General features: G+C 49.8%; 2 protein-coding genes across 2 annotated transcripts; one reads left to right on the top strand and one right to left on the bottom strand.

Annotated features, from left to right (window-relative positions):
- Positions 1-54715: 54715 nt before the first annotated feature.
- SPRING1 (SREBF pathway regulator in golgi 1) lies at positions 54716-72750 on the bottom strand. The gene is made up of 5 exons (XM_080941458.1): positions 72582-72750; positions 61623-61779; positions 58130-58281; positions 57762-57875; positions 54716-56487 (listed from the first exon to the last, which is right to left on the bottom strand). The coding sequence occupies exons 1-5, from the start codon at positions 72711-72713 to the stop codon at positions 56404-56406; spliced, it is 639 nt and encodes a 212-aa protein (XP_080797584.1). The 5' UTR covers positions 72714-72750; the 3' UTR covers positions 54716-56403.
- Positions 72751-74938: 2188 nt separating this feature from the next.
- RNFT2 (ring finger protein, transmembrane 2) lies at positions 74939-120117 on the top strand. The gene is made up of 10 exons (XM_080940418.1): positions 74939-75052; positions 75518-75576; positions 79118-79587; positions 81789-81865; positions 83397-83497; positions 86973-87126; positions 111459-111608; positions 112748-112813; positions 112942-113043; positions 119795-120117. The coding sequence occupies exons 1-10, from the start codon at positions 75029-75031 to the stop codon at positions 119927-119929; spliced, it is 1338 nt and encodes a 445-aa protein (XP_080796544.1). The 5' UTR covers positions 74939-75028; the 3' UTR covers positions 119930-120117.
- The last annotated feature ends 24062 nt before the right edge of the window (positions 120118-144179 follow it).

Raw genomic sequence — 144179 nt, forward strand, 5'->3', positions numbered from 1 at the left:
AATCTGTCTCACAGGCGACAAGTTCCAGGGAATTTCCCGGTACAAGTTTTAAGAACAAGGGGTACAAGCCATGCCCCCTTCCCAGCTTAGGGAAGGGTCAGGCACAACCTCCGCTGTCCCTGCCTGCAGCCTGTAAACAAGCCCGGGCGGCTGCTGCGTCCTGGGGTTGTTCAGCTTCTGCCTGCTGCGGCATCAGATGGCACCGGCAGACGAGCTCTCCACGCCGCTGGAGCGGGGTCGCTTCCATCAATTATTTTGGAGACGATACAAGATTGGCCATGAGAGGATCAGCTGTGGTCAGGGGAGGTGGGGGGGGGGGAGCCAAGCAAGCCCAGAGTAGCTCCGCCCCCACCACCATTTCCCTGGACGCAAACCAGAAGTCACCTCTCTGAAAGTAACCATTCCATTACTTTCTTAGTATAAAGCCTTCTTTTCTTTTTCTTTCTTTTTTAAAAAACACGGCCGTTTAAGGACACTTGCAGGTGTCGGTAGAAATGGCCGAGAAGGGAAGGCTCCAGCCAAGAGAAACAAATCAAAGTCACAGCCTTGACTCAGGGGCTCCGCACGTTCAAACGAGCCAAGATGTGCGGAAGTATCTAGATGGGGTTTTATGAATGAAAAAACGGGGCGTTTTAGACCCATCTGAGTAGTACAGATATTGAAGAAGCTCCCTGTGCCGGACAGACATCCCAACCGGCCCAGTAGCAACCAGATGACCCACAAGATGCAACGTGGGTCAGCAAGATGGCTCAGCGGGTAAAGGCGCTTGCTGCCAAGCCTGAGGATCTGAGTTCAGTCTCAAACATTGGAAGGTGAGAAGTGACTCTTACAAGCTGTCCTTTGATCTCCACACATGCACATGTACACACACACACACACACTTAAAATGTAACGAAAAGAAGACCCTCCCCCAACTCTTATTTAAGCCAACAGGGGACGCTATAATTAAAAACCTATCATCAACAATTAGAAACCCTTTTCCACAGAAACACTGAGGAGTCCTGGAGGGACCTGGCCTTGCAGGCAGCTTTCCTCCTGGGACAACACACAGACATTTTCTTTGGCATGTGGGACACATAAAACCCAAGTCAGACCTCAGTTGCTCTCTGGAAAATGAGTGTTTCTTAGACCTCATCATCTTAGTTCTAGATCACTGAAGAGGCTCGAATAGAAAACCTCAACAGGAGCCAGGCCCAGAGGAGCCCGGATGCCTTCCACCCCTGCACTCCAGAGACTGAGGCAGGAGGACTGAAAGTTTGAGGCTGACCTGGGTTGCACAGTGAGATCCTGCCTCCCCTCTTCCACCCCTTCCTAAAAAGGACAGAAAGAAAGAAAGAGAGGGAGGAAGGGAGGGAGGAAGGAAAGGAGATAGGATAGAGGGAGAGCGGGAGGGAGGAGGGAGATCATACCAGGTGCATCTCTGACCTTTGAGCTTTGCACATGTATGGAAGCCTGGAGGTGTCAGCTTTATTTCTGGATGTCACATTGGTCACTGAGAAGTAGCCAAGGACACCAGGGAAGGAGCCAGGTGGAGCCCAGAGGGAGGGAATCAAATCCATACCCCACTCTCAGCAGCTGCAGCTCTTCCTCTGTCTGCATAGGGTTCAGCACACATGGTCAAGACTAATCCACCTCCAAGGACATCCTGCAGGGGCTAAGCAATACCTGAGCTATTTTTACAGACACACACATGAACACACACACAGGGGCAGACAGAGACAGGCAGGCAGACAGACAGACATACACACACAAAGAGAGAGAGAGAGACAGACAGACAGACACACACACAGTGGCAGACAGACAGAAACAGGCAGACAGACACATGCTCAGAGGCAGACAGACAGAAACAGGCAGGCAGACAGACACAGACAGAGGCAGACAGACACACACAGAGGCAGACAGGTAGACAGACACACAGAGGCAGACAGACAGACAGACAAACACACAGAGGTAGACAGAAACAGACAGGCAGGCAGGCAGACAGACAGAAAAAAAAGCTGGGGAAGCTTGGACCTCCACAGTGCTCTGGCCTCTGTTGCAGTGGGGAGTGTTCATGGTGAAGGGGCCTGGACCAGGAAGTGCCTCCTGACGCTGGAGATCCAGGGTCTCCAGGAAGCTCTGAGATCCGCCATGTTGAGTCTCCTGAACTAATATTACTTATTATTCTTGGCTGAGCCACCTTCTTACTGGGTGGCCCCGGAGAGTCACGTAACCTCTCCGCCTTACGCGTTTGTAAATGAGTCGATTGTATCTGCCTGCCCTGTGGAGGTGTCAGGCAGCTAAAACAGCTAATGGCGAAGCTGAAATCCTCACCGCTGCCCCAGTGAAAGAGCTAAAGGCTGTATGTGGTTGACTGGTGTCCCAGGTAGTAATCACCAAGCAATGGTCAGTAGCAAACATGGAGCTAGGCTTGCGAGCACCCTGGGGTAGAGCAGGGCATCAGAAAATGTGAGTTCGAACCCCAGCTCTGCTACTTCCCAGCTGTGTGACCCTGGGGAATCTGCTTGACCTCTCTGGAGCTCTAAGGACTGTGGGAAGCTGTGGCTGGAACTTAGAGCTGCTGGAGGCAAGTTCTGACCTAAGGTTGCCATGCAGTGGTCACATGACTTCAGCTAGGCTCTCTGGGCCTCGGTTTCCTTCTGTGTGAGCTAACCCCATGTGTGTGTGTGTGTGTGTGTGTGTGTGTGTGTGTGTGCTTATTTTGAAGCAGGGTCTCACCATATACCCCAGACTGGCTTTGAACTCATGATCTTTCTGCCTCAGCCTCCTGAGTGCTAGGATTAGAGGAGTGTACTGCTATACCTGGCTTTATTTCCTTCTTTCTAGCATGTGGTCTGACACAGTGTACACCAGGTTGCCAGCTGATAGGACCAGAGCATGGTGAAATCCAAGGCCAGGTATGATTTCACCTCCCTTTGTAATCTCATCTGAGTTATGTAAGGCCTTCAAGCCTCAGTTTCTTCATCTATACAATGGGTTAATAATAACAGCTCATAGGCTGATTTTGCTCTGAGGACTGACAAGTCCATGGGAAAGCTGGATACTCAAAGGAAACAGTCTAGCGAGCTCAAGTACTCAGCGTGTCAATGACAGATAAAACACAGAGGGCTCTCTAGTGTGCAAACTCTCAGCCTCTCTCATAACACACTGGGCACGGTGGTGAACTTGCAAGGCAGAGGCAGGAGGAACTCTGTGAGCTTTAAGTCAGCTTGGTCTGCATAGTGAGTTCTAGGCCAGCCCAGAGCTGCACAGCGAGATTCTGTCACAGAACAAAAACATCAGCAAATGAACGAACACAAACAAAAAAATAAGCAGTATAAATTATTATTGTTGTTGTTATTAATTACTATCAGCAAATTGGCAAAGATCAGTTGAGCGAGGTTGTATTAGTAAGGGGAGAGGGGATGTAAGTTCAGATGAACTATTACAAACTCTTTGGCACAAAATTCACCCCTGATCAAGAGTATAGGCTAAGGAGCTAAGTACAGGCTAAGGGCGTGGCTCAGTGGGAAGAGCGTTTTCCTAGCAAGCATGAAACCTTGGGCTCGATCCCAGCACCTCATCAACCAGGTGTGCTTCAGGATACCTCTAATCCCAGTACTGCAGAGGTGGGGTCAGGAGGACCAGAACACAAGGTTATCCTCAGCTACATAGCACCTTTACAACCAACCTGGGCCAATGGGAAACCCTGCCTACCTGCCTGCCTATCTATCTACCTACCTATGTAGCACATATGCAGTGGTGGTTTAAATATGATTGGCCCAGGAAGTGACACTATTAGGAGGTATGGCATTATTGGAATAGGTGTGACCTTCTTGGAGGAGGTGTGGCCTTGTTTGAGTAGGTGTGGCCTTGTTGGAGTAGATGTGGCCTTGTTGGAGGAGGTGTGGCCTTGTTTGAGTAGGTGTGGCCTTGTTGGAGTGGGTGTGGCCTTGTTTGAGTAGGTGTGGCCTTGTTGGAGTAGATGTGGCCTTGTTGGTGTGGGTGTGGCCTTGTTGGAGGAGGTGTGTGTCACCGTGGGAGTGGGCTTTAAGACCCTCAAACTAACTCCTGGAAGCCAGTCTTCTCCTGTCTGCCTTTGGATCAAGATGTACAGCTCTCAGCTCCTCCAGCCCCATGTCTGCCTGGATGCTGCATTGATGATATTGGAATAAACTTCCTGCACTGATGATAATGGAATAAACTTCTGAACCTGTAAACCAGCCCCAATTAAATGCTGTTCTTATAAGACTTGCCTTGGTCATAGTGTCTGTTCACAGCCATGGAAACTCTAAGACATATATGTACATACATATAGATACATATACATATGTTTGTACTATGCATGAGTTAGTTGCTCCAACACTCCCAAGCAGTAGAAGCATCCCCCTACTCTTTCTCTCTTTATTACTAACCCAAGGAACATGATGCTCATCTATTCCTTGTGCCATCCCAGAGGAAGCCATCACAAAGCAAAAGATGCCCCCAAGACTGGCCCTGGATCTGCATCTTGCTGGGGAGGGCAGGAGACCCTTAAACCTTGAGGAAGAGAGTTCTGAGAAAAAGAAAACAGTCAGCTTTATGGTTAACACCCAGATCCCTCCAAGAACCACATCAGATGCCAATTCTCTTGCTACTTCGCAGGTAACTGCTCCAAACTACCGTGACTTATTTTCCCCACCTCCCCCCTTTTTTTTTCAATTAAAAACTTTGCCTTAGGGAGGTAAAACCAAATTTCCCCATGGTCTGGGATAATCACAGGTCCTCAGAAGAGAGAAGAGTGTTCCAGAGGGAGGGGAAAACATCAAGGGGTACTGGCGAGGTACTGGGCGAGGTGATGTTTGGGGGTGGAGAAAGGACAGGGTCAGGGAGTAGAAGTGACCCTCGAAGTACCCTTGTCTTAGTGACTCGAAATTGCATTCAGACTCTGAACTGTGGGAGAGCAGCTCTGTGCTGTCTGGTCACCAGCTCAGGAATTGATGTGTGTGCCTGTCCCACCAGCAGGTCTACTCAGAGGGCATCAGTAGATAGGCGCTCCTGGGCAGGGACCAGATGGAGGAGCCTCTGCTTCTCCACTGAAGCCTGTCTTGGCAAACAAGCGCGTATCCATCAACTGGGGATGGGAATTAATCTGTGTGTATCTACGGATGATGAGAGTAAGGCGAGAAGAAAGGAAATAGAAAGTAGAATAAAACCCGAGTCAGCAGCAGCCATACATCTCTAATTCTAGCAACTCAAGTGGCCGAGGCAGGAGAATTACCATGAGTTCAAGCTGGGCTGTATAGCCCTGTATTAAGAAAGAAAAAGCAAAGTGCTTGGTGGATTTTTTAGGCCAGTTTTTCTCAGGCCTTGGACCCCTAACTGCAGGCTACCAAAGGACAGGAACACAGAATCTGGCCCAGACTAGAGGTGGCAATTTCTCCAGGGAGAAAGGGAACATCCCTGGCTCAGGTGACTTTAGCCCTGTCCTGTTGAACACATTCACATCCACCACACTTCCCCCAGCTTTTCCCAGTGGCCTTCTGCAGGTTAGCTGTCTTGTGACTAACCAGGTAGGTATGATCCCGTGACCTCATGACAGCCATCCAGCTCAAGTCTAACCTACACAGGGGGTCGTCCTTCCCAACCGCACCCAGACCAGCGAGGTGATACACCGTTCATGGACCCTCCCAAGGCCATCTCCACATCCGGCATTTAAATCAGAGGACTCTAGTGACCCCAGTTTCAGCAACACCCCCAGGTAAACAGGAAGACACGATCCCAGTCCTGACACCGGAGCTGCCCCTGGTCAGCCCCACCAGAGTTCTCGGCCCAGGGAGGAATCCCTGCCCACGAAGTATTAAATCCCACAAAGTAAGAAAACAAAGGCAGAAAAACGAATTTCCACCACACCTATGCCGGCGACCAGCCGCAGAGCCAGGCCCAAGCTATTTTAAAATGAATGTCATGCAAGAGGGAAGGCCGGCTTTCTTCGTTCAAAAAAAAAAAAATCTCGTCACAGGACAGAACTCGGTGAGACAACCGTGATAGTTAAGATGCCGGTCGCTGTGTCAGGAAGGCTGCTGAGAACTACCGTTGGTGCAGGGGGGTTCTGGAGGCAGGCTGACCAGACAGGTTCAACACCGGACTTCGCTTTTGTTTCTAGACAATATTGGTTTTATCTTTTGTTTTATTATTACTTCTCTTATTTATATACATTTCAAATGTCCCCCTTCCCAGTCCCCTCTCCACAAGCCTCCAGAGACTAAGCCACCAACCAAAGAGTATACACAGGCTGGTCCATGAAACCCAACTTCGGTTTACTGGAACTTTCCAAAGCTTCTGGGTATTTGTAACCAGAGCTCCACCCAAAGACACCATCCTTTCCCCCTGCTTTCTTGTCACTGGGAAGGAGCCAGTTAAGGAGGTGTGGACCATGGGGGAAGAGAACTCAGTAGATTCGAGAAACAATGGGGGCACCTCTCCTAGTCTCAAGGATACAAAGGGTCAAGGTCAGAACACAATCTGGATTTGAAATTGAGGGACCAGGGACAGAATCCAAGCTCAGCCATGTGGCTGCTGTTGGGGCAGCGGGAAAGTTCAGGCATAAAGCAACCAGGAGCTCAACATGGATACACATGCCCTGTAATCCCAACACCGGGGTCTAAGGCAGGAGGATTGCACTGGGGTACGTCGTGAGATTTCATCGATAAGGGAACCCACGGAGGTTGTGATTGCCCACAGGTGATCTTCACAAGATTGAGCGCAAGCGCCATCCATCACCTCTGGGGGAGGGGCTCACGAGGCCCCGCCCTCCTGAATGGATGCTGGGGAGGAGAAGGTAGGAGGCATTTCCTTCGGTGGGAAGTAGCCAGGATCACACAAGTAGCCCTAAACTCAACTGTGCCCGTCACACACAGGCACACATAAAAATAAGGTAGTAAATAGGAGGGGGTCTAGTGCGAAGAAGGGGTTCTGAGGAGGCGACAGGACAATGAAAGAGGGTAATGGGGCGAAATTATCAAAATACACCTTATACATGTATGAAATTGTCAGATAATATAAATTATAAATTACACACACACATACACACACACACATACACACACACACATACACTAAGGAATTACATGCAGTACTGGGGGTGTCTGATTTAGACATGGGTCTGTGAAATGTTCAGCAAAGAAAGGTTCCTGGTAGATCATCCGTCACTCAGCCAGCCACATGATGTGGGCTTCCTCGAGGTACACCGTGCTCCCTGTGGCGTCCACACCTCCTGTGTTTGCAGAACTGCATGTCTCCTCTCCCCAGCACGCAGGTCTCCAGTGGCTGGTGTGTGGTAGGAAGGAGGTAAGAGGACGCAGAGGGCACTGGGTGAAGCAGGTAGTGCCTTATGAATAGGGCAGATGGATCAGTCTGTCAGAGGTAGGGCCACAGTGCATGGGTCAGTGCGTGTGTGCATTTGTGTATGTGCACATGTGTACATTTGTGTGCATGTGCACAAGACATATGTGTACATGTATGTGTGTGCACATTTGTGTATATGCATGTGTGTCCAAATCTGCAGGTGCATGTATATGTGTGTATGATACCTTGTGTTTATGCGTGTGTGCATGTATGTGTTGTATGCATATGCATGTGTGTACATGTTTACATGTGAATGTGTATATGAGTGCACACGTGTGCTTGTGTATGTGTGTATGTGTGTGCATGCATGTGACTGTAAATGTATTATATGCATATGTGTGTACATATCTGCATGTGTGTGCATGAGTACTATGTATGTGTGTGTGTGTGTGTGTGTGTGTGTGTGTGCATGTGTGAGAGACAGACAGACAGACAGAGAATGTCCACCTTACAGGGACCGAGAATGATGCAGCTGTGTAAGCTATTAGTGGTTTCTGTAAGGCCATTGTTTAGCTTCTCATCTTGACCTTGGAGTCTGAAGGGCAGCGCTCGGAAACAGCACAGGGCTGTTACTCTGACAACTGGCACACTTCAATTCATCTCTAACATCCACCAACCACCTGAGGTGGTTTTGAGGGCACAGTTCCTAGTGCGACTGCCCCACATCAGACACCAGCTACAACTACGGTCTCCCGGCCACGTGTATGCTGACCAGCAGGATACAAACCCAGAGAGCAGCAGGTCCAGTGACCTTCCTGCTTCACTTACTGTCCCCAGGACAGCTGGCAGCTCTATACTTACGGACCACTGCAACTTATCACAGGAGACACCAGAACCACCGAGGGAGAGATGGTCAAGGTGAGGTTTGAGAGGGTCCTGAACCCAGGCTATTGTTCCTCTTCCTGTGAAATCAAGGCAGCCCACCACTGTGTTAACCCCACCAGGAAGCCCGGGAACTCACATATAGAGTTTGGATCTGGTTTCCTTTCACAGATGAAGCCGACTGCCAAGGACTGGTCTTGAGTGTCTAGCCTTGTGTTCTTCCTGGAGACCAGGTTAGCCCAGAGTGCCATGCTTCTCAGATGGGCACAGACCTTCTGGTGAATGGCTCTGTCCCCAAACATCTATATTGTAGCATATGCTTAGATGCATCCAGGGTGTTTGTGGGTAACAAAGATGCTCCTGTGACATGAGACATTACAGGAGAGTCTCGTGAGAAGTGAGGATGAACTTTCTAGAACGTTCAAGAATGTTCTAGAACATGAGGAGGCTAGTTTGAAATCTGTGAATGTGAGCAGCCAAGTGTTTGTGCCCACCCCAATTTCATACAGGATGAGCAGTCTTGACCCCAGAATCCAAAATCAGAAGCGCCTTAAATCAGGAACGCTAAGAGCTGACAAGATGCCGAATGGAAAGTCCCAGGCCGTGAAACCTTTCTCCTGCACACTGCTGAACAGGGCCTATGCAGTTACGTCAAGCACCCGGATAAGGTGAATGTGGGGATAAAATACACGGATGCTACGATTAGATGTGGGTCTGTCCCCTAAGCCTTTGACATGTGTACAAATGTAGAAGAAATTTAGAACTGAAAACGCTTTGGGTCTTGTGGTAAATACTAAAAAAGCGGCGTGACATGGTAGTTGCAGCACCGTTGGGCCATATGGAACTACCAATAATTTATCTCAGCGGCTCCAAGCCGCCCCAGAGTACTCTCTGACCTGGGTGGTCCGTGAGCTGTTCCAACGTGGCACCTCACCACGATGTTCCCACTCACAATTCCCTTGGCGGGTTGTTACCACACCAGGCCCACGCATCCCAATTCTGTGGCGGGCTTGGTGCATCCCGCCCCTGCACCTTCTCTTGAAGTCAATTAAGTCACCACATGAAGGAAAACATACACAGTAGACTCTGATCCAATTGATATGGTATAATTTTCCCATCTAGACAACACAAAATCCTGTACCCGCCCACCCCTTATAAGATATTCGTAACAACTATATCCACATCTGCCTCCATGTTCTTCCAGCTCCTCCCTCTCTCCTCTCTGGCTCCTCCCTCTCCTTCTAAAACTTTGTTTCTACCCTTCTTCCCTTCTCTTCCAATGACAGGCCTCATTTCATCTTGTACCTGCCTTCCTGCAAAAAGACACCATCTTACAGGTCTCAAGCCCTTTGGATAATAAGTGTTCTATAATGAAAACTCTAAACCACCGGGGTCAGTAAAATGGCTCACCAGGGAAGGGAGCTTGCTGCCAAGCCTGACAACCTGAGTTTGATCTCCCGGACACACATGGTAGGAGAGAACTGACTTCAGAAAGTTGTTCTTCACATTCGTACTGTGGCACGTGTTGCCTGGGCCACGTGGCCCGAGTGTGATAGTCAGAGGACAATTTACCAGTTCTCTCACCTTCTACCACATCAGTTCCCAGGGACCAAATTCAGCTCACTAGGCTTAGCGGCAAGCTCCTCTACCCTCTGAGCCATCTTGTTAGCCCCGGCCAATACTATTTGTAGCATCCAGAACATGGGAGCAGCCTGTCCAAGAGACCTCATCCTTCCGTTGTTCCCCGAGAGGAGTCTTTATTCTTCATTTACTGGCATGGGGGTTCTCTTTAAGACCCCAGCTGCTCTAGGGAGAAAGCAAATAGGTTTTAAAATTAACTATCAATTAAAGAGGTTAATTGGCACCAAGCTAGCCATCCATTTTGTGTGTAACGAATGCTAGCTCCTTCCTCCAGGGGAGTTGAGAGGCCCCAGTGACCCTGCTGCTCATGGGTGACCATGGACCAGGGCAAATAGCTCCCAGCTTCAGGACTTATCCCTGTGGAAGGCGAGTGGCCATTGGATTTCCCAGTGCATCTGTGTGGAAGTCAGCCCTGCAGATCCATCCGCATATATTTTTATTGGCATAAAGATTTCCCAACGGCTTTCACAGCAGGGCGACAATCATGGCTGAGAGAAAGTCTTGAGTCGTGAAGCACAGAAGACAGGATACTGATTACCGTGGACATTTGCAGGGCCCCATTGTTACTATCTTAAGCATCCCCTGGCCTAGTTTGACTTCAGCTGTGTGTGTGCATGCTCTTGTGTACATGGGTGTGCACATGCATGTGTACATATGCATGTGTGTGCATGTGTGTGTGCATGCATATATGTGCTTGTGTGTGTGTGCACCTGTGTGTGTGTGTGTGCACATGTGCAGATCAGGCTGGCTTTAGATGGTTTCTGTGGGATTTGAATTCAGGTCCTTATGGTTGCATGCCAACTACGTTAGCCAGTGAGCCATCTCTCCCCAGCCCCTGTTGAGCTCTCAGGAGCCCCTGCTTTGTAAGTCCCTGCTTGCCCTTGGCTTGTCTTCCCCACAGGCCAGGGGAGGGGGAAGCCGCAGTAGAGTTCATAATGATTTTTCTCCAGATTCCACCGCTCTGGCTGACTTCATCACGAATGAATATTTATAGAGAGGGAAGATTTGCTAATTGAATTCAGACTAGACAGGTAAGGGCTTGCAACCAAGACCATTACGTAATGGGGTATAGGGATGTGTCCGCATATTAAAATTTGCCACTGAAAGGGACAGAGCTGGAGGTCTTGCCTGCATCCTGCCCCGGGCTGGCCCAAAGAACAAGCTAGGATGTATAGGACTTGAAAAGGCCACACATCATTGTGGATAGCAAACAACTGGGAGCAATGACCACCAGGAGCAAGCAGAGGATGGTTACTGTCCCTGGTGGGTGACTAGGCACTCGGGAACCAACCTGGGCGTACAGCCTGGCTCTCCCCACCCTCTCTACCTTCCATGGATCAGGATGAGTACAGGAGGCCCCCACTTCTTCGAGACACAGAGATGACACCCTATGCATCAGGGATGGTGGTCCCAGTGTCTGTAGATCGTTTCCCAGGCCCTTTAAATATTTCGTTATACCTATAAATTTGTTCCCAGCCACTGAGTCAGACAGACATAGCCTGAGTTACCGCCAGCACGGGGGTGGGTGTGTGTGTGAGGAAATAAGACACAAAAAATTTGAAGTTGTTCAATATCACCCAGGAGGCAGGAGAAAGCCAAGTTCATTTTCTGGCAGGAGCTGCCATTCAGCTATGGCTGTTGCTACAGTAGGCACATAGGCACTGTGTATATTTATCTGTTAGAAACAGTGTCTCACTTAGTAGCCTAGGCTATCCTGGAATTTACTATGTAGCCCAGGCTAGCCACGCCAAGCCTCCTGTCTCAGCTTCCTGAGTGCTGGGGTTACAGGCATGAGCCACTACAACCAGCATATGCTTACTGTTTCCCTCTGCCCTCCTTCCATCTCACTGAAGACCGTTCCTTCCTCCTGCCTCTGTTCTCCCTGCATCCCTCAAGGCAGGAATTGTTTTAATATGTATACACTTTCTGTGCCCTACTGTCTCCTGAGTCAGTCACTTCTTTAGGACAGGAGCTGTGCTGTGTATCGTAGGTTGTGTAGAAGCCCCCGTTTCTATCTACTAGATATTTATAGCGCCCCCTACTCATGATGTGGCAAAGAAAAATGCCTCCTGCCACCACCCAAATCCTCTGGCTGGGAGGCAAAATCCTTCATAAAAACCACTGTCCTGGACTGGCCAGTCACACTGAAAGCCCATTTTTAACATTCTTTCTAGAGTGACGATTCACTTGTCTGTCCACCTGAGGTCCTTCTGAGTGAGAGTGGGACACTATTAATTATACAGAGATGGCCTCTGTGGCCTGAGGCTGTCCTAAGTAAGCAGGGACATTTAGTCAGCCCACTAAAAGCCTCTTCTAGATGGCTTCTGGATGTGATCTCCATGCCCCAAGTTCATGTGCAACTTCCATGGCTGACCTTACCTGAACTGTCTTCAGCAATTTATTCCTCTGAAAAAAATAACCCCCAGGCTAGAGGGATGGCTCAGTGGTTAAGAGCACTGACTGCTCTTCCAGAGGTCCTGAGTTCAGATCCCAGCAACCACATGGTGGCTCACAACCATCTGTAATGAGATCTGATGCCCTCTTCTGGTGTGTCTGAAGACAGTTACAGTGTACTCACATATATTAAATAAGTAAATCTTAAAATGAAAAGGAAAATAGCCCATGAGGGCACAGAAAGGAAAGAGATAAACATTAGAAAAAAATTTTAATGTATATGGGCATTTTGACTGCATATATGCCTGTACATTGTATGTGCATGTGCGTGTGCACATGTGTACTTTCATACATGTGTGTAGTGCTTGTGGAGGCCAGAAGAGGCATTGGATCTCCTAGAATTAGAGTTGCTGGTGGGTTCTTAACTACTGAGCTGTCTCTCCAGTTCCAACATTAAAAGCTTTTTTGTTATTTTTTTTTCACACACTATATTCTGATGATGTTTTTCCCCACCTTCCTACCCATTCAACTTCAAGTTTCATTTTGTGTTGCTTTGGAATTTTGTATTGTTTTGGAATTTCTTGTATTGGCTTTTTATTTGTTTGTTGGTTTTTATTTCGTTTTTGTTTTTTTTTTTAAGAGAGGGAGACACACACACACACACACAGAGAGAGAGACAGAGACAGAGACAGAGGCAGAGAGACAGAGAGAGAAAAAAACCAGGCAGCCCATTGGTGAATAAACAGATAATTAAAGCAAGAGTCCATACAAAGGAATATCATTCCTCCTAGAGAGACAAGGTTATTCTGACACACGGTAGGACACGGAAGAACCACGCAATATTTCTTGTGAAATGAGCCAGTTATAAGAGGACAAACGGTGGATGCCCCTGCTCACAGGAAACACCTGAGAAACCTCTGTGGCTTTGGCTAAACTGGAGTGGGGGTTTTGGCTCTAGAAGAGCGCTCTCTGTGCTGACAGTGGGGATGCTCAGGCAAGTGCAGTGTGCTCCGTGCCGCTGTTCACGACAGCCGGCATGGAAGATGACATGTGCCGATTCTTCACCACAACGAAAATGATACCTTATTTTTGGAAATGAGGATCTAGAGCTTCCTGGAATGGGGAAGTGCCAGCCACACGCTTGATGGATTCACGTCGTTGGTTTCCGCCCTGCACAGGACGGGTTGTGGGTCTGTTGCATGTGTTCCCAAGAGAGGAGGAGTTTTATGAATGTCTGGCTTCAGACACACAGGATTATCAGACTGTACCTTAAAAATAGCAAGATGGGACAGCAGGAAAAGCTACATACCATCAAGCCTTAGGACCTGAGTTCAAGTCTTAGGACCCACAGGATGGAAGGAAAGGACCGAGGTATGGAAGTTGTTCTGACTGCCATATGTGAGCTGTGGCTCACACGCATGCACACATGAGCGCACGTATGCACAGGCATGCACTTAGACATGTATCCACACATCCACATAAAGAATAATAGCAGCCTTCGAAGACCTGTGGATGACCCCTCTTTGTCCCCCTACACCCATTTTGGAGATTTCTCCTGCTCCAACACAAGCAGGTAGCAGGAGCCATGGCGTTCTTGGCATTCCTCTGAGTGGCATCCCTGTGGTCTGTTTGGGATGACTTCCTTGGGACAGTGGTTTTTAATCCCTTAGTGGTGAAGGAGAGAATGTCCCAGCTCTGTTCGGCGCTGTGTCCGTGGAGGGATTTCCAGTTCCTGACCAGCCGCACCTGAGGTGGCTGCACCTTTCCAGCCTGGCCTCACCAGCACTTTCTCGGGAAAGTCCTGAATATCCTGTGTGGATTTAGACGGCTCAGGCCAATGGAATCATGAAGAAGACAGAAGAGTGAAGATCAACAAAACCTTTGCTTTGGTGACGGAAGCAAGGTGGCCAGGAGACATGTGGATGCAACTGAGCATTCTGGGACATCACAGGTGACAAAGAGCCCGGGGACGAATGCGCTGGGGAGGGCCCAGGGCATACTCCCTTGCTCTGGCTCCCTTCAGAGAAGAAAGGGTGGGTGATCAAAGAGACGGCCCGTGATACACAGTGAGCAAACCAGACCTGCAAACGTGTGTGTGCACGCACACAGGTGCATACAAACATATATGTTCCTGCGTGTGTGTCCATTCACATGTGTGCATCCAAGTGTTTGTGTGCCTAACTGGAGGTGTGTGCATGCACATGTCTGTATACAGGTGTAAATGTGCTTGCTTTTATGTGTGTGCCTGCTTGAGTGTGTGCATACACATGGATGTCGACCTGTTTGCATATGCGTGACTGCTTGCATGTGTGTGCATGTATATCAGTGTATTTGAATGTATGTGTGCCTGTATATGTGTGCACCTGTGCATACTAGTGTATGTGTGCCTCCATGGATATGTGTATGTATGAGCATGTGTGCACACAAATGTACATGTGCCTGCTTGCATGCAGGTACATATATGTATGTCAGCAAAGCTAACCAACTCTGTCTCCAACAGCCGGAGGTCAGAGCTGATGAGCCCAGCATCAAATGCTGGTGTAGCTTTAGACAAAACACTCCAGAGACTTCGGCTTGCATGGTGGCCTCCAGGAGTGGGACTGTTCCCAGATCCAAAAGGAAAAAAAAAATCTGCTCATCTCACGTGGCATTAGCAATGGAAGAAACCCATGTCTGCAAATAGCAGCAATTCAACCTGTGACGGGCAAGTCCCCGCGTCCATCAACCCTGTAGACACAGTGACAAAGGCTCTACAAAGAGATGAATGTTGCAGGCTGTTGTGGCCACACCTTTCATTCCCAGTACTTGGGATGCTGAGGCAGGAGAATCACGAGTTTGAAGCCAGCCTGAGCTATATAGTGGGACCCGAGCTCCAATAAAATAAGGAAAGGAAACCAAATGTTGAGGTTAAAAAAAAAATACTGTGTTTAAATGCCAGCACACGTTGTTTGTAGGGACATCAAATTACTAGCGTCCTGTCCGTGCACGTCGAGAGGGTGACTTTCCCTGCGTAATGGCAACGTCTCTGTTTGATGTTACTTCCGATAACGACGGCTCTCAGAGCAAAGGCAAACATGTAGGGCCACAGGAGTCGAGCAAATGTTTGCCCTGTGGTTAATATTAATGTGTATGTGCTTCCTTGGACCCCGCAGCCCGCTTTGAATCTGCGCCAGCTGGTCAACAATCCGCAGTGGCACATCGGGCAAAGAGGAGTGACCTGTGCTTTGCAGACAGTCCAGAGCCCCTCGTTAGGGCCTCTGGTGATAATTCTTTTTCTTTCCGGCTTCTGCCTTAATGGTCAACATGGACTAAGTCCCGAATACCGGGACTGCTTCAAATGTACTGTTGCAGCCCCTGATGTCACGTAAGCTGTGCCCCACCTTCAGTATTGTCCCAAGTGTTTAAAGACTGAGAAGGTGGGCAGAGACACAGGAATGAAGCTGCCTGGTGTGGGAGTGACACTCAGTGACATAGGACTTGCCTAGACCCGTGGGACACTGAATGCCACACCCTGTAAAAAGAGAGAAGTTTTTTAATAGGGTCTTTTGCCAAAAGACTTGAGCCTACATACTGATGCAGACAGAAATAAAACCCTGGGGCTGGAGAGATGGCTCAGCGGTTAAGAGCACCGACTGCTCTTCCAGAGGTCCTGAGTTCAAATCCCAGCGACCACATGGTGGCTCACAACCATCTGTAATGGGATTTAATGCCCTCTTCTGGTGTGTCTGAAGACAGCTACAGTGCACTCACTCATAACAAGTAATAAATAAATCTTTAAAAAAAAAAAAAAGAAGAAGAAGAAGAAGAAAGAAATAAAACCCTGGTCCAGTCCCCAGCACCACACACTTTGTGGAGTAGAGCACAGTGGAACACACTTGGAAGCCTAGGTGTGTCAGAAACAGAAGAGTCAGAAGTTCAAGGCTCTGCTACAAAGTAAGTTGTAGGTGAGCCTAGGCTGCCTGGGACCCTGTCTTAAATAACAACAGCATTAAATTGGAAAAGAAGTGAGAGTCGGTATAATTTTTGGGTTTGTGTCATTATTTAAATAGACTACAGGAAGGATGGAGAAGATGAGGCCACAGTCAGCTGAAGTACTAATGCCGGCTGGTGGGAGACACACTCATTAAATTAGATGAAAACGTGCCTAAATTAAAAGTTACTGACCTGCACCCAACTTTGAGTTTGTTCATCCACAGTAGAAATTAATAATATATCAAGGCAGGCAAAGGCAGGGGATATGCTGGGGCTAGGAAGCAAGGCCTTATGGGATTTTATGTCGGTGCGTGTTGCTGTGAACAAAACCAGGGTCTTATGTGCTTGGCAGACACCCTAGTGATAAGCTACATCCCCAGACTTGATGTTTCTGGCCCCTAACTCACAATCTGCCTGCTTAGCCTGCAAAGGATCACACACCCATCCATCACATCTGGCTGAATGATATTTCAACATTTAAAATGTGAACTCGGGGCTGAGGTGATGGTTCAGTGGTTAAAAAAGGGTGCTTGGTGTTTGGTGCACAAGTAAGTGGCCCAGAGTTCAGAGCCCACTCGCCTATGGTCCCAGCGTTGGGAGTCAGAGACAGGATTCTATGAGCAAGCCAGACTAGCTGCATCAGCAAGTTCTGGGTTTGATTGAGAGACCCTGCCTCATTGCATAAGATAGAAGCGTGACTGAAGGGAATTTCCTATAAGAACATCAGGCCTTCATAAGCACACACACACACACATACACACACACACACACACACACACACACACACACACGTCCCCAAGCCTTCCAACACTAAACATTGTAATGAACCCCCTGGAAGGAAATGCCTTGACTGGCTTCTTATTTGAAGAGCTTCAGGTACCTTGAAAATTAACTTTTGTGAGTACTTAGTGCAGAGAATTTGCTGCAGAGTGTGTGATTGGTAGCCAGTATTGCCATGTTACAAACATGCCAGACTCTGTTAAGACAATGAATTGAGCTGCTTCCACTCTAGTACAAGCAGAGGATGGGGGGGGGTCTTTTAAATTAAGTAAGTTAATTAATGCCATGAAATTTATGTTCTAGGCTTATCAACAAACACAGAGGCAATAGATAGAGTTCATTGACTATACTGGCTGTCTGGAGTGCCGGGTCACAGTGATTGATTAGTGATGTCTGCCATGGCACAGAGTGGGCTCCGCTCACAGTGAGCCTGTTCTATGCCTGATCTAGATTCATAAATACAGGGTGTATGCAGAGTAGAGGCTTGTCTGGTTAAAAATCAATTTTGATGAAGATGTCGATTTTCTTTTCTTGGAGTCAATGTACCGCTTATCTGTGCAGCCTCTTGCTTGCTATTCTCCCCACCACCCTTTGTCTGTTACAGAAGTGAGAGAAACTGCAGGGAGTTAGCAGATTAGCAGACAAACGCACTGAAGGGTGCAACTGTGAGCATATGTATACATGCGGGGGTGGGGGGGAGAAGGAGACAGACAGATAAAGAGACAGAGAGAGACAGACATAGACAGAGAGACAGAAACAGAGATAGAGACAAAGACAGAGAAACACAGACAGAGACAGAGAAACAGAGACAGAGACAGAGAAACAGAGACAGACAGAGACAGAGACAGAAATAAAACCAGAAAGATAGAGACAGACAGACACAGAGAATGCTTGGGAGAACGAGCTTGCAAAAAACCAAGCATCACAAGGAACAGACTGGTCCTCCTCACTCCCCCTCTGTCTGAAGTCACCCCGCACCTCCTGCCGTCTTCCTCTGGATGTGGTTCCAGGTATAACCCCTCAGACAGGGACTGTCTTAGAACACGCCCACATCAGACCTTCCTCGGTGTCTCTTGTAAACATTTGCTCTGAGCCCCTCAAGGATGTCTAGCAAAATTTGGCATCTCACTTGAGATGTTCAGCCAAGTTATGGCTTACATAAAGACTTCCAGTGAACCCACTTTCAGTGAAAAATAACCCCATTCGGCTGCAAAACACATAACACGCTTCAAGAATTTGTACGGAAATGATCTGATTTCAGCCTACCGTTTTTTGATTCTCCTTTTGCAGATTAAAAAGAGAAGAAGAAGAAGAAGAAAAACTCTGAAGTATCTGAGACGCAGGGTGGATGCCTCGGTGTTGCGTGACTGAGACAGCGTGCCCTGCTGTCTCCACTAAGGATATTCTTGGGTCGGGGAGGGGCACAGGAAAGCCCAGGTGTGGAACCAGCTGTATGAGGAATACCGGTAAGTTACTAAAATTGCATGAATCTCAGTCCATGCATCTACGAGACAGCAAAGGCATCGGCTACCCCGCCGGCTTGGCACAGAAGTGGAGATTGTAGGCTGCTCCTGCCCCCACATGCTAGGCTGAGAAGCTAAAGGTTCCTCCGAGCTGTGTGTGGTGGATGCTCCTGCACGGCCAGCACCTGCCAGGTGGAGAAGGGAGGAGGATCACATATCTGAGGACAGCCTGGGACGTTTCTCCATAGTCAAAAGACACAGCTCAGCGCGTAACATAGACCCCTTTCTGGGCGAGCCTGATGATCTGGTTCTATCCAGAGCCCATGTGAAGTCAAGAGAGAACCAGTTCCACAGTACTGTTCTCTGACCTTCACATGTGCATCACCATATACAGGAACCTGCACTCATACACACAGCCCGTGCGCACGCACACGAAATAATAAATACGTAATGCTTCAAAGGAGACATAAAAGCTCAAAGTAAATGTATCTTCCGTTTCTAGGAAGCTGTGAATATTACCCTAAACTTTGTCCCAAAAGTGTGAGCAAGTTAAAGCTCTCAGGATGGGAGGGTGAGAGTCAGCAGGAGCTCCAGGTTCAGTGAGAGGCTCGGTCCCAAAAAGTAAAGTGGAGAGTCATCAGTGAAAACACCAATGTTGACCTTGGGCCTTCCCGTGCACGTGAACAAACAGACAGACAGACAGACACACACACACACACACACACACAAACATTAATGGAAAAACAAAGTATGGACTACTACATGACAAGAAAAAGGAATAAAATATTGGTTTACTCAATGAGTAGATAAGTATTTTTTTTTAAAAAATGCCAAAACTGGGTCTGGAGAGATGGCTCAGTGGTTAAGAGCACTGACTGCTCTTCCAGAGGTCCTGAGTTCAGTTCTCAGCAACCACATGGTGATTCAGAGCCATCTGTAATGAGATCCTACGCCCTCTTCTGGTGTGTCTGAAGACAGCTACGATGTGCTCATATATGTAAAATAAATAAATCTTAAAAAAAATTAAAGCCAGCCACAAGAGCACACACAGTACAATTCCAGTATATTAAATTATTTTTAAAAATTCAAAACCAGATAATAGAAAGTACCTCCTGGCTTCAGAGGGGATGGTGGAAGTTTTAGAAGGCAATAGAATTACTCCCTGATTGATGGAGGAGGTGGCATTCACCTGGATGTGTACATTTTTTTCAAAACATCAAACCACATAGTTAAAACCTTGCAGCTCAGGCTGGAGAGATGGCTCAGTGGTTAGGAGCGCTGACCTTCCAGAGGTCCTGAGTTCAACTCCCAGCAACCACACGGTGGCTCACAACCATCTGTGATGGGTTCTAGCGCCCTCTTCTGGCATGTCTGAAGACAGCAACAGTGCACTCATACACATTAAATGAATAAAAAGAAAAGAAAAAAACTTTGCAGCTCACTGCACGTCTCCCCCAGCTCTCCACGAGGTGACAGTACAAATGTTGACAGCACAGACAGAGATTGTCACAGCCAGGAAGCTAGGCTGGCTGTGGCTTCTTTCTCTGGCCCATGAGCTCCATGGCTGGCTCAGTGCTCCTATTGACATGCAGCTGGTAACCTGGATTGCAAGTTTTCCTCCGCTGAGTTACACGCGTGCCTCATCAGCGCTCCATCAACAACAGTAAAAGATTCCGATCAATTCTCCTCCCTCGGGCTCTCTCTGCCGGTCTCTCGCAAAATGGAGAGAGATCGAAGACAGGCTCTCCCTGAAGGAGCGAGGCCAGTCTATGGGTGTACAGACCTGGGCCTGTGGCTCCTCTTTCTCACATCAGCCCAGGAACCCTGAAGGGTCCAGACGCTTAGGGAATCAGATAGGCTTGGTCAATATGACTCCTTGCTACACAAGGGGATCTCTAATCCCAAGCTCACAGGACAGGAGGGGCCTGGAAAACCACAGAAAGAGCTATCCCTGCTCTCCGGCCTGATTCTCTCTGTACAGTTCTTGAAAGATGGCAGCGTGGAAAAGGATGAGACATGGGCAGCCAACTGCCCTGCTTCCAGTGAGAGACTGTCTTCAAGATGATAAGAAACAGCGACCCATCCTCAGAGATCCTGACCACTGCATGGGGATCAGATGGCTGGGTCTTCTTGGATGGGGAATGGAGAATGTAGTGAGGAATTGTTCCCCAGGGGAGCAAAGGGTGACGGGAGACGCCTAGTTTCCTCTACCCATGCAATTTAGTTCCTATCCACAGAGTGTGGATCTAGGACATGGACTGTGGGCTCTAGGAGCCATAGGTGCCCTCTGCTGGTGTTTAAGACCTATTTCAGAAAAGCCTCCCTTGGTCTGAAATGGCCCTGCAGGCTCCTAAGCACGTGACAGATTCTGTGCCACTGCCCAAAGATGCTGGATTTGCTGGACGCAGACGGCCCTACGTGCTCGCACAATGCTCACAATGTCCCTCAATAAACCTCAGACCATAACCCATAAATCCTGCTTTGGAAATGCGATCCACTGCGTTTGCCTCCTCTCCTCCTCCAGGGCCTCTCCTCCTGCTGGGTGGGACTTCCTCACCAGGACCTAGGGTTGGGATTGCCTTTCTTTTAGACAAACCTGGTGCTTGCCAGGAACGGGGACGGGAGCCGGCCAGGCACAGACGGCAGCCAGGGGCTCTGCTCTACATCAGTCGCTTTGGTCTCCTCTCTCTCACTCACGCCATCCCTGTCTCCTCAGCTATTTTAAGCTGAGCTACGACACATCAATGGGTTTATTTTATTTGACATAGAAAAATCCCAGAACCGCCAGGACTCTTTCCGGTTTCCAAGATGCTCACGTGGCCTGGATTCTCCTATCTAGAATATTCTAAATCTACCTCAGGCTTGTCTTTGAGTGATTATGTGTGTGTGTGTCTGTCTGTGTGTGTGTGTGTGTGTGTGTGTGTGTTTTAAAGGTCTAGATCCCTTGTTGTACACAAAATATATGAAGGGCCAGAATCTCCACCCCCCCACTCCCCCACCCCACCTGCACTCCTACAACCTCTCTCTCATACTGGAGATCAAACTCAGGGTGTAACCCATGCTAGGCAATCTCCCTAATCCTGAACCACCACACACCCAGCCCTTGACGTTCTTTTTTTGTTGTTGTTTGCCTTCTGAGCCAAACAGACTGCCTGGACAGAGAATTCGGAGCAGCGGCTCTCAACCTTCCTAATGCTACCACTCATGTCGTGGTGACCCCCAACCATAAGATTATTTTTGCTGCGACTTCGTAACTGTTATTTTGCTACTGTTATGAATTGCAATGTAAATATTTGTGTCTTCCTGATGGTCTTAAGCGACCCCCATGGAAGAACTCACCCGGGGGTCGCGACCCACAGGTTGAGAACCAATGGCTGTACCTGTTTGCTTCTTCTCTACCAAGTGATCACCGAGGACCCCTGTCTTAGAGTTACATCTTGCTGAGCCAGAACACCACAGGGTGCGTAAGTTATACAAACAAGAAATCTGCCTTTACTTGAAGACGGTGAGGTCCAAGGCCCCGCATCTTGGGAGACTCAGCCCATTGGGGCAGTCAGATGGGCCCGGAGAAAGTAAAATGAGAAGAAACAAGAGAGAGCGTGCAACGGCAATAACCCAGTCATGGAGGAGAGCCCCCAAAGCTGAACACCTCTCACTAGAGGCCAACACCTCACCTTCCTGGGCCCTCCCTGCTCACCTTCCAGCAGGAGATGGAAAATGATACAGGAAGACATGTCAGACTCTGTCCTCCACATGTGCACACCCATGCACATGCATGCAAACATATATGTGTATGTATCATATAAAAGCATACATATATAATTATATATTATATATAAGCATACATTATATAATATATTATAACATGCATATATGTATATATTATATAGGAATACATATGTGTGTATACATATATATGTATATATAAGTATATATGTATACACATGCATACACACACACACACACACACACATATATATATATATATATATATATATATATATATATATACTCGTATATGCATATATACACAGAGTGGAGGGTGGGATAAAGTCCTAAAGATATATATGTATATACATATACACACACATATATATTCATTTTTTAAGGTAAGAACTATAAATTGCTGAATGTGCCATGGGACAGTGGCTTGCTCAGATGTATCCTGCCAATGACCAATCCCAAGTGTCCCCCAACCAACAAACATCTTGATGTAGGAGGGAGGGTTCTGCTCCCACCAGCAGTGAACACTTGACCTCAGGGCTGTTCAGGCCCACCCTGTCCTGTGCCTGAAGCCGAACACTGATGCAGGGATGATGGGTAAGTGTCAGCCCAAAGACTGTCCAGTTCTCACATCTGTAGACCCTCAGGGTGCATCAACAACCCACTGCAAACCTCAGACACCAGACTCAACTCGACCTGAAGTCCATGTATAATGGGACTGTCTCTGAGATCCCACTACCCAAATAATGACAGGGAGACTTTTTAATGATCATGAAAACTTCGCCTTAGCTTAGGTTTGCTCCCAACTTGCTCTTATACTTAAATTTCCCATTTCTACAAAACGACGTTCTCCGCACTGGTTCCTTCCGAGTCTGGCTGGGGAATGGTGTCTGATGGCTCTCCTGCTCAGACTTTCCCAGAGTTCCTAGCTCTCCCCAGAAGCCCCGCCTATCCTTTCCTGCTCTGCTATAGGCCGTTCATCTCATTATTAATCCGATCGGAAGGGGATGGATAAGGTGCTTACAAAACACTGAGACATGGGATCCTTCATACAAGACAAACAGTGCACAAGAGATTCGCCCAACACCCAAGCCTCTTCTGTGCTTGGTGGCGGTGTGGAGTTGGGGTGGGATAAAATCCTAAAGATATCCTCGGGAACTTGTTCCCTTCCACGGCAGAATGGACCAGTGCTTCCAGGCCTGTGGGTCGCGACCCCTTTGGCAAACCTCCATCTTCAAAAATATTTACACTATGATTCATAAAAAAGTAGCAAAATTATCTAGTAGCTAATAGTTTTATCTAATAATATGATGGTTTGGGGGTCACCCCAACATGAGGAACTGTAGTAAAGGGTCGCAGCATTGGGGAGGTAGAGAACTGCTGGGCTAGAGCCATCTGCAGACTCGGGATAGCTATCCACCTGCTGGAGCAACACTTCTTGGGAGCTGGTCACAGAAACAGAGTCAGGATGGGTGACCTTTCCATCTGGCCTGGAGATGGAGATGCATGGCCCCGTCTGCCAGGAGGCTGAGAAGCTGTCCCCAGCGCCACCCAGCTCCAGTCCCCTCTCTGCCAAAGGAGTCAGGAGCAGAGCCAGCCCCTGGCATCCCCAGCCAGATGGCAGGGGAGGTAAAACAAAAGTGGCCTTGTTAGCATCGGGCGCCTTCCTCAGGAGAAGCCATTTTTATTGTGGTTATGAAGTGAAGTCTCCGCTGCACCCACTTCCCGGCAAGGGCTGTGGGATGAAATTTGTTCCAAAGTTCAGGGTTTTAATTAGAACCAGAAGTGCCAGGTTTTTGTTAGAAATATTTTGGAATTGGGTACGCTCGCTCGAGAGGCCCCCCTCCCTCCCTCCCTCTCCCTCTCTCCTGGCTGTGGTACAAAGTAAATGTTGTCCCAGCAGGGACTCCCCTCCCATCACACTTCAGAGCGGAGGGGAGAATTGCTGCCTCCACCCCTGCTTGCAGCTGGGAGCTCTACCCACTTTATGGCCACTGTGGAACTGGGGGAGGGGCACCGGACAGAAGTGGAACGACAGCGTGGGGACACGCCCCAGGGTTCTTTTGGAAAAAAAGCAAAGGCGCCTGGCACAGAGCCCAGCACACAGGGGCCTCCAGGAAATCCATGTGCCTTGAGAAAAAAAAAAAAACAGGCTTCCCCAAGACTGAAGTCCCCAAGACTGAAGTCCCCAAGACTGCAACCAGGAGCCCAACTTCAGAGCTGGTATCGGCGTTCTGGATCCAGGCAGGCCTTCCTTCCTTCCTTCCTTCTTTCCTTCCTTCCTTCTTTCCTTCCTGTTATTTTGGATTCTTACCTTCCACTTTAAAAAGTGTCTGTGTGCACGTGTGTGTGTGTGTGTGTGTGTGTGTGTGTGTGTGTGTGTACACAGAAGCCACAGAACAGTTGCTATCAGCCTGGGATCCAGTGATCACGTGACATTCACCTTGATTTTTTTTTTTTTTTTTTTTTTTTTTTTTTTTTTGAGACAGGAGCTTGCCAAACAGGCTAATGTGCACTGCCAGTGAGAACAGCCATCTTTGTTCCACAGTGCCTGGGTTACAGGGATGGGCCCCCAGGTCTGGATTCCTTCACTCCGGTTCTAGCAAGTCAAACTGAAACCCTTGTGCATGCAAGATGACTCTCTACCAACCTGTCTTCTCTCCAGCTCCCCTTTCCTTCCCTCCCTCCCTCCTTCCCTTCCTCCCTTCCTTCTTTCCTTCTTTTCTTTCTTTCTTCCTGTCTGCCTGTGTCTTGTCTTTTCTTTTCTAATTGTTGTGGTTGTCTTGTTTCTCCAGTGCTGGCTGAATTCAGCACAAGTGGTCTCCCACGGAGGTATAACCCCAGCCCTTCTTTGCAATTTTCCTTGTGAAGCAGGATCACGCTCAGTAACCCAGGCTGACCTTGAACTTGCAATCCTCCTGCCTCAGCTTCTGGAATAGCTGGGATGAGCAGCCTTCGCTACTTTCTCTGTTTAAATGAGTGAGAAACGCAGACCACATGTGACTCCTCCCCCTTTGCAGAATGAACACAGGTAAAAGATGAAAGCACGCCCACACTGAAGTCTAACTCTGGCTGCAGGCTGTTGTGATAACATCAGAGTAGATGGGTGGGCCTGGCTGAACACAAGTCTCCGGTGTGCAACCACCAAGGACCACAACAGCCTGTTCAGGGCTGTGTGTGGCCAGGCGCGTTAGTAGACCTGGGCTTCCTGGTTACTGCTCTGGTCTCAGTTCTCTGAGGTCTGGGGTTACGGCCCTGTGCCATTTTATTTATTTATTTTGAGGCAGTCTTGCTTCCTAGCCTGGGACTTATAATCCTCCTGCCTCAAATTCCTAAGTAACTGGAATCATAGCTGGGCACCATCACTTTTGGCTCTGGGCCAGTTTCCCAACTAGAAGAAGAGCTATGTGCTAAATTTATGACTGTCCTTTCTTCCTTCCTTCTGCCCTTCCTTCCTTCTTGTGTGTGTATGTATGATATATATCCATGTGTGAGAATGTGAATGCTGTCCTATGTGTATGTGGAAGTCTACCATTCATTCAGGAACTGAATATAGGTCATGAGGGTTTTAGGTCATTAGGTCACCAGGCTTTTAGGTCATTAGGTCACCAGGCTTTTAGGTCATTAGGTCACCAGGCTTTTATCCATCAAATTATCTTGCCAGCCCTATCTGGGACTTTTAGCCATCATCCGGCTATCCTTCCATCTCTAATACTAGAACTTCAGACCTGGAGAAAAGACTCAGTTGAAAGAGATTGCTAAGGCCTGGTGTTAGGTGTGGTGTGTGTGTGTATGTGTGTGTGTGAGCATGCATGTGCTCCACCTGCATTCTACTTTGACTTAAGAATCAGTAAGCAGAGGCCAGTCATAGAGGCTCACACCTACCATCCCAATACTACAGAGTCAGAGGCAGGAGGACCAAGGGTCGGAGGCTAACCTTGGCTACAAAATGAGAGACCCTATCTTGAAACAAATACCAAATCAGTAGGCAGAGTTGAGAAGACACAAGAAGCACGTGGGTCATAACTTTTTAAATTCCAGCTCCAGGAAACCCAGTGCCCTCTTCTGGCCTCCACAGGTACTGCATATCTGTGTGCACAGACAGACAGACAAACAGAGATACACACACACACACACACACACACACACACACACACACACACACACAGAATTGAAAGCCAGCAGTGGTGCATGCCTGTGATACTAGTACTCTTATGGTGATATGGAAGGCCAAGACAGGAGAATCCCTGGGAAGCTCGAGGGCCAACCCTCTTAACCCATCAACTTGGTTGCCTTTTCTACACAATGCACCTTCCCAGAAGCTCAAGAACATCAGGCACAACACCAGGGACCAGTGAGTTCAGAAAGCTTAATTTCATTTAAAATTTTTAAAAAATTAAGAAGTGCTGGTTTAATGATGAATCTGGCCACCTGGATTTCTATTAATAAACTTGCAAAATATCTTTCTTCTGCCGAGGCAAAAAGTCCCATAAGGCCTTCTGAACATGGCCCAGCACCATACAGATTGGGTCTTCTTGTCAAATGTTTTCTTTGTGCACCTGAGCTCTGACCACACTCAGTCTTTCACATTTGTGCCTTGAGCTGTCAGTCATGTTATCACATCTTCCACAGAGCCTGACGCTAAGCACATGCTCAATAAACGCTGTTGCGGCCATCTCTGAACAGAGGCACACTATCCAACAAGAACCTTCCAGCTGTGGTTAGCTGTCTGCCTGACTTGCAGGCATCTAGAAGAGACAGGATGAAGACTCGGGGGAAATTTCACCATGTGCATGGAAGAATTTCTGGTTCCATGGTCTCCCTCAGAGAGCAGTGCTGATGGGCTGGGGGGCGGGTCACAGAAACAAGCATTTCCTTGTCCGGTAGATCATTTTGGAATGACATGCAGGTCAAGAGCTTCTAGCTAAGAAGCTGGATGGTGTTTACTTGTCGAGCAAAGGGGACTTCTGTCCAAGCCTGAGGCTGTGGAGTGTCACTGTGATGAGAAACAGGAAAGCCATTGAAAGGAAAGGGAAGGGGGCTGACCTAGGACACAGAGAAAAGGTGGGGACAGAAAAAGTCTAGGAACATGGGAGGTCCAGGCAGGAAGCCCTGTGCTGGCTGCCCTGGAGGAAAGGAGGCAAAGGGGGGCTTTGGCTCTTCTGAGAGGGAGGCTGGTGAATGTGGCAGATGTGTTAAGCCCCTGAGAGCTGTTACAGGGATCAGAGGAATGGAGAGGGGAAGCTGCCATCAGAGATGGGGGCCAGCCTCTGCTAGACAGTGATGATCTTCAATCTACCCCATCACTGGATTCCAGCACACACACACACACAAACACACAGAGACACAGACACACAGACACACACAGTCACACACACAAACAGACATATGCACAAAGACACAAATAGACACACACAGACATACACATACACTCACACACAGAGAAACACGCAGACAGACACACACAGAGACAGACATGCACAGAGACACACACAGAGACACAGACAGACAGGCACACACATACACAGACACACACAGACACACACACTCTGACACACAGAGAGACAGACAGATGAACAGACACACACATACACACAGAGAGAGAGAGAGCTGGTGGCAAACAAGATGAACCAGTGCCAACACCCCTCGGTTCACATTTGACTTGGAGAGGAGTATCTGGGACTCTGTCAATCACAAGCCCATGATGGCTCAGTGGGTTAAGGCATGTGCAGCCAGATTTGACCCAGTTCAATCTCCAGGGTCCCTCTGGTGGAAGGACTGACTCCCACAAGTTGTCCTCTGACCTCACGTGTATGCTGTTTCATGTGCACAGCCACACACACAATATATAAATATAATTTTTAAAAAATCCCCCTGCCTCCGCAGGCTAAAAAATCAATGTGCCTTTTCATGGCGCTGGCTGCCGGCGTGAAATGCCGCATTAGTTAATGATATAGGAGGGACACTCTGATCCGATACTGGGGGGAAAAACTTATTTTGTTTTTCGCTGATGGCTACCGATTGCTAATGCTCCAGAAGGCGTGTCAGCACTTACAGCCTTGTCCTCTGTGACAAAGGGTGACACTGTTATTGTCTACGCGGCAAAGTTTCGCAAAGCATGAAGCTCTGTTATCTTTCCTTTTAAAAAGCCTTTTTCACACTCCATCCACACCCCATGACAGTCGTGGTATTTGAAAGGGTTTTGGTGAACCCACAGAGTCTCAGGGCCATCTCCACAATCAAATTCTGGAAAGTCTGTGGCTCCCCTAAAGAAACCCCATCCCCATGGAGGTGAACCGAGGTTACCCTCCCTTCTGTGCATTTCCTGTAAATAGAGTCAGACAATGGTGGGACATGTCTGTGAGCTGAGGCAACAGACTCTTACAAATCCAAGGCCAGCCTGGTACGCTAGACAGAATTCCAGGCCAACACATGCAGTAAAGAAATAAATGTAATCATTTTTTTTAACAAAGTAAAAATAAATTGTAGACAAACCTGGGGCACAGGCAGACAGTGGAATAGTGTTTGGTTGTGGAGATAAAGAGGTTTGTGGTTCTCTGAGCAACTCTGCAGATATGATGGTGTGGAGGACACACAGTGCTAAGTGAGGAGAGTTTCTCCAGAGACCACATAATTTTGTTTAGCCAGACTCTTGATACGTCATCTGTCATCTTGGCTGGTCCCGCCCACAATGGGCTGGGCCATCCCACATCAATCACTAATTAAGAAAGTGCCCACAGGTTTGCTTATAGCCTGTACTTATGGGTATTTTCTCAATAGAGGCTCTATTCTCTCTCTCTCTCTCTCTCTCTCTCTCTCTCTCTCTCTCTCTCTCTCTCGTGTGTGTGTGTGTGTGTGTGTGTAGCCTGGCTGTTCTGTAATTTACTCAGTAAACCAGGCTGGCCTTGAACTCAGGAACCTGCCTCTGCCTCCCGAGTGCTGGGACTCTGATGCTCCTGCCACCACCCAGCAGATGGCTTTTTCTCAACTGACAGTCCTTCCTCTCAGCTTTTGTCAAGTTGACCTAACGCTAGCCAAGGAGGGCCACATCCAGCAGTATTCCTTTTACTGTTGATCGGTGCCTTCCTCGGCTTTCTTTTCTAGGCTGAATCTTGGTTTAGACTGACCTGGAACTCCCTGTATAGCCTAGACTGACCTCACACTCATGACCCTTCCTGCCTCAGCTTCCCAAGCGTCGAAGATCCAGGTGAGCACCACCTTGCTTCTTTGACTTTTAGTTTTATGAAGGCCCTCCATATTGTCTTCTTCAGTGACCGAGGAACCCACAATGATTTCCTTTTTTCTGCCTCCTCTCCAACTCTTGTTATCTTAGAAAAAAAATAACAATACTCTTCCTAAAACATGGACTGATAGTCCAGTTTCAGTTGTGTGTCCAGAGGTATTGAAGTGGAGGCCTTGAGGCTGTCACGGCACCCAGGACCACAGCTTGCATCCCAACAGCCCAGGACAGAAGCAACCTGTGTCCACCCAAGATGGATACATAAAGAAAATGTTCAAGCAGAAGCAAATCCTGCCATTTGCGAAAAGACAGACAGACAGCAGACCAGAGGATGTGATATTTGTCATAATGAACAACACAAAGTGACCAATGCCACAAGGTCCCTTGTGTGAGGAATCTTAGAAATGCCACACTTATGTATGCAGAGATTGTACAATGGAGGCTGGAGGCTGGGGTCACAGGCTGGGGTCAGGGAGGGGGTGATGCTGCCAAACTACAAAGCTACAACAGTGCAGGATGCTGAGTCCTAGAGATCTGTGGGTGGCAACACCCACAGTCAGCAATGCTGTAAATGCATCCTTAAAACATGACAGGGAGCTGGGCGTGTTGGCACATGTCTGTAATTCCAGAGATGATGCGTTTAAGACCAGCCTGGGCTACATAACAAGACCTTCTCTCAATTGGTTCCTTCCCCTGCTAAAACTAGGTGACCCTCCAATGGCACGTATGTTAGAGGTTTAGTCTCAAGCATAAGGCGGTTGGGACCTTTAAATGACAGAGCCAATCAGAAGCTTTCTGGTCCTTGAGAGCATGTCTTTGGAGGGTGTCTTCCAGATGCTGGGAAAACACCTGACAGAAATTACTTAGGGGAGAAAGGCTTAGTTTCGAAATTTCAAGTGAAAGCCCCTTGTTTTGGGGGTCAAAATAGCAAGAGCCTAAAGCAGACAGCCACATGACACTCACGGTCAAGGGCAATGAGTAATGAATTAATGCAAGAATGAATGAATGCAGCCATGCCAGTGCTCAGCTCATTTTCGCCCCCTGCCTAGGGAATGGTGCCACCCACAGTGGTCAGGACTTCCCACCACAGTTAAAACAACCAAGGTGATCACAGACAATTCTCACAGGCTGATTTTAATGTAAGAATATTTCATAGATGTATGCGCCTGGAGGCCTGCCTGTTAAATGTCAAGTTAACAGTGAATGTTAACCATAGAGAGATATACAAACCTTTCTTCTCCCCTTCAGCTCCCTACCATAGTGTGGGCAACTCTGCTCTGCCACATGCCTCCAGCAAGATGTGCCGCCCTATCCCCAAAGCAAAGGATGTCGTTCATGAACTTGGGCTTTGGGTGTGGCTCAGTGGCTGAGCACTTGCCAAGCATACACAAGGTCCTGGGTTCTATACTTGGCAACCCACACATGTGCGCACATGCACACATAACACAGACAGACAAACACAAACAGACACACACGGACAAACACACACAAACACACATAGACAAACACACACAAGCACACATAGACAAACACACACAGACAAACATACACAGAGACAGACACACGTGCATGAACACACACACACACACACACACACACACACACACACACACACACACATACACACACATGCACATATCCCCCATGGACAGAGATCTCCAAAACCATGAGCCAGAAATTCTTCTTCTTCTTCTTCTTTTTAATATATTGACTCACCTCGGGCATTTGTTTCAGTGACAGTCAACTGACATAGTAGATGCACATTAAGTAACGCAAGGTGACAGGAAGCTGGGGAGGAAGAGTATGGGGAGAGAGAGGCTGGAGGAGGCATCTGCAGCTACAGTTCCGTTTCTGAGACCGGCTGGAGTGAGAGCCGTCAGTCTGTGCGCAGCTGCCAACTTGCCCAGACGTAGACATTAAATACATACAGCTCCCCACCTGCCAATCATACGTCAATAAAGTGGCTGTTTAAAAATAAATCAATGGACGTGGGTTTAAGAGTCCAATCTCGAATGTCTACAGACCTTGAAGTGCTCTCTTTCAGCCTAACGGCATGAGAACAATGTTGTGGTCTTCACATTTTATTTTATCTTTTCTGTCGTTGGCTTCTGCTTCTGTGAGACAGGGTCTCTCGCTCTGTGTCAGAAGCTGGTTCACCTTGCTGGGAGCTGGATCCCAGGCATCGCCACCATGCCTGTTCCATAGCATCTTTCCTGTATAAATCTGTGCTACACTTATTTGCTGTTCGTTTGCTGTATGTATGCATGGCTGCTTGCTCCATACCCAGTTCTGTGCTGAGCACCTCAGACTTGCCAACCCACTAATTCCATAGCAGATGTAGAGTCATCCTTGTGGGGGCAGACAAAAGAAACAGGCTAGGTAAAGCACCCAGGAAGGGGTGTTACTGATCTCAGCTGAGAGGGTGAAAGCCAGGAGTCTGCTCTCCACTAGTCTCCATGGCTATTTCAGATTGCTGTTTCTTTGGTGTGAGGCCTATTTGCAGACGTAGGAGGAGAAACTGAATCATTGAAGAAAACTAGATCTCAGTAGGATCAACCAGCAAGATCAGCCCCAGTGCCCAGAACTTTCTTCTGAATAGACAATCTTGCTGTGTTCTTCAAGGATCTGTGCTCTTTAAGGATCCGATTCTGCACCCAGCCTCCTTGGTCTGTCTGAACATCCTCAGAGCCAAGGACTTGAGACCTTGCTGAGTAATAATCTGGGGGCCAACCGGAGTGAAACTGTTCAGGAGCTCTGTCCTGTCACCAAAATATGACAAAAAAATTCTAGCTTACAAGGAGATAAAGTGTAATTCTTCTACCTCCGATTAATTACTTCACTGAAAAGGAGATGTCCCCGAGAGGGGTGCCTACATTACAGCTGCTGAAATGTTGGAGGCTGGATGCAAGTGCATGATGCATGGGATGCAGTTGATAATGCAGTTGATGATCTACTGGATAGTGCAATGAACGATGCAATGGATAGTGCAGTGAATGATGCAGTGGATAATGCAGTGAATGATGCAGTGGATAGTGCAGTGGATGGTGCAGTGGATAGCGCAGTGGATGATGCAGTAGATAGTGCAGTGAATGATGCAGTGGATAGTGCAGTGAATGATGCAGTGGATAGTGCAGTGGATGATGCAGTGGATAGTGCAGTGAATGATGCAGTGGATAGTGCAGTGAATGATGCAGTGGATAGTGCAGTGAATGGTGCAGTGGATAATGCAGTGAATGGTGCAGTGGATAGTGCAGTGAATGGTGCAGTGGATAGTGCAGTGAATGATGCAGTGGATAGTGGAGTGAATGATGCAGTGGATAGTGCAGTGAATGGTGCAGTGGATAGTGCAGTGAATGATGCAGTGGATAGTGGAGTGAATGGTGCAGTGGATAGTGCAGTGGATGGTGCAGTGGATGATGCAGTGGATAGTGCAGTGGATGATGCAGTGGATAGTGCAGTGGATGATGCAGTGGATAGTGCAATGGATGGATAGTGCAGTGGATGATGCAGTGGATAGTGCAGTGGAGCTCAACTTCCCATCAGTGGCATTTACAGCACCCACCACATGCCACCACAACTGTCATGCCCTTTATTCCAGGAGCTTTGCAGAGGTAAATTTGGAGACTGTGGGCCTGAGAGAAATGGAAGTCTCAAAGTCACCTGGGTCAAGGGCCAGTAGAGCCAGGGCTAAAGTGACCTTGTTAAACACTGCGCACCCTCCAGGAGTCTATGCAAGCAAGAAGCACTGAGTCTGTGGAGGCAGACAAGATGAGGCTCTCAAAGTAGTGTATCTGAACTCAGGTGAGGAAAGATTAGCCCAGATGTGTAGTCCAGAAATAACCGTATTCCATAGACCCAGGAAGAAGGGCTGGCTGCTCTGGGTTGACAGCAGAAGCGTCCCTGCAGCAGCCTCAGCCTTCACAAGCCCCCCTCTTACCCCGGCCTTCTGTGATCCCAATGAGAGGCAACCTGGGTATGAGGAGGCCCACGATGCTTCCTTTAGGAGGTGAGATGGCTCAGCAGGCTACGCTGATTGTGGGCAAGCCTGGTGACTTCAGTTTAATCCCCAAAGTTCATGTGGTAGAATTAAAGAATCAACCCCATAAACTGTCCTCCTATGTCCACACATTCTCTGTGTCCCACATATGTACACACACACAAACACACACACATTTACAATACACACAAACACAAGTAAACCAACAAATAAAATTATTTTTAAAAAACTTTCCTCGAGCTCTCAAATATAAACTAGAACTCTATGTCACTCCCCACCAACCAAATAAATTCCAAGGGGATTAAATTCAAACATTAAAGTCACAAAAAGTCTGAGAAAGGGGTGGAATATTATTAAATATGTATAGAATCCTGGAGAAGAAAAGAAAAAATTAAAAAGCCACAACCACAAAGAAAAGATGGAGAGATCCAACTGTACAAAAATTAAAGTCTCTGTACAGTAAAAAATTACAAACATAAACTATAAACTGAAAAAATATCTGGAGCCAGTTTCCTAGATGTTCAGAAAGTTCATATGTATCTTCATGAAAAAGACAGAATTCAAACAAAAAACTGCATAAAAAACACAAACACACATACATACATACATAGACACATATACACACATAAACACATGTACACACACATACCTACACATATACATACTCATATATACATGCACACACATAGACACACCATTACACACACTGTGATGGTTTGCATATGCTTAGCCAAGAGAGTGGCACTATTAGAGGGTGTGACCTTGTTGGAGGAAGTGTGTCACTGGGGAGTGGGCTTGGAGACACGTCTTCTAAATGCCTGAGGATGTCCAGTCTGTTCCTGACTTCCTTTGGATAAAAATGTAGAACTCTCAGCTCCTGCCTGGATGCTGCCATGTTCCCACCTTGATGACAATGCACTGAACCTCTGACCCTGTAAGCCAGCCCCAATTAAATGTTGTCCTTATAAGAGTTGCCTTGGTCATGGTGTCTGTTCACACCAGTAAAACCCTATGACACACCACTCCAGACACATACACATGAATACACACACACACACACACACACACACACACACACACTCACACACACATAGTCCTAAAACAAACATTGTCTGGCCAGTAAGCAGGCAGAAAACATCCACTTGTGACTGATTTGAAGTGAGAGTCAAGTGGGCAAAGATGAATGGGGTTGGTGATGCCGGAAGACAGGAAGCATGGACTGCCGATGCTCATTCATGCTTAGGGAAGGCCAGACCTGCACAGCTGCTTGGAGTGAGACTGGGGGATACCTGTCAGACCTCAAAGCATGATACCCCTCATCCGGCAGGTTCAACTCACAGCATCTGCTCTGCGTACACATCTGCCACATGCTCTGAGTTGTGCACTCAAGGGCATGTCAACAGCATGCTCCGGTGTTTGTAGGAAGATGTTAGGTTGGGGGATGATGGAGGTGGGATTAAGTACCCAGCCTTGCAAAGGAATTGCAAAGTAGCTTGGAGAGACCTTCAAGATGTACAGATAGATCTGAACTGGAGAGATGATGGCTCAGTGGTTAAGAGCACTTAGTGTTCTTCCGGAGGTCCTGAGTTCAAATCCCAGCAACCACATGGTGGCTCACAACCATCTGTAATGGGATCTGATGCCCTCTTCTGGTGTGTCTGAAGACAGCTACAATATATACATATTATACATATATATATAATATATACATATATATAATGTATAAAATCTTTAAAATAAAATAAAATAAAAGTTACAGATTCACAGAAGCAGAAAATCTGAAGGTTTGGTATCATTCCACAGGCCTCTCATCTCATCTTGGGAGGCTGAGGCAGACTGAGAACTATTGGCCACTTTAGACTCTTGAATAAAAACCCAGTCTCAAAACATTAATCAGGCACAGTGATATATGTCTATAATTCTAGCATTTGAAAGGTAACAGCAGTCAGACCAGAAGTTCAAGATGTCATTGAGAACAAAAGGAATTCAAGGGCAGCCTAGGATGTAAGACCCCAACTCAAAAAGTGCAGAAGGAGGAGACTTAACAGCCTTCAGCTGCTCCACATATTTTAAAAACAAGCAAAACAGCTGGGCATGTGGTACACATATAATTCCAGCACTCTGGAGGCCAGGATGGAGGACTGAAATGAGTTTGGGGCTAGCCTGGAACACATAGAGTCTGAGGCTAGCCTGAACAGCATAGTGTGACCTGTCTCAGAAATCTAGGGTCTGGGGATGTGGCTTAGTGACAGATCATTTGCCTAGCATGCCGGGGGTCTGAGTTTCATTGCCAGCACTCAGAGGTCTGGGCGTCCTTCGGAGTTTCCGAGGGACACTGGCATTTCCGCTTCTGCCTTGCATCAGTACCAGTGCAAGGTCAGGGCTACCTGACTGGCTACCCTTGGGAAGCACACTCAACATCTCTGGGTCTCAGGAAACAAATATTGCCCAGAGCTCAATAGTAACTGTGTGGCAAACACTCAGAAGATGCCCAGATACAGCAGTGGCCATTGTGGATGTCTATCTGTAGATGTCTCAGTGGAACCTAGCAAAGGTCATCTAAATATGGGAAATCCTGTGGAAAGAAAAAGAGGGGGGATTAAAACCATGGAAAAGGCATGCTAATAGCTTCCATGTCAAAAATTTGCATCAGTACCAGAAAATGTGACACCAAAGAAGACTCTCGGGATAGCTGTGGGACCAGAGTTTTCACCTTAAGCCCTTTGGAATGATAAATCAAATATATTAGTTGCCATAAGGTCAGCATAATATAAGAGTTAAAAAGTTGCCAGAGCTATGGCTCAATAGTTAGAAGCACTGGCTGCTCTTCCAGAAGACCTGGGTTCAGTTCCCAGCACCCACATTCATGGTGGCTCTGTAAACCCTGGTTCCAGGGGATTCAATGCCCTCTTCTGACCTCCAAGAGCACATATCTGATGCCCAGACATACATGTGGGTATGTCTAGATGCTGGGAGGGAGATGCACTACGTCCATCTATGTGAAGAATCCACACACCGCACACATCCACAAATGATTAATGCTCACCTTTTACAGAGATCCACCTGGCCTCTGCCTTGCTGTGATTAAAGACATGCACCACCATGCTATCTTCTACCACCTCTACCGTGTGTGTGTGTGTGTGTGTGTGTGTGTGTGTGTGTGTGTGTGTTGTAGAAATTATTTAATCCCAATCCAGGTTTTCTAGCCTGCCTTTGACCATTTAGTTCCCAGATAAAAGACACACACAATCTTTATATTTACAATAAGCCTTAAACATACAATAGCTAGGCAGCTGCAGCTGCCTACCCTCCATGCTGTTAGAATCCACTTTCCTATCGATAACCCGAGTTATTACTTACTATGTTTCATCTGGACTGCTCTTAACTCCAACTGGCCAGCCCTCAGGGCCACATTTTTATGACATACCTAACCCATGGCGGCTTCTCTCTCCTCCTCCTCCATCTTCTTCCCCTCCAGCCCCAAGCCCAGAAAGCCTAAACGCTGCTGATGTTTTTTTCTGCCCAGCCATTGGCTGTCAGCATCTTCATTCACCAATCAGAAATAACTTAGGGGCAAGGCCACACAGTGTCACTTGGGTCTGCATGCGGACTCTCTCGTCTCTGGGATGACCAGGTCTTGGGGACCCAGTATTAGCTATTAGAATATAAATGGCATCAGACCAACCCACTACATATGTGTGTGTTAACTTGTGCATATGTGTTATGTGAGCTTTGTACCATAATAGAAAACTATACACCCTAGTCAAAACAACACAGAGAAGAGAAGGGTCTCCTGTCCATGAGATACACAAGGGTAGTTCTCTCCAGTCTGAAATTCTCTCCAGAGTCTGGAGTCCTCTTCGAAGTCTGAAGTCCTCCCCAGAGTCTGGGGCCCTCTTTGGAGTCTGGAGTCCTCCCCAGAGTCTGGAATCCTCCCAGGGGTTTGGAGTCCTCTTCAGAGTCTGGAGTCCTCCCCAGAGTCTGGAGTCCTCCCCGGAGTCTGGTCCTATCAGCTGGTGGCTGGCAGACAGCATGGGGAGCTGGTGGGTGGTCGTGGCTCCAGGCTTCAGCCCCACACAGGGTATTTCTCCCATCCATCTCCCATTGGTAACAGAATCAATATCCACTTAAAAACCTCTGCTGGCCTCCCACTGCCTACAGGAATCAGTCCCTTCTCTGTAACACAGCATTAAAAGTCCTTTGCAGCCTGCCTTCCCCCGACCCCCCAGCTTCATCTGTCTACATTCAAACCACGCCAAGCAGAGTGCTTGGGAGAGCTCAAACCAGCAGACCTGGGAGCGGCCATCCTCCTCTTGTTAGCCCGCGACCTTGGCTGATTCAGTCTCTCCTGGCTGCTTCTGAGATCTTCGTCTGTAAAAGCAGGATAACACTCCCTAGATGCTGGGGGAGGCAGTGCGATAATGTATGTGTAGAATCCAAAGACCACTCACACAGAATATGGAGCCCTTTGTCTTGGTCTTTACACCTCGTCTGGCCCTTGTGGAACCCCTTGTAAACCCCTCCCTGGTCATCCATCCCCTTTGTGGTCCCCATAGTGTAGATTCATTTGCTCACAGTGACAGCCAACAGTCACGATGACTATGTCCCAGGTTGATCGGCTTCTGATGGTGCCCAGTGAAGGAGTCATGGTCTCTACACCACTTGGTAGAATATAAATAAACTCCACAGCGTAGCCCTGAGCACCGCAGATGCTCAGCTAATGCTTGTTCTGTGTGTCTGTGGGTGTGCTTTCTGTTTTGTTTCGGGCGGTTTGGTTTACTGAGACAGGGTCTCACTAGGTAGCTCAGGATGGTCTCAAACCTGTGATCCCCCTGGGTCTGTGTCTCCGTGCTGGATTTATAGATATGGACCACCATGCCCAACCTTCAGTACCTTGGTTTTGTTGAGACGGGGTCTTAGGTTGCCAGGGTCAGCCTCAAACACTTTATGTGGCCACAAACTCTCTCTGCGGCTTTGAACTCTTGACCCCGCTGCCTTCAACTCTCATGGGTGTGTCCAAGTAGTGTACATCTTTGGAATAAATATATTTACCCACCTATTCTCAGTAAGCCTCTAACACCTACTCCATTATCTACATGGCGAGAAGAAGGCTGAATGGGAAAAATTAAACGCGATTGCAGAGCGTGAATGCAGACAGGGGCTGCCCCGCCCCCCTGATCACCCACTGAGTTTTAATCTAATTCACGCAGATCTTTGCTCACGGTTCTCCACAATGTTCTGCCATTTCTTACATCCAAGCTCAGTGCACACCTGATTCCATGCAGTGTAACCCTTGGGTGCAATAGCGGCACCTTCTCTTTCAAATGGAACAGAGAGAGGCAGGCGAAGCGCTCTCTGCCGCCAATCACAGATGCGCAGGCCTCCGAATGCAACCTCTTTGCGCTCTCCCGGTCCACAAACCAGAAAATGTCGGAACAGATGCTTCCAAATTGTAAGGAGAAATAAACAAACCCATGAATGGCTGCCTGGCTGGTCCCTGGAGACCAGAGTCAGCCTGGAGTACAAGTTATGGACGGTGGGAACCTGTCAATGGAAATCCTACGTGTAGACTCGAGGGATGAAAAAGAAACTGCATCAGTTTGGCTCCTTCGCACCTAGTGCTCCGCTGGGGTCTTCTCTATCTATTGTTTCGTATCACTTGATTTTTAATTATTTTAAATACATACTTATTTACGGGGTAGGGAATAGGCCCCGAGTCACATAGCTCACGTGGAGGTTGGGGGAACTTGCGGAAACCCCACATTCTCTCCTTCCACTATGAGGGCTCCGGGGACTGAAGTCAAGTCACCAGAATTGACAGCAAGCACCTTTACCTGCGGAGCCATCGAGCCGGCCGGGTTCACTTTAATACCCATTCTGTGGGATGGGCAGAGAAGGAAACTGAGGAGGGTGGGGTGCACAGTATGGCAGAATTCAATCCCCCTGCAGACTCCATATCCAGCTCTTTTATGCTATGCCGTGGTATGCAGGCAGACTGGTCGTGGCTTCTCCTCTACCAGAGAGAGCCATGCTCCCTTGGGTGCTCATGAGCTTGGGGACGGGTGAAAACAGCGCCCCCCTCTGCTCTTCCCAGGCAGGAAGATGCCTATTCCTAGAGAAGCCAGGAACTTACACCGGGGGTTGTACTGCCCCCTTGTGTTGGGAGGACCAGCACACCCCTGCAACTCTGCACCCCTTTTCCTGTCAAGGACTGGAACCAGGCTCTGATTCTTTACCAACAAAGACGCCTGCGTCACTGTCAGCTCTCTGCTCCCATCCCGAGTTCTAGAATGGTGCTGGCCCAGCGATCACAGTGCATAAGATGCCGCTGTATGTGGTAGACTCGCCTCCCAAGATGTTGGCCAAGCCACCTGCAGTCCACAGCCGCGCTTCCTTCTGAGTCTCTCTTTTAAAAGACATGTCTATGGATTGCAGTCCAGTGGCCCTCCGTGATCCCCAACACATCAGTACGGGGAGTGAACGCTGTCCTCACCCTGTTCTGATAGGCTTAAGGCCCTCCTACATCAGCAGGGAGGGCCGGAACTCCACCTCTGTGTGCAGGGGTACGAATGGAGCAGATGGTGATTGGGACAAACCCAAGTCTTGGTGGAACTGATAAAAGACCTCCCGTTGTCTGTATCAAATGGAGGTTCTATGAATTTCTTTTGAGAGGCTTCTGCCACAGGAGGAGTTAGTTATTTCTAAAGACTCTGCAGCCTAAAGTTTCTTGAGGATCCCCCTTCCCCGGGTCAGCCTCAGTTTCTTCTATCTGTAAAATGGAGCCATTCGTAAAGAGTCAAAGGCACTCTCTTCAGGCTTTCAGGACCTTGGATCTGGAGCATTCCTAGGAATAGCTCATGTCACCTTTTAAAGCGCAGCACCATTAACAAGTCCTGCCTCTTCATGTCACAGACTGTGGCTTGCATGTATGCGGCTTGTCTGTGACAGAAATTGGGGTGGTCATCTGCCAAAACCCTCTGCCTGAGTGGTGTCTATACCCTCGTTATCAATGAGGGGTGTGTGCACACAGGCACACACTTGATCCAAGCACAGGCCTCCCTCAGGTCTTTTGCAATATGCAAGCTGTCACAGATCTCAAGGCAAGATATTATTTCTGATAAATAGAGGTGGACAATAGATGATTTCTATATTAATATCACTAAAACGTGCCCCCTCTCCTGCAACTCAGCGGGGACAGGAAGGCCAGTGTATAAGAGGAGGCCACAGATACCGAACTGAGACTTAGGTCCTGTGACAGTTGGGGTAACCCCCCCCATCTTCTCACAATTCACTCCCTCCCTCCCCTGCCTTCTCCTCCTCATTTTATTCAGTTCAAAGAAAGGGGGGTCTACATTTTCCTCCTGCTGATGGGGGTTGATTAGCAGTCAGGTGAAGCGATACTCGGGGGACAGCACAACAGATTAATTAAATCACTCTGGCTGGCTAAGTGGTGACACTGTGATTTATAGCGGCGCTCACTCAACCAGACAGAGGGCTTTCCTTGCATGCCGAAGGGAGGAGGGCCAGGCCGGCCAGTGGTTACAGACCTTGGGCACTACAAACTTTCAGGGCAAGCATTTTTACCCTTGAGGCAGGCTGAGGGCCTCCATCTGGGCTCAGATCTCTGGCCTGGGAGATCCGGACGGGAGAGGAACTAGAGAGAAGTGTTAGACAGGTCACATGCATCAGTCAGATGTGTCTTTGCAGAAGAGGAGCCTCAAAGACATTCAGCTATGGCTCACCCCGAAGAAACAGCCCCCTGCCTGTCCCAGCCTGGTGACTCGGGGGGGGGGGGGGGGCTTTGTCCCTGTTTTCCAGGACAGCATTGTCTCCTCAGCGAGATGCCCCACTGTTTCTCTTAGATGTTTTGTGGGCGGCTGCCTCCACTTCCCTGAGGAACTAGGTCACACAAGGTAGTGTGACAACGGGAGATATTCTAATATATTTAGCAAGAACCGGTGCTGTGACACGCTGTGTGGGAGCAGGGAGCTAGCTCATTTCCACACCGTTCCAGAACTCGTGTGTGTGTGTGTGTGTTCGCATGTGTGTGTGTATTGCACACATAACTCCAAATCCTCCAGCACTGGAATTAACAATGCCATGCCCTGATTTTTATATGGGTGGACCAGACACTTTACCCACTGAACCATCTCCCCAGCTCTGGGCCCTAATTTCCCTCAGTCTTTCCTAAGGACTCAGAAACTGAGCCTCAGTTTCCCCAATTTATAGTGAGTCTTCCTGTCTCTGGCTTTCTTTTCCTAACCATCTGATGGCCCTGGTCGGAACTAAATTAGATATCTAGGCTTGAGTTCACAGCCAGCTGGTAGCTGGTCATAGTCAGGGAGACTAGACGCACACCCCAAATGTAAACATTTACACAGAACCCATGTAATGGGGTGTTATACATATGTATACAATGGGGTGTTATACAGATGCATGCGATGGATTCAGCCAATCACTGTTAAAAGTAATAAAATGGGGGTTCATTTGGCAGGGTGCTTCGTCTAATGTGTATGATCCCCAACAACGCAGAAGCCAGGACTAGTGACACAGGCGTGTGATCCCAGCACGTAGGGGCTGAAGATGGGGGATCAGAACCTTATGCTCATCTACATGGTGAGTTGGAGGCTGGCCCTGGACATATTACTCTGCCTCAAACATTAAAAAAAAAAAAAAAAAAGGAACAAAATGGTGCCCCTACTGCAAGGTGGGTGGACCCTGGGGATACTGTACTAACAGAGATTATACACAAACAACTGCGTGACTTTGGCCCCCGGGAACCTGCTACCTTCAAATCAAAGGGAAAGAGGAAGGTTGGTGGCCAGGCAGGAGAGAGGGGAGCAGAGTTAGTGTGTGGTAGGTGTCCTGTTCAGCGTGAGGTGTGAAGGTTTGCAGAGGTGGGCAGTGTTGGCTGTGCCACCACGGTGAGTCAACACGCCACACCTGAAAATGGTTGACTCGGCAAATGCCATGCGTGTGCTGCTGAGATTCTCAAAATGTGGGAAATTATGCCACGGTTGACAAGAGCAGACAGATTTCCTCTCTCTTCTGATTACGTTTCTAACTAGCATGTAAAGTAATAGGTCCCATTGTGACATCGTCAGAAACGCGTGTTACCTTGTTTTGCTCATGTCCAGCCCCTTGGGACCCTGCCTCGTCCGCTCTCTCCCCTCCCCGGTTTATTTTTCAATACCCATTGCCCACCTTCACCCCACCAACACTCCCCATTAGTTTAAACAAAGCATGTTTGCAGGGAGAATACAGAAGGAACGAGGAAGAAGCTGAGTCTGGGTCTCCAGTGGTTTCTCCCCCTAGCCGAGGAGTCTGGGAAATCCCTGAGAAGCCACTGGACCCTTATCTCGAGTATGAAGGGAGCCCGAGTGCCATCAAATATTAAAAGGGTAGAGCAACTGGCATAGTTTTCCATATAAATGGCACTACTTACATATATGAAGATTGCTTTTCAAATTCAAATATAATTATTTTTAAAAGACATTCAGCAAGCTCTGTGTCTCTCCCGACTCTGACACTTCTGGCTGTTGTCACGTTCCAGTGAGGTGCCTGCTGGCAGACAGCCCAAAGCACTTTGTAATATGCCCTACAGATCCTCGTTGAAAAGTGATCAAAGAGTTGGCAGCGGGTGAAGACGGGACTGAAACCAGCCCTTCGAGGGCTGGGGCCCGGCCATTGTCCCTCTTGGTGGGAACAGCTGCTTAGCGGACACTGGTCCAGCCTGATTATCTTGGGCGAGAGGGCGAAAGCCTGTGGATTCTCTGGGGGCCTGCACCTTGCATTTTATCAGACAGCTTGGTAAGGATTCGGTGTCAAAGCCTTTTGAAATGTCTCCTTGACATGAGGGTGGGGACGGTGCCTGGGAATCTCATTAGGGTCCCTGTCTCCCCTACCACATTCCCCTGCCTGCTGCTGGTAGAGCTCATGGGGCACAAGTGTTGCCCCCCCCCCATCAGCCTCCAGAAATTGCTCTGCAGACATGGCGCAGGTTACCTAGGCAGACCTGGGAAGCCAGCTCCCGGGTCTCCCTTGGAAGAATGATTTGTGGGTCTACAGATCTGAAGTGAACAGTATGGCAATGCCCAGGGGCCGGAGGTGGGGGAGACGATGCTGGGCCTCAACAGTTCTGGACTGGTTTTTATTGTTTTGAGACAGGGTCTCCTAAAGCTCTGGGCAGTCTTGAACTCACTGTGCAGCCAAAGATAGCCTTAAAAGTCTTAAGGCTCGGCGGTCATGAGACTGCTCTTCCAGAGGCCCTGAGTTCAGTTCCCAGCAAGCACGTGGTAGCTCAAAATCATAATGGGATCTGATGGCCTCTTCTGGTGTGTCTGAAGACAGCTGCAGTGTACTCAGTGTACTCATATACATAAAGTAAATAAATATTTAAAAAAAGAAAAAGAAAAGGAAAGTCTGATCCCTTTGCCTTCACCTCGAAGATGCTGGGATTACAGATGTGCACGTCTAGTTTAGGAGCTCCTAGCTGTGAAGAATAGTAGGAAACCGCCCCCAAGCAACTGGATTTCATATTCCCAGTAAAGGCTGGACTGGAAGAGGAGGCTGTGGGGGTGGAGGGGACAATAGGAATATTGTCCATCTGATACTTCCTTACCATCATCTGCCCTGCCCTCCCCACCCCCACCCTCACTCTTCCCCTCCCTGTGTTCCTTGTCTGGTCAAGAAAGTTTAGCCATGGTCAGCATGAAGTCCTAACAGCAGTCATGGTGGAAGCTGGAGGTTAAGAAAGGTATCTGCCCTCAGCTGACATGCCTTGGCTCCTATGTGGCAGGCTCAGGGACCTGCCTCGGGGCTTATGCACCTCAGAAGCCCATTTGTTTGGTTCTCTGGGTTGGCTTTCATCTACACCCCAAAAGGAAATGGGTTGGTTTCCTTTAACCGGAATGGGGAAGGGCAGGAATATTAACCCTAGCCTGCTGCCCGGTAGTGTGGGGGTTCAGAACAATTTTACCACCTTGGTCTCCACCTACAGGCAGCTGAAAAGCTCCTGGCCTTGGTATCCAGAGGCAAAGGCTGATGGGAGGTGGGCCAAGTTGCAAAATGAATATATGCATGTGTGTCTTCACGCTAATCACCGGAACATATTTTCGGAGAGGTGAGCGGAGCCGAGCTGCGGGACCCCCATTAACGTTAACTTTATTTCACTAATGAGATGCCAGGCCTGGAACAATCACTGTGGCTAATACGCTGTAATCACAGCGAGGAAGCTTGCATGCTGGGAGGGGCGGGCAAGGCGATGGGAAGGGGGGGGTCTCAGAGACCTGGGCCACCCGATGTGGAAGAGGAGACAGGAACAGGACAGAGAGGCTCTGGAGGACAGGCTTTGCTGAGGGTGCCCAGGTCAGGAGCCACCGTACGTACATCTTCATCTGAACCCAAGGGACACAGCAAACAGAAGCATGCTACTCAAGAGGTGCTGGCACCCAGGGGTGGCAGCACAGGGAGAGAGCTGTCACTGTCAAAGAGTCCACCCAGGCAGGGGTTAGGAGCACAGGTAACCCAAAGCAAAGCCATAACTCTGCATGAGGCTGACTTGGCCAGCCAGGGAGGGAGGTGGGAAGGAAAGGGAGGAAGTGACCCACACAGGTTCGGTTCTAGGGGCCACGTGCAGCTGCGAGGACATTAGCAATGAGCCCTGAAAGCTGTCTCACCAAACCCACTGTTCCAGGTGCTGACATGGGTCACTGCTGTGGTGACGTCTGTGATCCAGTGAAGACACCAGGCAGAGGGGAGGACACCTCTCACCTAGTGCTTGGGCGATCAAGGCCAGCAGACTGGGTGAGAAAGTCCCTATGTGGGAAGAAGGAAGGAAAGAAGGAGGGATGGAAGAAGGAAGGAAGGCATGGGGGGGGTAGACAGTACAGACTGGGAGTGCATTGGAGCAGCGAGTGACTCTCAGCAAACCTTTCAAGGGTCCCTCTCCCTGGTGAGAGGAACAGTCCCTGGGAAGCCCTTGGAGAGCCTGAATGGTTGCTGGTAAGATGTAAGCAAGGAGTGGGGGCTGGTGGGAGAACAGGAGCAGGGAGGGACGTATCTTGGTTCTGAAAGGTCCACCTGGGCTCCCACCTCTCCTCTGGGAGGTGCCGATGGCATCTAAGATTGGGTGGTAACTCATTATCCCAGGCTGTCTAGGATGGTCCCAGCCATTAAGGAGCATAGGGGCTAATGTCAGATCCAGAATCTCACTCTAATGGGGATCCTGCAGCTCCTCTTCCACCTGGCCTGGTCCTGCCACTTGAGTTAACTTAGCAGGTACTCATCAGATGACTGAGCCGTCCTCCCTGACATGTCTCGTGGTTTAGAGCCGCATTAACTGTGTCTCACCGGCTCCTGACGGTGACACAGATCATCCGCTCCTGTCTCCGTAACAACCACGTGAGAAACAGGAGTGTTGGAAGTCTTGGGGTGCCAATTCATTACCCAGCTGTTAAGAGCAACAAAGCAGGTACCCAGCTCTGAGAACCGCCCCTGCAGGTGATGAGGCAGCCACAACCCCCTCCTCTCTGTAACCTTGCTGCACCAGGACCCAGCCTCCAGTGTACCACAAATGGATGGGTTAATTTGTTTCCTGCCCTGTCCCCATCAGATTCGAGCGCTCGCACACATACAGAACCGGTTACCACCTCAGAGAGTGCGGCTTTCACACGGCAGGTGCCGAGAACCGCATGCCACAGAAGGAAATAAAAGTGACATCATGACAGAGATGCTTTTATTGGGGTCGGTTTGCTTAAAAACTAGGTTCTTACTCTGCAGGTGATTCTTGCAGGCTCAGACCTCGAGCAACAAAAGATCACAGTTCCAGGTGGTATCTTTAAGGAGTGTTAATTAGGGCTCTTGGCACTTAGAACATGAAACATTTTAACATTTTCTGAAAAGCAATTTGACAACATTAGCTAATTAAAATACCCAGCATTCCACTGAGGGGTAGTGGGAAGTGATTGGAATCCTGATTTCTAAGCATCTGCTCTAGGGTTAAAAATTCAAGTTCCTGTTGCTCCTACTTCTTGGTTAAGGTCCTCTGAAGGCTGTTCTTGTTGCTCTGAGCATCGCACTCAAGAGCCCATAAGGAGAGATCTCTGTTTCCCTCATATTTGGAATCTATAACTGGGACATCATGAGGGGACCTTGAACATAATGGCTGGTCCACTAAACCACGGGCCACAAAACTAGTGTTGAAAGCTGAATCTGGCCCTTGGCTTACAAATAAAGTTTTATTGGTACACAAACAGGCTCATTTGTTTGCACACTGACTCTCACAATTCTCAAGTGTTCACAAAGCTGAACCTATCTGCTCAACGCATTTCCCCTGACAGAGAAAGTTTGCTGGACGTTGTCTGGTCATGACTTTCATCCAGAAAGTCCTCAGCTGTGACTTGGGGACATTATTAGATTGAAAGTTGGAAAGAGAACCCGAGAAAAAGCAAGGATTGCTTTTATCTGAATCTCCCCCATTCTTCCTCCTCTCCCTGCCCTCCCCCACACACTTAAAGCAACGGTCCAGGCATCTAAGAGGCAGGAAGGGAGGAAAGGGTGAGGAATGGCTGTGTCTCACTTCTGTTATCAGCTCTGAGCACATCACCACACTGTTCCCAGGGCTGACTAGATGGCTCAGCAGGTAAAGGGGTTTGCAGTCAAGCTTGAGGAGCTGAGTTCAATCCCCAGGACCCACACAGCAGGAGACCACAACCTACTGCAAATTGTCCTCTGGCCTCCACAATAATTCCATATCACACACATGTCCACATCCAAACATACACACAAAGTAATGTAATCAAAAGCCTCCAGACAATACTGAATGCTGCGCTGGGGTGGGGGTGGGGGATCTTTCTCTGGTTCAAGCTTAGATAAATCTTGTCCAGGTTGTGTGAGCCACCTCCAGTCCTAAAATACAGTAGAAAGACCCCAGAGGTCACTGTGTAAACTGTTCGTAGAAAGACACTCAGGCACAGGTACATAGAAACACGGCAGAGCCGGGGAAGCTAAGGAGGTAGCTTTTCTTTGAATCGGGAGATCAACCCGGAAGTGGCCTTTCTGAGCATTGGGTAGCCAGCACTGCCACAGCAGAGCGCCACACAGAACAAGACGGTCAAATGGCAGAGTTATCTTCCCACAGCTCTTAGATGGAGACAGTGGTAGCCTGGTTTCTCCTGAGGTCTCTCTCCATGACTTGCAGTTGGTCACCTTCTCCCTGTGACTTCTCATGGTAGTCCCTCTGTGTATGGTAATTCCTCCCTCCCTCCCTCCTTCCCTCCCTCCCTCCCTCTCCCTCTGTGTATGGTAGTTCCTCCCTCCATCCCTCCCTCCCTCTCCTTCTGTGTATGGTAGTTCCTCTCTCCCTCTCTCCCTCCCTCCCTCCCCCTTTGTGGGTGGTACCCCCCTCCCTGTAAGGATACTGGGCTGGGCTTATAGTGCTTCCTTTGAACTGAGCTGCTTCTATTTAAAAAAAAAAAAAAAAAAACTCTAAAATCACAATGATTTTCTTAGCATGTGTACAGGTACAGGTGCGCCACTATAAACAGGCGGAGATCTGAAGCTAACTGAGTGGTTTCTCTCCTCCCACGGTGTGGGTCCCAGGGATCAGAATGGTGTCCTAGGGCTTGGCAGCAAGAGCCCTTACTTACTGAGACATCCCACGGGTCCATCAATCATCCCCTTTAAGCCCCTCCCTCTTACGACCACATTCTGCAGTCTAGGGGAAAGGCTGCAACTTACTACTTTTGAAACTCACAACTCAGCTCCTGACAAAAACCACAGGATTGTAAGATGCAGCCCACTTGTCAGAGCTGGCCTGAAATGTTAAGCTCTCTTTCTAGGAAGTCTTCCCAAATTCCCTTCCTGGAAATGACCAGTGGATAAAAAAGGAGGCTGGAGAGATGGTCCAGTGGTTAAGAGCATGTCCTGCTCTTCCAGAGGACCCAAGTTCGAGTTCTAGTACCTATGTCAAGTGGCTGGAAACTGCTTGGGGCTCCAGCTCCAGGGCCTCCAATGCCTCCAATAGCCTCCATGGAAACCTGCACTCAGGCACACCACACACACACACACACACACACACACACACTCCCCTAATAATAAGTCTTTTTTTTAAAAAAAAAAATGTAAACTTTTGCTTAAACAATAGTCCCAACCCCAGGCCAAAGAACACATTTCAGGGCAAACACCTAATCTGCTACTCCCAGGGACCCCACTGAGAACCCCCACTTCCCACACAGTAGGGGCAGGAAGCTTTCTGAAGCCAGGAAGGCAGTTCAAATCTTTCTTGGATTTGTGTTCATAAAACAGAGATGAGAAGTCCTGCCCTGCTCAGGAGGGTGGGTGACAGGTCACATAGGACACGCTCACAACGTGCCCTCCAGAGACATCTGGAGACACCTGGTCTGGACTTCCCACCAGGCAGATAGTTGTGTGTGACCAGAACCAGAGCATTTGTTATCTTCTTCCACCCATGAGATCAGAGGGGCGAGGGCCTCAGAGAAGGGGTAGTGTGAGTGGTCCTTTATGCTTCTGTTCCCTGCCACCGAAGGATGGCTAAGAAGACCCACCTACGTTTTGTCCGGGCTGGGACCATGGAGGTGCCAAGTAGCTCACTGCCAGCAGTAAGTGTATTTTCTCCTCCCTGAGGGTCCTGCTCCCCCAAAATGCCAGGTCTAGGAAGGAGTCCTGATTTGCTGCCTCATCAGATAGCTACCCATAGTCATTGTTTTGGGGGGCATCCTGGGGAAGCCTGAGCCACAATACCGGGTTCCCATCAGGGATAGGGAAAAAAAAAAAAAAAAAAACTGTGCAACTGGCGCCACCAAGTGGCAAAATCAGCAACGGACAGCATGCACGCCACCAGCCGCCAGCGCTGAGCCTTATAGGCGGCAGCCAAAAGCAAGGTCCTTAAGATCATGCCTGACTGGATCTGCGGTCCCCTGCAATGCTAAATCAGGTCAGTGGGCTTATTTGTGTCAAATAAATCAGCCGAACCAACTGGTGAGCTGCCTTGAGACAATTTGTCTTGGGTTAGCGCTAAGCACAGACTTGCACAAAAAAACCCAGGCAAGTTTGGATCCCACGGATGGAGCACGAGGAGCCTGGCCTGAAGGGCGGTCCAGACCTACACCCACCAGAAGATTTGTGTGCAGCATGGGGGAGGGGAACTGCATGTGCCTATGGGAGACAGCTCAGTTCCAAACAGAGGATGGTAAGGAACTTTTAGGGGTTTTTTTTTTCACTGAAGCCCCTGAATCTTTATAAAACTCCACCATGTGGATGAGGCTTAGGGGGTGGACAGGCGCTGTCCCAAGGCATGGATCTTCTTGCTCCGTTTTCTTTAAAAGAATTATTTATTTTATGTATTTGAGTACACTGTAGCTGTCTTCAGACACACCAGAAGAGGGCATCAGATCCCATTACAGATGGTTGTGAGCCACCATGTGGTTGCTGGGATTTGAACTCAGGACCTCTGGAAGAGCAGTCAGTGCTCTTAACCATGGAGCCATCTCTCCAGCCCTCCCCATCCTGCCTATTTAGAAAGATATTGGTCCCTGGAGCCTTGGATCTTTTATAAAAAATATTTTAAAATTTTAAAGATTTATTTTTATCGGTATGGTGTTTTGCCTACATGTAGGTAGCTTTACCATGTGCAAGCCTGGTGCACATAGGGAAGAAGAGGATGCTGGAACCCAGTGGACATACGGATGGTTGTGAGCCACCATGTGGGTGCCAAGAATCAAACCCAGCTCCTCTGGACGATCGACAAGTCCTCTTAATGGCTGAGCCATCACACCAGACCCGGTTTTTATTCTTTTTAACTTTTTATTGGTTCTTTGTGAACTTCACGTCACGCACCCCAGTTCCACCCATCTTCCCCTCCTCTCCTACCTGCCCTTCACCCTGGCAACCCCCGCCCAAAAGAGAAAAAAAATCCTCTCTGCAGAAGCTGTGGTAGGTCACTCGGTGTACCCTCTTGTCCACCCTTCTTTGCTTGCGAATGTTCACTGCAATGATTCATTGGTCTGGTACAAGGCCTCTCTGACTTGTTACCGTATCAGTACGGGAGCCTCACTAGGACACCTCTCAGCCTGTTGTTGCCCTGTGTCGTGGAGAGCCTATAGGTCTGGATCTGTAGAACTGGCCCCTTGTGTGCTCCGGCAGTTCACTGATGAGGGTAGATGTGGAGTGAGCCAGTTCAAAGCCCTGCATCTGGGCCTGAGGAGCAGCTGAGCCGGTCAGCCCCCTGGCTCACCTACTCAGGATCGACTCACCAGCAACCCACAGGGCCAGCTTTCCCTTGCTTACATCCGTGGGGCCGATTCACCTGGGCCCTGGCCATCGGGGTCAGCTCTACTGTGTCAGGTAAGGTGGAGGAGGAGGGTGCAGCAGATGAAGGTCAGGGCCAGCTCTCCTCCCTGCCTCAGGTGGTGAAAGCAAAAAGAAAGGGGTCAGTCCCTCATTTGTGCCACCACAAGGAAGATAGTGGCAGGGCCAGCTCTCCTATGCTCATACCCTTGGACTAGTTCACCCACCCACTCTCTCAAGTACCAAGGGCAGAGTCAGTCCTACTCCCATACCCCCCTTACAGGGCCAGCTCTTCCATGATGCTCAGGTGAGGGGTGGGCCCAGTTCTGCACAGTCCTCAGATATCAACATGTCCCCAGGTAGCAGATCAGACCAGGGACATCTGCGTGGCCATTGGTGGTAACAGACCCCTGCTACTGCAGGGTCATGAACCCAGACATGGTTCCTGGCGGCAGCACAGACCAGGACCCCACCATGGTCCCAGGTGGCATCACCAACTACTCACATCAGGCTGTTCCTTGCTACCCTTGAGTCTGGAGTTCTGTCTTCTGCTTCTTTCTTTCTTTTCTCCACCACTTGCTCCCCTTAGAGGTTCCCAGGGTCTCTAAGTGTCTGGGGTCATCTCAGGAATGGTCTCAGGGGTGCTAGGCCTCACTTACTGACACCAGGCAGGGGTCATCACAAGCATGGCCTTCCTACCCCACTCCCCACCCCAAGGCCTAAGTGGTGCCAGACTGCTGGTCATCTGAGGCTAGTCTCCTGGCCGGGCCCCATGGCACCAGTCTGGTGGGAATCTTGGGCTTGCTCCTCAACTGCCCAAGTGGCCCCACATGAGGGTCTATCTTGGGCTCACTCCTGTGGCACTGGTGGTCATCTCAGGCTCACTTTTATCGGGCAATGTTAGGCTACGAATCTTTCTGATGTTCACAGGTCAGAACATGGAGCGCAGACAAAGCCTCTCTCCTCTCTGCCATCTACTGGTGTACATGTGAAACAGCAGGCACTCCTGCAAGCCCCCTATGGGCCGGCCTTTTTAATTCTTTTATAGGAGCACTAGTGATTTTTGCAGAATCAACAACATGCCCAAAAGATACGGAGTATCCTCTACTTCTCGGGCTTTGGGGGACAATACAGCCAAGTCCCCAAAGATGCTGGATGCAGCTCAGTTCTGGCCCTGGAAGATGCCTGGAACCCATCTGTGAAAAACAAGACTTTTCTCCCCATTGGACAAAAAAAAAAAAAAAAAAAAAAAAAAAAAAAATCAGAGAAAGAGAAGGGGTCAAGAATGCAGACAGGAGACAGGACAGCCATTGTTGTAAAGAGCTGTAACCTCTCATGGGCTTCACTTCTCCAGGCAGGACCATCTGAATAATAAACCTTGGGAGGTGTCGGCTCTGACTGGATAGACAGCCTGCCCGAAACACGCATGTAGCGGGATTCCATTTTTACCTATGAACAAATATAAAGTATGCACTTAGACATAAAATGTGGCAAAACTTCCCACAGCAGCTGTGGTGTCCTTTGAGATTAGGAGTTAAAGGGTCTGATTTAATGTTGAAGGCTCGTTTTTTGGGATCTCCACCTTGTCAGAGGCATCCGTATGTAGAGAGATATCTAGAGAAGTCCTGCTTAGGAAATCTGACGTGCTCTGGGCATCTTGGCTCAAAGTGCACTTCGTGAAGGGAACCTGCAACTTTATACAGCTGCGTGTGTCCCAGAACTCACACGTATGACAGGACAGGAGCAGTCTCCATGGGTGCCTGGCAGCAAGCATAACCCGAGAATGGTACCCATGAAAACCAGAGAAGGCAGGCAAGGAGAAGGTTTGATCTCTCTCCGGGATGCCTCGGAGAGGAGTTGCTTTGAGAACAACTGGGGCCCCGATGGCTGGTACCCTCCTCCCCTGTGGAGAATGAAGTCCACAGCAAGCAATGAAGAGACAGGGCTCTGGTCATGTTTACCTCAGTGCTGATGTCCCAATGGTCAAAGCTAGGATGCGGTCACTCTCATTGACAAGGACAAGGAGAAGCTAAAGGCAGAAAGACAAGCTTATCCAAGTTTGTGGATGCCTAGGTCCCTGTGAGGTGGGTCAGGATGCTGTTCACAGACTCCAGACCACCTTACTTACCCAGTAAACAACTGCACACGGACCATACACTTACACACACGTGGCCAATGCATGGGACATGCCTAGGGCAATGCAGATTGTCATGTTTATCATCTGAATCGCCACCATCTAACTGGGAAAATATTAAACTTTAAAAAAACAGGTTTTGTGTTTCGGACCGGTCTCAGAACGAAACCCAAGCTGTCCTTAGATTGGGATTCTCCTGCCCAGCCTTCCAAGGGCCGGAAATTGAACCCCACGGCACGGTGCCTGGTTAGACACCTATTCTGATACCTACTAATATAGTTATTATTAGTTTATGTGTGTTAACTCAGTGAGCTGAACCCCATCATGTTTTGATTGAACACTGATTCTATTTTAGTCTCTTTCTTCCTGTTGGTTACTACTGAACATTTTGGAATGAGCCTCAAATAATTCTTTCTTGCTGCCCTTTCTCCCCACTCCTTTGCTTTTGAGTTGGGGGTCTCTCTGTATCCCGGGCTAGCCTCCAACTCTCTATCTTCCACCCTTAGCCTCCTGGACTTTAAACCTCAGCCCTGCTTCTTTCCCTCTGGTGACACTCAGGCCCTTGGCTCACATTCACAAACCCACCTTTCCAATAGAGATAGTGACATGGGGACAGTCCCTCCTTGACCCCTGACCGTCAGGGGACATTTGGCAGTGTCTGGAAATACTATCCTCACAGCTAGAAGACACCACTTGTCCCTAATGGGTTGGGAGTCCATGATACTGCTCCTCCCCTGACCCACGGATGCTGGCAGTGCTGACTGAGTTAACGGAGCCCAAGTCTAGGTCACCGCTGCGCCCAAGGCTGAACGGAGAACTCCCAGCACTGAGCACTGACTTCATTATGTCCCCACCCTGGAGAAATACCGTGCTAAAGTGCTGATTAAATTACGCTGTGATTCCCCACAGGACATGCTCGCATAACAGCACATTCCTGCCTCAAGGCGCCGTGCAGTTTCCCTGAGTGAGGAGTGCTTAGCGAGCTCACCAGCCAGCAGAAGCAGGTCTGCAGAATGAACTGGAAGTTTGTAACCTACTCGTGGCAGGCTCAATGAGAAGTTGGTGTCATGGACAGCCCCGTACTAGACCATGGCCATGCCTGTTCTAAGACAGGAATGTGTGTGTGCCCGCATACACAGCACCTCACACGTGTTTGTCCTGTGTGGATGTCACATGAGCCTGCAGACGACAGCCCCGCATGCAGTGTTTCCAGAAGGGAAGCATGCCTTTCTTTGGTTGGTTGACCTGGAGAGTCAGAGGAAGAAAGTAGCAGTGTTTATCTCTAGCCTCTTGTGAATTTTAGTTTTAGGTGATTATCTTACCAAAAATACCAGGTCCAAAAACCAAAACACGCCTACCGCAGGGCAAATGGCCAGCTGTGGCACTTGTCAGTCTGCTGATGCACACATTGGCCTCCAGGCTTCCTCAGTCACTACCTGTGGCTCTTCTCACCCAGCCCCTGCCCTAGTCTCCAGCCCACCCCACTTCCCCAACCTTTAGAACCTGCCATTTTGGCCGTGCACTTCTTTGTCTCCCTCCCTCATAGCCACGCCTGCCCACTACTCTCTCCCTGTCTTCTGGATTCTTCCGGGCACCTCAGGCAGTGCTCCCCCTCCTCTACAATGCCTTCCCTCAACCACGTCTTAGAGAGGTCATGGTCTCACTATAGAGTTAGATGGTCCCGAATTCCCTAATTAAAAAGCAAAAACCCTCTCAGCCTAAGTTCCTAATTACCACAGCCAATGCTCTTCCATCCCGCTAGCCCTCAGCCCCTCATCCCTGCCCAGTGGCTTCCCAAGGGCTGCCCACATTGGCAAACATCATGACCAAGATGCAAGTTGGGGAGGAAAGGGTTTATTCAGCTTACACTTCCACATTGTGTGCGTCCGACTTTCTGGTGCCACGTCGGGGAGGCAACAGGCCTGACTGTTAATACTAAACCTGTGTCAGCCTCTGAAAATGGACTCAAGGGGGAAGCAGACCAATGCCGTGGCTGACCAAGGGTGGACTCCCCCCAGGGGAGGAGAGTCAGGAGTTCAAGGCTGGTGTCAAACACATACCACACGTCAGAACGTGTCATAACATTCCAGTATGTGCCAGAACGTGCGGGATCACCCAGTTCTTTCATGAAGTTTGAGTCAACACACTGAGACATCCAGAGCAAATGGAAAAGAATCACTGGGATTTAATGCTAAAAATTGATTCCCTGGCCAGGGCCGTGGCTCAGTAACAACGAGTTACACACAAAGTCCTGGGTTCAATCCCAGCATGGCAAGACAAAACAAGAGAGCGACTGCCCGTCAGTCTGTCCTTCTGTAGAGCTGAGTGACAGCAAGAGGAAGCAGGAGGGAGCTGAGGGAAATTCCATCCTGAAGGTAAACATAGCTGTGAGACAGGGCTCCACAAGGCCACTGAGAGGAAATCTTGAGATTCACACGGCCAATCCCAGGTCAACCTGAACCAAAACCACAAAACACCACAGCCCACCGAAAGGGTTGGCCAAAGGTTTGGGGAGGAAGTGTGTTAATGGCTGGCCTGAGAACAGGATGAGAGAGTGCAGGAAGCGGTGTCTTGACCGTAGGCATAAAACCTCTGTTTCAGTTACTAGTAACGACTGTCCTGTGAGCATTGGACATGGACCTGCCTTTGGGACACTCTCTCGACTGTGTCCCCCACATCCATCTCCCACTGACCGTGGATGTGAAACTCACAGCTGGAATTAAAACTTTTCCTTATCAACACCACCAGGACCAGGGAGCAGCCAAGTGAACAGCCACTCAGTGCGCGCGCGCGCGCGCGCACACACACACACACACACACACACACACACACACACGCATGCACGCACGCACGCACTTTCACAAACACATTTGCCAGTCCCCATTGGCTTCTGTGACAGACACATAAAAGGCTCCCGTGCCCCGAAGCTGAGGGGATTCAAGGAGAAACAGCGACAGCCAACTCCACCTGGAGAGTCAGCCAGGGATTCAGGGTTCCCATCTGCCATTTCAGTATATGAGCACACTGAGGCAGCTCTACAAAGGCACAGTGGGGAACAGAAGCTCCCTGAGGCTTTGGGCATGCTTGAATGTTGGGATATGGACATAAGGGCTGCCGGTCAGATATTAAAACAGAACCAGAACCGGGTCGGTACACTCACGCTCCTGGAGACGAGCTTTCATCTGGTGCAGGAGCACACACACGCTTGTGATGCTCAGGACAGAGGGCAACAGTCACCTCCTCCGATGTGCTCCTCTGGAAAGGCAAAGGTGTCCTGCACAGGACACGGCACCTTCCACCACTCTGAGAAGCCAATAAATAACTACGACGTAGGATCCAAACAGAAGCCAGCGCCTGGCCTCTGACCAGCAGTCCCAGGGCCCTGCAAGGTTCCAGGACCTCATCCAGCCTGCTCTACAGAAGCTCCGTCCATCTGTTCCAGCTCTCAGCGAGCCGGACACACTCAAAGCCACAAGACACGGTCAAGGCCAAGGATCCTGGCGTGGCTTTCTCCCTCATTACCCACTGGACCAGACCAGTTCTGGGTGTGCATCCCCGTCAGGCCTCAGGCAGGGAAGAGCTCGGGAGGACTCTCTCCGTAGCAGTACTTGGCTATGGGGTCGCGGTACATGTTCTCATGTTGCACGCTCTGTTGGCGAAAGACAGAAGCATGTTAGGGAGAGTCAGCTGCAGTGACAGGCGTAGGGTGACTTTCTAGCATGAAGTAGGATGGTTGGCTCTGAAGGCCACCAAATAGATTGGCTATCCCGGTACCACTTCTTCTGTCTACCAGGAAACCAGTGAACAACCTCGCTGCACGAAGCCCTAGGATTGACCCACAGCACCTTGTATAAAACTGGGTGGAGTGGTACCCATCTGTGATCCCAGTGAGCCTGAGACCGGTGAGATGGCCGGGGGCTAACACAGAGCTGCTCCCAAGCCTGAGAACCTCAGCTCCACCCTCAGAACCCACAGAGAATGAAATGCAAGCTGTGTGAGTTGTCCTCTGACCCCTGGCGAGGAGTTCTGACATGTCAAATGGCAGTCATGCACCGAGGGCCTGGGCACAAACCAAGCATCCTTCCCAAGAATGCCTAGGTGGGGCACAGCAAAAGAGGTTGAGCCCAGACCCCGATGATAGATATTTTTTCCCCAGTAACTTCTTGTCATACAAGCAATTTGAGGCATTGGCTGGTCTAGAGCACACTAATTAGCCTCCACCAAAGCCACACACCATATTAATGCCACATGAGAGACTCGCAGCCCAGGCTCCGGGCACTCGAACCAAGTGGCCATTGAGAACTATTTCTATTTGCATTCCCTGCTCAGTCAGCTGCAGGAACCAAGTCAGGAAGAGCAAGTGAATCAAATTCTTTTTCTGCCCACTCACCTGAGAAGCCCCGCATCGAGACCAGTGAAATCTCACATTCTCTGAGCCCCCTCTATCCCGACCAGGATGTTCTTAAGTAAACCAGAGATGGGAAAGGGGATTAACGAGCACAAAGCCACAGTGCACACCAGAGGAGTGTGCTTGTGTAAGAGACATGTGGTTGTCTGAGAAAGGGCAGTGACAAGTGCCTACCCACAAAGACAGGAATCTTGTGCAGGTTAAGATGGCTCAGCATGGAAAAGGTGCTTGCCACCAAGGCGGATGACCCCGCTTGGTCCTCAGAATCCACATGATGTAGGGAGAGAATGGACTCTCACAAGATGTCCTCTGATTTGTAGATAAAGCCATGTGCCTAAATATCCAGCTCCTACCCCCTTGGATCCTGCCTCCTCTCAAGGACTGGTACTGGATCTAACTATCTCAGCCCTGACACAGCGGAACATGTCAATGAAGCCCCCTCCGCCCTGGCTCTTCCCAGATCGACCAGCAAGAGTTCTCTAGCTCCTGTTTGCATCCCCAGCACCGCTTCTGACCTGGGATGAGGTCCTGCATTTAGCCAGGCACAGTTCGAAGTGGTCTTCAACTGCCATGAAGAGGTTCTGGAAGGCCACGGCTGCCCGGTTGAGGAAGCGCTCCAGGAGAAGTTGCTATGGAAACAAGGCATTCAGTACCGGTAGTAACTGCTGGCCAAGGCCCATGGGAGGGCAGGCCCTCTCATTCACCAGATATCTGGTTAGCAATAGCGTTATCCTCTTTGCAAAGGAACCATGAGGTGTGGAGGGAGGAGGGGGTGGGGACCAGCTCCTCAGGAGAGGCCACTGTACCTACAGAACACGGCAGGAGTGCCTGGCTCTCCCCCTAAAATGCACAGCAGACAAGGGATGGGGAGCTGGAGCCCTACCTTGCTGGGCTGCAGGCAGCAGGAGACACAGTACTCGTAGGCCTCACAGCAGCCGTTGGCCAGACACCCATCACAGCAGTACTGCTTTGTGCTGGGGACACTGACATCGCAACAGCCATTGGCCAGCAGGTCCTTCCTCTCACAGACGTAGCCTAAACCAGAGACAAAGCTCAGCAGGGAAACCACCAGTGCTGCCCCTGAAGATGAAGAACTGCACAGGAAGAAGGCAGACAGGAGCCAGGGCATCCTGAGCACCAGGACCAGATGTGGAAGTAACGTGTCTAGGGCTGGCTTCGCCTGGGCAGAGGATGATGGGAAGTCAGGTTCCTCAGTCACCACTAGATCCGAGTTGTTACCACGCTCAACCACTTTCCAGGCTACTGTTTAAGCGTGCGAGCTCATCACCAGACCAAGTCATGCCCATGCGGCTGGGGCGCTAACATAAGCATACCATCTCTCACCTGGGCCTTTTTTAAAAAGTCCCAGACCAGAAACTAGGCACCCATTCACACCCATTCACACCCATTCACACACACACACACACAAAACACGAGTGCTTTGCAGATTTAAAAAGCAAGTACGGGGTTTCTGATGACTTAGTGCTGTTGTGGTAATTTGAAGAGACTGTTAAAATAGGAGGCCAACCTTCATAACTCTGCTGCCAATGTCTGCACACAAATGGGGAGACACACCAGCCCCTAGAATCAGAGATGTTCTCAAATCCTCAAAGAAGAGAAAAACACTGAGAAACCCCATCACACGGATACGTGCATCCAGTGTCAGCCATGATTCCTCTGGGACTTTACTGCTCAGAGCTTCTAGGCAGTTCCCTGCTCTGTTTGGAGAGCAGGACAGAAAAATCTGTAAGTCTCTGAGGGGCCATCTCCTAACCTTAAACATGCCCCCAGTGGCCATTTAGGCCCTCAGGTATGTGTGCACGTCAAAGAGCATCAGGTGTTTGTGAATAGAGGGGGGGGCTCAGGTGTGAGTGGACCCTCGGGTTTAGGCAGTGGCTCTCAGGTGTATGCAAGAACCCTCTGGCCTGTGTGTGTGTGTGTGTGTACCCTTAGGCATGTGCAGGGCCCCTGAGGTGTATGCAAGAACCCTCTGGCCTGTGTGTGTGTGTGTGTGTGTGTAGAGGCAGGGGCCTTCTGGTGTATATGGGGGTCCCCTCAGGTGTGTGCAGGGCCCACAGGTGTGCAGCAGCTGCTCCCAATCAGCCAGTCTGAGTGCCCCAGCTCTGTCCTCAGAGAGTAAGGCTGGTGGAGGCTAACTTGTTTTTAGAACTGCTCTGGAAAACAAGGTCTGCGTGGCATCTGGCAGAACACTATCGATCAGGGACACTAGAGGGCCCTCAGTACTTAGGAGATCAGGAGAGAGCCATTCCCCACACAGAGAGCTGTTGGCTTCGGCTGTTTCTGCTACTGCCTCTCGGGGGTGAAAGAAAGCATTCTGATGTCCTGGTAAACGCTTCCTTCCCAGCTGCCCCCGCTCATGCTGTTGACAAGGCTTCTAATGGAATTCCCAGAGAGTCAGTGAGTTCCTCAGGATCCTACCCTGGGTGAATGTGACACAGCAACTCCGTCTGTGTCAAGGAGACACACAATATCATGTACCCCAATGTCATTGGTCAACACTGTGACCTGGCCTTTTCTTTGGGAAGCTGTAAGTTAACATCCCAGGCCTTTCTCCCGCCATTGCCAACTCCCAGCTCTCAGCCTTGAACTCTGGTACTCACCTTTCCGTGACCAGCTCTAATTTCTGGGGCGAGCAAGCTCACCCTGGTTCATGTACCATGAACCGTGCAAAGATTACTTTTTAAGTCATTCTTATTTTTAATTGTATGTGTGTGTACACGTGAGTGTAGATTCCTGCAGAGTCCAGAAGAGGGCCTTGGATTCCTGGGAGCCGAAGTTATAAACAGTGAGCTGCCTTCCCTGGATGCTGAGACTCAAAACCAGGTTCTCTTGAAAAAGCAGTCAGTGCTCTTGGCCACTCACCCATTTCTCCAACCCTTTTTAGCTAATAAACATATACACATACACACACACAAACACACACACACACACCACACACACTAACACCACACACATATATACACACACATACCTACCACACACATATACACACCACATACACACACCACATACACCACACCCACAAACACCACACATACATACATACACATACCTACCACACACATCTACACACACCTACCACACACACACATCTACACACAAATACATACACCACATACACACCACACATATATATACACACCTACCATACACACACATACACAGACCATATATACACCACACACATACATATACACACACACCTACCACACACACATATACACATACAACCATACACAGACCTAGCACACGCCCACACATACACACCACACACACACATGCACGCACACACACCATACATAGGAATGGAGCATCACAATGTTTCAGTACACATACACACCAGGCAGTAGTGGCACATGCCTTTAATCCCAGCGCCCAGGAGAGATGGGCAGATCTCTATGAGTTCGAGGCCAGCCTGGTCTACAGAGTGAGTTCCAGGACAGCCAGGGCTGTACAGAGAAAACTGTGGTGCTTATCGGCTCTGAGGATGTTATTCTCACCAAGTCCTTGGAGACTAAGGCAGGCAAATGTGTTGTTCTTGCCTGGGAAATTAACTTCCAGCTTTTGAAAAGTTTGTGACTCTAATTGGCTATTTTGTTTAACACCGCTGTTACCCTAGCAACATGGTGGCATCTCATTGCTAAACAGCATCAACAGTTACAAGTCTTCATTAAACCACTTTCCCTATATTTGTAAAGGCGAAGCAAAACCTGCCGCCCCCCCTGGGATTTTTACTGATTAAGAAACTGAGTATTGGCTCTTTTTCTGAAATAACTGAAGGAGTGTGTGAGTCTTTGTCTGACTTAAATTAACCATTTGTAGCTATGACGAGAAGAAATGACAAACTGCCACCTAACACCAAAGCACCTGAGTCTATACACACAAGCCCTGGACTGCAGGCTCCGGGTCCACCTGTCAGCTAACTGCATTTCCTTCTAAAGCAACAGTCCTGTGCTCAACTTCTTTCTTATAAATGATACAGGCCAAGCAAGATGGCTCAGCCAGCAGAGATGCTTGCCAACAAGTCTGACAACCCGAGTTCAATCCCTGGGATCCACAGGGTGAAAGGAAAAAAAAAAAAAAACAAACAATTCTTCAAGTTGTCCTTTGACCACTACATACATGACATGGTGTAGAGACACAGACAGACAGACAACAATTAGACAAGATGAGAAACCCCATGCCTGGGCCTGGTAGGCAGTGGCCTGGGAGTGAGGCCAAGCTTCCCAGATGCCACAGGGAGCCTGGGACGGAGAGGAGAGTATGAAAGACGGGCACGGGCATCCCTGGAGACTAGCCAGAAGGAAGGCTATCAAACCCGGTCCCTGTGCCCAAGTGCAGGGAGGGAGGCATACCCAGCTCGTCGGTGATGAGCTGTTTCCCTTGAACGGAGTTCCGGCACTGGTTGCTGGGCCGACTGCTGTTGCCTAGGTTAAACTGCACCTTCCACAGGATGGGCTGTTCCCGGTCTTGAACCTGGAGGAGGTTCCGGTCTCTCACGGCCCTCTCTTCCTGCAATGAGACCACAGGGTGAGAGGAAGGTTGAAGGCGCTTTTTCCAAAATCTCACTTGCCTTCAAGGACCCTACACCCCCGTCTCTCCACCCTCGTCCCAACCCTCCAGCACAGGCTCTGTCTATGCCATCAGCAGAACACGCCAAGTTAAAGCCATCCTTCCCGTGTTGCTGTGCTGATGTGCAGGGCCCCAGAAGCAGGCAAAAGATTGGATGGAATTATGAAAAAAAAAACAAAAACAAAACAAAACAAAAAAATCCTCTCTACCAGCATGTTAAGTTTTCACACACCACAGAACAATGTAAAGCCCAAATACTTTTACAACCAGGAGGAGACTAAGATTCTAATCATCTCAGACTGCCTGATACTTCCAGACCAGGAGGCCTCAGCCGCATTAAGAGACAAGTACTCATGTACGAAACTGAATGGGGGTTGGGATGACTTCAGGGCCAGAGGAAACCTACCACCGGCAAGGCTCTGCCTCTGTGTAACAAAGCAGGGGGCAGCCATAGGCTCCAGGCACCACGACCAAGGCAGGATCTCCCTGTGCAGCCCCAGCTAGCCTCCAGGTCCTCCCGAAACAGCCTGCCAGGTGCTGGGACTACAGGATGGTGGCGTGCCCCACCACACCTGCTATCTCGGTGGCTTTGTTTTTAAGCGTCACCAGTGTTGCTCTGTGACACCTGAAGGTGTCACGGCCAGTTTAGAAAACCGGGACAGGATCTTTGTGATCACCGTGGGAAGGCGATCTGGGAAGTTGGTGACTTTGACACCTTGCTGAGTGCCGTCTGATGGAAACCACACCCCAAGGTGCCCTATAGCTCTGTGTCCTTGGTAGGAAAAATAAAAACTAAAACCAAGACAAACAAACAAACAAAAAAAAGAAACCAAATGCCTAGAAACCAAACACCACAGAAATGTCTGACTGGCAGGGACACACTATCTGCAAAGCTAAGTTCTCATGACACCTCCCTTGCCCCCACCTTCTTACTGTTCCTCCACTCCAGACTCCATGTGCTCTAGAAATGTTTACATGGCCCTGGGTATTCGAGGATATAAAATACGTGTATACAGAAGGGAGCGAGGGCTCATCAGTTGAAAGCCTGGGCTGCTCTTCCAGAGGACTAGTTCGGTTCCCATGTGGCGTACAACCGTCTGTAACTCAGGCTCCAGGCTCCGCTGGCCTCTGTAGGCACCTGCACTCACGCGCACACACCCACATACAGAAAAACATGCACACATACAATTTACCATGCCAAAAGTTATTTAGAAATTATCCCTACTCATCCTTGGAATAATCTTACTTTTGTTTTATATGAAAATACACTCACTGTTAGTAGAAGGAGCTAAGTGACCAGGAGAAACCATACCATCCTTGCAGGTTTCCTCATAAGCTATCACCATTACCCCCAAAGAAAAGGTTTACCTAAAAAAACAATGCTCATCAACATGAAATTCAGAAATCCCAACACTTAAATAAAAGCTCATTTGGTTTTTTTTTTTTTTCATGTTCACCTCTGACCTCTGACCCAGTGTATACTGACGTTACCATCGGTTGCTCCTGACACTAATTGAATAGTAAAACATTTCCAAGGACCCACATTATCTAGATAATCACATCATCATGGATCCATCATGTTAATGTACCATCATTAAGTAAACACAGCCCCCACCCGGCTTTGCTGGCGGGATGGCCCTGCAGTTCAGTGTGGGGCTCTGATCAAAGTCCTGTCAATCACTAGCAGATGGAGGTAGCACCAGCACGTTAACATTAGGACTGGGTCCCCTTTCTTCAGTCTGCTCAGTGTGAAACAGCCTTTCCTGTGGCCTGCCTTTCCTTTCTTGTTTCTTTTACAGGACATGGCTAGCTGGCACAGGACAGGACAGGACAAGACAGGCCACAACTCAGTAGCTGCTACCTCAGTTACAGAAAGAGAGGGGTTGAGGGCAAGAACCTTGGGAGACAGGGGACTCCTCAGGAGCAGACCATAACTCCACCTTAGGACCCCGTCCCTGGTGAACAGGAGGGTAGTTCTCCAGCATCTGAACTTGTCAAACATGAATATTAGAAACCTCTGCCAGGGGTGCTGTGTGGCTAAATCATGGCTGTAGTACATCCTTCTGGAGGCAGGATGGAAGGCACAGAGATCATCTTTCACCCACTGAGTTACTGGGCTTCCCTAAAAAGTTTCTTCCCTCTGAGCTGGGCTTGGAAGCACACATCTTTAATCCCGTGCTCGAGGCAGAAGCAAGCGCATCTCTGGGGTTCAAAGCCAGCCTGATCTCTCTACACAGATGGCTCAGGACAACCAGGGCTACAACGAGAAAGCCCTTCTCAAATAACAACAAAGAAAACACCCACTCCAAGGGGATTTTCACAAAGTGCCACGGACACTTTAGACAAGTGCCCATTGGGCTGCTGACAAAGGCGTGCGTATGAGTCAGATGTAACCCCCGAGATGTTAGGTGTCCACAGATCACGCAGAGGAAGGATGGGACCAGAAGTGGGCAGAAGCACCAGAAAATGCTCTCCGTAAACAGTTGCAGAGCCTGAACCGCTAATGGACGTGGTTCCTCCTCAGGTTTTCAAAAGGCTAATTAAGAAGTGTGCTGTTTTATGAGTGGTTATAGCAGTCAAATGAGAAACATGTCTAACGGAAGCAGCACAGCAGTAGATTCCAAGGTACATTTGACTTTAATCTGCACAGGAATCTCAACAAAGGAGGAGATACGGTCAGAAGGCACCTCACAGAAGGCACCTCAAAGAGCTAAAGTTTGAGAACTGCAGTCCTACAATGGAGAATTACAGCTTCAAAGAATCATAAGAAACTTTTAAAAACGAGGTTTACTTTCTTATTATTTGTGTGTGTGTTGCACACAGAAGTCAGAAGAAGGTATTAAATCCCGTGGAACTAGAGTCAGCAGGTGTTGGCTGGGAACAGAACCCAGGACCTCTACAAAAGCAACCACACTCTTAGCCACAGAGCCACTTCTCCAGCCCCCAGAGTTTGTAAAGATGGGAAATACTTTTACATTAAGCAAGGAAACAGCACACTTCAGCCCAGTGGCCCTTCTGCTGGTGGTCTCTGTGCCCACGTCTTGCAAATGTTACAGAGCTCAATGTTGGTAACAAGTTTAAGGCGGGGGGAATGACATGGGGTGGGGGAGTGCTCTCTGCACTCACCACACTTTATGCAATGCCCATGTGGTGGTCTGAGTAAGAATGGCCTCCATAGGTTCATGTATCTGAATTCATGTCCTTGGTCCCCAGTTGGTGGAACTGTCTGGGAAGGATTAGGAGGTGTGGCCTTGTTGGAGGAGGTGTGATAACAGGGGTGGGGCTCTGAGGCTTCAAAAGCCCAAGTTATCTCTCTCTGCCTAATAGTTTGGATCAAGATGTGTGAACGCTCTGTTTCTGCTCCAGCACCATGCCTGCCTGCCTGCTGTCATGCCCCCTGTCCTGACAATCATGGACTCTTAATGCTCTGAAACTCTAAGCTCCAACCAACCAAACGCTAAGTTAAGTTGCCCTGGTCACAGTGTTTAATCACAGAAACAGAAAAGCAACACAGAGGCTTCAGACAATCTGTATAGGTAACTTCCTACCAACAGGGCCCACTGGCCTACCTGCCCTTCCACTCTGGCAGCAGATGGCAGGCTCCCAGGGAATAGACTTGAGTACCTGCTCCACCTCCACCCCCGTGCACAGTGCTGTGCCCAGGTCACCCGGCGCCACTCACCATCCCCAACACTCTCCCCTGATGGCATCTTTTCTGCACTCCCATCTCTAACAATTTAAATTATCCCCTAAAGCATTAATTAGGATAAAAAACCAAAGAAAAGAGAACCCCAGGATCCAAGGCAGCAGCTGTCTGGGCAGAGGCTGCTGCACAGGCTTGAGAAGCCTCAGGGGCGCAGATCAAGGAGCCCGGGGGACTTGTGCGCACCACAGCCTCCTCTCCATGTGGGATGAGCATCTCTTTTCCTAGTCTGCCCATATGCATTCCTCTTACCATCTCCGCTTCAGAGATGAAAGGGTAAGGCCAGGCCAGGTGAGACCAGTCAGGCACCAGCCGCAGGGTGGCAGGGGGCAGTCAGCCAGGCGGGAAACCAAATCAGGATGGGACTGACTCACAAAGGCAGAGCATGGAGGGCCTATGTGAGAATGGCCCAAGCCAACGAGGACACTCAGTGAGAGCTCCTGTCTACAGATGGAGAACCAGAACATAATTCTGAAAATACTTATATCAAATCAAGATTTTATTCATTAAAAAAATGGCAATAATGAACTTGTGACATATTAGCAATTGTTTTTGTTTGGTTTTGGTTAGAGATTTAAAAAAAAAAAAAAAAAAAAAACCAAATATTTGTAAGCTGGGTATAGTGGTGCCTGCCTTTGATCCCATTACTTGGAGTCAGAGGAAGAGGGATCACTGAGTTTTAGGTCAGCTTGGTCAACCTAGTGAGTATGAGCTGGCCAGGGCTACCATAGTGAGACCCCAACACACGCACACACACACACACACACGCACACATACAATAGACACATGTACATACATACCACATACACACAGAATGACAGAGTGATGGACCAGAGATGACTCAGTATCATCTCAGGTCAGCTTTGTGTTCAACCTGCTATGTGGACGGAAGCTGGGCAGGAGTTGGCCCTTGTGAGTGTATGTTCTAAAGAGAAATGCTGTGTCATTTCTGCTTATAGCCACAGGTGGCACTGTCCCGTACCCGACACTAAGTTCTATACTGAATCTTGATAAATGTCTTTCTTATAAGTTTATCACCAGGTGATCACTGGAAAGCAGCCATGAGGATCCTCAGAGCGCTCAACTTCTGGCCCATTCCTAGCTCTGTGCCCATGAGTTATGAAAACATGTTCACTGGGGACTGGAGCGATAGCTTAGTGGTTAGAGCACTGACTGCTCTTCCAGAGGTCCTGAGTTCAATTCCTAGCAACCGCATGGTGGCTCACAACCATCTGTAATAAGATCTGATGCCCTCTTCTGGTGTGTCTAAAGACAGCTGCAGTGTACTCATATATACAAAATAAATAAATCTTATAAAAATGTCCACACCATACCTCCTAAGTGGGTGTCCTTTGCCAAAAGACCCCCAATGATGAGTGGCCTGATGTGGCAGCTGCTTACATGGTCAAGAGGTAACACAGGTGGACCTAGAAACATCACAGCATTCATAAAAAACACTTGTTATAAGATGCCATCTAATATGGAGAGGGTCGAAGAGACAACTCAGGGGGTAAAGCATTTTCCACACAAGCCTGACGACCAGCATTTGGTTCCCAGAACCCACTGTGCTGCTGAGATGGCTGAGCGGGTGAAGGTGCTTGCCACCAAGCTGGACAACCTAAGTTCAAGCCTTAATGGGAAGGAAGGACTCCCCCGAACTGTCCCCTAACCTTATGTACTTTCCTTCCCCACAACACTACACACAGCACACTCACACAAAATAAATAAATAATGCAATACATTTCCAAACAGGAAGGAGACTGGAGATTGTTTAGGGCTGAGAGGGAGGGCAAGTCAGCGAAGGTGCCCTCAACTGTGACTGTGGTAACAGCTACCTCACTGTGACCTTACTAAAGCCACTGGGACACACACTCTGGTGGGCGCTGCTTTAGAAGGCAAACTGTACATCAGTGTGAACACATGTGCTCTGAGTAAGGCCTACTCAGTACTGTCCTGCTCTGTGAAGAGATCTTTGCAGATCTGCCAAACGGTGACACACTTGAATCACATTATCTACCACACATTTTTTTCGAGTCACACAGCTCAGGGAAGTTAACAAGCTCAGGGGGAGGAAACAGTCTCCAAACGTCTGATTTTTCCCTTGACTTCCACTTTATCTCTGGCAGTGGAGGCTGTCTCTGAGGGAGCAGGCTCTCTCCCACGACTTATAAAGAAACCAGTTACCGCTCGTTCTTCTAGGCGAGAAGGGGGGAGGGGAGGGGCTGGCTAATTTAGCTTGTAACTCAGAGCAGACAAGAGCTTTAAATCAGTCATTTCCCTTGCCTCCTTCTCAGTGTGCGAGCTAGCTGCTGTCTCCGTCCAGGCAACCGGAAAGAATCTGCCCTGGGGCAAATGCTATGGCTCATGCTGAAAGCACTTTCCACCATGATCGGCTTTTATTTTTTTGGTTGAGGCAAGTGTCACCAGAGCAGAACACAGCCAACATGGTTTAAGTGTTATTTCAAAACGAATTCAGACCTCACGGACTCTTTGAGGCCAGCTCTCTTGGGGTGTGCAGACCAAGCTCTAGAAACTGACTGGCTAGGTCACTCTGAAAAGCCCCAGGAGGTTAACACAATACACATTTCTTGTCTGTACCAGCAGTGTCCCAGTGAGCAAAGACAGTATTACAGGGCAAGAACCATATATGCACCTAGACCAGAACCCGAGCAGAGGCAGGAAGGGAGAGCCGGATATATTTGAAATCTGTATTTTTAACACCCTCCCCCATACACATCTTTCTGGAACTCACAACACAGACAGGGATCTGTGAGTCACTATGTAGACTTACAGAGATCTGCATGCCTCCCTCGCCCTCCCAAGTGCTGGGACCAAAGGTGAGCATTTCCACTTCCGGCATGATCTCAACTTTAAAAACACTTCACACAGAATGCTGGCTTACATCTGTCACCTTGTCACAAGAGAAGAACCTCAGTTTGAAAATCCCGACTCGGCTGATCTGTATCATCCCCAACTCACACCTCCCCAAAGAAGTCTAGTTCCTAACCACACCCAAGTCCTGAGGAAAGGACACTCAACAGAGAATTCAGCCACAGGACCTGAAGATGAGACAGATGAGAACAAGCAGGCCTGAGGCTCCACTTCACAAACTCGGGGGCAAGCAACACAGGAAGAAAACAGCCTGAAACCAGAGAATGGAAGTCGTAGGCAAAGCAAACTAACAGCCTACAAGACTGCCCCAAGAGCTGCCCAGGAGAGTGCTCCAAGAGCCTCCCAGGGAAGTGCTCCAAGAGCCATCAGAAGAGTGCTCCAAGAGCCATTAGGAGAATGCTCCAAGAGCCAACAGCAGTGCACCAAGAGCCTCCCAGGGGAGTGGTCCAAGAGACTGACAGGAGAGTGCTCTAAAAGCCAACAGTAGAGTGCTCCAAGAGCAAACAGCAGAGTGCTCCAAGAGCCAACTGCAGAGTGATCCAAGAGTCTCCCAGGGGAGTAGTCCAAGAGCCTCCCAGGGGAGTGGTCCAAGAGCCTCCCAGGGGAGCGTGCTCTAAGAACCAGAACTGAAGCACAGGTAGATAGAGACTGTTCTCCATACCCTAGGGCAAGAGCAGAGGCTGACAGTGCAGGTCTGGCTGGGGTACGTGGAAGCATGACTTCCGCTCTTCTAGAGATACCCCTTCACAACAGACAGCACATCCCACCAACCAATTCTGAGACCTCTATTTCACAGGTGAAAGTCAGGTGGACAGCATGTCCAGGAGATGTGTGTAGCTACCCTGTTGTGATCTGACTGTCCACCCCCATCCCAAAGTCAAACTCTTCACACCCAAGATGACATGACATCAACAGAGCAGTAACATCCCAGACTGAGAAGTGGTATGTCTCTTACGTAGCCAGAATTCTGTGAGACCATGGGTTGGAGTTCTCCAGGAATGGACTGGCACCCTTGAGAGGGGCTGAAGGGACCAGGGTGCATTCTCCACTGTGTGAGAATAAAGGAGGCCTGGTGGCACCACCACATGCAGACTCGGTTGGCATCCTGGTCTGGGACCTCCCAGCTGCCACGGTGCATGTGTGGTGTTTAGGCCACCATGGCATTGTTTCGGTAGCTTCTCCCCTCATGGGACTTGATCTCACACAGGTTCTCTACATGTCCAGAGAGTTTAGTCATCTACTGAACAAAAGCCCCATCACTGACAGCACAGGTCTGCAAAGATAATCAGTGCTTCCGGCTTCAAAGGAAGCAGATCAAACAAACAAACAGAGGTTTCATAATGACCCTCCAATAGTTTTAAATCTCAAGCAAAAAAATGAAAGAGAGCTGGAGAGATGGCTCATCGGTTAAGAGCACTGACTGCTCTTCCAGAGGTCCTGAGTTCAATTCCCAGCAACCACATGGTGGCTCACAACCATCTGTAATGGGATCCGATGCCCTCTTCTGGTGTGTCTGAAGACAGCTACAGTGTGCTCACATACATAAAATAAATAAAATCTTAAAACAGAGAGAGAGAGAGAGAGAAAGAAAAAAGAAGCAAGGTAGGGTGGGACATACCCTTAATCCCAACACTCAGGCAGATCTCTGAGTTCAAGACCAGCCTGGTCTACAGAGTGAGTTCTAGAACAGCTGGGACTATACAGAGAAACCCCTCTTTCAGGGGGTTGGGGGAGGGGATATACCCTCACCACAGACGCTCATGCACGCACGTGCACACACACACACACCAACTAATTAAAATGTGGCTGTAGGAAAGGTCACCAGGTAGGCAGCATCTGAACCAAGACGATTTAAAAAAAAAAGGGGGAGGGGGGAATAAACTGGCTTAGGAGAAAAAAATCACCTCAACCAATACTCACTTGAACCAACAACCCCCAGGAAGTGCCAAGGGGGCAGGGATAAAGATGAAGGCTGGAGTGTCTGACCAAGACACACAGGTCTCTGTCCTCAAAAACATGATGTTGAATAAGAGGGTGAGGCGACACAGACAAGTAAAACACATAAACAAGAAGATGCCGGGTCAGTGATCACCACAAAGTCAAGTGGCCAGACAGTGGACAGAAAACCGCACTAAAGTGGGGCACCCAGCACGGCCTGAGACACTAACCACTGTCAGTTAGGCCCAAAATGACCAAAAGCAGTTCAGTCAGTCAGACAACTCAGATGAGCCCTCTTCACTTGAGCAAAGAATTACACATGTGGGAAGGCCAGTGGTGGAAGCCTGTCTAGACTGTCACCGTGCCGCTGTCCAGAAAACGGACAATGAGACAAATCGGAAGCAGACTGGCCAGGCTACAGATGTGAGTGACTTGCCCCTGAAGGGGCAGCAGAAATAATTCAGGCAAATGAGTAAGCACGGGTCATCGCAGAGCCAGGGTTTGGGGATGAGGAGTGACAGGAAGAAACGAACAGCCTGTCTTAGTCAGGGTTTCTATTCCTGCACAAAACATCAAGAAGCAAGTTGGGAAGGAAAGGATTTATTCAGCTTACATTTATCACCGAAGGAAGTCAGGACTGGAACCCAAGCAGGTCAGGAAGCAGGAGCTGATGCAGAGGCCATGGAGGGATGTCACTTACTGGCTTGGTTCCCATGGCTTGCTCAACCTGCTTCCTTATAGAACCCAGAACCACCAGCCCAGGGATGGCACCACCCACAATGGGCTGGGCCCTCCCCCCTTGATCACTAGTTGAGAAAATGCCTTACAGCTGGATCTCATGGAGGCATTTCCCCAACTGAGGCTCCTTTCTCTGTGATAACTCCAGCTTGTGTCAAGATGACACGAAACCAACCAGTACACAGCCTAACTGTGTGAGGCTGAGGTAGAAAGCTGGCAGAGGAGAGTTCTGTTCCAGGTGGGTGCAGTGGAGACAATTACCAGACAGGATTACAAGGTCAAATCTGGACAAGAGTAAGACCCCTGTTTAAAAAAAAGAAAAGAAAAGGAGCAACCGTGCAAAGGATGGACTGCAGTAGATAAAAACAAGAGAAGGAACCTCGTAAGGAAAGTAAACAGGTCCAAAGAACGCAGGGAAGCAGGGAAAGGAAGAGTGGCAGGTGACCTACAGAATGGAACTCAGTCAAGTTTGGTTTCTAGGCAAATGCTGGGAACTGTTTCCTACCAAAGTGGGATGACAGGACTCTAGGAACTCTCAACCAGGACAAAAATGAAAAGAGAGGTGGAGAAATTTAAGAAGAAAAAAAAACCACCCAAGTCGTGCCCAAAAAGGGGAACCTCCAGGAGCCTGTTGGGTCACCCAGGTAGACAGGCACAGGAGGGCCCTTAGCCACTTCCTGGCCTTGCCATCTCTACCTCCTGCTCACCAGTCCATCAAGAGGCCTGGGGCTGTGCAGAGTAGGGAACGTGCCAGAGGAGGGTGCACAGGTCTGAGGGAGGACACACTCTGCCCCGGCCTACCAGCCAGATCCGGCCACAGGGAGGGGAGTACAAAGATCTGCAGTGCAGTGGGATGCCTCCCTCTGCGGCCTTCGATGCATAGGTGGCTAGGAGGTCAGAGTCAGAGGACAAGGAGGATCACACAATCAGAGAGCAGGAGGAATAGAGGGAGGACTAGGATCACAGGATCGGAGGAAGGAGTAGTGGATGATCCAGGGACTGAGAGGAAAAGGCTCAGAGGCTCAGAGGGAGGAGTGAATGGCAGCATATCAGGAGGACTACAAGGTGGAGGACTGGAGAGAGGAGCATCACAGGACAGAGGATCAAGGGAGGGAGGAATTGTGAGGACTTAGGATCAAGGAGGAGAGGTTGGGAAAGGACGGAGGGTGAGAGATAAGAGGGTTGGAGGGCAGAGAGCAGAGCATGGGCAGGCTGAGAATCCGAGGGAGGAGGAGTGGAGAATAGGGGAAGCAAAAGAGGAGAAAGGAGGACAGAGGAGGACGATGCAGCGGAGGGTGGAAGAAGGGCTTTAGATCAGAAAGAGGAGGGCTGAGAAGGATGGGAAGACGGAGGGATGGAGGAAAGAAAGGAGGATTAGAGGAAAGAAGATGGGGAGGAGGACATAGTATTTGAGGGGAGGGCTGGAGGAAGAAGGATCAGGAGGACGGAAGTCCTGAGCGCAGTCGCTTACCTGCTTGAAGGTGCTGCTGAGGAAGTAAACCAGCGAGAGCCCGAAAACCAGGGCGAGCACCCAGCGCTTGCGCAGGAGCCGGCGCCACAGCAGCGCCGCAAGGTTCAGCATCCCGGCAGGGCGCAGGCGCATAGACGACCCCGCGGCATGCCCCCCAGTACGCCTGGAACTCCGCTTTACCTTCCCGCAGCTAGCGCGCCGGCCACGTGATCCGCCGCACGCCCCGCCCCGCCCAGTGACGCCACTGCCAGGCCCCTCCACGCCTCCACGCTATTGGTTTTGCGGGATCCACGGCCTTCCATTGGCTAAATAGGAAGGCAGGGGCGGGCCGTCTCGGACCAGAAAGAGGCCTTGCTGTCCCTGGATCCTAGCGCCGTCGTGATTTCTGGGTCTGAGCCGACCGGAAGTCACGTGCCGACCCGGCCACGCCAGTGATTGGCTGGGCTGGATTAGCAGAGGCTGTGATTGCCGAGGTGTCTGGCAGGTAAACGAAGGCGATGTTCGCCCACCGCTACCCTGTTGTCCCGCGAGCCAGGCCGCAGAGGCGCTTCCTCGTCCGGTCTGGGGACGCCGCTGGCGCCCAAGCGTAGGGACGGTGTGGCCTCATAGGGAGGGCCAGGGTGTGTGGGACCGAGACGGTCCATTCATTCATTCCGTAGCATCCTGTGTGCTCCAGGATTCGGTATGAGAATAGTTGTAGTGCCTGCCTGCCACAGACTCGTGGGCATTTAATTTATGACGTTTTGTCAGGCTTGTAGATGGAAACGCGGGGATACCGTGTTTTATTTTCCCCGAGGGATAAGGAGTAGTGAGGCCATATCAAGCCAGATTGCAAATTCTTGAGACATGCTACATGGTGCCGTTTTCTTTCCTTATGAAAATGGCAGGGTTGAGGGGGTAGCTCGGTAACAGAGGACTTACCTGAATATGAAGATGATACCAAGGAGTCTTTTCCCAACTAATGTAACCTTGCAGAAAAGACAAGCGTCTTAGCTGGTGACTTCCTAGGTTAATGGTCCAGAAAAGGCTGTACAGAGGCCCTTCCTCACCCAGTTGTGTTGGCCTGGACTAAGAGATGGATCTCTCTGTAGGGAAACTGAGCCTGTTCATGGAAGCATATTAATTTTTTTTAAGTATATGTAAATGTTGGTTTGTGCATGGGAGTGCAGGCGCTCTCCGAGGCCAGTAGAGAGAGTCAGACCATTTAGAGCTGGAAGTACAGGTAGTTGTGAGCTGCCCTTGTGGGTGCTGGAAACTGGACTTAAGGCTTCTGCAGGAGCAGTAGCCACACCGGCCCTCTCTCCAAGCCCTGTCCAGTCTTTCTTGGGCTTTTATTGGTGTGGGAGGTAGGAAAAGGTGGAGGGATATGTAACTGGGGAAGCTCAAGGTGATTTAATATCTGCAAAGCCAAGGTGGAGGGGCAAACCCAACAAAGGATCTCTCACGGATCATGGTAAACAAGCCTTCATGCCAGTGACTAGTAAGTGCTGTGAGGTTTCCAAGAGGAAACCCAAGAGAAGAGAAGGCCTCTGGAAGGAGGTACCATTAGCATCACCGGAGGCAGTGTGTAATCCTCAGCTGGAAAAGCATTCAAAGGAAGGAACATCGGGTTCAAAGGCCTGGAGGCAGGAACTCGTAACTTTAGAGTGTCCATAGGCAACTCACAGAATCAAGGTTATAAACAGGTCTTGGGCACAACCTGGAGGCCTGCAACAACTCTGAGTTTTATTCTGGCTTCCCTTAGAAGCCAGTAGTTCTAAAATTGTTTTTCTATAGTCCCTAGTATGTGCCTGTACTCGTGTATGCACATGTGTGTGTGTGTGTGTGTGTGTGTGTGTGTATGCTCTTTTGGGGGGGTTGCAAATGTATGTGGGGGTCAGAGGTCACCCTCAGCCGTCATTCTGCCAGAGCTGTCCACCTTATATTTTGAGATAGGATCTTTCACTGGGACCTAGGGTTCCTTGGCTGGAAGGACTGGGACAGGGATTACTGGGAATGCTCCTGTTTTTTGCCTCCCTGGTGCTGGGCCACTTACAGAGGTGCTGGGGATCAAACTCAGGTCCTCATGCATGTGTGGCAAGCATGCTATCCACAGAGCTACCTCTCCCCAGGATGTATAGCTTGCGAGTAGAACAAACCTATTAAGGCTATAACCCACCATCAGCGCCTCAGAGGATAGCTCAGAGGCCACCGGAAGTACTGGGAAAATGTGATCAGGTGTTACTGTTCCCAGTCACCTCTGCCAGCTTATTCTTAACAAGTCATCCCAAAGCCTGTTCACTCAAGTGCTTTGTGCCTCTCAAGGTCTGATGTCTCCAGTGAGTCTCCTGCCCTGTGCTTCCCTCTGAAGAAGAAAAGGCCTGCTCTCTCTGGGACCCAGTGACCCCATCCCATCAGGAACCCTGAATGTCCATGGCACATTTAGTCAACATGGAGTTCTGAGGTCCATGTGGCTCCTTGCAGCACACCAGGTGACGTGTCTCCATGGAGATTTGCTCTTTCACTTATGAAATGCAAGAGACGGAAGATGGAAGGAGCTCTTGGGTTCCACTGCTCCATTCCCTCTCAGAAAACAGAAATATAGGGAAGCCACAGAGAGGTTCCTGGCTTGTCTGAGGTCACACAGCAAGTTAAAGGGCAGTGTGTGCTGTTCACTGCTCACTCTAACACCTGACTGCACCCCCATTTGCTGTTTTCTCCTTTTGCATAGGAGCCACCTCTACCTGTGACTTCCTGTATCCTTACTGTGAGATGGGGCAGTACCTGTCTCCTGTGGGAAGTAATACCCAAATTGAGGATTGTGTGGCAGAAGTGATAGAAATGTCAGAGAACCTCAGTCACGTGATATAGGACTGATACTTATTTACAGTTACCATGGTAACAGGCAAGGAAGGGGTGTGTCGGGGAATGTGGCTCACACACGTGTCCGCTTTCAGGTGCTAAGGAAAATGCAGAGACGCCACAGTAGCAACACGGACAACATTCCACCTGAAAGGTAAGAGTCTCCGCCCCTATTCTCACCCCAATGTCCTCCCATCTGGGGACCCTGGGCTTATCAATGTTAGTTATTGGAGATATAAAACAGACCCAATAGAGAATTGCTTCGCAGTGTATTTGGCAGCTTTTCCTTCCTATAACAACACACCCAAGGCAGCCAGCTTTATAAAGACAAAAGGTTTATGTTGATCACAGTCTCGGAGGCCAAGAGAGCCAGTGGCAAGGCTCGATCAGTGGCCATATTTGACCTCATCACCTAGTGCCGTGGTTAGCAGTGACGGCTGCATGTGCGGATGACAGTGATATACTTCTCAAACATGGCAGAGAGGACTGGGTTGTCTCAGTGGATAATGTGCTTGCCAGGGAAGCCTGGGAAACAGTTTGTATTCCTAGAGCCCACGTAAAAACTGGGTAGGGTTAGCAGTCTCCTGTACCTAGAAGACATCGAGACAGGGAATCCAGGAAAATGAGCACCTCGAGGCAGCTGCGTCACCAAAAAAGCCGAGTCCGGAGGGGTGAAACTTACACTGCAATCCTCCCTTCGGAAAACTGTCTAGCTCGTCCTGAGGCAGCAGGTAGCTGTGGAGGTGCAGGAGGCAGGGCAGGGGACGGGGTCTGATGTGATGACCGTCCCCCTGCACTGTGTGTGTGTGTCCCTGTCTTGTGAGGACTTCGCGCAGCTGTTCTGATTTCAGGAAGATAGAGGCCACATCATTCCCAGAGGACTGTGTGGTACACCAGTATCCAATCTCAGGCATCATGTCATAAACAGCGACAGATGCACCAGCTGTGGTGTCTTTGATGGGAAGCTGCACCTCCGGGTCTCAGTCTCTCCAGCCATGGAGAGGCAATGTCAGAGTTGCTGATGTAACAGTGCATTTGGGAGCCCAAGGACACATGTGCAATATCTGTCTTCCGGTTGGCAAGAAGACGGAATCTTCAGAGCTGAGGACAGCTTTGCTCTCAGCTGAACCCGGACATCTTTGGGGGCAGAAACAATGGCAGATAAAACGCTGTCAACCATGCACCAAGGGTATACTCCACACCTCCCTAAGAGCACCCTGAAGAGACTGTACTTCCGAGAGGGCAGGTCCGTTAGCAAAGTCACACAGCCAGGAAGTGGCAGGGCTGGGATCTGACCTTTGGTCCATTTGTTCCAATCAAACTTTGTGCTTTAGTTTCTAATCACATTATTTATTTATAGTTTTTAATAACATTGTTTATTTATAATTTAAAATTACATTTTGTAATTTTTTAATTATTTATTTGTAATTTTAATTATATCGTTTATTTTTATTTATTTACATTATACACTTATTTGTCTCCAGGTACTGGTATTACAGCCACTGCTAAGACTCTCCAGTTTTTACATGGCTGCTACCACTACCAACCAAGCGACTAGGTGATGAGGTCAAATATGGCCACTGAACTAGCTTTGCTACTGGCTCTCTCGGCCTCCGAGACTGATCAGCATAAACCTTTTCTCTTTGTAAAGCTGGCTGCCTTGGGTGTGTTGTTATAGTGAATGGGATGTAGGCATGTCATGGCATATAGGTCAGCTCGTGGGAGTCAGCATTGTCTGCAGACACCAATACCCATGGATGCATCTCATTGGCTCTTTCAGCTGCATAGTTTGCCTTCTCAGATCCAGGCGGATCCATTCCCCTGGGCTGTGAGAGCCATTGCTCTTAAAGTGGTTAAGTTGGGAGTGCATAGCCTCCAACTCCCTAAGGAATAGTCTTTCCCGTTTAGGCTACAGTCCCGCTGGATACAGGAGAGGGGCTGAGGGGAGGGAGGCTAACTTGGGGAAAAAAGCCCTTGGTGGTTTGAGCTTTTCCTATTTTTGTACCGAAGTTCTCTGGAGCCTCAGGAACTCAGGTGAGCTCTGGGGAGGCTTTCCAGAGTCCCCTGGGAAGGTGGGGTCATCCATATAGGCTTGGGCACCTGGCAGGACATATGCTTTCTGAGCCAAGCTCTTGAAATGCAGAGAAAGCTCAATCCCTCCGAGGCACATAGCCATGGTGTCTGTTGTTGTTGCCTTCACTAATGTCATCAGTATTTTTATCTGGAGCCCAGGGAGGAGAGTAATAGCCGTGCCAGGGTTAGGATGATGTACCACGAAGCCCAACTTATGAAGGCAACAACCCCGAGGTTTCTCCAGACCAACCTGTTCCTCTGCCCTCTGTGTCCTGTATAACAGTAGCAGGCTTTCCACAGATAAAAAAAAAAAACAAAAAAAAAAAAATCCCACGATTAAGTGAATTTTGTAAATACCAGACTCAATCAAGTGCTTTAAACAATTCCATTTATCCATGTATAGCGGGCTACCTGCAGGATTCAGTTCTCTCTTTCAACGTGGAGGTCCTAGGATTTGAACCCAGGCTTTGCAGCAAGCACTCCTACCCACTAATCCCTGCAGGTGGCCCCTAAGATGTTCTCTGTGAATTACTAGCCAGAAGAGTCACTCATTTTTTCGAACAGCGATGCTAAACATGCTCTGTGCAAGATGCATTGTGCTTTCTGGACAGGGACAAAGGAAGTAATCAAATCAAGTTTGTCCCCGTCCCCTGCATGCTCAAACCTCCAGGGGATTTGTCAGGGTAGAGGGCCCACCGCCAAAAATTTTGATCCACCCTTGGTTCTTATTCCTCATCAGCAATTCACCTGTGACTGAGTGCTTGCGTGTCTGTGTGTTCCTCCATTGGTTTGTCTGTGAAATGGGGATAGTATGTATACCTAATACAGGCTAGATTCCGTGAGTCACTCAGAAACACACAGCCATACCACTGAGCAGCTTCTTCCCACTTCCCCAAGACAGGGTAAGTTGCCCAGGAAGTTAGGCTCCTCTCAGCCTCCCAGGTCCTGGGATCACCAGCCTATTGGAGCTGGTACCACTGGTGGCTTCGCACACAGACTTTCTTGCTGTCTCGTGGTGCTGGAGGCTGCAAGGGACAAAGTCCACTTTCTGGAGCCTCTCTTCTCCACCTGCTATGTGTCTGTCCCACAGAGACGTCTGCCATTCTGGATTGGCTTCCACTATTTAAGATCCTCCCCTAAATAGGGCCACATTCTGAGGTTGGGGGCCTAGGACTGCATCCAGCATTTTGAGGGGAGACAGTTGTGTTGGTCATAGTGTTGGTCTTGGTGCTCACCATCCATCCCATGAGGGTGCTAGTTTTCTGTCTCATGTCTGCTGATCTGCCTTTCTGTTGCAAAAACAGATCACTACAGGCTGGATGACGTTATGAAGAAAGAAAGTTTGTTTCACTCATAGTTCTGGATGTCTGTGATGCATCTGATTATAGTTTTTTGATTTTTTTGTTTTCTGGTTCACCGCTCTTCCCATAAAGCTCTCAGGATTCAATACTGTGGAAATACTTAATGTCCTTATCCGTTCCAAATGTGCAGACCTCTCCCCCGCCCCCTCTAGACAACATAGTGGAGGAGTTAACTCTGCTCCTTCCCAGCACAGAGACTGATCTACAGTGTGAGTTTGGGGTCAAGTCTGATGTTAGCTTCCCTATCATCTTGTCTCTCAGAAGTCGCAGCCAGGCACTCAGCCCTGAGGCCAGCGTGGATGAGGGTGGTGTATTTGAGAGCCTGAAGGCAGAGACGGCCTCCCCTCCTGCCCTCTTCTCAGGCCTGGCAGGTGGCCTACCTGCCAGCCCCTTCCCAGCAGGCCTGGTGCTGGGCTCCACAGCAGGTGGCGGGGATGTCTTCATCCCCATGCCGGCCACCAGGGACGAGGCCAGTGGCCGAAGCACCGAAGGAAGCACCTATCACCACCGCCAGGCCCACCACCACTTCCACCATGGTTCCCACCGTGGGGGCTCCCTGCTGCAGCACATGGGTGGAGACCACCGTGGACACTCGGAGGAAGGGGTTGACGAGCAGCCTGGAACTCCGGCACCCGCACTGTCTGAGCTGAAGGCTGTGATCTGCTGGCTTCAGAAAGGACTGCCTTTTATCCTCATTCTGCTGGCCAAACTGTGTTTCCAGCACAAGCTGGGTGAGTCTCAACGGGCGCCGAGCCCTCCACGCCCGCCACGCCCTCCCCTGGAAGGACTGCGCATGCACAGAGCCATGTCCAGTCCACACCAAGGACTGTGCATGCCCAGAGCCAAGACCAGACAATAGAAATCATGGTGCACCATGCTTGAGTGCATGGTATTTTGGGTCAGCCCTGGGTTCAAATTTCCAGCTTAACTATATGACCTTGAACAAGTGGCCTGGCCTCTCTGACCCTCAGTTTTCTTCTCAGTCCAGTGGGGTTGAGATAGAAACTTCTTTAGCAGATTTGTCAGAAGGAAGGAAAGAGCATCAGGCTTTAGGGAGCTAAGTGACACTGGCTCTGACTGTCTTTCAAATAGATGTTAAGTACAAACAGGTGTCCCTCTCAGTTCCCAATTCTGCATCTGTAGATTCAGCCAACTACCCATAGGACATTCAAGGAAGAGATGGGGGTGGGCTCAAGGAGGTAAAGTACCTGCCCATAGGCGTGAGAACTTCTGTCAATCACTGGTACCTGTGTAAACAGCTAGGCACACACCTGGCATCCCAGTACTGGGGAGGCAGAGACAGCCAGGTTCATCGAAAAACCCTGTCTCAAAAGCTAAGGTGGAGTGTGATGGAGAAAGACACCTGGTGTCAATGTGTGGGTCCCAGGTGAATGCACACATGCGAGCACACAACACTTGGGAGGAAGGGAGTGTGTCTGTTGAACTCGCCCCTCCAACATTTCATCCACTGCACAGTGTAAGGCATTTCCGTCACAGTGAGCGTTCAGAGGTGATTTAACCTACAAAGGGGGGTACGTGTACCTTCTGTGCAAATACTGTGCCATTTCCTGGTCAAAGTGTAGCAGCCACAGATTTGGGTGTGGACAGGAATCCCAGAACACTCTCCACAGATTCGGAGGGGCGACTGTCCTTCGTGAGGTCACGATGAGCATGCATTTGAGGTCATGCGTGTAACACATATAAAGGAAGGGCTCTGCAAGTGTGTGTATCACTGCCACACATACAAATCACCAGGGCTGGCAAGATGGCTCAACAGGTAAAAGCCCTTGCTTGGTGCCATGTCCCATGTCGTAGTCAACATGGCGGGGCCTCATATAGTACTTAGCCAGGTACATAGCACACTCACTGGTGACTTCACGATGCTCTCTGCAGCGCTGATGGCGCCCCTCTGCCCTGCAGTATTTATAGATGTGACTCAGTTACTTCTTCCCATACAAGACAACCTCAGTGGGTGACGGTGCTTGCCTTGCAAGCCCGTTTGCTGAGTTCTGTCCCCAGCAGCCATGATCCTGGGGAAGAAGATAGCTGCTGAGGGTTGTCCCGACCTCCTTATGACACCGCGTCTCTGTAGCCTCATGCTCAGAGACTCACACACATCAACAACAACAACAAAATCAAAACAACAAAAAAGAGAATCTCAAATGAGAACATCTTTTGTTTCTTATTTTCCCCTCTCTGGGGAGATTAGCCAACTTTATCACCCGCTTCCTAGCTGGAGCCCTCCATGTTACTTCCCTTCCCTTCTGTCCCTGGGTGTGGAAGCCAGCGTGTCCTTAAGTCTCACCCTGAATTGTGCCAAACTTATGTCTAAGGGTTTTTTTGTTTTGTTTTTTATTTTTTGAGACAAGGATTCATTTGTAGCCTTGGCTGTCAGTGTGATTTTGTAGCTGAGTCTCACCTTGAACTTGCAGCAATCCTCCTGCCTCCACCCCCTGCATGCTAGAATGATGGGTATGTGCCACTGTGCCATGCCCTTGCAGCTCAGTTGTCCTTGAGTGTAGTCGTTGTTTTTTTGTTATTTACCAGTTTGTTGGAGACAGTGTCTTCCTCAGCAGACACCAAACTTGGTGTCCTCTTACCTCAGGCTCCTTGGTGCAAGGGATCACAGGCAGCAACTTGCCTGCACTAACACAGTAGGTGTAACAAAGCTGGAATTTGGACTCTGGTCTGGCTACACCGCACAACCCTCTCTGACCTAAGCCCTCTCAGATGAGAAGGGGTCAGTCAGCATTCTTGCTAGCGAGCCTGCTGCCTAATCCTGGAAGCTGGTCTTCCTCCCTCAGTTCTCCCCTTACCAAGTCCAGAAACATGGTGGATTTTTTTTTCAGCATTGCTGAGGGTCTAGGACTAGGCTGGAGGTCTGAGTGGGCGGAAGCCATCATGTCCCCATGTCAACCTGCTATTCCCACAGGGATTGCTGTGTGCATCGGGATGGCCAGCACCTTCGCCTATGCAAACTCCACCCTCCGGGAGCAGGTGTCCCTGAAGGTGAGTCCCCTATGACTGCAAGAGTGATTGATTTCCTGTGTCTCGGCTGTGCAGACTGCAGATCTGACAAAGGGCCACAGTGGCCAACAAGGTGGAAGGAAGCTGAGGACCTCCAGCCAGCAACGTCCTCTGACCTCCACACACATAGTGGTGTGTGCACACTTGCAGTTAAGAATGCATGTACATCTCTCTCACACACACATACACACAATTAAAAATTCCACTCGCCTTCAGGCCCACAGTAGGTGCCTTGGAGCTGTCAATAACTCTGTGCACCTTCAGGTCCACAGTAGGTGCTTTTCTTCAGATTGTTCATTGACTTACAAGCCCTTGAGTTACCGTCTCACCTTTATGACAGTAGCAGAAAAACAAACAGTTCATCTGTCTCTGACTAGAGCTGGGTTCAGTGGCTGCACCTTTAGCACCAGGACTCAGGGGATGAATGGGGAAGATATGGAGGCCAGGGGTTCCAGGCCTGCTCCCAGCCAGTCCAGAGGGGCTGACAACCAACATACTCCATGTGCTGGGCTACCAAACAAGTGAAAGTATTATTAATGATTATTTACAATTTAGAGTGTGTTTATCAGCACACCAGCTCAGACCCACCAAAGCGATTAAGTGAGATAGAGCTCAGAAGGGTTGAACATGGCACCCTGTCTACTGGGAGACATTAACGTGAGCTGTTTCACAGAAACTGCTTTCTGCAGAGCAGGTGTGTGTGCACACACTAATCCACCTCGTGAGGTGGGTGCTGCTGTGGACCCATGTCTAGTGAGAACTCTGGAATTTTTGGGTTCTTTTAAAAGACAGAAATATTGGAGTGTCTCTGTTTTAATCCCAGGTGTGGGATATGGGGCTGCTTTGCAGCAGCTGACTGTGATTTGCCTTGTGCTCTAGCACAGGCGTGATTTTGTCAGCTGCAAATAGGTTCAGTGATTGTGTGAAGTTTGGAATTCTGAGAACCTTTCAGAGGGTGCATAAATGCTGGGGCCCTGCTAGGTAGGGTCAGTGCTGGTTGGTCATTGTGGGGGGGGTGCTGTTTGCAGTTTGTTGGTAGTTGTGCTCTCTCTCCTCTCTCACTCCCTCCCCCTCTGTCCTTCTTTCTCTCCTGTCTAGTGATAAGGGTGAAATGATGTGGAAGATAAAGAGTGGGGGGAAAGAACCCACAAAGTAACAAAGACAGGCTACACCCATTCAAGTATCGTGTCCAGGGTTGGGCAGCTTCCAGATAGGGTGGAGCCAATGGGAGTGGATCAAATGCAGGCTAACAGAATACAGCCAGCCATTGTCACTCCTGAGTCTCTGCTCTGACTGGGAGCTCCAGTCTTTCTAGATGGTTCTCCAAGCAAGTGTCCTCCTCCCTCTCACCTTCCTTGTGGCTAGTTCTTGAGTCCCAGTGAGATAGAAAGACACCAAAACCTTGCCTCACCTGCTTCCTTAAAGACCGTGAAGTTTGCACACACCCCAAATATTTTAGAATGTTCCACCACAAGTACTGCTGGCTTCACAGCACCCCCAACTCTCTCTGCAGGAGAAGAGGTCGGTTCTGGTCATCTTGTGGATTCTGGCCTTCCTGGCAGGGAACACACTGTACGTCCTTTACACCTTTAGCTCCCAGCAGCTCTACAGCAGGTGAGAGGGGCCATCTCGGGGATTGGGTGCATAGCTGACTGTCACTATGTGAGCAAGGCTGCCAGCCGCAGGCCCTGGTTAAACTCAGATTGCACCTGCCCACACACACACACACACACACACACACACACACACACACACACACATTCACACACACATTCACAGAGAGAGACAGGGGTGGGGGGAACAGTGGATATGCAACTTTGCATGAAGAAGAGGAAGACCACGTGGAATTAATTTTAGTGATAATTTAATGAATTATCAGCCTTCCATAGCTGTGTTCCGGAACCACAGATACAGAGTACACAGGAAACAGTTGTGTCTGGACTGAACCCACACAGGCTCTGTCCTGGCTACTTGTATCCTGTCATCTTTGGGATACCCTGGGACTAATCCTTCATGGGTGCCAAGGGATGACTGTGTGTATCCAAAATATTTCAGTATGAGAAAGCTGAGGCAGGAGGATTTCAAGTTGGGAGGTAGGATGGGCCACATGATGAAACCTTGTATCAAAGAAGGAGAGAGGAAGGGAAGTGGAGGAGGAGATGGTAGAGAAGAAATGGTGGTTGGCAGAAGGGGGGGCTGGCGTATTGTTTAATGGGTTCTCCGGTTTTGTGGGAGGAGAGGCGGATGTGGGTGAAAGCTTATGTTAATTTACAGGCTTAAATGATTAAGGGGGGGGTTCCATTACTTGTGTTGCACTACAATCGGAAAGGAATACATGTGTCCCAGCACCCCTTCCCAAGTGGGGGATGTTTTAACCTCAGCAGTTTGGTAAGGATAAAGAGTGCTACTGTGGGCAGAGTGAATATCTTAAAACATCTTAAGAACAAGTGGGAGTCTTAGGTTAAGAGAATCTCACCGGAATGTTCTCACTGTGTGGCAATGGTCAGGATTCCTGTGAGTGGAGAGGAGGTTTGAACTCTGGACAGGGTGGAAACACAGAGTGAGCTCTTGGATTATGAATAACGGTCCCCCCCCCCTCTGAGAATGAGGCCTGCAGCAGTGGTGGGGGAGGGAGGCTCCAGAGCAGTCTTGGGAGTTCTCAAAGCCTGACTCACACTCTACATGGCTCTGGCCATCCAGACGCTAGGGTCCTGCCACAGAGCAGAAGAGGTGAGATTTCCCAGCAGTCAGACCAGTTCCTGCCCATGCTGTTTTCTACATGCCATCTTGTTCCCAGACACAGACTTGGGGCCTCTTCAGACCAGGGCTGAGTCATGCTGGCAGAGAGGGCAACAGAAAAAGCCACAGCGCCATGACCTTGTCTTTTCTGGTGCCACCAGTCTCGGCCCCAGTTGGGAAACACTTTTGTATCGTCCCTCCACCCCCCACTGCCGCCACCAAAAGCTAAAAAGAAAAGCCATCGAGATGTAGGCACACACCTGTCATCCCTGCACTGGGCACACTGAAGCCCAAGAGTAGCTTCAATGTTAATTCAAGGCCAGCCTGAGGCACACAGGAAGACCATGTGTCATCACCATGGTCTGTCTGAGGTTGGGGTCCCCAGAAAAGGATGAGAGCCCCAAGAGTGTGTTCAGTGCCTCAGATTTGTCCCTGGGGCCACGGAAGCTGCTAGAGTACAGGGCTTACCCCACACCACTTTCTGTCCTGTTAGGTTTCCTGGGCACTTAGGAAACATCTCTCCATGTTTGCTGGGTTTCCCTGTGATGGGGGAAGCGGGTAGGGGCCTTGAAGGCCATCACACAGAGCCTCCAAGCCAGCGGGAAGAGAGGAGAGAAGCCAGTGCCCATCAGCCTGGCTCCAGTGCTAGCGCCACTCTAGCTGAGGCACATGAGCAGGTTGACTCCGCCTCTCCGGACCATAGTGTCCTCACTCGGAATGGCGTGGATGACCTCTGTACCTGCTTCATCCTTTCGGACGCTTAGGGAAGATAAAGTGATGAGACAAATTGAGCAGGGTTGGAACGACAGAGGGAGACAGGATGCTTGCCTGCTGTAAAACTTATGAATGGGAAGTTGGGGAGCAGAGCCAAAGTGTGGGCCGTGGACTGGGACCAGCTTGGAAACTGCCTGTTGTTGAGGCAAGTACAGCAACTGAGCATGAAACCCAAGATGCAGGGTCCTAAACAGCGCGTCGTGTTTGCAGCACGCTTGGCTGTGCACAGGTGAAGTGGATTTGCCCCTCACCGGGTCATATACAGACGATTGTAACCCGCCTGGTATAGACAGGTGCAGTGGACCTGGTCTGGTCATGCACAGGTCATACACTCAGCTTATACAGCCTGGGTTAGTTGATACCATCCCCTGCCGCCAGGGTTGCCTAGCTGCACACCCACCGCTGTTTTGCCAGTGGCATGACTTGACCATGTTTCTTTACTTTCCCATGCCTCTGTTTTCTTATCAGTAAAATGGGAGGAATGACAGAAACCCAGGGTTTCCGTTGCCACCGTCACCACTGAATCACAGGGTCTACAGTGCATCTGTGATCTCATCCTGGCCTGTCAGTGAAGCTAGGGGAGAGGGAGTGAGCCCTGATTTGCTGAAGACTCTGAGTTAACTCAGCCAGCCTAGATGTGAATGCAAGTGTGTCTGGTTCTGATGCCCTTGTCTGCCTGGCTTCCTGAGCCTCAGCCCTCATCTCTGAAGTGCAGCTCAGCCATGCTCACTGCAGAGTCCCGTATGGTAGGATAGTCATGAGATGCACAGAGTGTGGGCCTCAGCACAGGGCACAGAGCACAGGGTACAGGGTATAGAAGGCAGAGCATAGGGTACAGGGCACAGAGCATAGAGTACAGGGCACAGGGCACAGAGGATAGAGTACAGGGCACAGGGCATAGGACACAGGGTACAGGGCTCAGGGCACAGGACACAGGGTATATGATACAGGGAATAGGACACAGGGCATCGAGCACAGGGTTCTTCTCTTCATGTTTCCTCTCTTTCTCCTTTTTATGAAGACTATTTTGAATACATGAAACTGAAGGGGGAGCTTGGTGGGGTAGTGGGGAGAAGGGGAGGTGCTCTGTAGGCAAAAGGCAAGGACCTGTGATTGATTCCCAGAACCATAGCAATGAGGAAGTAGAGGCAGGGGCATCCCTGGGTCTCTCTAGCCAGCCAGCCTAGCCTAATTACCGAGTTCCAGGTCAGTGAATGATCCTGTGTCAACAAAAAAGAGAAAAGGTGTTCAGAGGAACACCTGAAGTTGACCTCTGACCTCCACATACATGTACAGGCTCATCTGTACATACATATACACCTGCACACACATGAATACATACAACACAAACTCAAATGGTGGGGGCCTTTATGGTGCTCCGGCCCAGTATTGTCAGGTAATCCCCAAGGGAACTAGGCTCAGAGAGGTTAAGAGTTCCATCTGAAGTCACACAGCAGTAGCAGATGGAGAAGCAGACCACCGAAGTGTGACACCAAGGTCGGTGTGTTGCCAAATGAGGGAAGGCTGCCGAGGACCGAGGTCTAAATGAGTGACTTGGTTCTCTGAACGTCCCCAGCCTCATATTTCTGAAGCCCAACCTGGAGACACTGGACTTTTTTGACCTGCTGTGGATTGTGGGGATCGCCGACTTCGTGCTGAAGTACATCACCATCGCCCTCAAGTGCCTCATAGTGGCCCTGCCTAAGATCATCCTGGCCGTCAAGTCCAAGGTAAGCCTGCCTGCTGCCACTCATGGGCCCAGGCGCCTCCCTGAGGCAGAAAGAACCAGGACAGAGCTGGTACAGCGCTGCCACTCACCACAATGTCGCTGCATCTGCACCCTTCAGTGTATTTTCCTGTGGCTTTTCTCGATAGAGCCTGTCCAACTGCCTGGGTCCTGCATCTCTCAGAGAAGGGTGACACTAACAGCTTTGACTCTGCACATTCCAGGGACATTCTTTGTAAAGTTGATTGATGCTCATCTGGAAAGGGCTCTGTGATCAATTAGTAATGCCTGCCACAGCAAAGGAGGGGGTGTGTGTGGGAGCAGTGATGCTTTGCACTGTGCAGCAGGGAAATGCTTTGGGCTGAGTTCTTGAGGCATGGACTGAGCTGCTGTCACTCACTCCAAGGACAAAAGATCGAATTGGTCCTCAGACTTGAGTGGCAACTGACCCAAGCCACTAGGGGTTAATTTTTGATCAGGTTTCTTCCTCTCCCCACCATGCACTGACTCTGGTGAGCTCAAATCCTACGATGTTGAGGTTTGCTTAGGTGAGGCCACATCTCTGTGCCCTAAATGTCTCTGCTCCCTAAATGTCTTTCCTCCTGAGAGAAACCACTGGGCATAAAAGAGGCCTGAGCTGCCTCTCCAGACTTGCTCAGACCATAATAACCATGGTCGTGTTTCATGCTGTGTTCCTTTCGGCACCATGAACTTGACCCAGAAAAGCAGCGTGACCAGTGGTTAGGCACAAGGACTTGAACATCAGGCACATTTGTGTCTGGTTCCAGCTAGATTCCTCTCTGCCTGTGTAATGTCAGGCAGATAACAAAGCCTCTCTGCCCTCACCTGTCTACTGTTGGAAATCACACCTTCCCTCAGAAGTGCTGATCTCAGAACAGTTGCTTTTGGGAAAGAGAAAGGGCTGTGCCGGAGCCTGGAGCCCAGGGAGCTGCCGAAGGAGTGCCTCATGGCACAGGTCCATGGTCCTCCATCCACACTGGGATCACGGTTCTTCAGATTTAATTAGGTTATCTGCATATCTGTAATGAGGTTTGTCGGGAAAATTATCTGTGCATGAATACGGAATTTACCTGTGTCTCACCCACATGGTGAAGGTGGCATCAGACAATATTGTTGGCAACACTTGCTTTCCTTTGCAGTGTCCTGGGAGGTCAGGGTGGAATTTTCCACTCGTGTGTGTCTTCATGTCTGAGTAAATAGTTGCAGGTTTTCGGGCATTTGGGGTGCGATGACTTTGGTTGGGGTGCTCCACCTGCATCAGTAAGACTTAATCTTCATGTTACCTGATCCAGAGGCTTCTAAGTCTGAGGTGGCAGAGTCCTACCCAGGTGCCTGCTTCTCGGGCTTTGTGTGCGCTGTATGGTGGCTTTGTATTCCAGGGCTGGGAGGCCCAGGGTTTTAGACATTTTCATTTCCCTGTCTCCTCCAAGCTCTAATAGACATTTTTAAAGAAAAGATTAATTTATTTGTTATATATAAGTACACTGTAGCTGTCTTCAGACACACCAGAAGAGGACATCAGATCCCATTACAGATGGTTGTGAACTACCATGTGGTTGTTGGGATTTGAACTCAGGACCATTTAACCATTGAGCCATCTCTCCAGCCCAGCCCTAATAGGTTTACTGAGTGAAAATTTAAGATGCATGGCATCCACCTCCACAGCATCTCAGTGCATTCAGAATCACAGGTGCATACGTGTGTGTGTGTGTGTGTGTGTGTGTGTGTGTGTGTGTGTGTGTGTGTGTGTGCGTGCATGTGTGTGAATGGGGAAATGGATGGAAGTGTATGAATGGGAAAGTAAAGGGTACATTGTGCATGGTACATGAATGAATGAGTGAGGGGAGAAGAAAGATGGATGAATGGATAGTGGATGTGTGGATGGATTAATGAATGAATGAATGAATGGATGAAGGTAGATGGGAAGATGGATAGAAGGATGGACAGAAAGACAGACAGCTGGGTGAGTGGAGGGAAGGGTGAATGAGATGGATGGACAGAAGGAAGGAAGGATGGGTGGGTGGATGCATGGCTGGACAGGAGGATGGGTGGAAGGATGGATGAGGGGGATCGACCTGGCTCTCCCCTAGCTTCCTCCCTTAGGACAGTGAGAGCTGGGATCCCACCCCCAGCTCGCTCTCTTTATGATGCCTGTGCAGATGTCAGAGCAAGGCAGTCACGAAAACAGAAATGCACAAAGTAATACTTTTCTCTGTGCTCTGGAAGACCGTAGGAACTCTGGGAGAACTCTGGAGGCCCAGCTGACAGTCATGGCGGCAGAGTACTACCAGGCCATCACCACGAGCCAGGCAGGGTATCAGCAGGTGGTTGGTTCAAGAACTCTACAGAGACTGACAGGGTGGCTCAGGGGACATCTCCAGCAAAAAGTGAACACACACCTTCCCTGTGGCATTTAGAGTCCCCCCCCCACACACACACACACACACTCACCTTCAGTCTCAGCAGTCCTCAGAGGGAGATGCTCTGACCTCTCTTCACACAAACTGAGCTAAGTGATGTGGCCAAGACCGCAGACCCCTCGGTGACCACAAGCCAGCCGCAGGAGGGGGACGTGGCTCAGCCCTTCATGATCAGGGTGCTGTCATCAGCCCCTGCTCACGGCGGCCTTATAAGGCAAGGGCAGTTGTCTTGGACTTTTAGAATATCCTATTTGAGGTAAAATTCACAAAAAATTAACCAGTAATCATTTGAAAGGGTGTCATTGACTCTGAAATTTCGTACAATGACAGTGCACCCAGCACCCCTGTGTAGTCCCAGTAAGCAGTCACCCAGGCTCCTCCCACCAGCCCCAAACAGCCACTAATCTGCCTCCCATGTATGGAGTGGATTTGTCCACTCTGTATAGTTCCTACACACAGACCCACGTCATAGCTTTTAACCAGCATTTATGTCTTCCAGCTCATCAGCGTTGTGTGTGGGCTGGCACAGCCACACATACCTGTAATTGTGGTGCTTAAGAGACAGAGGCAGGAGCCTGGGAAGCTCCGGCAGCCTGGAACAAAATAAGACCTTACTCAAAAGAGAAGAAACAAAACAAAATATTTGCTCTGTAGACAGGAGGTCATGACTTCAAACCCCAGGACCACAGGACACCCAGGCATGGCTGCAGGTGCCTGTAACCCCAGCATTGCAGGACTCAGACAGGCAGATGCCCAGTGAGTTTTCTGTCCAGTGCAGTAAAGAGGAAAGCAATAAAGGATAACTCCTAAGGTCCTTCTCTTCCCCCTCTGGCAGAGTTCCCCACACTCATATGCATGCCCCCGTCTTGTGCACACACACTCGTGTGCAAGAAAACACAACACCCCTGCACTGGAGCGTGGCTCAGCCTTCATTTCTTTCCATGACTGGTCCCCATCTCACAATGTGGACAGACCACCGTTCCCTTAGCCATTTGTCCTCCCAGGAACTTTAGGGTGCCTACCACCTGGCTTCAGTACTGCCAACAGGACCTGCCGTGTGTAGGATCACAAACATGGTCAATCTTAGATTTGTTTAGTGACCTCTTCTGAGCGAGTGAAGAGTCAGGTGTGTGGACACAAACTCCCTGCCACGCTCCCAAGCCCAGGCCGGAATGTCTGTCTTCCCTCTCCTTCACACAGCACTCTGTCGGACCAGAGAGTGGGTGGGCACTGACACCCCTTCCCCACACCTCTGAGGTGTGGATGACAGTTATTAATGCCTCTCTGGCAACCATCCAGCTCCTTCCTTGATGATTATTATTTTATTCCGAGAGATTAATGTGCCGGGTCAGAGCGTAATCCAGCCTGTAACAAGTGATGTGAATGGTCCTCCCAAGATAAATTGCAGGCTGGGAAAAGGTCCGCAGCCTCTCCTTGCCTGTCTGAGAGCTCTGGAGAGTCCTCATCAATCCTTGTCTGGGAGGAAGAAAGCCACGGGTGTTCCTCTGCAGCTGGGGAGGGCTGGGTGTGGGGGGAGACACATCTGTCAGGGACCCCTAATGGCCCTCAGCACAGATGCTCCGACACAGGCCTCCGTGCCTGCCACTGAGAGAGTGGGCTGGTTGAATATCGCAGTTGTGATATTGGAGACCTCTGGTATTTGGTCCCATCTGATGGCCTGACGTGAGGCAGAGTGAGCCACCTTGCCTGGGGACTTGGGGAGCTTCTTCATTTTCTTCCTCGTCTTAATCATCCCTCTGCTGTGACTGATTCCCAAATTCCCCCATGTCTCCTAGCACAACAGGATCTGTCAGGGACCCTCACAAATGGGCCCCTTGAAGAGTCAGGATCCTTGATTCAAAGATGGCAGCCACTGATCTTCAAGCTCAGCTCTAAATTGTCACCCTGGTCTAGTGCTCTGAGCTGGCATTTGTTTTGTTTGTTTAAGAGTTTCATTGTGTATCTTGGGCTAGCTTTGAATTCTTAATCCTCCTGCCTCAGTCACTTGAGTACTAGGATTCTGGGTGTAAACCACCACACCTGGCCCTGAGCTGCTATTTGTCATTATAAACCCACATAATAGGCTGGGGTGTAACTTGCTCGAGCACTTGCTCCCATCAAATCAATCAATCAATTATTCCCATATAATATATACAATGCACGTGTCTTGGGCCTTCTACTCCACCTCTCTCCTCACCATACTCCCCCGCCACTCCTTTTCACCCTCCACTTAGACCAGCTTCCTTGGGGACTTTGCATTCTCCTTCTCAAGCTCTTCACCCTTCCTGTCCCCTGTGGCAGCCACCCGGCTGTTCCCATGACTGCTTCCTTCCCATGGTTCCAGCTTCAGCCTCCCCGACCCGCCCTGCAACGTCATGGACTCATCTTCCTGTCCTCTGACAGTCTACCCACACTGCATCACCTTCCCTGGGCTATGAGTTCAGGGAGTCTTAGTAGTTTCTGTCCTGAGCACTGTGTAGTCACTGTGAGTTGAAAAGAAGCCTGTCAGGGTTAAGGCTGGACCTGCTTTCCCCTCCCCACAGTCCTGTCTTGGACCAGTTCACCGATGGTTGCAGGGCCTTTTGCTTGTAGGGCCGCGGAGCGTCTGGAAGCTGTGAAGGCACCTTCCTAGCCACCGTCCACACACACGCTCCTCTGCCCACACCCCTTACCCCGTCCTCTGTTTCTCGTCTTTGTTCTTCTGTTCTGATTTTGTATTACATTTATTTGTGGGGAGGGCACATCTGCCCACAGTGCACACTTGGAGGTCAGAGGCCAGCTTGCAGGGGTCATTTTTCTGTCATGTGGGTCCCTCAGGTCATCAGACTTAGCGGTAAGCACTTTTACCGCTGAGCCGTCTGACAAGCCCTTGTTTCTGGCCTTTTAGACAGGGCCCTACTATTAGTGCAGGTTAGTCTGGGGCTGCCGGTCCTCCTGCCCCACAGGAGAACTGTGTTCTCGTTTTGGTCCAGAGACTTCACTCCACACCGGTGCTCACCCTGTCCCTAACTAAGAGGCACCTAGTCTCCAATTCTTTCTTTCTATGAAGATGGGAATCACTTGGCCCGGGATCCCACAGCTGTGTTGGCCCACGTGGAGGGCACAGGCCACCTGTGCTGTCTACATGGGAAGTAGCTGAGTTCTAGACATTCCTCCCCTGCATGGAGCTTGCTGTTGTGCAGCCAACATGGGCACAGTGTCTTCAGGGCCAAGGCACAGCTCAGGGATAGAGAGCTTGTCCAGCGTATGTGATATTCTGAGTTCTAGCCACACCACCATGGCTACTACAGGTTCTGCTGGACATTTAGAACGTCCTCGGGATGGGGTTAACGAGCGCTCCACTGATATGGGGAATGCATTTTTCATTATGTGATAGCCATGAGCCCATGGGGACAGGGGCGGAAGACGATAGCTCAGACGTGATCTGCTGCTGGTGTCTGGTTGACAAGGGGCAGGGTCCTGAGGGTTAGTGTTGATTTTCATCTTGACGAGATCTAAAACCACCTAAGAGACAAACTGTGAGCATGCCTGTGAGCGCGTTTCTAGAGGGGTTAGCTGAGGTGGGAGGATGTACTCTGAAGGTGGGCAGTACTGTCTGAGACCTGGGGTCCCAGACACACACACACACACACACACACACAGGGTGGGGGGAGAGCACACTCATCCCTCTTCTTTCTAACTGTGGCCAACCACTTGAAGCTCCTGTAGCCATTTCTTCCCGCCACAGTGGACCACATCTTCGAACTGTGAGCCAAAATAAGCCTTTCTCCCTTTAAGGCAACTCTTCTCAGGTATTTGGTCACAGCACTGAGGTGACCACTGCACAGGAGTAGCTTGCATGGGTCATTCCACTCTGTAATAGAGAAACATAAAAACAGCACGTTGTCTTAACTCTGCGGGCCCCTTGTCAAGGGAAGCCACACCACATGGCAGATGCCACCCAGGCCTTAAATCACCAAAGCCGGACTTCAGCCCGGGGAGCCTCGGCTACTCACCCAGTGCTCAGCTCTCTTCTCTCCGCGGCTGGTCACCTTTGTCCGTTATACGCTGAAGACAGGCAGGCATCTGTCATGCTGCCGCAGTGGACCAGGGTGAGCTAGAGCACGGTGAGGTTGGCTCTGCCAAGCTGACTGCTCCGGGGGACCCATCATTAGTCCCTGAGGGTCAGGGAGGAGAAAGCCACCACCAGCCTACTGCTAAGTGGGACGACTCAGCAATGCCACTAAAGCTGAGTGTCTTATGTCCCCAGGCCAGCCCCTAAACAGCCTGCAGTGTGTCCCTCAGGACTTGTCACGTATTGAAGTCCTAACCCATACGTCATCGGCATGAAGGTGTCCTTGCATTTTTAATTTTTATTTTTTAAGTTATACTTACTTGGCGTGTGTATGTGTGTGCACCATAGCTCATGTGGTAGTTAATGGACAACTTGCAGGCATGTTTTCTCTGTCTCGTGGTCCTTAGGATCAAGCTCAGTGCTTCAGACTTGACAGCAAGTCCCTTGCCCACTGAGCCATCTTTGTCACCCAAGGGTGACATTTTTCTGAAGAGATAATGAAATAAAGAAGATCTGTATGTTACTTTTCTTATTCACGTGACAGCACACCTGTTGGAGTGACCCAAAAGTGGAAGGCTGTGAGTCAGGGTAGAGAGTCCACGGCAGGGGACTGATCCGGATAAGGTAGGATGTAAGGAGGCAGGGGGTGCAGCTCAAGCCCTCAAGCCCCATCCCACATTCCAAGCCTCATCTAAAACAACAGCACATCAGCTGGGGACCAAGTATTTAGACACACAGTTGCAAGGTGGATATTTTGAGTACAGTGGGAGGTCATGGGGAGGGCCCTGGCCCTGTGTGACCCTTAGCATCTTATATCCAGAGGAGATGTACACTGGCCCATCCCCCCACCCCCCTCATTCTAAACACCAGGTTCCTCCTCCTGGAAGTTAATTGTCACAGCCACTGTGTACACACAGACACAATGGCAGATGTGTACTCTTCTAGGTCACCTTGCTTGTCTTACCTCCTATCCCATTAGCCCTGGACACGGCTCTAACCACACACACACAGCAAACAGCCTTGTGATTGAAAGGTGGGAATCTGTCAAGGATCTATATCAGGCAGGTTCTCTTTCCAGAAAAGCAGACCAGTAGCAGGCCTGTGCTTCGAGGGCTCCCTTTCAAGGAATGGGCTCCAGGCGGCATGCTGAACAGATCTGAAATCCTCGAGATGGCCTGGAAGCTCTGGCAGGAGCAACACTGTAGCCAAGAGCAAAAGTCCCTCCTTCACAGGGAAGGCTGGCTCACAGCCTTTGCATGGGCGAGATGAGACACACCCACAGGATGCACAACAGTCCCTGCTGTCAACCAATCTGCAGCTCACAATGGCACCTAGGAGAGTGGTAGGAGGCGGCGGAGGTGGACATTAACCTCATTAGCAAAGTGAATGCAAGATGGCAGCTGCATGATGCTTCCCCGAGGCAGGACAGCATCCTGATGCACACACAAGCACTCCTCATCCCAACAGGGGCCCCAGTTCATGGCCAGCCTGGGCGTGAGCAAAAAATACAGGTAACTCTAATTTAAATTTTCTCTCTGGTGTGCATGCATGTGGAATAAGAGGCTAACCTCTGCCAATCCTCAGATCCTATCCATCGATTGTTTAACAGTCTCTCACTGGCCTGGAACTCAACTCCTAGGCTAGGTAGACTGGCCATGGAGCCTCAGGGCTCTGAGTATGAGCCTCCCATCTTTTGCTCACTGGGATGATGAGCACTTTGCCACTAAACCTGTTTTTTTACGTGGACACCGGGAATCTGAATGCACGTCCTCTTGTGAGGAAGGAGCTTTACCAAGCAAGCCATTTCTCTGGCCCCACAAACATCAGAGAACCTAGGCATCAGGAGGTGGTGATGTACATATTCACATAGCTGGGGAACTGAGGCAGGAGGGTTGCCATGAGTTTAAGACAAGCCAAAAGTTGTCTTACATAATGAGACCCTGTCTCAGAAAACTAACCATAGGAAAACAAAACAAAGGAAGCGCCCATTTCAGCCGTCAGCACTGAGCTTGAGCTTGATAAAGGTAATCTCGCTTTTGTCACTGGGTCTGTGTCTGGGAAGCACTGCATCATGGGGTCGTAAGATTTCCTGTTATCGAGCCCACATTTCCACAGAGAGAGAGCCACCGGCCACCATGACATCAGGGCTGTTCGCACTCTTTATTATTGTTGTAGTTATGTGTATCCTGTATGTGCAGGCATGTGCTTGCTATGGCATGTATGTGGAAGTCAGAGGACAACTTGTGGGTATCAACTCCTCTCTTTGCACTCGGCCGGTTCAAGGAATAGAACACAGGTCATCAGGCTTGGCTGCAATCACCCTTACTCACTGTACATCTCGCCAGCCAATGTACAGCCTTAAGTGTTGGCATTGGTGTTCCCATACATCTCCCTGCTCCCACGGGCTCTGATCAGCCAAACAGACCACTGAGCTACCCTATCGGTGTCATGGAGCCAGGTGCTGTTGAAACTAAGGCCATGTGGAGAGTCTGATGTTGAAAGAAGGGGACAGGGACATGAAGAGACACTAGTCTCCACCCCAGGACCTTACACTTTACTGCCGATGAGCCACCCCAGCGAGATGTATTAAATTTATCTAAGGTCACAGCATCTGTAACAGAACAATCATGTGAGACTTCAGGCTTTCAGATGGGGAGGGGCATGTCCTCGGGGGCACATGGTGTTAACAAAATAATAAATATCACGTTAATCCAGTGTAAACATGGGAGATAGTGGATGCATCTGCTCCCATTTATGAAGCTTCATCAGGTAAGCTCATTCAGAGCTGTTTCAGTCACTGTTCCATTGCTGTGAAGAAACACCATGCCAAGGCATCTCTTATAGAAGGGAGTATTTAACCCATGATAATGGTGGCAGAGAGCAGACAGCATGGCGCTGGAGCAGTAGCTGAGGGCTTCACATCCGGATCTGCAGGCAGCATGCAGACACACACACACTAGGCTTGGTGTGGACTTTTGAAACCTCAAAGTGACACACCTCCTCTGACCAGGCCGCACCTCCTAACCCTTCTCAAGGAGTGCCACTAATTAGGGACCAAGCATTCAAATATATGAACCTGTGGAGGCCATTTTTATTCAGACCACCACACATGCCCAAACACCTTGTGAGGTAGATAGTCTTAGATGCTTCCTTTGCAGACAGCCAAGGAAACTGAGGCCCGAGAAGCTAACTGATTTGATGGGAGTTAATGGGTGCTGAGGCATACACTTGAATTCCATTTCTTTAGTTTCAGAACTCAGTTTCTCAACATGCTTTCACACACACAGCACACGTGCAAACACATCCTGGGCCCACACTCCTGCCAACCTACACAGGACAGTGACAGCGACTGCCACTTGATACAGTGGGGGACAGTCATAACTGCTCCCTGTCAACCCAGGCCCCACACCCTCATCCGCCTCTCAGACTCGTGCCTCAGACCTCCGCCACCCAGCACCCCAGCTTCTGTCTCAAGGGACTATCATTTTGTTTCTTTTGTCCCCTCCTGCCTCTTTACTCTGTCCCCTAGGAAACTCTCAAAGGCTACACTCAGCCACCAAGGGAGACAGCAAGGACAGGACCCAGTGGACACCTGGGAGTTCTCACACCTCAGCTTACACTAGTGTGTGTGTCAGGGGAAGGGGTTTACATTATTTATTTACTTGGCTTACACTAGCGTGGGGGGGTTACATTATTTATTTATTTACTCGGCCCTGCCCTGCTCCACACCCCCCAAGCTGTTGTTCCCACTGGGAAAAATGAAAAACAGCCTCAGACAACAGCAGACAAGGCAGACCACATGGCCCCCGCAGTTTAATTTCCTTTAATTCATTTTATATTGAACCAAATGATACTGTTTGTTTTTAATGGCAAACACTCAGCACGGAGGAGGAGCAGCCGGGATCCTGGGGGAAAATCAGGAACACAGCTGCTGTTGAAATCCTGGCTCCTTCTATCCCCAGCCCCCAATCCCACCCCCACCCCCTTTGGAAATAGGTTTCCAGGTTGAAGGATAATACCCTTCTCCAGCTCAGATGGTGGCTGTCTGGGGGCAGGTCTGTCTGTGCCCCAACTCCGTCACCCCAAATTAGGGTGTCCCCAGTAGAGCAATGGAGACCCAGGCCAGGCTGCTGTGGCTGTTCACAGCGCTCCTCCTTACTTATCATTGGCAAGCAGGACCTACCCAGTGCCCAGTCCCAAGGCCTGGACAGAGCACATGGAGCTGGGCACAACCCAAGTGCATCCTGTAACTCCAGAGCCTGGGGCTGCCTCTTAAGGGGTCCACAGCAGCTCCTATGCTCAGGAGACAAAAGCAGGGGCAGGAATAACCACCTACATCCAGACCAACTATCTGGGACTGGCCCTTCTTTGGGCTGGGTGGGATCTGGTGCCTCTTTGAAGCCTTCTGTGACCTTGACTCAAGACCCCTGTTTGCTGAGCTGGGCCTTAGCTGATAACTATTCTTACACATGAATAGAACTCAAACTCTGAAGCCCCTGGGCAAGGAAGCAGAGGCCTTTGACTTGTTCGTGGTCCTGGTGAGGCCAAGCCAGGATGATAAGTACCACAGGAGGTCCTCCCAAAGGCTGCCTCATGCTGCAGGGAGGAACTACACTGCTCTCTTGTCCACTCTCAGAGATTCAGACAGGCCTCTGTTCTGCTGGTTAGGAAATCAGGCTAGGTGTGGGTCGTGTGACTCATCCCCAAGCATGATCGTCTAAGATTGGCTTCTACCCACTTGGCTTCTACCCACTAGTCAGTTGGGTGCTGTGCTGGAGGAGCTCTCAGAAGCAGGGCTTCCAAGCTCAACCTCCGAGTGCAGCAGGGGGCAGGCAGAGAAGCAGGCATCCCAGAACAGCCACCCACAAGGCTGCCCTAGTCTCACTCTGTAGCCAAGGATGGACCCATGGCAGGCCTTCTGCCTCAGCTTCCCAAATGCTGGGATTGCAGGATGTGCACCACCTTATGAAAAATGACCAGACAGAGTTGGGCACTGTGAAGCCAGAAGGGCCTTCCAGAGGAGCAGACAGCGCAGCACGGGCGTGACTTTCCAGATTACAGTAGGAAGTCTCATTGCTAACAGTGATGTTTGCCAAGCTCTCACCATGAACACGGACAGTCACAGTATCCCGAGGCCAGGAAAGGCTGGTAACCAGTCTGTGCTTCGGACAAGGCAGGGAGGCCGAGCGTTCGGGTGCCTTGGTCATCTGTATCCTACCATGTCGCCCCCACTCTGAGTACAGGGTGGCAACTTCCTAGATGTGGCCTCTGAGAGGATCCACGTGCCCCTGTAGTAAACAACAGCAGTTTGCATCCAGGGCATGGCCCTGCTCCCTTCTACTCCGCCAACCCTCCTACCCTGGGTGAGATAGCCGAAGCTGCCCCGGGAGCCCACTGGTCTGAGCCTCCTCTTTCTCACCTGTTCACAAAGGCTCCAAGGTGTTAGGACAGAGAACAGAGCCGGGCTCTAAACCACGTGTGATGGTGCTCGCCTTTGGTCCAGGCACTCAGGGAGCAGGGGCAGGCAGAGCTTTGTGAGTTCAAGGCCAGTGTCTAGATGATAAAGCCAGGTCAGCTAGAACTACATAGGAGCTCAAAAAACATTTTTTTAAAGATTCAGAAATATGTGCAGATTTTAAAGGAAAGACATAATGGAACCCCTCTTTCTGTTGTCCACAGGAAACCATCCCCATGTCCGCCATGTGTACATTTGTCTGTCTCCATTCCCGCCAAGATCATGGATGGGGCGAACATGGAATATGCCCAGTTTTACCCCCAGTCAGACTGGAGTCAACACTACCCAAGCCAACAAAATTTTGCCTTCACCTCCAAAATATTTGTCACTCACACTCTGACAAACACTGGGACTGAATAAAGAGTCCCAATTGAGGAGGCAGGGCCTGTCCCTTTGGTCAGGTAATCATCGTTAACCATTAGCCATGAGATCATAGTCTGCCCTACTCCGGGATGAACATAAGTTCCGGGCACTGAACAGATTGCCCAGCAGTTACAGCCCAGGCTGCTCTTGCAGAGGACCTGAATTAGGCTCCCAGCACCCACAAGGCAGCCTCTCCTCTCCCAACTCCAATTCCAGGGCACCTAATACCATCTTCTGGCCTCCGTGGGTACCAGGCACACATGTGGTGCATACACATAATGCAGACAGAGACACACATGCATACATACATGCATACACAAACAGCATCTTGGAGACCAGTCAATAGGAAGGGCTCTCAGTTGTGATTACAGTGATCAAGTTTCTCTGAAGTGGGGTTGACCGCAGCCTGGAGCCAGGACACACGGTGACCTTAAGTGCAAAGCTTGCTAAAGGCCCAGCACTGCCTCTCAAGTTTAAAACACAGCCTAGACCTGTCAGGGCCTCTTGGTCACTGAGGACTCTTGGCGCGGGAGTGATGTCATCGTCCTGCGCCGTCCCCGGGGCACTCCAGACGCTGGCAAAGAGCCTGTTGTGGGGAGCTGGGGAGGCCACGATGATCTCATCCACCTGGGAGAGGCTGGGTGACGTCATCGCAGCGCCCGTTGCCAAGCAACGCGGAGCCGCTGGCCCCACCCCAGCTTCCCAGGTTCTGGGTTGCTCTCCCCCTTTCTCCTGACAGAGAAGGGATTCTTCCTCCTGCTCCTTCCTCCTCCTCTCCCGTTCTTCCCTCATCTTCCCCTCTCCTCATCTCACTATTTCTTAGGCTCTTTTTTCTGTCTTCCCCACGGATGTCTTGAAGCACCCCACAGAACTTAAGCCCTTGCTCCTCTGCCTGTCCTGTCTGAGCCTGCTTCCGCACCAGCTAACGGTGCTAAACAGCTTCTGATCAGCCGAGGGGACAGCCTCTCCTCTCCCAACAGGCAGCCTGTCTCCTTTTCTGTCCCTTCCCTCTCTGCTCAGATAGTCCTTTAAATGGCTAACCCCAGTGTTTGAGTTTTCTCTACTCTGCTTGGAATTGGTCATCACCACCTCCCCCCTCTCAGAGGGGCTCTGACTGTGCTGTTCCTGCTTGGGATGTGCTAAAGGAGAAGATTATAAAACAGCCCTGGTGGGGCAACTGTAATCCCAGCACTTGGGAGACTGTGGCAGGAGGAGCATTAAGCTCTGGGCCAAGCTGTTCAGTGGCCATTTCTGTCAGGCCTCTGACTGGCTCATTTCTCTTGTCTTTGGCCCAGTCTTTTGTCCCATGATCCTCTCTGCCTCTTTTTTTTTTTTTTTTTTTTTTTTTTTTTTTCTTTCTTTCTGTTTTCCTCTCAGTATCCTTTCCAGCTTCCTCTCACGGAGCTCAGAGGTCAGCAAGGAGCCTCCTCTCTTGGAGAAGTCCCGATATGCCCTTCTGTTCCTGGCTCTGCCCTTCAGATGATTGCTGGCGATGTTTTGTCCTGAGAGTACTGGCAGCTGAGGCCCTGATGTCCCAGCAGCCTGGCAAGTCACTTTCCTAGAAAAACAAGCCTTTATTTTCTGCTCTCTGTGTCAGATCAGGAAAAAAAAAATGCAAACAGGGACTGGGGCCGAGGGGCCCTCTGCCTTCAAGGCCACAGTATTTTGTTTATTCCCCCCACACTAAAGGCTTTGGGGTCCAGCCAGGCTGTGGGCTCAGAGCTGTCTACCTGTCTCTGCTGGACCCTTGACTTCCCAGGGGAGCCCCTGGCTGTCATAGGGCCCTCCCCACTGTGGCCATTCAGAGAATCAGGTGACCAAGTTCAGACTCAGCCCTCTATTCACAGGAGGAGGCTTAACTCCAACAGGACCCTTCCAACATTTGCTATGTACTTTGGTGCCCAGGGCTCAGGAAGAAATGCAAAATCTGCCCTTTCTGTGGGAATCCAAGCTATCAAAAATGTTTGCTACTGGCTTCCATTGTCTTGACAGACCCGCTGGGTCCATCATTTTTCTAGCTGTGTGACTTGGAGCAGGTCTCCTTACCACTATCACTGCCTAGCTGAGAGTCTCTTTTTTCTTCCACCCTGCTTCACCCCTAACACTAAGTAGGAGAGAAATGATAGAGGGGAGAGGGAGAGAAAGAGATCCCTGAATAAAGCTGGGTAGGAAAGGGTCCGTTAGACTACTTTCTGTTGATTAGGAGCATCAAGTTCCTTAGGGGCAAGTTTGATCCTTGCCAACGTCTTATTTCTTCTCCTCTTTGTTAAGTAGCACATTAACAGCCACACGCTCAGGGCCCTAGCATTCATGTAGCCTCTGAACGTCCCCAGAATTCCAAATGACACACACTCATAGAAACTCTCTGCAGCTGGCAGAACCACACCCCCGCCAGAGCTCGAGGTGAATCACAGTCACCTGCCGTGAAGCAACCCCCACATCCCCACATCCCCACACCTGGGATTAAAATGAAAACACAGTCACACAATATTTCTGTGTTCTTTAAAAAAGAAACCAGAGTTCTCACTACAGCCACAGCACCTGCCTCTGGTGCTGTGTGCAGTGCGGTGCCCAGCATATGACCTCCCGAGTATTAAGTCAGCAAAGAGGAGCAGAGACAGTCCGCTGACAAGTGGGGAAGTGAGTGGGAAGTGACTTGACTCCGTGTTTGAGCTCCTGGATCCACCTGTACTTGAAGCTGCAGCCATCCTGCTACCCAGGTTCTGAGACAACCACATATGCCTCCAAGCTACTTGGTTACCTCTCTAACTCTCAAGATCCCAGGGGACTCCAGTACTTGAGTGATTAGAGGGGGCTGGAGAGATGGCTCAGCAGTTAAGAGCCCTGACTGCTCTTCCAGAGGTCCTGAGTTCAATTCCCATCAACCACATGGTGGCTCACAGCCATCTGTAATAGGATCAGATGCCCTCTTCTGATGTGTCTGAAGACAGCAACTCCCATGTCTCTGGATGAACCCTTCTCGGGCTTTAGCTCATTGACTCTGTCATTTCTGAGGAGGGATCCCATTGGCTACTGTTACCAATGCGAAAGGACCTTCCAGTGTAGACAATTGTCAGATGAGTCTCAGCAAGAGCACATTTGATCTCTGACACAGGAGCAGGCGTGCATACCCTTTACAGATGCCAGGAAGAGTCCAGTTGAGCCCTGCCCCACCCCAGTCACTGCTTGCTTCTTTCCTCATTGTGTATTTTTCATAATTTTGTGACCAGCCCAGCGATGGCCACCAAACCGTTTCATTTCAAAGTTGTTTTGGGGACACAAGGCTGATCTGGGCTGTGACATCCCTCACCCCTCTGATCACCAGGGGTGATATGTATAAGCTGGCTGCCTGGGTGGATGCTCCCTCTCTTCCTCACCACTCCTTGTGTGCCCCTTGCAAAGCCGTGTGCTCGCTCAAAGAACACATCCTTTCCTGAATTGAAGAGGACTGTCTGCCGTCAAGAGTATAGGAGCAGCTGCCTCTCCTGCTAAGAACAGTGGTTCTCAGCCTTCCTAACTCTTTGACCCTTTAATAGGTCCCTCATGGTGTGACACCCCCCAACCCTAAAATTCTTTGTTGCTGTTTCATAACTAATTTTGCTGTTATGGATCATAATGTAAATATTTGATATGCAGGATAGCAGACATGCAGCCCCTGTGAAAAGGTTGCTTGATCCCCTAAGGGTTCAAGACCCACAGGTTGAGAACCACTGTGCTAGGACCTCCAAACAAGCTCTCGGAGTCTTTTTCTTTAAAGCTGCTCACGCATAGATTCCCTGTTGGTAGTCTTCAGCATCAGAGTCTCATCAGACAATGGCCATAGGAGTCTGGCTTAGCTGTTTGAACCATAGCTTCACCCAAGCTGTTGTGAAGACTCAAGGAAAGTGAGGAAACCAGCTTAGCAGGGAGCAGGTGCTCCAGGAGGGTGGGGCTGGGGATGGGAGGAGCCAGTGCAAAGGCCCTGAGGTCCGACTTTGCCTGGCTCACAAGGATGCTGGCTGATGGTACATCGTGCTGCAAATGGAAGATGTGGTAAGAGCTTCAGACAGCTCTCTGAGTGTGGCAGAAGACCCTGGTCTGAGCGAGCCTGACACAGTTTTGGGCCCAAGATTGACCTTGTATTCTGAAAGCTTGTTCAGGCCACCATGCATAGACTGGGAGCTGTTTGTATTAGGATCTCTAAGTGACTTGAACCTTGGTCGTGACAGCCAGAGACACCAAGGGCATGGCAGAGGTTTGGTCACAGAGAGGAGATAAACTTCACCAAAGGTTCCCAGTTAGGAAAGGGCGGGGTTAGGATTTGGACCTCACCGAGAGGAACATACAGAGACTTCAGCTTGAATCATAGGTCCACTACTGGCCAGCCCTACTCATTTGTTTAGGTTGCTATGACAACCAACCTGAAACTGGTGCCCTCTCACAGAGCTGAAGGCTGTAGAATCCAAGATCAAACCCTCATATGATTCGGTTTCTGGCTTTTGAACACCTCTCTTCTCTCTGTGTGGGACAGGATAGCCTCAAACTCACAGCAACCTCCTCTCTCACCCTCTGAAGCCACATGAGGATGAGGTTGGAATTACAGAGATAAACCTGTTTTTCTTTTTTACATATGTGTCTATGTGTGTGCCCAGAAAACTATGTAAGGTCTCTTAAGATGTTGTGAGCTTCCTGATCTGGGTGCTGGGAACCAAACCCCAGTCTCCTCCTCTATAAGAACAAGGGCTCTTAACTGCTGAATCACTTTTCCAACCCGTGGTGTCTCTTTTTTCTGTTTGTTTGGTTGCTTGGTTGGTTGGTTTGAGACAGGGTTCGTTCCTCTGTGTAGCCCTGGCTGTCCTGGAACTCACTCTGTAGACCAGGCTGGCCTCGAACTCAGAGATCTACCTGCCTTTGCCTCCCAAGTACTGAGATCAAAACTGTGCACCACCACTGCCCGGCCATGGTGTCTCTTACAATGGCACCAAACCTGTCACAAGATACCACCTCATGTCCATATCACTTCCCAGGAGCCTTGTGTCCCAGTGCAGCTGGCTGTGTCTCCAGGTACCACATGAGCCTATGGCTTGGCATTACCCAGGGGGGTTGCTGCTATACTGAAGTGGGCAGACGGTTTGTCACTGTTTCCTAAGCAACAAAGTCTATTTACATAGTGTTTACATTGTATCCACATCAGAAGCTACTGCAGCCTTCAGGGCGAGGCTTCAGTGCAGACATTCTACTGTCTTTTATGAAAGGTGTGAGCATCACAGATTTGACCATGTTTTGTTAGGAGGATTCTGGAACCCTCCCCTGTGGACACTGAGGGATGGAGATTAGGGCTTTGGTGCATGAGTTTGAGGAGATATAGTGTGGTCCACAGACTGCAGAGTGCCCTTGCCGATTGCTCCTCTTCCTCCCCCTTCTCCTCCTCCTCTCCCCTTCCTCCCTTCCTTCCCCTCCTCCTCTTCTTCCTCTTCCTCTCCTCTCTTGTTTCTCCTCCTCCCACCTTCTCCCTCTCCTCCTTCTTCTTCTCTTTCTGCCCCTTCTCCTCTCTTTGTTCTTGGCTTGAAACCAAAGTCATTAACTCTTTCTGTTCTATGATTCCCAAGTTCATTTGGGGTCTGCTGGGGACAGCTCATCTCCCTGCCATGTGATGTCCTCCCAGCCTGGGCATCCCATCCAGGCCTTGTCTCTTGACTCTGCTACCTCAGCTGAAGAAACAGGAGTGGCTAGCCCAGGAGCCCAGCCTCTTCTCTTGTTCCCTCCCCAAGCCAGACTCACAGACAGCAAAAACCAGGAAGAAAAACCTGCCCCTTCTCTTCAGGTCTGGGCTTGGAAACTCTATCGCTGCCTCAATTCTAACTTGTTTTCCTTCCTTCCTTTCCTCGTCTCCTCCCACCCCTTCTTCTTTTCCTCCCACTCTTAATTTGGGGATGTACGAAGCCACCCTACCCCACTGTGTCCCCACCCTTTATTTCTCTTGAACCTGAACTATCCCATGTCTCTTTCCCGTGTGGCACTAACATGTAACACCCCCAGTCCAGAGTCAGCGTGAGGCTGAGCATTGGTCCTGCACTCTTGCTGTGAACCTCTTTTTTAGACTCTTAGACCCTCGGATCTTCATGGTAACTGTGATTTGGTGGATCCGGTCACCTGGGCTCCTGAGAGTTCAAAGTTGAACCTTCAGGAAGTTTGAAGTGGACCTTATGGGAATATTTACACCATGGAAGTTGGCGAACACACAAATCAGGGACTGTTTACCCCCAGGGACCTGCTTTGCCTGAATGCCGTTGCAAGAGGTTGTGAGTGTGTGAGTTTGTGTGGTTGTGTATGTGTGAATGTATAAGTGTGTTTGTCAGCATATGAATATGTGTAAGTATGTGTGTGTTGTATCTGTGGGAATGTGGGGGATAGGTGTTAGTGAATGCGTGTGAGTGCAGTAGGCGGGTGTGGACTGTGTGTGTACATGTATACATACATGTGTCTTTGTATGTGGACAAAGGAAGCGAAGCTCAGAGATAAAGCATTATTGTCCATTTAGTGAGTGGCAGACCTGAGGTAACAAGTCTTCTACCTTAAGCTCTGCCTCAGAGGTAAATGCTCAATGGGAATATTTATCAGTCTCGGGACACATGAATAACAACCCTTCCTCTCTATGTCCATAGTGATGTCCTGATGGTCCCTCTCCTCCTCCCTCCCCACTCTTCAGATCAACTAGAAGTGCCCTGTTCATCTCCTCCATGCATCGTCCCCTCATCAGCCCCAGGTTCTTCAAGCTTTTGTTTCCTTGTTTTCCTGCTTTTCTGTGTCCCAACCCATCCTGACAGCAAGGAAGGGAGACTGCAGTTTGCCTGGGACCGCCCCTGCCTGCACTCCCCTTCCCCCATCACACTCCAAGCCCAGAACCCTCCCATCACCTCCCCACCCCTCACCCCACAAGGCATACAACACTCTCCTGTCTTTCCTGGTGACAGGGAGGAGAGGCACCCGCACTCCATCATCCTCCCATTGTTGGACTTGCCAAAGAAACCCCGCCTTCTGTTTGGTGGTCGTCAGAAGTAACATGCAAGAAACCTGGAATTAGGAAACTGCTTAATTAGGGAGGATGTGTGTTCTCCCTGGATATGCACAGTTCCCTGTGGCCACCCCACCCCACAGCTAATTGCTACTTTTAAGATGGTTCCGCTAGGCTCTCACTCCCTTGATTTTTTTTTTCCCTGACACAAGGGCTTGCTGATGAAGTGGTGTTCTTTCCCACATTCCAACTCCAATTTCTGTAGGCAAAGTATAAGAAGGCACCCAGAGTAATGAAGGTAGAGTCTTCTTTCCTACTATTTGCAAGGATATGCACTGAATCAGAGATGCAGGGTGAATGCCCTGAACTCAAAGGTCTCCTAAGGGCCTTGGAATCCAGTGAGAGAGATTGGGGCTGAGGCTGGTAGAAATGAGAGACAGAGAGACAGACAGGGGAGGAGGAAAGGTGGATATAAAGAAAAGAAACATGGATGGATAGATGGATGGATGGATGGATGGGTGGGTGGATGGATGGATGGATGGATGGATGGATGGGTGGATGGGTGGGTGGATGAATGGATGGATAGATAGATAAATTGATGGATGGATGGATGGTGGATGGAGGGGTAGATGGATGGGTAGATGAATGGATAGATATGTGGCTGAGGAGGAAGGGTAGATTGATGCAGAGAAAGGAAAAAGTAAATGATTAAGGTGTTTGGAGAGATGGCTTAGTGGATAAAGCACTTGGCACCCAAGCATGAGGACTGGAGTTTAGATCTCCAGCAGCCACAGGAAAGCCATGTGGCCTTGGAACCCTTGAGCATGAGCACTTGGGTGGGGACAGGTGATACCATGGCATGCTGGCTGGACCAGCTTTGGGTTCAGCAAGAGACACTGCCTCAGTAATAAAGTGGGGTGAGATTGCAAAAGACACATTATGTCAACCCCTGACTTCTACATGAACATACGTAAAACACACATGCACCCAACCATACATATACCACACACATTTTTGTAAATGGGGAAATGAGGATTGAGGAGAGGAGAGTTCTCTGGAGGAAGCTAAACTCAAGAACAAATAGAAAAAGTAGGTTACTGTTAGACACTGGGAGAGACTGCAGGTAGACAGGAGCGTGCTAGAGCTGATTGTCACCCTGACTGGCTTAAGAAATATGAGCAGTCACTTTGGGGGTAGCTCAGTTGCTAAACTGCCTACCATGCATGAGGATTTGTGTTCAGTCTCAAGCATCCACATTCACATAAATAAATAGGTCAGAAAAGTCGCTGCACCCATAATTCCATCATGATGGAGACAAGATGGTGAGCCAGCATAGCAGGGGAACCCCAGAATCAGCGAGAGTCCCTGCCTCAGAAAACAAGGTGGAAACTGATTAAGGAAGACACCCACCAAACTTCAATCTCTGGCCTCCACGCATGCCTGAATACACATGGGTGCACCTGCAAACGTAAACATACTTGCATATATATCCGCAGACTTGCACATATATACACTGCACATGTGCACACAAAATGTGATGCAGACTGAGGCACACCTCCAGGTTTGTAAGAATGTTGTCTCCAGGTATGATTCCTAAGGGGTCTACATGATGGGTGGATGGATGGATGTGGATGGATGGATGGATGTGGATGGATGGATGGATGTGGATGGATGGATGGATGGATGGATGTGGATGGATGGATAGATGTGGATGGATGGATGGATGAATGGATGTGGATGGATGAATGGATGGATGGATGGATGTGGATGGATGGATGTGGATGGATAGATGGATGTGGATGGATGATGGATGAATGGATGGATGGATGGATGGATGTGGATGGATGATGGATGGATGGGTGGTTGGGTGGGTGTGTAATTGGGTGCCATATTGGAAGGTGGTAAACTATAGAGGTGTACCCTCTCTGGGTCCTGTTCCTAGAAGATTCATTTTACTCTGGTCTCTTCTATGTGTTTCCCATCCACTATGAAGAAGCTGCTTGACTACATACTCTGGTTGCCATGGTATTCTCTCTCACAGTAGATCTAGAAACACAAAGCCATTGTCCACTCATGGAGCCCTCTGCTGGCAAAATAGTCCTCACCTCTTGTCATTGTTGTCAGAGTTTTGGTGTAAGGCCAGCAGTTCTCAACCTGAAGGTCGCTTATCATATATCCTGCACGTCAGAAGAGAGAAAATCAAGGAACAGCTGAGCTTGGGAAACCAGGAAAGCAGTGGACTCTGCAGAGCTTGCGACCTGCTGTTGAGCAGAGAGAGGGTGGAGGTCCTTGCCATCTTTGGTTCTGTACCATCAATAAATGGTAACCATCCCCTGACATCCATGAGTTCCCAAAGGAACTAGATTTGCTTCCAGGTGATACTTCTGGGGTAAGAGACCTTATGAATGGAGCTTCAAAGGGAGAGGAAAGATCTTCAACAAAGGGGGAACACACACACACACACACACACACACACACACACACACACACACATACACACACTGGAACTCAGCCAAACAGCCACAATGGGAGCAGATGGCTGGATGACCATTCTTGGTCCTTACACGGATCTGCTTCGAGGAGTCGTCTTTGGATAGCAAGTGCCTAGCTGCCATGATAGGTGAAAAGAGTAGAAAGTCTCCCCCTGGGCCTTTGGCAGGTGAAATGGCTTAGATCATAAAGGTACTTAGGGCTAGAACTGCCCATCTAAGTCCTAGAGCCTGGAGCCTGCATAGCGAAAGGAGGGAACGGATTCCTGGAAGTTGTCCTCTGCACATAAGTTTCTGGGTCACACTAGAGAAACAAGAGACAGTTCCTGCATTGGCTTATCCTTTCTCCTGGGCCTTCTCCCATCACTGAGTTATCCATCTTTGTCTTGAAGAGAACTGGGTGGCTGTTCTGCAGAGTCAACTATTTGAAAAGTCTCTCTTTTTCTTGTAGTTCCATTGAGAAGAACAGAAGTGACACTGTCCTTCCCGGTGTGTCATATTCCGAGATCCTCGGTGTTAGGGTGGCTTATGAGCAGAGTGTTGACTGGTTACTTGGGTAATAGGGTGTGTGGTTAACCACAGAGTTGGTGTTTCACAGGATAATCTTTCATGGCTACGTGGCACTCCATCATAGATCTCCAGCAGCCATGCCCCACCTCTTGTGTATTTCCTTTGTGACCCCTTTGCTGTTACCAAGATCATCCTGGTGACAATCTTTCTTGGCACATTTTGTGGAAAGACCTGGTTACTTTGTTAGGGGAGTTACAGGCACAGAGCTTACCGACATTTTTAAGACTGTGGACACGCTGTTGGTGCTCTCTCTCTCTCTCTCTCTCTCTCTCTCTCTCTCTCTCTCTGTGTGTGTGTGTGTGTGTGTGTGTTCAGTCTTCTTCGACTGTGATTTAGATATAATAAAGTACACAGGTTTGCAGCATAATTTCTATGAACTGGGACATGTTACCACACCTACATAACCCCCTTACAATGAAGAAGTCATTTCCCATAATCCCCTGGTTTTCCTCAGAGTCTCATCCTCACCCTGGACAGCCACAGTTCGCCCTTCATCTCACTCTAGCTTAATGTTTTCAGTTCTAAGACGAGAGAGGGAGAGGTACGTGCGTGAGAGACACAGAGAGAGAGAGAGAGAGAGAGAGAGAGAGAGAGAGATGGGGGTGGGGAGGGCTACATGAGTATGTGAGAGAGATTGTGTGTGTCTGTGTGTGTATGTGTGTGTGAGAGAGAGGCGTGTGTGTATACTTGTTGTGTGTGTGTATGTATGCATGCAGATTTCCCAATTTGATATTGAGTGTCTTTCTCAATAACTCTACTTTATGTACTGAGGCAGGCTTTCTCACTGATCCTGCTACTCTAGGTAGCCAGCTTTCCCTGAGATCTCTTGTCCCTGCTTCCTGGGATTATGCCACGCCTGCCTGGTTTTTTATGGATGGTAGGGATCTGAAGTCTGGTCTTTACATTTGTGCGGCAAATACTTTATCCACAGCCCAGTATGGGGGCTTTTATAACCCTCTTTGACACAATGTAGTGCCTGTGAAACCCATGTCCGCCGACAGACATGCAGCCAAGGAGTAGTCTCCTGTTTCACAAACGTCACCTGAATTGGTGTTCAGTGTCCAGCTATGGCCGCTGCCCTTGGGCAGGTTCTACTCAGTGGGTCTTGTGACTACATTGATTGAGAACATTCTCTACAAGTGGGCCCGTTTCCATTTCTGTCATGGAGCATTTTTAGAGGGGTGTCAAAGGCCCCCCATCAAGGTAGTGTTTACGTTCAGTAGATCCCATGAAGAAAGAGTTTATCCCTCCCCCTCTCCTGGCAGAGGCCCTCCCTCCTGAGGCTTCTTCAAGGCAAAACGGAAGCAGGAATCTGAACCTGTTGACTCCCCAGCACTGAAACGAGTCCTTTTCCAGCTCAGTATCTTTGACTCAGAGCAACCCATGGGGTGAGAGACAGACAGGAACCTCATTCTGAGAGCAACCCATGGGGTGAGAGCCAACCAGGAGCGAGATATTCCTCAAGGTGTCATCTGGCCCCTTTGGAGGTCACAAGAGGCTGTGGCTACCTGCCCTGGCTCCCTTGCTTCTATCCCGTGGTGCCAGAGTCAGCGCTCATGGGTAGTTTGAGGAGGTAATGAGCTACCCTCTGCCCTCCACACTGCACTTAGGCCGACAGTTGGCCACACCCACGCCCTACCCCAAGTGCTTTGATTCACCATCCCTGATACCTGATCTGACACTTCGATCCTGGGGACAGTGGGCAGTGGGTGGTGGACAAGGACCTCTGGCAGGAGCCATGTCTCCCTGGCCACATCCATCGGTCCCCATTAGAGCCAGCTTGAGTGCTTTCCAAAGCTGATTAATGGTCTGCCTGTGACCTGGACTGTCATTATGGCCCTGCCTGGGCCCCAGCTCTGTCCTCTGGGTCTTTGCTGCTAACACTAATTGATGCTTTTTGTGTGCTGCAGGGAAAGTTCTATCTGGTCATCGAGGAGCTGAGCCAGCTGTTCAGGTCACTTGTCCCCATCCAGCTGTGGTACCAGTACATCATGGGGGACGACTCCTCCAACAGCTACTTTCTCGGAGGCGTCCTGCTTGTTCTCTACAGTCTCTGCAAGGTAAGCAGGCGGCTGGGCCAGGCTGAGGGGCTGTTGAGCATCTAGGACCAGCCACTGATGTCTGCCTGTTTTAAATCAAAATGTATTTCCTGTAACAGAACTAACCCTCCATCTGTCTACCCTTTCCTTCCTTCTTCCTCTGGTGATGGGAATTGAACCCAGGGCTTCTCTTATAGCAGGCAGGCTGCCATTACACTGTTTCCCTTCTTAAAACCCTGACACAGGCTCTCAGTATGTTCCCAAGCCATCTTTGAACTCCCAATCCTCCTGCCTCAGCCTCCAGAGAAACTAGGAAGGATTACAGGCCTGCATGACGAGGGCTGGCTGCTGCTCACCTTAGGCCACATACAGTCGTTGGCATTCGCTGGCACGGTGTGGCGCAACCACCTCCTCTTTATGGTTCCAAAGCATGTGCGGATTTCACAGATAAACCTAGTACCCAGCTTCCCTGGGTTTGCTCTTGGTGTACAACAACATATTGGGTGTGACTCCTCTGATTTATTGTAACATTTTTGAGATTCGCCTAATCATACTATCATAACATACACTAAAACTTTAAAAAATGTATTTAGTGTTAGAGGTGAGACATGCACTTGCTATGGTGCACATGTAGCGATCAGAAGACAACTTGTAGGAGTCGGGTCTCTCCTTCCCCACTGGGTTCTAGGGACTGAACTTGATGGTAAGTACCTAGTGAACCATCTTACTGGCCTGCAAAAGTAAACTCCCATTCTCTCACTTGCCTGGCTTCTCTCTTCTTTGGCTTTAAAGGGCCTAGGGATAATGAATGTGTCCACTTTGCTTCTTTCCAACAGACCAGCCAAGCAATCCATGCAGAACCAACCTGGGGGGGGGGGGGTCTTATCTTGCTCACTATGATCAGCTAGCAGTGGCTGGCTATAGTGCTGGGAAAGTGATGTGATTGATTAGTAATGCCTGCCCTGGGCTTGGCCTGGGGAAAGACAGTACTTATGCTATTTGGTCAGAGTAACCAAGAAGACTGTTGATACTGAGTGTCAGGACAGAAGTCAGGCAAAACTGATAGAAACGGAAAGAAGTTTTCCTGAAATGATCAGTCAAAGCCGAAGGCGGAGACTGCCGGGAGATTGTTCTCAGCCTTCACTCTACTCTCCTTTCAGTCGTTCGACATCTGTGGCCGCGTGGGTGGACTCAGGAAGGCACTGAAGCTCCTTTGCACCTCCCAGGTGAGTGAGTCCCAGGCCCAAGGAACCAGATGGTGCAGCCCACAGCAACCCTTTCCTTACCTTGCAGACTGCCTCACTGAAGGACTCACCGGCTGTGTTTGTCTCCCCCACCCTTCTCCCTCAAACAGAATTACGGGGTCCGAGCCACAGGGCAGCAGTGCACAGAGGCTGGCGCCGTCTGCGCCATCTGTCAAGCTGAGTTCCGAGACCCCATGATTCTCCTGTGCCAGGTGAGCAAGCAGGGTCCCCAGTGGGACCCTACTCCAGGAAAAGCCGGTCCTGGGAGCACATCTCAGGGCTCCAGTGTGGTCTTTAGGGGCAACTGGTCAAGACTAGAGGCATCTAGACTACGGTTTAAATCTCTGCCCTGCTTCTTTCTGGCTGAGTAGCTAAGGACAAGCTGCTTTTCCTCTCTGAGCCTCAGTGTTGGTAAATATAGAACTTGTCCATCTTGGGGTGGGGTCATATCAGACTGTCCCGAGTGCAAAGCCCAGCCACATCCATTGGTATTCCATGCTGGTGAAATGAGCAGCTTCAAGTCAAATGAAAGTATATCACCGGTTTATTAGGGGCGGACAAGAGAGAGAAGCAGGTATGGGGGGCCGTGATCACAAGGTCTGGATTATATGCTAAAGAACTTTTCGGGGAGAGGAACCCCGGGCTGGAAAGTTGAGTGTGTAGGTTGGGGTTTGCTGGGAGAACCTTGAGGCTAGGTCTACATTGGTATGGAAAATAGGCACCTCAACTGCTGCCCCAGGCTCTGGAACACACCCTTAAAGTGTTCCTGCTATGGATGCAGCTCAGGGCTCCCTCATGACCGTACATTGCACCACTAAACGCGTGTGTCCCTAGCAACAGCCTGATGCTTTGTGCTGCTGTTATGAGACAGGGTCTCATTATATAGCTCAGGAAACCTTCAACTCGAGATGCTCCTGCCTCCCCCTCCCAGTGCTGAGATCACAGATGTGCACCACCACACCCGGCTTCTAGGAGTGTTCTTGATCCAGGTGCAACATGGTGTGTCATCTCCCCGTGACAGACATAAAATGATGGCGATGCCACATACAACATACGTGTCCCACGTGTTCAACGACAGTTACAGGGACGTAGTTCTTCCTGTACTGTCAGCCATGCTGAGCCATCCCTGCGTGGCTCACCACAGTAGCGGCCAGCGTGGTCTTTACCATTTTCTGTAAAGTTATCATTATCTTTTGAATTCATTATTATCAGGGGTCCCCAAGCCACAGTGACAAGTGCTTTGACTTCCTAATGTGCCCCTTCGTCTCCTCGTGACCCCAGGGGCCAGGTGTCAATTCTATAAATGTGACCTGGGTGAGGGCAGAGTCCAGAGGAGAGGCAGAGGACACACAGAGCCAGTCCCCTCCTTGGGAAGCTCATGGTGTCCTCAGGGATTCAGACACATATTCATAAATAACTATGAAGCAAGGCTGGCAGTGATAAGAGCTGTGGAAGAGAGATTCATGTAGAGTCCCCAGGGACCGGGGCAGAGAGCGAAGTGCTCGAGTATGCGGAGGCTTTGTGCGTACGCCTGGGCTCCAGAAGGAATGAGAAGAAAGGCAGATGGCCTCCCTAACACCCTCGGAAGATGGGATAGGAGGTGGGGTCCTCTTTTAGCATTAGCAAGAAAAATTTGTCATTGCTGTTGGAGAGAGACTTTAAAGGAGTTTGGTTTTAACTGAATTTTAATGCTCTTTTTTTTTTTTTTTTTTTTTTTTTTTTTTTGAGTCTGGGTCTTATGTAGCCCAGACAGTCTCAGACTCACTATGAGGCTGAGAACGGCTGTGACTGATCCTTCTGTCTCTGCCTCTGCCTCTCAAGCGCAGGGATGACAGGTGTGCAGTGCTGTGGCCAGGGCCTCAGTGTACTGAGCAAGCAAGAGACTGACCGAGCTTCGGCCCCATTCCCTCGCTGTGATCGGCTTTTAAGTTGACATTGTGGCCAGGTGTGGTGGTGTACATCCTGAATCCCAGCACTTGAGGGGCAGACAGAAGGATCTCCCGCCACAAGTTCAAAGCCAGCCTGGGCTCCACGGCAAGCTCCTGTCCAAACAAGCAAACAGAATGGCAGTTTGTGTGCCTCGGACAGAGTTCAGGCAGGAGACATGACAGCTAACTAGAATTTGCAACTGGGTTTGGATCCCAGGACGGGGAGGAAGATAATACTGCTGTGTTTTGATATTTAAACCAAGCCTAGAGCCCTTCCATAGTAACATGTCAACCTACTTCTCTCGCCTTTGGCAAATGTGCTTTTCAGTCATACAGTACTTGGAGGGGAAACTGAGGCTGGGTGAGGACCATGTTTCCATCGTTGAACTTTTTCATATTTCAGAACAAAAGGCTTTTTTAAAGAAAAAGATTGTTTACAAGATAGACAAGGATGGGAGCTAGCAAGGCAGAAGGTGCCTTGGTGGTTGAGGGCATTGGCTGCATAACCCAACCATCTGAGCTCAGTCCCTAGAACCATGTGGTGGAAGGAGAGAACTGTTTCCCATATATTCTCCCCCAACCTCCACACATGCACCATAGTACATGCACACACACAGAATAATACATGCATGCATGCAAACATATATGCATACATGATAATGCATATACACGGGATATACACATGTATACATACATGTATGCATGATACACAAGCATACATGATACACATATGTACACATGCATGATGTATGCATACATACTTGCATGCACAGACTAGTGACAGGCTGCTTGCATTGTCACCAGGTCTTTGTCCTATACCAATCACAGAAGCAACACGGTTGCCAGCTTCCTTTACCTCCTGCCGAAAACATTTTATTGAATTCACAGTTACATCAAAAATAGTATGTGCACATGTTTAGTGTACACATGTGTCTGTGTACATGTATATAAATATAAATATATATATATATATACCCATAAACATCTTTTCAAGCAAGCTGAACTTGCAGCACAATCTCCCTGAGCTGCGTGTCGCTCAGCGCCATTGTAACCTGTGGCTGGCGCTCAGAGATCACCCCTTACTCTGCCCTACGGCCACAGACCTGACATTCAGTGGCTAGCCCACCATTTGTGTGGCCATTTCCTGAGAGGCACAGCTCTTACCACATCTTGTTACTGCGAAGAAGGTTGTCACAAAGGTGACTGAAATAGATTGATTGTGTCTGCATGAGCCCACAGTGTTGATTAAATGAGTTCACTCAGGTAGCTCCTCAGAAGCCCACGTGACCTGTGATGGGGCTTAGCAAGAAGTAGCTGTTCCCAGCAGGTGCTCTGTCTTGGTGGCAGGCTCTCGGTAGCATGCATTCCTAGTTGGTAGGATTCCCGGGTGAGAAGGCCCTCATTTGATGGGTCTTGCTAAATTGCCCTCAGTGGGGAGACTGCCTGCCTGTCCTCCTGTGGCCCAGCCCCTCGTCCCTTCCCTCACTTGCACACAGCGTCACCAAAGCCCTAGGCTTTGCCAGACTGACAGGTGACAGTGCCATCGAGCTCCGCTTTCATTTGCATCTCTCTAATTCTGAGTGTGGCTGGGCAGCTCCACTTGTGCTTCGGAGCCATCTGTATTTCCTTCCCCGTGATGGGATTATCTGAACATGATGGTGAGGTGAAATTCCTTCTCCTGCCAGCCTCTCTGAGCCTCAGTCTGCCTGCCTCTTCCATTCTTGCACCATGTCTTCCCAAAGGTGGATAAGGAACTCTTGGGAGGGGCCAGACAAGACACCATTGTCCTAGAGCTATGATTGACAGCCACATACAGTGGCTGAAGATACGAAAGCATTGCCAGACTGAGCTCACGTCTCCACCTTGCTCTGCTGGTGTGTGCTAGGCCCGCAAGGGCAGAGGCGACCTGTGCAGGTAAAAGGGCCTTACATCATTGAATAAATGAGCTCAGATGTCACTTAAGAAAGGCTTCCCCATTGTGCCTCCCCAGACTAGATGTGATTCTGGCTACTGTGGTCTTACATAGTGTGTTCTTATACACTATAGTCTTACACACTGTGGTCTTATGCACTGGGTTTTCACCACAGAGACCTTTCCAGTTGCCAGCATGATTACTCATGGAGTGAATGATTGTGTAAGATCTCTCTTCCCTTGGCCAAACTGCAAGCACCTTGAGAGAGGCTACAACTCTTCTTTTTTAGCAGTAGAGACATAGTCTGGGCACAGCAAGTGGGTGGATAGGTGGGATACATGAACAGTTGGATGGATGGAAATGGGTAGATTTGAACAGGTGAGTGGATAGGTATCCGGATGGATAGGTGGATAAATATGGATGGGTGTGTGGGTGTATGGATAGATGATGGATGGATGGATGGATGGATGGATGTTCCAGCACATCACTTCCTCTGCCCTCAGTGTTCCCCTTGAGGTAGTGCCTGGAAACAGGTTGGCAGGTGGATAGTAAGCAGTGAGCATCCTCAGAAGCTGCAGCTCTGTTCCAGTGCTGGTTCGGGTAGCCTCCCCACATGTGCTCATGACGTGCCCCCTACCAAGATAACAAGAACTCAGGAAATGGGGGTGCTTGGCCTGAAGTCATACTTCTTAAAAGGGCTCCTTTGTCAATGAGCAAAGAGTGACCAGAGAAGAAAGCAGTTCTGGACTGCTGTGAGCCTGGCCGAGGGTGCGGACAGCTGACAAGACACCCATTGATTTGAGCGTAAAAATTGGTCATACCTGATACATAAGAGGATGTATCTTTCTCTATCTTAAGGCTGTGGGGAGAGCAGTCCTGCTTATTAACAGAGCAGAGCTCATAAAGGCAAAGACATACTCACCCAAGATACAGAAACCAGAATTTACTCACACTCCGGGCCTCTAGTGCCATTGGCTCTGCCCTTTCCACCAAGCCTTGGCCTCTTGCGGGAAGTCCCTGAAGGCTGTGCTGGGAAACTAGGGCACCTTCCAGCAGAGTTCCAGTCACATCTAGGCTGTGTACACCTACTCGTGACTGCTGCGTCCTCTCCCTTCCGTAACATGTACTTTCTAAGCACCAACTTTCTTAGGTACTTGCTCCATAACCAAGCAGTACAGCTCATGGTGACCCTGTCCCTCTAGGCCATCATTCACCAAGGGTGAAATAGCATGTCCTGGGCAGCTGTGGGTCTCTTAATGCAGTCAGAGGTAATGATGTTTGCAGCAGTGTTTAAAAAGCAGCACATTTAATTCCAGATCTGGATATGGCTGTCCTAGTTTATGACTGAGAGGATCTAAGATTGGTTGGTTGGTTAATTGATTGATTGATTGATTGATTGATTGATTGACTCGCATGAATGTATGTGGTGGTGGTGTTGCATAACAACCACATCTTCAGCAATGTTTTTACAGAAATAGCTGTTTCTGACCTCATGTCCCACACCCTCTCAGTGTGCACACTATACACAATAGCACAGAATGGACGGCGAGTGGATTCGCTCTAGGCTCAGGCCCTGTGTATCAGCCACCACCGCTGCATAACAAGTTGTTCCAAACCATGGTAGTAGCGCTATAAACATGTGATTTCATAGTCTCCATGGACCACAAGTCCAAGTCCTGATTTTCTATGCCCTCTGCTTTGAGGTAATTCACGGGGTAACATCGAGGGTTTCCTAGCTCCTGAGGGCCTCTTCCAAGCTTTAGGACATGGTTGTGAGCTGGATTCAGATCCTCGTGGCTACAAATAACCCTGGCTTCCTTGCTAAGCTGGTGTTGTTGGAGCAAGCCCATGAGGAACTCAGATACTCTAAGCAAAGCTAGTCATAGTTTTTGTAATCTACTCCAGAGGTGACTTCCACTACTGTATTGTCCTTGTTATAAACAACGCACCATAGGTAGGCCCACAAGGAGGGAAAGGCTACAACAGGCCATGATACACAGCTGCCTGCTACACTCCTGACTCCCACTGCCTAGCTGCTGTGCATCCTTGGCCCTGTGTCTTCCCCTCTCTGAGTTTCTTTACTGGGTTGTGATCACATGAGTATCGTTCATCACAGTGAAGTGACTGTGGGACAGCTCGTGTCTGTCACCTGCTAGACCCACCTGTGTGTGTCTGCTCGCTTCAGGCACACACAGATGTCTTGAAACAAGAGACTCCTCCCTCCACAACCTCTTCTTTCGTGTCTGTGGTCTGTCCACCCTGTGCTGCTTGCTCAGAGCACATTGTGGAAATTGTGGATGAGACTCCGTCCCCAGGGCTTCTCTCCCAACTCCACGATCAGTGACTCACAGCCCGGAGAGGACCCTCCAGCGCCAGCTGCACCCCTGCCCTCTGAACCCAGCTGGGGACATTCTCCATCCCAACCTTCATATGCCTCCTCCCTCTGCAGATGTGGACAGGGGCAGGCCAGGGCTCTGGGAAGGCGGGGTTTCCTGGATTCCTTCATTTGACTCTGTTCTCTGCTGAGGAGGCAGACTCAGGGTCTTCCTCACACTAGAGTCTCATGAGTCTCTGTCCTGACCCACATTAATTTCTCAGACACAGTGATAGAGCTACTCTGGACTGAACAGAGGTGGCTCACAATTACTGTGACTCCAGTTTTGGGGAACCCAACACACATACATGCAGGCGTAAAAATCTTTAAAAAGACTATTAAGTCCACATTAGCATAAGCTGGTCTGTATGTGTAACAAACTGTGAAGGGAATTTGAGCTAGGCTTGGTAAGGAATGCCCTCTCTCGTCTGTCTGTCTGTTTGCCTGTCTCAGCATCATCTTGCCCCTCAAACTCAGTCACACATCCTGGCCTCAGGACCTTTGCACGTGCTGTCTTCTGCCAGGTGCCCCCACAGCTCATTCCATCTTCCTACAAAAGGTTCCACTTTCTCAGGATTACTTCCCCAGGCCCCGTGTCTGCCTTCGAGCCAGGGCACCAGCTGCCAACATGTCTCTTTTTGACGGAGCTGTTGTCTCCCCTCCTGGAAGGCATGCATGGGTGACCTGGCCAGTTGGCTGCTGTCACCAGGCTCCCAGGTCACACTTTTTCCTGTCTGCTGTCCCCACAGCACGTGTTCTGTGAGGAGTGCCTCTGCCTGTGGCTGGACAGGGAGCGTACCTGCCCGCTCTGCCGCTCGGTTGCCGTGGATACCCTGCGTTGCTGGAAGGACGGGGCTACGTCTGCACACTTGCAGGTGTACTAAGCTAAACGCAGGTCTAGGGAGACGGGGAGGGCCCAGCACTACTGAGCCGGACCCTGAGGATTCCCAGAAAATAGCCTCCAGGATGTTCTCCTGCCTTTACCTCTGATGGCCCCAGGGTCTTCACACCTACACCTACACCACCCTGGTACCACCACCAGAAAGGGGAGCTCTCCTTACTCAGTCTTGGCTTCCCCACAGGTAGGTGGTCCGTCCCCTCTAAGTGGAGGACGTACCAATCAATACACAGTCCCCCCCCCCCTTATTTAACCTGCCTCCAGCTACTGCTACTCAATGCTCCCATGTGGTATGAGCTGAGAGAGTAAGAACCTGACCCAGGTCTGCACACAGAGCCACTGGGAGAGCGCCCAACATGTGAACACCAGGCCTCACCCACCTCAAAGCACCAAGCATCCTGCTCATGCTGCCTCCCGGCATCTCCACATCCGCCCTGGGATGGGGTATTCCCTCTCTCTCTCTCTCTCTGTGGTTGCCCAGCTAGTAAGGACTGATGCATCTCCAGCGCTTCCTGGTGCTGTTGCTGCAAGTGCCCCTCCCTTGCTGGCTAAGCACCAGTGGCCTGGGCATACAGCACATCTGAGACAGACTGCCTTGAGCACAGAGACAGTGAGGTCAAATGGTAGGAGCCGTGGAAAGACCGGACCTTTGTGCTTCCTGTTTCCCTGGGCTCTGCCTGGGACAGTCAGTCTCAGAAGCGTCAGCTCAGGTCCAGAAGTGCATGCCACCTTCCTTTTGTCATTCTCTATCCTTATTCTCTTTTGCATTGTCCCTCACCGGCAGCTCAGGCCTGTGCAGAGCTCTGGTGGACATGGCTGCCTCCCCCCCACACCCTCCCCTGCCCCCTAGAGACTTCAATCCATGTCATAAGTGGCACATGGCTCCGGAGCGATCCATTTTCCCCTCCCTTTCTCTAGTGAGGTAATCAGCTCGGAGAAACAGCAGTCCTCGGAAAAGTCTCTGAAAAGACTGCTTTGTATCGTTAACTAACCGCCGAGCGGACCGCAGGGAGCGCTGGGAGCAGCTCACAGGTGTGCTGCACATTCTCCGGTCTCTAGGACACAGCTGCTTCTCCCCCTGGGCAACTGATTGGAAACCGGGGACGAACAGCAGAGGTGACTGCACAGGAGCCTCTGGAATTCTGCCTGCTCCCAACTCTGTTCTCCCCTGCACAACAGGCTGGCCCCAGCCACATTTGGGAAAACTGCAAAGGCTGTGGGCAGATTTGCAGACATGCCATGGGGTGAGGGAGGGGACAAGGGGCCTCAGTGCTGTCACCTCTGAAGACTCAGGTTGCTGTAACCTTCTCTCTGTAGATTCAGGACTGGGCACCCCTGCTTGGACTTCTTCCTCTGCTTGGTCTCCTTGGCACTTTCCCAGTACCCATAACACACCCTTTCTGGGGACCAGGGCATCCTTCAAGCTCGGTTGCTATGGCAATGGGCATGTTAAGCAATCCCAGTGTCTGGATGTTCTAAGAGGGAAGGGAGGATGGGCCCTTCTGTTGTCTCTGTTTGAGGGGGTACCTAGGAGAGCACTGAACCACCTGCAACTGGTTTTTATCAGAGAGGTTGTTTTGCCTGAGAATCTGTCAGCTTGTGGAGAGGTTGGAATTGCAGAAGATGCAGAGAAATGTGTGGGGATAGATCAGAGGCAGCCATTGGGCATCAGGCACGGAAACCCGACTCCAAACTTTGTGCTATCCCTATACCCTGTATCCTCCCCCTAACCCTGTGGGACTACAAAACCTAGCATATTACTTGCTGGGACTGAGAAGACCAGCAGCAGGACTAAAGATAGAACTCAGTTGGTAGAGCGCTTGCCTGGCATGCAGGAAGCCCTGAGTTCTGTGGCCAGCACCATAGACTAGGCATGGCTGTGCACACCTGTATTGCCAGCTCTGGGTGGGAGAGGCAGGAGAATCAGGAGGATCAGAGGAGGACAAGGTCATTCCTTGGCCACATAGCAAGTTCCAGGACAGTCTGGACTCCATGAGACTCCGTTTTAAAGAGAAACAGGTAAACTAACTGTGGGTTACTGGCAAGTGTGCCAAGGGTTTACTGCCCCCTCCCCATTGCTTCTCTAACATCATGTAAATATAAACCGTACCCCTGCCATACAAGGAGTGCACACAGGAGCATCCCCGAGACCGTGAGATGCTCCTCAGTTCTCATCCTTCCAGGGAACACCATCAGCCGGGTTCTTCAGGTGAGAGGGCCCAGGCAGAGTTTCCCAGGCACGAGGCTGTGGGAAAGTGTCCCCTGGAGGCCACTCACAGTTCACCTGCAGTGGCATGTCTGTCCTTTGTTTTGACCAGGTCAGGGGAGCATCAGGGTCAAGATCTGGCTCCTGGTATTTTGTGGGTCACAGACTCAAATCCCTGAGTCCCCAAAGTCTTGTTTGTGTGTGAGAACCAGGGAATAGTAAGGTAGGGGAGGCTGGTGAGAGGGCAAAGGTTACAACTATTTGCCTTGGGTTCTTAAGAGGACTCAGGTACGATTCCCACCACGCACGTCAAGGGGCCCATGACTAATAGCTCCAGCTCCTGGACACAGCAGACCATTGAAAACAGAAATCTTCAAGAAGCGTGGGAAGAAGGGCCTGCTTTGGGCCTGAGCCTAACAGACCCAGCCCCTTCCAAAGGGAATGACACAGGTACGGAGCTCTGGGACCATCCCCCCTGCTGAAGAGGAAGTGGAAGTCTTCTGTTTTGGGACATGTCTGTGCTGTCTTTGAGAACCTTCTGCCAATAAACCTACCCTATGGATGTAACTTGTATCTGAGAGTCACTGTGCCTCCTGAAGCCAGGTAGACCCTGTGTTGAGAGTCCATGTACCCACATAAACATCTGGACATGGCTGCTTGTCTGTGGGGGTGGGGAAGACAGATATTCTGCCTCCAAAAATAAAGTGGAGAGCGACAGATACAGAGTGTTGACCTCTGTCCTCTGTACAGACACCTATGCACATCCACATGCTGGATGGTGGCTTCTGGGAAGATTGCCTCCACCAACATCCCAAGGGAGGCCCTGAACCCCAACTCAGGTTGTCTGAAACTACCTCACTCTGGCTTTTGTACTCACAGAAACACACCAGGGGGTACTAGACTCTGATTGATGGGAGTCTTCTGAGTGCTTTAGTCTGTGCCCCCAGGGGGCCTCACATCTCTAGGGTGTCCAGGTGCCAGTAAAGCACACCCAGCTGTGGGAGTTGTGATGACCAGGAGGGGGGTCACCGGACTGGGGACCTGTTCTGTGATCTGCTTAGATTCTCCCAGTGAGGTTGGGCATGTGTCCTGGTGGGAGAGTGCTTGCTGAGTGTGCAAAGGTTCGGGCAACCCTGGGCTTTATAGTGAGCTCGATCTAAAATAAATAAATAAATAAATTTAAGAAATATAGACCAGGGAAGGGGGGGGAGATCTAAGTGCAAATTAGTAACATCAGGCAACAATGTACCCCTAAGGACTTGCTAGCTCCTCCAGTGAGCCTCAAGACCAATAAAGGGACCCAGTTTCAAAAGACAGGGTGATGCTAGACATCTTTGTATTGCACACTTTTAATCCCAGCACTCTGGAGCAGAGGCAGGAGGACCCCTCTGAGTACCCGGTCTACTCGTTGAGGTCAAGGCTAGCCAGGCTAACACAGAGATCCTGTCTTTTAAAAAACAAACAAAAGGCCAGCTCCCGAGGATGACCTCTGACCTTCAGATAGATGCAGGCACACATGAACACACATAAAACCGGAGAATGAGCGTGCAGCCTCACGGTCTGCACAGTTGCCATGGTTATCTCCTGGTCTCTGAGGACCCACTTTCCCAGAAAAAATACACAAAGGCCTTCATTAGAGGTGCACAATCAATTTTTTAATAAAAGCATAACAAATATGTACAAAGCATCCAGGTAGGGAAACCGCCCCCCTTACAAAAGAGAACAAGGTCAGGACCCAGACATAATGTCCCCCAAGTTACTGCCTCTCCCCAGGCTCCAAATACCCTCACAGGCACCTCTACCATGCACACAGGTTCCTTGGCTCTTCAGCCCCTGGGGATGCAGGGTTGGAGAGAAGATAGATGGCAGAGCAGGAGAGGCTTCCCGGGGCCTCCAGAGTGGTTGGGATGCCCATCTGCACATGAGAAACCCTCACCATGGTGGAGTTTTTTGAAACTGGAGACAACCCCCTGAAATCATTCTACCTGCTCTCAAGAGTTCCCAAATAAAGCTTGCTTTCTTTTCAACTAAAGTAGACACTCCCTGCTGGGCCACAGGTTTGCCCTTGGACCAGCAATGTCTACCCTTGAGCTAAAATACCTCACCTTCACCCACAATGCTTGCTTTTAAAAGAGCAACACCAGAAGACGGTGGGCACCACATTGGCTTGGGGGAGGGGGGCACACAGACTTGAATGCAAACCTTAGTTCAGCCACTTTGCCATTTGGGTGCCCTCAGTTTTCTCACCTGTAAAATGGGATTGGTGGTATTACCAATAGGATGGGTATCTCTCAGGGTAAACCTTGGGAAGTGACTCGTGCAGTGTTCCGCTGTGAGGGAGGTCTTTGATTATTGTACAAAAGGGACCAACCCTCCCATGGAGAAGAAGACAATGTAGCAAATCTTTTAATTGCATTCAGCCCAAAAGAGTGGCATGCAGAAAATACTATAGAGCAATCTGCCAGCAAGGCTTGGGGTCACAATGGTGACCTAGCAGATCTGTTCTAAATTATGAGCCAGACTGGAAAGGGACATTTCATGGCATCTGGTCTCCAAAAAGAACTGTTGCTGTAGCCTAACTAAGTCAGTTTGTTCAGACTCGGAGGTCTTCAGCTGGTACACTATAGATGCTCAATAAAGAGGTGTTGAGTGAATACATTAAAAAATGTTAGAAAGAAAAACTTTTTGGCTGAAGCTTTCAAGAGACACTGAGGTCAGCTTTCCCTCTGGGTGGGGCTTCTGACCAGCTCCTATGGGAATAGTGTGCTGCCCCTCTCCCCAAATCCCCAGGCAGCTTCTGACCCCCTGATTTCCCACCCCACCAAGTTGACTTCAGGCTCAGAAAAGAAAATAGCATGAACCCAGAAGAGACCCTGTGTTCTAACAGTTCCAAAAAGTCCACGACATAAGCCAGGTGTAGTGGCCCATGCCAGGAATCGGGAGGCAGGAAGATGAGTTCACGGTTATCCTGGGCTGTATAGTGTGTTCCAGGCCAGCCTGGCTCCGTGTCTCAACAAAAGGGTAATAATAACAAACAAGCAGCCCCCAGTAGTGACCCAGTGTCTCCCAAAGATACTCCTGTAGCTCATGTGAGGACCTACCCTTTTCCCCAGTTCTCAGGGAGCAAGAATGACATTGTGTCAATTTTAGAAACATGACAGTACAGTCAGGTGGCACAAGACATGAGCTCAGCTCCATAGAGTGGCATCAGACCATTCAGGGCCGCATCCCCCATGAAGGTAGAAAGGAAACAGAACAAAGCTATCACAGAGGTTGGCAAACAGTCTCTGGGATGGCCGTTAAGAGGGGTGAGGAGGGACAGGGAGTGTGGGGGCATGCCCTCCCGGCCCAGCACCATACAGTCCTTCCTGGGCTCTCCAAAAGAACTGTGGCTCAAACTCCATCTAGACAAAGGGAAATGGAACCCCAAATGTGAACAGAGTCCTTGCTTGGAGGGATTAACTGAAGGAGAGAAGCTACCAGAAGGGAGTGGACCTACTCTGGAAGGCTTCGGTCCCACAGACTCCAGGACACATTCAGAGAGTAGCCAGCAGCTTGCGGACCCAGGTAACAGATAGCACCTCAGCTCATCACACAACCAGCTCCCTAGCAATGATCTCAGAGGCCCCCCAGGCTTTGCGCGGATGCACACACACTCACGCGTGCGCGCGTGCACGCGCGCACACACACACACACAGTGCTGCAGTCTGCTAAAACCCAGTATGAGGTCTTTTTAAAATGTATTTCAAAGCCTCTCTCCCTCTTCACAGACTCTACATAGAAGCGAATCAAAATCAATGCTCCTTGGCAGCCGGGGAGAGCGGGATAAAGGGAGCGAGATCGTGCCAGAGCATCACACACTGGAAGTTGGGTTTTGTTTTTTTCAATAACACCACCAAAGAGAAAGGCTGCCCCATTATCTCATGCAGTCCAAGTAACAGCACAGCAGAGACCATGAGACAATAGAGACACAGCCAGCATGCTTCAATATCCTAATACAAATGTCCATCAAGAAGTCAAAGCTCATAGAAAAAACCAGGCATTTAAAAAAAACAACCCCATCAAACCCGGAGCAAAGGAGAAGCGTCCGCAAATGAACTGCGTACGGAGCCAAGGCCCAGATTTGATAAATATGTGGTTTCCATTACTACAGGAGAGTATTTACAGAGAACTTGGCTGAGAAGTTCCATCGGGAAGGTCACGGGTGCCTGGCTCCCTCAGCAACACAGCTTCATTGAAATGAAAACCACCAGAGATGCTAACCTCTGTGTTTGGAGTTCAAATCCTCCAGGGAGCTATCATTAGCTAACAGGCAAAGCCAAGCTCAAAAACAAAACACAAAAAAGAGAGGTTTTTCTCTCACCCCTCACCCTTTGCACCGGGTCTCTGCAGGGTCAGCATGTCCCACTGCAACCTGAACAGTATGTCTTTAAAGAGGGACACCACGGAGTTCTGCCATGGTACACACCTTCTCTGGAAATGTGATGCTTGCAAGGACTCATCTCCTTGCTGGGAAAAGGATCAAAGACAAGCAGAGGGTGTCTTCCAGATCATTCTGGGACCCTCTGTATAATTGTGGCCAGGCGAGGGCACGGCCTCCTGCCTGCTGCTTCCCCACCACACAAGCTGATCTTTTATTTCGCTGAGTTCAGTTCTGACAGATGAAAAGGGGAGGCTTCAGCATTGAGTTCTCAGCTGCATTTCCTTTTAAAGTGGGTTATCTGGAGAAATATAAGGCATGGATTTAAAATGGAGAGAGGAGCCTTCTGATGGCACACTGAGAAAGGGTGCGCTTCATTGGTCATACTCAGCAAGGCTAGCCAGGGACCGTTTTTTTTTTTTTTCCTTGAAGCCCTGTGCACCTGACCAACTAATGCTTTCTAGCAGACTCCCTGATCCCCAAGTATCAGGCAAGTCACCTCCAAGTCCGCCCCGGCCGTAGTTTCCCAAATGTCAGATACTCATGAGCTGATGTCAGCCCAGCCTCCAGGGTGAGGCCTTGTCTCCAAAATTAAAAAGGAAAAAAATAAGAGTAACTGTCTCACTGAGCCCACAACAAGCATCCCTCACCATCTTGGCTACAAAGACCTCGATGGGGTGATGCGGTATTCTTGCAGAGGAGTAATACCTGTTCCTGTTGGAATTTTTTTTTTAAACAAGAGCAAAAAAAAAAAAAAAAAAAAAAAAAATTAATAATAACCACCAGTTCTGAAGCCATGAGCCATTGCAGCCAAATGTCAGTCTAGCAAACGGCTTCATTTTATTTGTGTATATATATATATGTATTTATATTTAAATTAGCCCTTCTAGAAACTTCTGAAAACAGTAGCTTATTATTTTGTGTGTCTGGGGAGCAGGGGAAATCGGACATTTCATTTAAATGCTCCGCCCCCTCCCCACGCATCCCCTGCTTAGAAATCACGCTCCATCAGAACATAGCCATTTCTTGACTCTTTAATCTATAAAAACCTAAGCCCTGAATCCCCTTAGGAAACTGGAGGAGGCCCACGGCAGAACAGCTGCAGGGAGAGGCGGTAGTCCTACCGACTCCTAAGCAGCTCCTACGTACTGGCCTGCCCCTCCCCCTCATAGCCCTCTCCCTTGGGGTGGGGGTGGGGCTGCTCCTAAACCCTGTGAGCACCACCCCTCCCCCCCACTGAGAGACTTTCCAGTGGGAATCTTGTCACCTGGCCCTTTTTGTTTTTAAAAAAAAAAAGAGAGAGTATATCCAAAGAGCAAAATAGAGACCTCTCATCCCCTGGCCTTCCCGGTAAGACTCTGGCCGTACCAAGAAGGATACACTTAGCACCAAGAAACTGAGAAGTAAAGCACCAGACACACTTATAGGTAGGGAAAGAAAATGACATCCAGTTTCTCTGGCTGTGACCACCATGAGATCTAGAGAGCTGTCTCCACGGGGACAGAGAGAGGTTAGGACGTGTCGAAAAATGGTGGGATCCTAGGCTGCCCCCAACAAAATGGGCCCCACATCCCCTCTGTCTGGTCCATCTTGCCTTCCGGCCGAGTCCCTCTACTCCACACCAGCATCTGTGCCGAGCAGTTGGTCCACACTGAGGCCGATCCCACGGGTCCATGCAAGTTCCCTGCACGCGCAGCGGCGAGCATCTCTCTCTCCCCTGCCACCCTAGACATTACAAAGTTTCAGAGTTCACATCGCAAGGTTGCGTGGAAAGGAAAGGGACCACGTCTCCCCCGCAGGCATGCACGGATACGGAATTTTGTATTTTCTCTTGTTTTGTATATATAGAGCTCTATGTAAATAGCGCGGGGGCGGCGATCTCTGCAGCTGGACTTCCCCCGAGGGCTTCCTCGGTCCGCGTTTCCACAGCCAGCTCCTAACGCTCGGCTTCCTTCCGTGCTCCGGGCTACTCCCTCAGGAAAACAAGAACCAGCTTCCTCCAAGGACACAGGGTTTCGCCAACCTGTAGAAATAAAGATTTGTTTTTTTCTGTCAGCGCAGTCAGCTTCAGGGGTGATGTCAGTGCAGAGGGGGAGGGGAAGAGGGGGATTTGAGACACAAAGCCCTGACTGCAGATAAAGGACTCTGGACTTCCCAAAGCCAGGCCCCGCTCTTCTCACACACACACACACACACACACACATGCATGCACACACACACACACATGCACACACATACACAGACACACACCTGCTCTCAGACCTGTACATTTACATAAACATCACCTGTGATTAAAAACAGACTTTGAGCCAGCCATGGTGGGGCACACCCTTGATGCCAGCCCTTGAGCGGCAGAGGCAGGCAGATCTCCGTGAGTTCAAGGGCAACCTGGTATACATACATGGTGATATCCAGGATATCCTGGGCTACATAGAGAAACTCTATGTAACCTAGCATGTAAGAGATCTCTGGTTTCACCCCCAACATTCAGTAACTGTACCCAGTCTTACATATCTTCAATCCAAACTCTTGAGAAGAGGAGGAGGAAGAGAAAGAAGAGGAGGAGGGGGAAGATCATGAGTACAAGGTCATTCCTGGCCAGGCTCAGCCACTAGGACATTCCAGAATAGTCTGTGGGACATAAAACCCTCTCTAGGGGTAGGAAGGTGGGAAGAATTGAATTTTGGCTCTGAAGGTGGGAACTGTTCTTTGTACCAAAATTAAATAAGTTTATTAATAGGATTTTATAAATGACACATAGATGGTTAATAGATAAATAATAGATGCATGATAGGTGTATGATAGGTAGGTAAGAAGGTAGATGGGTGGACAGACAGGTGGATGGATGGATGGGCAGATGGATGGATTGACTGATGAAAATCTTTCTGCAATTTCCTTTATGTGTATGAATACTCCTCTGCATGCTTCTCTGTTCATGGTGCTGTGAAGGCCAGAAGAGGGAGTCAGAGCCTCTGGAACTGGAATTACAGAAGGTTGTGAGCTGCCCAGTGGGTGCTGGGAATTGAACCTGGGTCCTCTAGAAGAGCAGCCAGTGCTCTTAACCACTGGTCCATCTCCACAGCCCAGACTGATGAAAATCTAAAGGCTAATTACCCTTTCCCATTTAGGACCAAGTCCTTCATCTGTTCCTCTCACATTTCTATCTGCCCATATTCCAGACAGAGTTACGGACAGTCTGGTTTCCTCACTCACCGTCATCCCTACGCACCCCACAGCCATGACCCACTACAGTCTTCTGGGCATGACATGGCTGTCAAACTTGTTGATTGGACCCATCGACATTTCATCATGGATGGGGACGGAACCCACAAGTTCCCCTGCTCCTAGGGGGACCCACTGAAAATTAATATCTGTTGGGGGGATGTGCCACTGCCTTCAGTGGTGTAGCCACAGATAACTCGACCTTGCTCCACGGGGTAATTTTTCGCCCACACTCGGGCTGGTAACTCTAGTTAAACTCAGTGAGTCACAACAGAAAGAAGACATGGAAGTCTGCGGAAGCCTTGTTAAGAATAAGGGAGCAGTGGAGACGGGAAATGACTGCTTTCACTATATAAATGCACGACCATGCCAATAAAAAATACGGGGGAAACTTGTACACAAACCTTCATAGCAACATGATTCAAAGTCAACAGGTGGAAAGTCCCGAACATGCATCAGAGATGGACCAATTAAGTACAATGTGGTTTGTCTGTGCCGTGGAATATTATTTGGCCATAAAAAAGGGGCTTTTTACTGATTCTTACACAAGATGACCAAACTTGGAAATCTTATGCTAAGTGGGAGAAACTAGGAAGAAAGTAAGAAACAGCATAGTGTACATTTATAAGAAAGATCCACCGCACCTAAGTCAAGTCTCTAAACACAGAAAATGGTGGTTGCTTAGGGCTATGAGGATAGGGCAGTCCTGGGGAGTACTTGCTCTTGGACAGTTTCTTTTCCTATGTAGCCCAGGCTGGCCCAGAACTCACAGCTTTCCTGTCTCTGCTTCCCCATTTGAGGATTTGAGGTGTGCACCATCCTGCCTTGCTGATTTCAGCAGCACAGGCAGCACAGGTTGTCGGAGGAGGCGTAGGCAGGAAGAACACACTCGGTGGTTTGAGAGAATGCCCACAGATCTTTATTCCTTGGCTAGGAAACAATCTAGGGTGTTGACCGAATCGGTGGGTGTCTGTGGTGTATGGCTTCCTGCTGAGTGTGGCCAGCAAGGAACATAGGTAGACCCTGGATATTTATGCTTCCAGGAGCGGGGGACTTCCCACTGGTCACAGACCAGGAAGCCCCAGCCACACTCTGCCCCGTTCTGCAGAGCAGTGACAGCCCCCCCATTGCCAACCTTGGGGCACCACCTCATCCTAAGCCCTGTTCACATCTCTGCCTTGGACCCTTGCCAACCTTTCCTCTGATGGCTCAGGTTGGGGCTAGCCTCTGCCTCTTCCCTGGACATGGACTGATGCTCTCCTGACTTCATGATAGAGAGTCAGATCCTCCTCTGATGATGCAGATTGGGGCTGCCCTCTGCCTCTTCCCTAGACTTCATGATGGTGAGTCAGACCCCTACATCAGCGAATCACAAGGATCCAGATTGGGAACTTCAACCCATAGACTTGCTTAGCCAATGGTAGACGATGCTTCAGCCACCCATCCGCTAACTCCCTTTCTCCACAAGCAAGGCCTTGCACACCAGGATCCCCCACACTGTCCCGGATCTACTGTCTACCTTCAAAGAATCCAGAACTGGAGCAGTCAATCCACTCAGTGAACGCACACAGGCTAAGGGATGAAAATCGGCAGGGCCCACGGCACTGACCGAGACAGCGGATTGGGTCCTGTGGCAGACATTTATTAATTCCAGAGCTAAGGAGGCAGGACAATGGAGCGGTGGAGGTACTGGAAGGAGTATTTACTGCGTACACACTAGGTTCTAGTGTGCTATGTGACTTTTGTACTAAAGAAGGGCAGGCTCCCTTGATTTGCCTTCATTGGGGAAGGTGTGCTAGGTTAGAGGTCAATGCTTGTGGTGGTTTGGATGAGAAATGAAATCCCCCATAGGTCCATGTGTTTGTACGTGGTAACCAACTGGTGTTTACACCCTAGAAACCCCTTCATGATGGACTTCAAGGTGTATGATTAAATAAGCCCTCCCGTCTTCCAGTTGCATCTGGTCAACATTTATCACAGAAACAGAGAAGCAGACTGGAGCAGCCTCTGAGAAGACCCAGGATATGATTGAAGCCTTGGGACACAGGTATGGTCTCTCCGTATACAGGAGGGATCATTGAGGTGAACTGGGGCAATGGGAGGGCTAAGGCAAAGGGGTGGGAAGTGCACCAGAAAGTAGTAGGAACTGGGATTGTGTCAGATGTTAACTGAATGCAGCTGTAGAAAGGAAGACACCCATGGCTCCTAGAAAGAGGAAAAGCTTTGTTTAGAACTGTCACCTCCCCACCTGTGGTAACATCCCCTGGCTTGCCCTACCTGTAAATCATGTGCATGTAAGGAATCTCAGGGTCTCCTGAGTTTGTCAGCTTATTGTCACTGTAACACAATGCCTGAGATCATTGACTTATCAAGAGAGAAGGTTTACTCAGGCTCACTGATGTGGCTACGGTGCTTTGGGGCTGGGATGGGAGCTGCTTTCCTGAAGATGAACAGGAAGCAAAAGAGGAAGTGTCTGAGGTCCCAACATCCTCTTCAGAGTATACCTCTGATGACCTCTGGGTTTTTTTTATCCCATTAAGCCCCAATACTTAAAGGCCCTGCCATCTTTATTAGCACAATAGAGTAAAATGGGGGATATGTCAAAGTTCCAGCTCTGCACCTGCCAAAGGGACCGACTCTAAAGCCCATCTAAGTACTGTGTACTGAGTGATATCCACAGTGACATGAGCCCACGTGTACCACTAATGAGCATGTGCCCCTCACACTGCAGATGCCATGTGACCGGGTCCCAAAGTCAAGGACTGGCTTGGGTGTGCATTTTTATTTTGAGGGTTGCAGGTCTCACCTATAGAACAAACCCCATAAATGTGTCCAAAGTCCCGCCTCCACCTGCAGCCATCCGAAAGGACTCCAGTGTTCCCCAACAGAAGGCCGGATCGGCAAACTAAACTGTGTGTGGAGTGGAAAGATATAACCCTCAGTAAAGTAAGGTGGCACAGACCCGTATCCCAGCACTCAGGAGGCTGAGGCAGGTGGATCTCTGTGACTACAGACAGACAGAGAGATAGAAACTGAACTGTGCTAAAGCTGAGCTGGGGCTCAGTGGAATGGTAAGGCTTTGGCTTCCATCCCCAACACCACAAAGGTAAGACACACACACACACACACACACACACACACAGTACTACTCCTTATCTGAAACACTTGGTATCAACATGGTTTGGGGAGTGTGGGAGACAGACAGATATCTCCATGGTTAAGAGCAATTGTTGATCTGCCAGAGGGCCCGTACTCCATTTCCAGCTCCATATGGCTAATCACAACCCTTCTTGAACTCCAGTTTCGGGGGGGGGGGGGGGGGGGGTGGAATCTCACGCCCTCTTCTGGCCTCTGTGGTTACTGCACACATGGTGCATAGACAAACGTGCAGGCAGAACACCCATACATATAAGAATAAAATGTTCAATACTTAAAAAATTGTTTAATTGAAAAAATAAACCTAAGCAGTTGTGAAAATCCATCTGGAATTCCTATGGTTAAGAGGCAGACAGGAGGGCTGGAGAGATGGCTCATCTGTTAAGAGCACTGGCTTCTCTTCCAGAGATCCTGAGTTCAGTTCCCAGCAACCACATGGTGGCTCACAACCATCTAGAATAAAGTCTGATGCCCTCTTTGGGCATGCAGATATATATGCAGGCAGAGAACACTGTGTACACAACAAACAAACAAAAGTTTTTTTGTCTTTTTTTTTTTTTTTTTTTTTTTAACGAGAAAGAGGCAGCCAGGGGTTCCCAGAGTATGCTGTCCAGCAGCCAATGAGTGCTGGGTTCCAGTGAGGACCCTGCTTCAGCACAGGAGGTGGAGAGAAATGGAGGGAGACACCAGACTCAACCAAGACACACACACACACACACACACACACACACACACAGAGTGTTTTAGAGTTGACATTTTCAGATTAGGGTTGCTCATATGGTCCAGCTAGACTTGTGGAGACACAGACAGACATGATCTAGCACATATGTGTATAATTTAACAGAAGGACAAGATGATACAAGTTCTTCCCTCTCTCCCCTGTCCGTCTCTGTCTCTCTGTCTCTCCATCTCTCTCTCTGCCTCCCCCAACCCCACCCCAAAGAGCGTTTCTCCATGTACCCCTTGCAGTTCTGGAACTCAGTCTGTAGACCAGGCTGGCCTCGAACTCAGAGGTACGCCTGCCTCTGCCTCCCAAGTGCTGGGATCAAAGCCACCACTGCCTGGCTTTTTGTTCCTTGCCTATCTACTTTTCTAAGCCCAGTACTATGCTAAATTCCACGTCTGCTGTGCACCGGCGAGCACGGACATGTCAGCTGCCAGCGGCTCCACGTGTTTGAAGGAGTCAGACGGCAACAGTGCTCCTGATACAGGGGTTCAGCGGAAAACCGTTTGGGGGCAGCATTCCTCAAAGATGGAAGACTGTTCTTGTGGATTCTCATTTCGGTCTCCCGAAATGAGTCACCTGAGTTTTTCATGCTGGAGACTAAGGGGAGCTAATGAACTGATAGACCTCGGGGAAAGGTGTCTGCTCCTCTTGGCCCGGACCCTGCTAGCAATGAACACAGCCCGCTAGAGACTGACATGTTGTAACTTCCACCATTGCTAAGCCCAACCACTGACTTTCAGGAGAGCTCGGTCAACCTAGAGTCAAGCCCAAATAAACTGGGCACTCCTTTCCGTCTTTGATACACTGCTCAGGCTAATCTCAGACTCCTGTCACAAGCAATCCTCCTGCCTCACACTCCTGAGCTCATGCTACAACAGCTGTGTGCCACTAAGCCCAACCTGGACAGGCGCTTCATAAAGCAAGCTAACGGACACGAAGACAGTTGCACTCCCATGCGCTACGTGTTATAACACGGACATGCTTTGACGCGGCAACGTCACCTCTGAGAACTATGCCTTTTGCTTGGAAGGTGTCCAAGCAAAAATGGTTCCCTGTGAGCTGGTTTCCAGGGTTACAAAGTGGGAAAGGGTGGATGTCCGTGGAGGAGGTGACTAGCTAAGGCAGTGAGTGGTGCTTCAGACAGACAAAGGAATGGCTTGCAGCCATTAAAAAAGGGTGATGCCCACCTTCCAGTTTTGAAGGGCGAGATCTCGGTGGATGAGCTCAGGTGCTTAAAGTAGGATCTGCACAGGTGTGCGTGGGCCCGGAGGGAGGACTGCCAGGAAGGGGGGAACCTCCAGGTGGAGGGAGGACTTCTAGGGAGGCCCCCACAGGTATGCACTGAAATCCATTGAGCCCCTTATAGTGAGCCAGGGTGAGCTGTGGTGTATGGATGGGTTGGTAACCCACGTACACACAGAGGGTCTTACCGCCATGTGGCCACAGAGACGCACTGTTACTAGAACTTCCTGGAATCTCAAGAAAAAAGTGGAAATGCAGGCTTCAGTAGGAGGGTGCCTGCTTCGCAAGTATTTCAGGGAAATCCTAAATCAAGCAGTGTGGAGTCTGCCTTCCACATGGAGGTCACTGTACCTAACCCATGCCTAGGAACAGCGAGCTGGCTTTTAGACCCGCCACATTTTACCACCAGGGGTTTCCTCTGGGTCTCTCTTCCCCCCCCATCTGCAAGGCACAGGAGATGGGCTGAGTGGTATATATTGTCCTAATGTCAGGTCTGGATGTTTTAGAATACAAGTATGTGGGTAGGTCCCAGCTCTTTCGGGAACAGATCACAACAATGGCCTTTCCTCCCACCCCCGAGACGACAGGAACACATAAGTGTGACGTCGGCCAGGTTTACTGTGTCGTTTCCGGGACTTGCTGGATCCCCACAGACATTCTGTCTTCTTCACACCTTAGGGAGGGATAAATGCACATGTCGTCTGTTGTGTTCAAGAAGCTTAGCCAGCCTGGGAACATGACCCAGGGCACCGGCCATGCAACCACTATCTCAGCATAGATCTGCTGACTTCGGATGGGGGCAGGGAGGACAGCACAGGCAAGTGCTTTAGATTGGGCTCAGAAGACTCCTTAAAGACCCTTCCCACACCATGAGTGTGGGCACACGGGCTGACCTCCACCAGAAAGAAAGCCATGAACAACCCCAAACTGTCCACCTCTGAGGTTCATCCACGATAGGCCATGCAGATTAGACCTGGCCATCTCCTTGACACACAGGGTGGGTTCTCACAGTTTGGTGGTGTGGGACCAGGCCCTCAATACCAGGACCCACATGTGCTGGTGTCACTGGGATCCTAGTTCACAGAGGAGCCCCAAGGCCTGGAAGGTAAATGTGTTTAAAGCCACGCGATGGGTAAATGACTGGCAAATGACAGGTGGGGACTTGAAGTTAGCCTAACTCCAGGATTCATGTCATCCAGTGCTCCCCCTTGAACATGAAATATGGGTGGATCTTTTTTTTAAATGTATATGAGAACTCTGTCCTCAGACACACCAGAAGAGGGCATCGGATCCCATCACAGACGGTTGTGAGCCACCATGTGGTTGCTGGGAATTGAACTCAGGACCTCTGGAAGAGCAGTCAGTGCTCTTAACCGCTGAGCCATCTCTCCAGCCTATGGGTGGATATTCTTAATGATGAAGTCAGAATTGATAAATAAGTCTCATAGTCTGCCAACAGGTGGTGTTTCTTGTGTGTGTGTGTGGGGGGGGGGTGTGCTTGTAAAGCCAGAGGGGTAGTGTCAGGTGTCCTTAATTCCTCTCCACCTTAGTTTTTGAGACAAGGTCTCCGGGAACCTCACCTGCTAAGGTGAGGTTGGGTGGTCAGTAAACTTCAGGGATCTGCCTGCCTCTGCCTCCTTAGCTCTGGGGTTCCAGGCGTCTGTACAAAGCCTGACTTTTCCATGCGACCTCAGGATCCAAACTCGGGTCCTTTGCTTATCTGGCAAACACTTTCTTTCGTCACTGAGCTGGGTCCCCGCCTCTATGGGCCATATGTTAATTCTGGGCTGGCTTTCAGAATGGCACTCCTTCTGGAATCCACTCAGCTGAGCTCAACGTGTTCCCAGCTCTCAGAAGACATCTCACTAACAGCCTTTCTCCATCGCTAGCATCCCACGTGGGTCAAGCCCCCAGTACTAGAGCTAATAGGATAGATATGACTCGAAGCCTTGGGGTCAGGTAGGCTGGGAAACTCGCCAAGGCCTTGGCGACACAGGCACGGTCCTGGCTCTGAGTTATCTGCCCTCCCCCACTGACTAGAGGTCTATACATCGCAGAGAAGACATTTGAGTTAAGCTGATGAGTACATGAGGTACCCAGGCCAGCAGTGGGACTGAGAGAGGGTGAGACACAAGAGGGACTGGCATGGAATGAGGCTACATTCTAGACACACACTTGTGGTAAAGACTCAGAGAATGATCCTGGATCCTTCCACGGGTTTACATCTTCTAGATGGTCTCTCCCACAGGTTTACAAGTGTTTCTGTACCAGAGATCCACCTGTGGCCATTTTAGATCACCATCTGCACAGAGCAGGGCCACAGGGCATTCTTCACAAACACCTGGGCAGGGAAGGCAAATGATTAAAAAAAGAGAAAAAAAAAAAAAGCCAAAGGAAACAGCACAGACCCACCCTGGAGCGTCAAAGGGTATCACAAGGATGGGCCAGCAAAATGGCTCAGTGGGTGAAGGTGTCTGCCACCAAACTCGAAGACCAGAGTTTGATTCCCCAGGAGCCACATGGTAAAGGGAGAGACCTGACTCCAGCAGGTTGGTTTCTGACCTTCACATTTGGGATGTGGACACACACATAGATACACACACACACACACACACACACACACACACACACACACAGTAATTTCTTAGTTTTGATTTCTTGCGACAGGGTCTTACTATGTAGCCCTGGCTGTCCTGGAACTCACTCTGTAGACCAGGCTGGTGTGAAACTCAGAGATCTGCCCGCCTCTGCCTCCTGATCCTGGGATCGAAGGTGTGAGCATCACCCGGCCCAGCATTTGTTGTTGTTTGCTTGGGGTCTTGAAAGATAGCTTTAAAGAAAAGTAGCGCAGTGTGAAGAAGTCTGTGTTGCTGACGTTGCCCCTTTGTGTTGGCAGCTTCCCCATTGGCAGGGTCTTGTTCGAGTGGATTGAAAATACCCAGGGGGATGATGAGCACCAGCACCCAGGACAGGAGTTTGTGTTGTGTTTCCCCAAACACCACTCTCTGTGCAGGGAGACCCGAAGTATCCTCTCAGTGACTTAAAGCACACCAGAGAGGTCCATGGGTGATGTGTGGACACCACACTGTGTTGTACAAGGGCCGTAACTCTAGCTGCCTATTGATACCCCAGGGATCCTAAAACAGGCCTCTGTGCATACAGAGGGACAAATGTACTTTAGCTGTGGTGATATGCACTATAATTCTAGGACTACAGGACAAGAGGCAGGAGAATCAGAAGCTAAAGGTCATCCTTCACATAAGGACTTTGAGCCCAGCTGGGCCTATAGGAGACTTGGCCAAAACAAAAAAAAAAAAAAAAAAAACCACCCTTTAAAATAATTGGTTTTGTGCCCAGGGATGGCATAGGCTAAACACATATGGATCACTGAGCTAGGTACCCAGCCTAATGTGCTGGTAAAAGCAAAAAAGCAGGTGCTGGAGATGTCTCAGAGACTTAGGGCACAGGCTGCTCTAGCAGAGGACCTGGCTTCAGTTCCCAGCACCCACGCAGCGGCTCCTAATCTGGAACTTCAGTTCCAGAGGGCTCTGCTGCCCTCTTCTGGTCTCTTCAGGTACTGGTGTATGGGGCGCCCAGACATACAGACAGGCAAACACTCATCCACATAAAATAGATATTGTTTTCAAGCACACTGCCTGCAGGAGCCGCCCTCTCCTGGGATGTGCTCACACTGTCGACAAGATGCCATTTGTCTAATAAAACACACATTGTCTGTGTCTCTTAGAACAGCTGCAGGGGAATGGCAGGATCTTATCCCAAGTCTGCCATCTTGTGAAGGAGCCCAGGACAGCTCCAGCTCTTGCCCAGCCTCAACAGCCAGGCATGTAAGTGAAGATTCCCTCACCCCAAACCAGCCACTCCACAGCAGGCACACTGCATCTCTGACTATACCATGACGGGGTTCCCAACCCCCAGCATGCACCCGCATCATGAAATAAGCTTGGAGTTATTTACTACGGGCTACAGTAGTCAGATAAGCCTTCTTCACTGTTCCCAGGAAAATAGCTCCCAGAAGCTGAGGGATGGCTCAGGCACTAAATTGCTTGCGGTTCAATCATGAAGACCCCAAGTTCAGACCCTCAACACCTGAATAAAAAGTTAGCTGTAGCTCCAGCGCTGGAGAAGGCAGACAGGTGGAGCTCCATAGGCAGTCATTGTAGCCAACCAGTGAGCTCCGGGTTCAGTGAGAATGCCTGTCCTTAAAAATAAAGTGGGAGGGGTCTGGAGAGATCACTGACTGCTTCTCCAGAGGTCCTGAGTTCAAATCCCACAACCACATGGTGGCTCACGACCATCTGTAATGAGATTTGATGCCCTCTTCTGGTGTGTCTGAAGACAGCTACAGTGTCCTCACATAATAAACAAACAAACAAACAAACAAACCTTTTTGAAAAAATGATCAAAGACTCCTATGCTGACCTGGATCCTCTATATCTGCACTTGTGTGTGGGACAACACACACATACACACACAATTGGAAAAGGTGATTGAAGAAGAGGAAGACACTCACCATCAGTCTTTGACACACACACACACACACACACACACACACACAAACACACACTGTGTGCACACAAACTTTTTAATACAGTGCCTAGCATACAGTAGGCATGCAGCAATCATTAGTCCAGGGTTGGGGTAGAACAATTGGGTTGCACAGCTGAGCCTATGGTTTCCATCCCCAGCATCATGAAACACCCCTGACAGAGACGGGAATGGTAGCAGAAAATAAGAGAAAGAGGGAAAAACAACCAGCTTGCTTCCCCAGTGCATAGCTGTGCAGCAGGGACCAGCAAGCCACCAGGGGCTGAGCAGCACTGCTTCACACAAACATTAGTGGTGTGCAGTGGGGAACAGAAGCTGGGTCCCTTCCTGCCTCTAAGGCACATCAAAACCTAGAGATAGGATGGCTGAATCCACCTGGAGGCAGCTAGGGCATGCTTAAGGATCCAATGAAGCTGTTCCTGCTTCCATAGCTAACTCTGGCACTTGGGCACTTGGGGCCTCTCGCTGAGATGACTCAAAGGCAGGGATCATGTGACCAGAAAGCTGGGCCTCCTGCACATCCTGGCCCCTTCCTGAGAGTTCACCCTTAACAGCTGTCCTCCTGCAGCAACCATCTCCCTCTCCTGCCAAGTTGGAGACCAGGCTTTGGTGAGCCTAACCCAAGCTTGGCACGTGCCTAGAGAGAGGCAGCCTGCCGGATGCACCTCCAGATTTAACCACTTAATCCCCAAAGTCCCCTGTCTAGCTGGGTAACCAGCCCGCCTTGAATTCTTTAAGGCTTCCCTAATATCTGTTTATCTCTCTTTGTCACTGACCACTGCTGGGGCCCCTTTTCTCCTCTTCTAGTCCCAAGGCAAGAGTTGGCTGCCCTTCCTTGGTTCCCCTCTCAAAGGCAGATTCCAGGGCCCTGTTCTCTCTCCTACCCCTCCCCCTCTCGAGGCAGGCAGCTCCCAGCTCCCTCCCTCCCCACTCCCCACACAGCCTCTTTTGTTTCTCTCCGGTATCTTTGGGCAGTGACTTAGGTTACGTCACACCCATCCTCCCTCTGGTCTCCCCAGCCTCCAAAGCGCAGAATGCACTGTGCACCCTCCCACCCCCACCCCATTACCTTACCAGGTATTGCCCTCCTTCAGCCCCCCACGAGCCCCCAAGCCTGGACATCAAAGCTTGAAGCTCCAGCCCTTCTTCATACTTGGCAAAGACTCAGATCAGTGCTCTTTGCCTCAGTTTCCCATTTTTGAAGTGATAAGAACGATCCTAACCATTTCAAGTGGAGTGCATTAAGAGCTAAGGCCAGCATTGGCCATAAGCAACCTCCCATTCCCCGCCACACACCGTGGAAGGGGAAGGCTCTCCTTTATAGCCAGGTTGAGTACTGCTATGGCTCTTACCTGCCCCCCCCTCCAAGACAGATACCCAACTCCCATGCTAGGGTTGGAACCCAGGACATCCTACAAGCTGAGCAAACCCTTTAGCACCGAGCCACATTCCAGCCCTTCTGGTTCCTAAGCCTACCTCATATGTATGCAAATTCAGATACATTAATCCAGGTGCACACACACAGAGACTAGAGGTGGAGATCAGACACCTATTTTTCCCCATTGTCCCTTCCTGTCCCCCCCCCCCCCATGCCATTTAAACTCAGCTGGCTGGCCAGGGAGTGCCAGGATCACCTGTCCCTGCCCTCACTCCACCCCTCCCTCTAGAGCTGGGGTAACAGCCTCATGTCATTCCGCAGGGCTTGGACTCCATACAGGGGATCCAGATTCCGGGTCCCCACGCCTGAACAGTGGGCACTTTACCCACTGCCCTATCTGTTTTAGCACCCTACCGGGTCTTAAACTGATTTCCCTAGAGGGCTGGGGCAGGAGGATGGCTCAGAAGCCACCCCTGCCTGACTACTTAAGTTTGATCTCTCAGGAGATGCTCCGCTCCGAGGAGACTCCACTACTGCAAGCTTTTACCCAGACCTCTGGGGTGATGCCTTGGCACTTGCGTGCCCACACAATAAATAAATACGTGAATTAATTAAATAAACAGTTTCAGAAGGATGGCGCACTTCACTGCAATGACCAAGGTAGAATATGGCCAAAGGTGGAAAAAGATCCAGCTGTTAAATGCTCAGTAATGGTTATGGTAGCTCACATCTGCAGCTGCATTATTATTATTATTGTTGTTGTTGTTGTTGATGATGCCATGATCCATCACCGAGCCACACAGGAGCCCCAGCCCTTACAGTCACCCCAGAACAGAAGGATTGTTCATTCAACACTCCTAAAGTTATCTGTGCTATAAGCTCATTGCTCCTGTTGCCCCCATTTTGAGTATGGAAAAACTAAGCCTTGGGACTTTTTCTTTGGTCTCTTTTATTGGTCGTTACTGGTTCACAGCTGGGGCTCAGAACAAGTTTGTTGGGCCCACTGACCCTAAAGCTAAGGTCCTAGAAGATGTCCCCCAGTCCAACACCCTCCCGGAGACACAAGGTAGACCCCAGCAGAGAGCATCTCCCTCCACCACACAGAACTCCCAGAGGGCTTTCCTGGCTCTAGCCAACTAGGGCAGACTGGAAAATGCTGGGTGTGGTCATCTTGTCACTGGATGAGGTAGAAAGCCCCAGCTGGGGTGGGAGGACCCCCACATGGGCTTCAGGGTGCAAGAGACCACCTGGAGGAATGCGCTGGCACTTCCAGGGGTCAGGAGCACCAGAGAAATGAGGACCCTGCTGGGTGTGGCAGCTGGAGGATGCAGTATGCAAGAGAAGCCAGGAAGGAGCTGGGGGCGGGAGTCAGGACATCGGGGCGCTGCACGGAGCTACCTCTGGAACAGAAACGGGAGCTAGGGTAGAAAGTTAATTCTAAGGCGAAAGTTATCTGCTGTCTCTCTTGCATCCCACATCCACACCGCACCACCGGGGTCCATTTTCCCAACTTCTCACTCTGGTTAGGGCGCAGAGTGGAGCACCAGATCCTCCTGTACCGGAGTCTTTTTCTTTTTCCGGGTTCTCTGAGCATCCCAACTCCTGACATGAGTGCACACCTGTACAGGCTCACCCGCGCCTCCTGGGTGGAAAGGGCACTAACAGCACTTCTGCCATCCGCCTGTACTCTAAGACTCCAGAGTTAACAGCCCTGCCCCCCTCTTCTGTTAGATTTCCCTCCCTCCCCATTCACTTCCGCACCTACCATTTCTCCCCCCATTCCTTCCTTCCTCCCTCCCCTCTCCCCCCAAAGTCCACATTTTGGGTGTCAAAACTGTGTTACCCTCCAAAATATTGTCCCACCCCCGGGATTTCGCAGCAGCGGTACTTTTGTAAAGAAGAACAGAGAGGATGCGAATGGGACCTCCAGAGCCAGGGAGCCGGGCGCAGGGCGCCCCGAAGCCCCAAGCGACAGTTCTCTTCGCCAGAGCCGGAGCTGCGTGGGCCCACGCGACATCTGTCGCCCGCGCTCCCGGCTCACACCCTGCTCACCCCCGCAGCTCTCTGGGCGCTGCCACCCCCCACGCTCCGGCTGCCGCCTCTCCCTACGGCGCCGCGCCAGCTTCCTAAGGTGTCTGTGCGCCCGCGGGGCTGAATTGGGATCAGTGGGATATCTCAGGGTTTCTGGCTACCTCACCTGTGATCTTCACACCTCGATCTACTCTCCGGAGTCAGCCTAGTCCCACCACCTCCCTTTTTCTGAAGCCTCACCACTCGAGAACCTAGAAAGACGACCCTGACACGTCTTGTTTCCCCACAGACGCCTAGCAGGGCACCTGGGCTCCCACCGGGTGCTCACAGGTCGCCACACCGAGGACCCACCCGACACATCAAACGTTAGGCGCCTAGCACTCGGTGTCCGTCCGTCCGGGGTACACAGCAGGCGCCACCACCTCACACCGTGGCTAGAGAGGTGATAGGAGGCCACCTCGAGATAAATGAAGCAACAAAGTTACCCGGGAGATGGGACCCTGAAGTGCGCCTGCCTTGGGGAGAGGACCACAACCTAGCCAAGAGAAACTTCTACAGGAGCTGGGGTGGGATGAGTGAGGGTCGTAGAGAATGGGGTCACATACTGCAGACCCTTGAGAAGGGAGTTGACAGATATGGAGAGATGGTCGAGTTGGAATGCCAGGAGGCTTGGAACGGGCTGGGGACTCAAGAAACCATGGTGCATAATCAGGGGGAGGCTCTTAGTTTGGACAGGTTTGGTTCTACTGTGTGTGTTTACTGGGGCTGGTGGCGGTTGTGGTGGCTTATGTCCTTCTAAAGCCACTATGCTGCAGAGGAAGAAGGGGAAGAGAGAGGGAGGCAGGAGGTGGGGGACAGAGAAGAGACAGAGACAGAGAAGAGTGTGGAGAAGGAAGGGGAGGACGAAGACACAAGGGGCACTGTACAAAAGAGAGAAAGCAGACCCAAGAACCTGAAAACAGGAGAAAGTGGAAAGACAAGGGAGAGCTAAACAAGGGGAGAAAAATAGCATGAGCCAGAGAGACGAGAGGATGTGAGAAAGAAGGGAGTGAAAACATTAAAGAGAGAAGAGAGGGAGGGGAGAGTGGGGAGCAGGGAAAGAGTGAAGACAGACAGAGAAGGAAGAGTGGGAGGAGAGAGGGGAAGGAGAGAGGAGAGGGGGAGAGGAGAGATAGAAAGTAGAGAGGAAGGGGGAGGAAGAGAGAAGAGGGAAAGAGGAGAGTGAGGAACAGAGGGAGGAGGGAGGGGAGAGGGAGAAGAGAGGGGAAGAGGAGAAAGGAGGAAAGGC

The sequence above is a fragment of the Micromys minutus genome (assembly GCF_963924665.1).
Source record: "Micromys minutus genome assembly, chromosome: 29".
NCBI classification, from domain to species: Eukaryota; Metazoa; Chordata; class Mammalia; order Rodentia; family Muridae; genus Micromys; species Micromys minutus.

What these genes read in the sequence shown, in the direction of transcription:
- RNFT2 (XM_080940418.1), top strand. Translation starts at nt 75,029, where the DNA reads ATGTGGCTCCTTGCAGCACACCAG. An exon ending in GTGTTTCCAGCACAAGCTGG is followed by an intron (nt 79,588 to 81,788) that starts GTGAGTCTCAAC and finishes CTATTCCCACAG; the next exon opens with GGATTGCTGTGTGCATCGGG. An exon ending in AGCTCCTTTGCACCTCCCAG is followed by an intron (nt 112,814 to 112,941) that starts GTGAGTGAGTCC and finishes TCCCTCAAACAG; the next exon opens with AATTACGGGGTCCGAGCCAC.
- SPRING1 (XM_080941458.1), bottom strand. Translation starts at nt 72,713, where the DNA reads ATGCGCCTGCGCCCTGCCGGGATGCTGAACCTTGCGGCGCTGCTGTGG. An exon ending in GCTCATCACCGACGAGCTGG is followed by an intron (nt 58,282 to 61,622) that starts GTATGCCTCCCT and finishes TCTCTGGTTTAG; the next exon opens with GCTACGTCTGTGAGAGGAAG. An exon ending in AATGCAGGACCTCATCCCAG is followed by an intron (nt 56,488 to 57,761) that starts GTCAGAAGCGGT and finishes TTTCGCCAACAG; the next exon opens with AGCGTGCAACATGAGAACAT.